Below are 111712 nucleotides of genomic sequence, written 5' to 3'. Positions count from 1 at the left end.
GGCGGGTCGACCCGGTTTTTTTTCTTTATTTTTTCAGTATCCGGGTCTGGCGGGTCGACCCGCCAGACCCGGTTTTTTTCTTTCTTTTTTTCTGCCTCGCTTTAGACGGCTCACCTCACTCATTTTTTTTTTGATTTTTTGTATTTCTTTTTAGTAGCACACTTTATTGACAATTTATACAATAATGGTAATTAAATCCATGTAGCAAGATTTACAAAACATGCCTACGGGCTATGGCTACATTATGGTACATGTATGTATGCAAGTTTTCTCTTTTCTCTTTTTTCAATCACACATGTGGAAGTAGAAGTTTCCGATTTAATTGGTAAAGCAGATTCTATTTGATTCAATTTCTCTTCTACCAAAATTATCACTCTTTTTTTCTTTTTCTTTAATTGTTTTCTCTACCTTTTGTCTGAAGAAATTTTTGGAAATATTATTATTGGCACTCAATCCACAAGCAGATCTAATAACCAGTTAAGTACTACTGTGAGAAGATTTTTCCGTACTCTTAAGGCCATTTGTGCCCAAACAGATGCATATATATCAAACTTAAAAGGAGTTAAGTACGTAATTACCAACAAAAGAGAAAGCCAACAAGAAAACTCCAAAGGAGTAATTCCATTCATCAAGCTGACAAGAAACTGCGATTTTTATTGTTTAAATTAATTTTTTAACACTTTTGTTACATGTGGGACTAAAGGGTGATGATTGAGAGCACACGGCGTGCATAGCACGCCTGTGCATTTTATTTTTTTTAATTAAAAGAAAAAATTTTACACGCCGCGTGTTGTCTTCATTTACCCGGGACTAAATTATAAGTGGACTATTTTAATAAATGAACTTACTTGTTTTAACTTTTAACTTTTAAGTTTATATGAAATTATGAGTTTAGTAATTTCTTTTGGAGTACAATTTGTCAATTACGATCACTTTCCAATTTTTTTTTTTTTTTCTTATCCTTTATTAAAGCCTTTAATCTCTTATAACTCAATTTTTTGCATTGATTATATTGATGTATCAGTATTATTATTACAATTTTGAATTTTATTTTATTTTTTTAAAAAAAATTTATAGTTTAGGGTAATCGGGTCGTGTCTACACAATTAGACCCGGTTATTTTAAACGGGTAAAACGGGTCGTGTCGGGTTACCCGGTTACTTTCGTGTCATAATCGTGTCAAACACGATTACCCGTTTAGCTAAACGGGTCGTATCTGGATATAGGCTAATCGTGTAACGGGTACCCGCGGGTCGTAATCGGGTCGTGTATGGGTACCCATTTTGCCACCCCTAACTGGTCCCTAATCAAATAGTAAGAAATTGGCCAAACAAATGACCTATTTTGCTTAAGTGAGCATTCACTTTTGGCTATTTCCTAAACCCTAAATCCTAGCACTATAGTTCAACAATGTATAATTTTACTAATCAAAAAATCATTTCATCATCTCTTCTCTAATTAAAAATCATTTAAACTTCTCTCTCATTTCTCGTAGAATTACATAAAGAATAAAAAATAAAATTTTTTAAATAAAATATTAAAAGTTGATAATTAAAATGTTGAGCCAAATGTAAGTACTTAAAAAAAATTGATAGTTAAAATAAAAATAAAAAAGTAATATTTTGGTTAAATTTAGCTAAAGTTTTGCTGAGCCGGGTGTGAATTCTCGTAGTGGGAGCTAAGCAACCTTGGAAGTCTAAAAGGTTTCCTAAATTTCAAGAAAACATTAAATTTACAACCTTGAAAGTTTAAAATATTTTTTATAAGGTCTTGTTAAATATCTTAAATTTTAGTTTAGTATTTACTATGAGTGCGTGGTTAAATATATTTGTTTTGTTAAATTAATGTATTTGACCGTTGATATTCCCAATTTTTGTAAAGTTGTTAAGTTGTAGAGATGAGATTCTAAATAAAATCATTTTATATTAATCATTAAATTGTTAACAGAGTGGTTGAGCTAGGTCCCCTTTACCTATCTCCTTGCCTTCTTGTTGTGCTTCAAAATTTTTTCATTCTCTCCCTTCCTCCGCCATCACAATTATTTAAAAGGTTATTTGTATAATAAGTTCCTGAGCGAATTCTCCAAAATTTTTAAATCTCTAAGTTTTTTTTTTTTTTTGGAAAATTTACTCCCTAGGTCAATTGGAATAACAATAAAATCCCTTCCATAAATTTTTTTTAACACCCATTAGTCATTCAAAATGCACCGTTTCAGCTCATTAAAATATTAATTTTTATTAATTTAATTTAAAAATAAATCTAAAAATTAAATTAAAAGAAAAAAGAAAAGGAAAGGACAGGGGGTGGCCGGCCACCCCATTTTGCCTAAGGTGGTTCGGCCCCCCAAACCGACTGTATGGGGGTAGCCGAACTACTCCCTTGGGCCCAAGGGGGTGGTTCGGCCCCCCTAGGGCAAACCCTCAAATTTGTTCTTTTGAGGGTTTGACCACTGCTGTCCTTTCTTCTTTTAAATTTTTTTTTTTAATTTGTTATATTTATTTTAAAATTAAATTAATATTTTAATTAGGTGAAACGGTACGTTTTAAATTTGACTAACGGTTGTTAAAAAAATTTTATGGCAAGGATTTTATTGTCATTTTCATTGACCCAGAGAGTAAATTTTCGAAAGAAAAAAAAAAACTTAGAGATTTAAAAATTTTGGAGGGTTGACTCATGGACTTATTATACAAATACCCTTATTTAAAAACTATTATACAACATGACAATGTGAGAATAAAAATTAAATCTTGGACCATCATTTTTTTTTTAAAAAAAAATTAAGGTTAATTTTCAATGTCAAGTCATCTCAATTATATAAAAATAATATGGCAGTATACTAAGAGTGTGTTTGGCATTGTCATTTCATAGACAAAAAAAAAAAATGCAATTTTAAATCAAATCGCAAAAAATAAATTATTTGAAATTGCGTTTGCGTTTTCAAATAGCAAGTAAGGAGGTATTTTTTTTTTTTAAACACACAATTTTAAAAGCTAAACTGTAATTTTAAATGTCAAACTGGGATTTTACAAAATACTTAATTGCGTTTTTAAAAGTTGTATTTTTAAATCACACTTTTTGAAATACCAAATCCAAAGGTCCAAAACCAACCTAAATATCATTACTCTTATAAAAAAATCTCCTCTTTTTTTTTTTTTTTTTTTTTTTTTGTGGCAAAAAAAAAATTGGAAACTCTTGCCTCCAAAAGCAAATGATTTTTTTTTCCTAAAACCCTGTTTGATTAGCATATGTCACAGAAGAACTTCACAATCAATCTTACCACACACTGAGCACTCCAAGCAATGGCTCTGCTCTTCACCACCACTTCACACTCTCACCTCTCTCTCTTCTCCAAAACCCCAAATCCCAGCAAACCATTTCCTCTCCTCTCTCCTTCTCTCTCTATCACAAACCCTAGAAATCGCTTTCTCAGATCCCCTCCCTCCCTGCTCCTCACCCGCTCCTCTCTCTCCGACCCCTCCCCCAATCCCCGGGTCTCTGACGAGTGGGGCGAGCCCTCCGAACCCGAACCCGAACTTGAATCGCCTCCGGACCCCCCCGAGAACGAGGACGAGTGGGGTGGAGACGACGCTGGTGTTGTTTCCGGTAGTACGGAGGAGGATGAGTTTGTTGCTGTCGGTAACGGTAGCCCCGCCGCCGCGGGGACTGCCACGGATAAGGCTGACGTGGCGGACGAGGGAGATGGGTTGGGGAATAAGCTTGCGGAGCTGAAGCGGTGCCTGGTGGACACGGTTTACGGGACGGAGTTGGGGTTCAGGGCTGGGCCTGAGGTGAGGGCGGAGGTGTCGGAGCTGGTGAGTCAGCTGGAGGCGGCGAATCCAACTCCGGCGCCGATCGAGGCCCCGGGGGCTCTCGATGGCAACTGGGTTTTGCTGTGAGTTCATTTTTGGCGTGGCATTTCTATGTTTGTTTTGAATTGAATTGGATAGTTTTGATTACGATATAATTCAGTTGCATTGTAACTGAATTAGGTGTTAGTGATTTCTCGAGAATCTTGATTTATGGCATTGAAATTGGCAAAAAAAGAAAAAGAAAAAGATCGTCTTTTTTAAGATCTGTGTGTATAAATGGGTTTTAAATTAATAGTAAATGCAATTATTCAGTTTTGTATGTCAACAGTGTCGATAATGTTGATCGCTTATTTTTAGTGTGTAGTGTTTTTTTTTCTTTTTTTTTTTTTCTTTGAAGTACTCGAATGAAGGGTGCAATCCAAGTACAGTAGTTTCTTCAGTATTTCAAAAAGGATTATGAAGAAAAACCTTTTCTATTTATTTCTTTTCACTGTTGGGTTGAATCCCTCAATAAGATTGTTTTTAAATTAACTACAGAGGTTCTTTTGTTGAAACTATGCATCACTTATCATTGACGATACTTGATAACTTGATAATTTTGGTTCTCACTGAAAAAAAAAAGTAATAAGATTTGAGGCAAAGGATACATTTGCCTGTTCTTGCACAAATTACTAATTTTAACTCTAAAATGTCAACCTTGTCAGTTTTAGCTTGAATAATCTTAATAATGTTGGATTCCAACACTTTGAAGATGCCACAGTAGAAAAGTAAGAACTTGCCACTGAAAACAGAAAATTTGAAGATGTTGGATATTTATCATATTTTGGCCCTCAGAACGGTATGTTCAATGGAAATGTATCACTTCCAAGAAAATAAGCGCTAAAACCTTGTCTTTCCAAATGGGAGTGCTTCAAGTTACCCTGCTTGCTTGTATTGTTTTGAATGAATCATCTGATTCTTATGAAAATTTGTGATTGCATTTTCTCTTGAGGTTTCCATGGTTACATATTTGTTTGAGAGCCTTTTAATTCATATCAACCATTCATTGTTTTGTTAAGTGAATAATATAGCATTACATGAGTATCATAGCATACTTTGTATTTCAGATTTGGTAAACCAAATCCTAGTCTAAACTCGTGTTTTGTATTGAGGGTCTTTTCTGTATGAGTATCTCAGCCAGCAAATGGACGGTTATTATATCGTTTTTTTACTAAATGTATGTGCGCTACACAAATTTGTGCACTCTCATCTTCTTCTGAAAAAAGTTACTAATTGTATTGCCGATAATGTGCATAACTGCCTTTGATATATGTCATTTCTGGACTAAGGACAGGGATGACACTATTGGGAAGCAGAATGTAGCCATTGATAGGATGAGCTGTGGAGACCTCATAGAAACTGGAAAGTTGATCACTTAGTAGAGTGGATCATATTCAGGCGTGTGTTTGTGTTCTCTTCTATTTTTGACTTGGACTATGTGGCAGGCATGTGTATAGGATAATGCATCAATAGAAGGATGATGTAAATGTTATAGACAATGCTGTATGTAAATAGTTGTTTTCAGTGTCCTCTGGGTAAATGAAACAGTGTGGAGAGCATCCTGATGAAAATGGATCAAAACTGACTAATATTGCTTTTTGTATCTAGTATTAGTTTTTACTCAGTACACTTGATCCTGATTTTCTCACACCATTTTGTTCCCGCGGCCACTAATCAGGTACACTGCATTTTCTGAGCTATTGCCCCTCCTCGCAGTAGGGACATCACCTTTCTTGAAAGTGAAAGAGATACGCCAAGCAATTGACACCAACGGTCTTACCATTGTGAACTCGGTCACGTTGTCTAGCCTTTTTGCTACTTTGTCTTTTAGTGCTTCTGCTACTTTTGAAGTTCGAAGTCCTACAAGAATACAGGTATTCATTCTTATGAGCAATAAGTATCTATTGATTGAACAAAATTTTCTATAACAAGATGGCATGTGTTTTGGATAATAGTTTGAATAATAGTATAAAACGTACCGTCTTTGTACAATTTACAAATGAAAATAACTAATTGTAAACATTAAAAATCATCATCATCAACACTTTTATGTCCAGGTTGCATTTAAGGAAGGCACCATTCCCCCTCCAGAGATAAAGTCAAGTATTGATTTCCCAGAAAATTTAGATATCTTTGGGCAGCAAATCAATCTGTCGCCTGTGCGGCAATCCCTCAGTCCACTGCAGGACATTGTGGGAAGTATTTCACGAGTCGTTTCTGGTCAGCCGCCTCTTAAGGTCCCCATTCCAGGTGACCGTAGTAGCTCCTGGCTTCTGATTACATACCTTGACGATGATATTAGAATCTCAAGGGGAGATGGTGGTCTTTTTGTGCTTGCCAGGGAAGGTAGTCCCCTTCTTAATCAGTACTAGCATGGTCCATGTTGCCATGAGTTATTTGCAAAGGCCTATATGTATACATACAGTCTCTATTACGATTTGACACTTATGCTTAAATGGGGAAAATAATCAAGGAGTGTATTGATGCCATTTTGTACTTGAAAAGTTAAATATTGAATATTGAACGCTTGTACATTGGTATATCCAGAGCTCCATCAGAAGATTGAAGTTGAAAAATTAGGAATTTCTATTGAATGAGCAGATAAGATTACAAGAAATTTTTCCTTTGCTGGGGCTCATCTAACCATGGATGTGTGGTGTAAGCCAACACATTAGAGACTGCGATGGATGAGTGCTAGGAAAAGACTGTACAATCCTCTGGTCATCGAGGTAGAAAACACCAGATTCACGATAAACCATTGGATCATGATCTACACAAGTATAATCAATGTCTTCTAAAAAGTAAATGAGATTCCCTCTAAACCCATTGAAATCTTTGGCTGAAAGAGATACTGATTCCCCCATTGACAGAAATAACATTTTATCACCTACACTTCTTAGCCTTGTGAACGACACTGTTATCACTAGAAAACTCAACCTTCAACACTACAAATCTTCTCTTTTTGAGGTAAATAAAATCAAACAAAACCTCTTCTTCATCCTCTTCCTCCTCCATCTCATCTTCCTCCTCTGTCTCATTGTCTTAGTCGTCTGTCTCTTCGTCCTCAAATCTAGTGAAGTGAACATTGGAAACCGTGACAACTACCAACAATTCACCATCAGATTCCACCAAGCTGAAAATATTTGCTCCATCCTCAACAATCCAAGTTTCCTGGCCAATTTCCAGATCAAAAAAATGTCGTTCAAGCTTACAACAAATGGAGTTACTTTCAACATCACTTCACGGTCCCCCGATTTCATGCAAGTCGTATAACTCCTTGCAGAGCCGCCCTCCATCTCCGTCTCCACGCCGACCCAAGCACACAGCGTGCCGCCATCTTCACAAAACATGATGTCGAAGTATTTAACACCTTCCTCATCATCACCATTCCCTCCTTCCTACACCCTCCATTCCTCATCCCCCGGCTTGCAAAACGCCAACACGTGATAATGAAAACACACCACCGCAACAACCAATTCTGCAGAATCTGTAGCCGACACGACAATCTTCCCGACAAAAGAAGCAAACCGGTCTGGATCCGGCGCAACATAATCTCGAAAACATGGGATTGTTGTCAATGATGGAAGGTTCGGTTTGAATCCTGAAAAGGGATTGAAGAGAAAAACCTCTGGCTCCCACTCTGTTCCTCTAGCCATCATTAACCAACTTCTGGAACACCCAAAACACCATCCTCCCTGTGCTTGCTTAGGTAGCTTTATATTATAAACTGTGGCTTCAGCCATGCTATAGAAGCTCAAGGAATTGCAGTTTTGGCTGAGGAGTAGCGCCGACTTGTAGCGACCTCCAAGACTTGCAGACGCCGCCGGAGCGAACCAGATCAATCAGATTCAGGCGACCGAAGATGTTCTCCGTTATCCCGTCTGGAAGTTCATCCCAGAAGCCAAAGTGGTGCTGTTTTTTGGTGGGGTTGGAGAAAATATTCTTGAGAAAAGATGTTGGACGGAAGGAAAGATATTCTCCAAGATTACTGTAAAGTTGGATTATCAAAGCCATGGTTAAGCTCGATACTGTTTGTTATTTCCATGAATAGTTAAGAAACGTACAATAATATTTCAGTATTTCCACGTGCTTCTCACTCTCCTCTCACCTGTGCTTCTCACTCTCTGTCTCTCAAGCAAGTTCAAATGCTTCTCTCGCTTTCTCTCTTCTCTTAGAAAATCCACGAAAATAAGGGAGGAGATAAGATTTCTGCCACTTCGTTCGCTAAAATGATGTGTGCGCATTTGAAGAAGGGCAAAAGAGTTAAAATAAGGGTATTACGGTAATTATGAGCGGGACAACAAAAGTTACTGTAGACTACATGAAGGAAAAGACAAAAACACCTTAAATCCTCTTCCACAATTGACAACCAAAAAGGCAAAACTGTAATTATAATAATCAAAAGACAAAAAATGTCCAAAAATACCTCCACATCCTTACCATTCAATAAGGTTAAAACCGTCTTTCAATATCAAACAAAAATTATTGTTTTTGGAGAAAGGCCAAAATAATAATTTCAGTATCAAGCAAAGTTTTTACTGTTCCTGTGGAATCAGTGCTTGTTTACGGCTTTAAAAGTTTAAGATTTTTCTGATAGCGTTGTTTGAATATTTCAGGTCTATATTTCCACATGTATTTTTGAAAGATAAATAGATTAATAATCCCATGTGAGATAAAAAGATTAATAATCTCATGTTTCATATAGTTCAGAATTGAATTGTAGCATAAAACCATGAGTAATATTAGAAGTCACTCTTATATCATTTGATCATTATTGAATTTTGATCAAATGGTAATTTTAAAATTCATCTCATTTTTGGAATGATACAAGAAGGACTTTTAGAATTAATGTAAAACTATATGAGATTATTATAAACAAAACAAAAAAGACTTTTAAAGAAACCAAGTATAATAATATCATATGGTTTCAAATTAATTCTAGAAGTTCTTCTTGTGTCAGTCTAAAATATGATATGTATATTGGACCTTTTGAGGCAATCCTTTACTCCGATAGCATCTAGGGTTCCTCGAACAATGTGATATTCCATACTGGGTAAATTCTTAACTCTATTGGGCACAGTATAAAAAATCTTTTAGAAGCACATATTCCTCCGCCAAACTCCCTACGACATAGTACACCCTGGAATTACCAAGATGTACGAAGATATAAAAAAGTTACACCGGTGAAATAATATATATGAAGAGAGATATTGCAAAGTATGTAGCGCAATGCTCCACTTGCTAGTAAGTTAAGGCTAAACATCGGTCGATAGAGCTTTTTCACATCCCATAAAGGAAATGAGAGGAAGCAACGATGGGATTTTGTGATAAGTCTATTGAAGGTGCCAACCAAAAAAGACATTATTTCGATGGTAAACGATATGATAACGAAGAATATCCACTTTATTACCATCAACGTCACAGATTCAATACAAAAGCTAGCAAATCTATACATTAGGAATTTAATTAGACTACATGGGATACTAGCTATCATAGTCTCGGATCGAGACCCTCGATTCACATCGAGGTTTTGGATGAACTTGCAAAAAGCAATGGAGACGAAGCTGAATTTTAGTACAACCTATTACCTGCAAGTAATAGTCAGAGAGAACCATCCAAATTTTAGATGACATGCCAAGGATGTATGTGCTTGATTTTTTAGGGTAGTTATATTCAATACCTACTCTTGATCGAGATTGCCTACAACAATAATTTTCAAGAATTGCTCTACCACGGGACTTGGCTGGAGTTAGTGATGTCTTACACGTGTCTACCTGAAGGAAGTACATGCACAATCCTATGCATGTGGACTCCAAATGCATAGATATTGATCTTCTAACTTCAAAGCGTTACTTTTTTTTTACCCCCTAAGCAATGGGGAGTTGCTGTGTGCCTAAATGGAGATTTAAATGGTCATATGCTTCTTTTCTTTTCAAATAAATTCTGTGTCATTGAGTAGCTGAGCAAATCCTGTCGATGTGTATCCAAATGCGTACACAAGATAATCACTGGGGATTGATCTATGGGAGGCATCAAAGTATCTAATTAAGAATAGGAATTGAACTGTGACTGATATTAATTTCTAAGAGACATCCATTCAACCTACATATTTGTTGTCCTATAAAAGCAAAAGAGTTGAAAAGAGAAGGAAAAAGAAACAATATAAGTTGATATATTATTTTTTTTAACAAAAAAAAAAAAAAAAAAAAACAAGTAAAGCATACTTGAGTTGAGTTAATCAATTGCATCCGAGTTACACTTTTGAGTGACCAATCTAATACAGATATAAGTGTGAATACTCCCATTTCAAAACAGTCAAGGGCAAGAGAACATGTTTGCACTTAACACACCATCCGGGTCTTAAAAATGTGAAAAGATAAGCCCAAATTAGAGAGATGAGGGATGACAGAAAATAAGCAGAGATCCTAAAACTAAAAAGGTCAGATTTGATCAAATTTAAACTACACGCTATGCAAAACAAGAACTTCCTGTTGCTAATTTGTTAGGTTATGCTCCTGAAAAGCATCATAATAAGAGGCAGCTACATCCTAGTGACCACCCTGCACAACCTCTGTTTGCCTAGTCTGTTGAGTTTCGCTACTCAATTGTTGGTCATTCCTCCCAGACCTTACATCTTCATCCCCAAGTCTCTCCTGCAAAAAAAATAAAAATTAAAAATTAAAAACTAAATGAGTGAACAATTCATAAGAGAAAAGCAGGGAGACAAGCATTTGATTTTTTGTTTTTTTATAAGTAATTGAAATATCATCAAAAGCAGCTGTCCAAAGAGACGAAAATTTGATTAGTTTAAGTCATTCATTTTGCTACTAATGTTCATTAAGGTGGATATATTGATCCATTTTGGTCAATTCAGTTCTAAGTAGTGTGTCGTCTATGTGAGATATGGAATTGCACCGTCTTAGTGGCTATAAAACCCTATAATATTCATGCTTATAAACCAAACAAAAACACCCTTCAAACCATACTAAGACTCAATTCTTTCTTTGTGGCATGGGCAGGGGTTACGTGGAGGTTGGTAAAGAGACCAAAGACATCCATCAATTCAGTTCTAAGTAGTGTGTCGTCTATGTGAGATATGGAATTGCACCTTCTTAGTGGCTATAAAACCCTATAATATTCATGCTTATAAACCAAACAAAAACACCCATCAAACCATACTAAGACTCAATTCTTTCTTTGTGGCATGGGCAGGGGTTACGTGGAGGTTGGTAAAGAGACCAAAGACATCCATCAAATCAAACCAAGATCCAACCATCACCTTGAGGGAGGCATTCTCCGCAAGAAGCTGCTCATACTCACTCCTGATCCGGCTCACCTCTGATCTAAGACTGGCATTTTCATCTTTCAAGGCTTCTGCACGTTGGGCCAGCTCATCGCATTCCGCCTGACTCGAAAGGATGCAATTTATACTCAATGAGTTCATATGCAAGGAAGAGATGCAAGGCAGCCAGATAGGATTAACAAAATATAGGGGACACTTTCTTACCTGCTTACGCAACCTGGATCGACGAGCGGATTCTCTATTCGACTGCTTCCTTCTTTGTCTCTTAAGTTCTCTTTCATCCTGAATCCACAAAAACAATATGTAAATATGCTAAATGATATACATATAACAGCAAGGCTCTAGAAAAGAAAATGCTAGGTTTGAACCAATATTACTCGCCGTTCCATTCAGGTCCAATTTTGTGACCAAGAACAAGGATTAAGCAATAACATGGGAAGAAATGATGAGGGGCCACTGAGCACAAGATAAAGAGACATTCAAGCCAAAATGTCCAACCCACTTTCTTTTATTAGCATAAAGAAGAAATCAGGAAAATTATCACAACAGTCAAACCAGAATTCCCAAGCAACTTACCATTATTTTGGTCATCAAAAGAAAAAGTATTACACGAGGCAATACCAACCGCTTAAAATATCAACTTTGCATTACATCTAATAAACTTCCTAAACAAACAAGTAACCCAATATTGGAACTTCATTTAGGAAGTTATCAACTTGTTACAAGATCAGGATAAATTCATTCAAATTTAATTTGCAAAGAGCCAAATGGAAAACAAGAACAAGTACCACAAGGGGAGAAAAGGGATAAAAATAATGGCCTGTCACCATAATAAAATTGGTCACCACTATCCTAACAGTTACAGAGTTTCACTAAGCTAAAACCTCAAAAGAGTTAAAAGTATTAATTAAATGATTAAATTTATCATTTCCTATCAGTTAAAACTTTTGAGGCAATTGGTGATTTAACATGGCATCAGAGTCTTGAGGTTCTGAATTCGAACTCTGACAATTCTGGCTTCAAAAGATACGCCTCTTCTGATGAATAAATTGAAATATTACCTCGTCAGTTTATGCTCCCATTTCAATTATATATTCCACACGTTGGCCCTTGACTTGTTGAGAGATAGTTTGAACCCACATGTAATGGTAAATATTAAAGTATTAATTAAATAATTAAATACCCTATTTCCTAACAGCTTAAACTATTGGGACAAATGGTGACTTAACAAAGAGCTTCCATGTTCACTTAACTATAACATATTCAACATGCAATAGTGCAATATTATTATTAAACAGGAACTAGATACACATTAACAAGCTACTTGGTGGAATATAGTGAAAATATTAAAAAAATAACTTATATATTACATGCTAATACTCATAACAACTATTTAGTAACAAATAAAAAAATCGTTCCACCACACTAACATTCTCCTCTCTAAAAGTCAACCATTTAAATGGTGTGTAATTGTTGTCTTAACACTTGTTTAACCCTATCAAAATTTTCCTCCCCTTGTTACCTCTAAAATATGAAAGGGGGGAAGGATAACTTGTTGATGGTTGGTTTAATTTAGGAAAGTACAAGAAAATATATCCTGATTTCAAAATGAAAAAGATTTAAGAGCAACCAAAATTGGAGATGGGCACAATCTTAGAGGAATAGGTGTACTAATACCAAGAGGCAATGAAAACAAAAAGGAAGAAGCTCTTTGGTAAAAAACCCTTCATGACACATCTCAGTTGAACACAATCAAAAGAAAAAAATTCCATGCTTTAATCCATAATAAAAAATAAAATAAAAATCCACAAACCTCATGAATATCAGTAAAACATCAAATCAAAATTAACAGACAGAATAAAACTATTACTCTCGACTTGCAGCTTAGTTGAAATGATCTATTATTTATTAATTCCTTCTTTTTTTCCTCTCATCCCTCTCTATTCCGACTTTCTCTAGCTCATTTTTGTATTAAATCCAACATAAATATTTTTTCAAACAATTGCAAAACAACATTGTTCCGCAGTTTAGACAGCAGGAGCTCAAACACACTCTTGAAAATTGAGAAAATAATCCTCTTGCTAAAGAATACATGTTCAACAGCCCTAAAACCCCTTGCACAGTGAAGCAAAGAAGCAGTTAAGTGAGTATAAAAGAAAACAGAAAGCAGTTTATCTTTGAATTAACCCATATTTTAAAATCCAATAGAAAGGAAGCTTATCATCCAGCTATGGCATCAACATTCCAAACCCTCAATTTAGTTGGGAAGGGAGGGAGGGGGGGAGAGAGAGAAACCAAATCTACGTATTTCAGTAGTCAACATAATTTCTTAAATCTAAAAAATGGTCTTAGACTTGCCACCATTAGAAATTGAAAATCAATACTCATACCCAATAAATATTTGCTTCTGCGAGAAAATATTGGCAATAAAGCAAAGTAATATGCCAGCAGTAATTTAATAGAACATATTACCCCCAATGAGAAAATTTACAAAAAAGGATTCTATGGATGACTAAAGTTAGCAATTGCTTCTTCAGATAAGTCAAATTTTTGCATTGTTTCTCTTTATAATATAAGATCTGTGCAAGTGACCCTAATTGGCCCCAAGGGAAGTGACAATCTTTATGGACTGTTAAGAAAATATATTCAGTTTTCATCAAGTTTCACAGCCAGTGATTACAACTTCACAATTGGAAAAATCATTTAATGCTATAACTTCATTCATAGAGAAGATTCATGGTTATTTTAACTAGAGAAGACTTGTGAAACTAAACTAATAAGGTCTTATTGGAGATGACAAGGACTTGAGCAATTGAACTGAAGTTGAAATTCAATAATTCGTGAACTCAGCCTAACCTGTAGCCAAGGCTGTGACTGAACACTGTCCCGTGATCCACTGGCAAATCCTCCAGCAACAGGAGCAGGTCCCTTCCCACGCATTGCAGGGATAGCTGATGAAGTAGGAGCAGCCCAATAATCCATTCCAATATTTAAATTTGTCGTAGGACCAGCAACAGCCAGGGGAGCAGCACCAGCACCTGAGATCGGCACCATGGCCATTGCTTGATTCACTATAGCTGGTCCTCCATTCTGAGGACCATGCACAGAATTGCCATTCTGTGATGCTTCGCCTGTAAAAAGACAGGGATTCTTCATTGATACAAATCATTGCAGGTGTAGGACAGCAGAAGAAAAGATCATTATCACGTCCGTTTTTTTCTTTGATAACCAGGAAAAAAATATATCATTATTGAACCTTCAAAAGAATCCTGCCCGCCGGACTTCAGTTGTGAGTCCTAAAAAGCAAAAGAAACTAAGATGTAAGACACTTTTTTAGTCTGGAACTGAAGAGAGGAGCAGAAACACAAATAATCACTGCTTAAGAGATTTTCCCCATGTGGTGATGGCAGACATAAATGTTAATCTGGATAAAGTAGCGCATCACCTCCACCTTAAGCATTCATAGAATGCATTTGTCGAAGCTCGCTCTAGGCTTACCTCAAGTCCAGGCAGTCAAAGGAGACTTGGATGATATTTTATCTAACATAGTACACAACCAGTATTTATACACACACATACACACATATATATGTATGAATGGAGCAAAAAGATCAAGATCGATATAAAACTTGATTCTAGTCATTATTGTTCTCATTTATGCTTTCAGATGTGAAAAGATTAATCAATTCGTGTTTAATTGTTTCAAAAAAAAAAGATTAATCAATTTTTTTTTACTTATCAAAAAAAAAATTGTTTCATTGAATGATAATAGTAGGCATGAGGTGCTTCTACATGGTGTCAGAAATATTCATATTTATACCTCTCCACAAAGACCTTCAATAAAATTATACCTCACTTTTTTTTTTCCAACTTTTTTTCACTATTCACAGATTATTTCAAAATGCCTACACCTCACATTTTAATACTTAACCTCAAGTCAAGTAGGGCTTAACACTTCGATCCTTGCATAAAGTAAGGTGTACCACCATAATTTATGCATTTCCCTCTTAAAACTACGGAGATAAGTTATAAGACACAAAAGTAGAATATAGGTAATCCAAAGGACTCACCAAAAATAAGTTCTAGAGCAAGCTGTTCTCAAATAATACGTGTTGCAACTACTAGTTCAGAAAATAAGCCATCAATTCTATCAAGACTTTGCAGTAGGGCTGACAATTTTGACACAACCCGACACAAAATTACCGGGTTTGGGTTATTTTGTGTCTGGCAGGTCGGGTCACGGGTCACCCGCGGGTGACCCGCCAGACACAATTATAATTTTTAAAAAATAATTAAAAATTTTTGAATTTTGATTTTAACTCATTCACTCATCCTCATCTCATTTCCCATTACTGCACCTAGAAAGTAAGTGGCTGTGATTCACGCAATTTCACTGTTTCCCACCACTTTCTCCTTTCTTTTTCTTATTTTTTTCTACTCTCTTTTCTTCCTCTATCGACAACTTCACCCACCCCATATCCTTCATTTCTTTTTCCTTTCTTTTTCTCCTTTTTCTTCTTGCTCCCAAGTCCCACCTTCTCTCTGTCTCCCTCTCACAAACTTACTCAGTCAAGAGGACGCATCCTTCTTCTTGCTCCCACCTTCTCTCTTTCTCCCTCTCACAGACTTACTCACTCTTGACCTATTACCCACACAGCTACACGAACGCATACTTCTTCTTGCTCCCAAAAATGGGTTTCTGCCATACCTTCGAGAGAGACGGACCAGACAGAGACGGAGACGAGAGAGAGAGCATAAGAGTTTCAAGAAATTTTTTTTAAAACGGGTTGTGTCAGGTAACTCGTGAAATAATCGTGTTGTGTCCGGGTTTAGTGGGGTCGACCCGTTAACTAAACGGGTCGTGTTTGGGTTTACCCTAAAAGGGTGGCGTGTCATAAACGGGTCGACCTGCCGACCCATTTTGCCAGCCCTACTTTGCAGCCCGGAGTGAAGGTGGCATCAATAACATAGGTGTCTGAACCCATGTGTATGTCTCAGCAATAAGCAAGCATCAACTAAAATAATTCAATAAATAAAATTAGAAACAATACCCAACAACTAGGACCTTGTAATGTTGTTGTCTACAATATATCTTTTCTTGGTTCAACCATTTAAAGAAATAGTCATCTCACGACAACTCAACTACATCCTAATTCCAACTCGCTGCATGGATCCTTTTACTCCATTTGGCCCCATCTAGAGCCATGTCTACCATTTAGAGAAATGCTTTGTCAAAATCCAGTAGTAATCATATAATTAGACCAAAGACACACCTTGTTGCTTTAATACTAGGAGTACTTGCATGTTTCAAAATGCAGAAGAATTGACTGCCACACACTCATGGCCAACAGTATATAGCAGATGGGACCAAGACGACTCAAATTCAAGCATTATCATCAGGAATCAGCAACACCTCCAAACTCAAATGATAAAAAAAAAAAAAAAATCAAAATCAAAACCAATGATGCCAGAGAATCAACAATATACCAACTCCTATCAATCTCTCATATAGAAAGCTGTTCATCAACGTATTAGCGGTAGAAATGCAACACCACAAATACACAGGGAACAAAGACCATGGCAAAGTATGCACATTGGGTCAGATGTTGCAAACCAAAACTTAACTAATGCAGTAAGAAAAGAGTCATATTTATGACAAGCAACTTCCACCTCAATAGGGCAAGATGTCATTAGCATTGGTTCCTAGCCCACCCACTTGCCATAAAAAGTGTAGCAACAAAGCAAAATAAATTAATGAGTAACGTGGCACTTACACTCTGAGAGTTCTCATCACTTCCTTCACTCGTACCATCACTTCCACTCTCAGCACTGCATGTTTTAAACTATTCCTCATCAGCTAAAGTGCTTGGAAACAACATGGAATAGTAGCAATGATACATCAATGTTGCAAATATTAATCACAACGACATGCACCATCAACCAGGAAAAAATTGGTAGTAATGACAGGTCAATATGGGCAATATAATTTAAAACAACACGAATAACCACAGCAACAGAAGTTTCACAAACCCCAAAACCATGAATACTATATGTAAATTACATATAAATTCTATGACAACATTCATGAATTTTCATGAACCATACTAGAAAAAAATATAAAAAGAAGCAATGAAGAGGTGAATTTAAAGAAGAGAATGAGTGCCCTTCACCACCTACCCCTCCTCTTCCTTGCTATAAAGCAATCAGTAAATGATAAGCTTGCACCCTAAAAGCAGTCAATAGTCGTAATCGTGTAAATAATGCCAGGCATAAACCAATCACCCAAAGATATCTTACAACCATCCAATCACTACACATGGCCACCATACCTTTTAGAATAAACTCCATTAGCAGATGCACCTGATGTTTTACCATGCTCATTATTCTTCCCTGTTATCATATTCAAACTCCCCAAACTTCCTTTTGATCTTTTGATGGGCAGTTTTTCCTTCACTTCGGATGGTTTACCATCTACTTCCACATTCCCAGGAGTATTTCCCTAAGAACAAACTCGAAAGTTACTCTTCATGTACTCAGGCAGACAAGGGCATGTCTTTTCAGTATTAAAACATAAGACAGCGTGGTATAGGAAACTCACAGAAGCCTCAGCCATGCCATTTGGAGAAGGGATAGCAAAAGGACTAAAAGGATAAGATCCCTGTTTGATATTAGTTCATAGCAAATAAGGTTATTTCACATGCAGAAAACAAGGATATAGTATTTCAGACTACAACTAAAGATGATATACAAAACCCCAAGGGGTAGCTCAATCGGTTGGGGACCACACCTCCTGAAGTGAATGTCACTAGTTCGAATCTCTCATTCACAGTCCCCTTGGAGCCAATCACTTATTTAAAACAAAACAAAAACAAAACAAAAAAGATGATGTACAAGAAAATACCGGAGGCATGGATGGATGAGCATATATCCCACCATGGGGATACATTGCAACATATGGATGAGGAGGGGTACCGTAGGGAGGCATAATATGCTGCAATCAAACATTATATTACACATTAGTTTCCAACTGGAAGGTGAACTTGAAGAAACTTTCAGCAATCTTGCCAAGATAGTGTTAGAGGCACACACATGCAAGTCATTAAAAGTAATAAGGACAATGAACAATGTATACTTTTGAAGCAAGTTATACTTGCAACATTAACTTGTTCTAACATCATAATGAACATTGAACTAAATGACATAAACTCAATAGGGCGAATAAACATGCTCAAGCTCACATACACGAACACACTAGTTTTCCTCGGCTAGAGCTAGAAGCCAAGAACTTCAAATGGCCTACTCAGCTCATTTGCACCTCTAGTTTAAAAGATTAACACAAATATAATTAATTTAGGTTGTTACTGTACTGTCACTGCTTTCCATTTTTTGAAATCTTTCAAACAGTTTCAAAGATCATGTTACCAGCCAAATTTTGTAATTTCTACAACATTACATGCACAAAAATTTTAATGATCATAATCAATGAAAAAACTCTATACCAATAGAGAAACAAAAATACCTGAACCCCCCACATATACGGAGGAGCTTGGGGACTAGAAGCCAAGAACCCAGGTGGTGGTATAGGAGAATATGCCTGTTAAGAAAATAAACACAACCAACCCATATGACAATCCAAACACGATATGAAACATAGTTATCCAAATAACAGCAATTCACTGTAGAACCTGAAAGCCCGACCAGTCAGGGTTAACTGCACCAGGGACAGTAGTCGAAGACTGCTCCTGAAAAAAATAACATAAGAACAATAAAAGAATAAAAAATTAACAATCATCCACATGCGAGTGAGACTACCCTCAAACTCATCAATGACAAGCTCGGAACTACTCAAGCAGACCTGCGTAGTAGTAGTAGTAGTAGCAGGAGGCGTCTTCGGCTCCTTCTCTTTTGCCTGTTTATCCATCTCGCTGCTGCCCATGTTTAAGTATCACCACTTCCCAAAAATTCCTCAAACCATCCTACAGCAGAAGCAGCAGCTGCATCATTAGGCACTTTCTTCCTCCAGAATTTTCCTAGGAAACAAACAAAACCACGCTAAATAAAATAATTCAAATCTTATGCTTCGACATCGAATTACTATCCGGGAAACAAGAAAGTTATTCGAGAAATAGGCCACATTATCGCATTGAAGACGATAGAAAATCAAAACAGAACGGCAAAAAAAAAAATTCGGTCCCAAATTTACACGAATTCTATCTTTTTTCTCGGGCAACCAAACAGATATTACAATACGGGTTTATCTACTTATGCAATAAAGTCCACTTTGTTAGAGAATCAAAACCCTAAAAAAACAAATTTTGCACGCAAATGATTGCTGTATAACTCAAATTTAACAACATATACCACATAGTAAAACATAAAAGTTCAATTACCGCTTCAAAACTCGGACTAGTGGAAACGAAATCAGAATCTGATCCACAGCGAGAAGTGCGAGACTTGGAGGCTAGAAATAGCAAAGAAACCCGAAGATGAAGAAGGAGGACACGAAGGTCAATCCAGGAAAAGGCTAGGACAAGAGAGGAAGAAGATGATTAGCCATTAATTTTGTTTTTAAATTTCTTTTATTTGTTCGCTGGGACGAGGAATTGGGGGAGAGATCACAAATTAGGGTTTTTTTTTGTGTTTGGGTTCGGGTTTGCGTTTTGGTGCGTGTATTTTTTCGTTGAGGGTTCACGGCGCAGACGCTGTGGGTGGCCGTACGGTGTCGCTGTCCCGTGTGATTTTTCATTTCTCTATTTCGCCCCTGGAAGTGGACCCCGCCTCTAATATTATTGACTATGATGATGATAGTAATTGACGGTGGATGATGGTTTGCTGCATTTATAGGACTGGATGTGAAGACGATTAATGTTATTTTTAGGCCGAAAATAATCTAATAGATTTGTATAGAATTACAACCAAATATGATAATGCTAAACTACTTGACATGTATCCTATCACAAACACCTAATAGTAATAGAGATGTATTCTATGACTATCCTATCACTAACACCTTAACGACTATTAATAAAGACAATAATAAAGATAATACACAATTACTTAGGAATAACAGCTATGTTTGGGAAGAGCCAGGCCCGGCACTGTAGCTGGAACGGCATTGTTCCAGCTACAGTGCCAACTGATACGTGGCATCAGAAATTGATTTTTTATCTTTTTTTTTTTTAAATCAAAATATTAAAAAAAAAAAAAAAAAAAAAGAGGGGAGCGGTGGTTCCGATACACCTTGGCCAAAATGGGGTGGTCGAAACCACCCGACCCCTTGGGGGTAATCGACCACCCAAATGCACTGATTCCCCTTTTTTTTTTTTTTTTGGCCAAAGGCGGACCACCTCCCATCCCGCGAGGTGGATTCGACCACCCCGGTCGACGGTGGGACCACCCATTTTAACCAAGGGTAAAATTTGGAACCTGTTATTGGCTCCTTTTTTTTTTTTTAATATTTTGATTTTTTTTAAAAAAAATTAAGATAAAAAATCAATTTCTAATGCCACGTGCCAGTTGGCACTGTAGCTGGAACAGTGCCGTTCCAGCTACAGTGCCGGACTTGACTCTTCCCAAACATAGCTAACATATTATCCATTTACTTTCTACTACTATCTACTACTACAGTCCTATAGTTAGCCACGTCTTTTTGATTGATATGAAGTCATCCTTTTATAGAACTATAGACCGTAGCAGTAGCAACAAGTAACATGGAATAAAGGGGCGGATCTTCCCTTAGACATGTAACTTTTATACAGAGTGATGACTTATGACTTAATATGAAATTAAAAGTTTAAGATTTGTCCTACACATATAAAAGAACTATATTTATGTATTTATTTATTTGCATAAGTTCAGAATCTTGCCCAAAAAATTTGGGTTCCCCTAAATTAAATGGATAATCTTGTCTTCTTTTGATAGAACAAATTTTGAATCCAAATATTATTTAAGGGTCCGTTTGGTTTGCGGAATAGACCTCTAGAATAGAATAGCTATTCTCATAGAATAGTCATTCCATTGTTTGGTAGGGGTCTATTCCTTGAATTAATTATTCCTATGGGAATGACTAATTACATCTATACAGGAATAGCTATTTATCTAAAAAACGAGAATAATAGTTATTCCTTAGGGAAAAGACAAGATTTTTCTCCAAAAAACTTTTTTTATTTTTTTAATCTCAAACTTAAAAAATATAAATTAATTAATGAAAAAAAAAATTATATGCGTGACCAACCACCCATAGAAGGCCTTGGGGTGGCGCTGCGACCCTCGAAGGGCCTCTCGATGGACCAACGAGACCCTTTGGAGGTGGCAACGGCCGTCGGGGTGGCCTTGGCCAACCCTGATCAGATTTCGGGGGGTGGCGCAAGGTCCTCTGGCGCCACCCCTGACGCGCCACCCCTGATGTGAACTGGGGTGGTAGAATCTCACAGGGGGTGGCCAGATCCACCGGGGGTGGTGCGACCACCCCCAGGTCATGCAGGGGGTGGCCAGCCACCCCTGTAATTCTAGGTTTTCAATTTTTTTTTTTCTTAATTTGAGTTTTTTTTTTAAAAATAAAATAAAAAATAAGGGTGGGGTTTTTTGTAATTTTGGTTTAGTTCCCATTAGAATACTGAATACATATGTCCTTACCAAACTAAGGAATATGGATAACTATTCCATTTCGCCCTCCTTTATGAATAGTAATAACTATGTTTTTTCCGAATACCCAATCCACAAACCAAACGAGCCCTTAGAGTTTAGAGATTATTAAGTTTAGATAGGGATTTTTACTATTACGATAAATATGAATACTTTAATTGGCCCAAACATTTATACATATTTGTTGGTTTCTCCTTTAAAAACATATATTTCTTTGCACTCAACATCCCCATTGATTCACGAGCTGAATTCCACCAATATAAAAGAGTACCCCAACCTCCAAAACTACTTTTTGCAACTTCACCGAACACAATCTTTACAGCTAAAATTCTTAACTACATAAGAGTCAAGTCAATATCAAAGTCGAGAATTAATAACCCACATTTAAATTGTTGGTGCATTTTAATAATAAAAGAATATATTTGATTAAATGGGTTACTAATAATAAAATAATTTGATTGATTAATAGAATGACAAATGGTGGGAGTTTCATGAGTTAATGAAGAATTGAAGAGTAAATATTTTGTAGTGGTTTGTTAATGAATGTCTTGTTACAAAAAAAGAAAAAAAAAAAGAGAGTAAATATTTTGACAAAAATCCAACTTTCGCATTGATAAGGAGATGGATTTTACTTTGATTTATAATTGATTGAATTATTTGGCTTAAGGGCCTGTTTGAGTATGTGTTTGAAGGGCCTCAAAGTGCGTTTAACACTTAAAAAGTCCGTTTGAAAAAAAAAATTATCTGTTCGGTACAAAAAAATAAACGCAATGTTAAGGGTCCAAAAAGTTCAAAATGGTAAAACGCACTTTTGGCAAAGATTAAAAAATAAAGATTTTGCATTAAAAAAAGAAGAAGTTATTTTTGTTACTTAAAAACTTTATTTCTTAAACACATTTTCAAACATACTCTAACTGTGCGTGAATAAGGTAAAAATATGAAAAGTTGATAGTCATTTGTGAGTGAATGATTTGAATTTATTTATCATTTTTTTAATTGAGATATTAATCAAACACTGACCCACTAAACGAACTAGCCTGTTTGAGCTTATTAAGGACATGTTTGGGGGTGCGTTTGAGAGGCCTAAACGTGCATTTAACACTCGAAAAGTCCGTTTGAAGAAATAAGTATATGTTTGGTAAAAAAAAAATTGAAAACGCTTTTAAGGGTCAAAAAAGTCTAAAAATAGCCAAAAAGTACTTTTGGCAAAAAGTTTAAAAATGAAGCTTTTGCCAAAAAGTATTTTTTGACTTAAGAGCTATATTTCTCAAACGTAATTCCAAACAAGTTCTAACTCTGTCAAAAATTGAAGATTTGGCCAAAAATTGATACTAGTATTCTTGCGGGCCTCAAGGACAAAAGTTGAGACACTCATATGGGTCATCATCGACGGCATCTTGAGCGACATCTGTAAAATTATCAAAATTTATATATATGGATGTGTGAATCTATGGCTAAGCAAGTACAAATATTATAACCTTTAAAGTGTGTGATGTGAGCTCCAGTTTCTTTCTAAAATTTCCAGATTAATTGGGTAATTAATTCCAGGATACCCAAAGAGCCTATAAAGAGAGCCATCTTCACCAACCTCCAAAACAACACAAGAACAATTAACAAACATTCAAACAATTGAGAAATTTCAGGCCAGAAAAAGGAGTTCTTCTAGTAAAGGTTTGGGCTCAACCACTGGTGCAGAGTTTGTCCAGTGGATAGTCGAGTCGTTGCATCATAATAGAGGAGACAAGACATAAGAAAAGGTCTGCTGTACCTGTTTTTTTGGCTTTGCCAACCGCAGAGGGCTTGAATTTCCTTGAAGAGAGCAAAACCTTTGTGCCTTATTCTGGTATGATTTCATTTTAATTTCACTATTTGTAATTTTTAGGAGGTTTTTTTATTTTGATTTTTTTTAAATGAAGCTTGTCCAATCAAAGGTTAGGTATGTTGGGAAGATTTTTGTCAAAATGGCAGACGGTATTTTGACGTATTTAAATGTCATAGTTTAAAGACATAAATTAAAAAAGAAAAAAGAAAAAAGGTGATAATTTGGTGGTAAAAGTATATTTTCTCCAAAATTTTAACAATCTTCAATTAGAAGCTACCACTCATCAACAAGTTGTAAAAGAATAACAGCTCTAATATTTTCGTATTTTAAACCTGATGTACCAACTTGGGACAACAAATTTACACAATTTGACAAGAAGAATTATCAAATTTACACAATTATGGGGATCTAAAATGGATTATATCATTTTTCTTTATTGTTTTTTCTCGACCCAACCAATTCCCACTTCAGAGTAATGCTATACATTAGTATTATTATTATTATTATTATTATTTTTTAATATATCTACACAAGGGAAGGGGAATGGAGGATTCGAACTAGTGACTTTCGCTTCATTAGACGTAGTCCATAGCCGATTGAGCTACTTCTTAAGGACTCTATACATTATTCTTTATCTCTCAAAACCTATATAGCGTAATCCCATTTAATATTTGATGTATATAGATTAGTTTTTTAGTTTGAAGATCACACCGAATAATTTTATTCATGGAGTTATCTCTTTCTCATATCCGAAGTTGATGATTTGATGTGCCTCGGTATCATAACTAAAAAATTAAGAGAAATAATTTATGTTAATAATTTTTTCGTATCATCTTATAAGTTTAATAGATCAAATATTAAATTTATAATATTAACCTCGGTTCATTTGTAAAATAAGATAAGAAAAATATGAAAAAAATATTTACTTAAAATCATTTTTCAAAAATCAATATAGAAGCTCAAAATGATACGAAGACTCAGGCGACGAATTGAATTACTCCTCCACACAAACAAAAACCTCCCAAAACCCCGTACCCTTCCCTTTTCTCCATTGACTGCTCTTTCTCTCTCTCTCTTGCAAAATGGCCTCCGAGCCGGAGCAAGACAAAGAAGAAGAAGCCCAGCGACTGAAAGCCATGGCGGAGACCAAATACAACAACTCGAGCCTCAAGTCGGCGCTCAAGTACGCCAAGCGAGCCCACCGCCTCGCCCCCAAACTTGACGGCATCTCCGAAATGGTCACCTCCTTCAAGATCCTCCGCGTCGCGGCCACCAAATCCCCCGGCACTGGCACGCCCGACTGGTACAAGATCCTCCAGGTAGAGCCCTTCGCTCACATCAATACCATTAAGAAACAGTACAAGAAACTCGCACTAGTCCTTCACCCCGACAAGAACCCTTACGCCGGCTCCGAAGAGGCCTTTAAGCTCGTCAGCCAGGCGTTTCGGTTCTTGTCGGATAGGATTCGTAGGAAGGAGTATGATATGAAGCTTAGGATTAGGATTCAGGAGGAGAATGTCGTGGGTCTGGGGGGCCTGGACACGTTCTGGACGGCGTGTTCCACGTGCCGGTTGTTGCACAAATTTGAGAGGAAGTATTTGGAGCATAATTTGGTGTGCCCCAGTTGTAAAAAAAGCTTTGAGGCTGTGGAGGTTGAGACCAATGAGGGTGATGAAGCTGGTGGGGGAGAGGCTGAAGTTAGGTTTTGGAGTGAGAGGTTGAGGAAGAGAAGGGTAGGTGTTTTTGAGAGATTCGGGGATTCAGGTTCGAAACAGAAATTGGGTAGTGGTGAGAGTTTGAGAACTGTGAGTGTGAAGGGGAAAATGACTAGTGGTGAGAAAGTGGGAACTGTCAATGAGAAGGGGAAAATGGGTCGTGGGGTGAGAAGTGGGGAATTGGAGAGGGAAGAGGATGGTGGTGGTGGTGATAGTGATGGTATATGGAGTGGTGGAAGGTTGAGGAGTTTGGGTTTGAAGAAGAGAACGAGGACGGTAGGGGAGGTGTTAGAGAGGTCGATGCCAAAGAGGGCGAAACCCGGGGAGGAAATGATGACATTGGCGGAAATGCAGTCAGAAGCAAAGCGAAAGGTCCAGCAAGAGAGGATGAAGGTGAAGTTGAAGGAAAAGGAGAAGGATGAAAGAGAGAGGAGGAAGAAGATGGAGAAGGAGAAGGAGAAGGAGGAGAGGGAGAGGCGCGGGGAATTGAAGAAGAGTAGGGAGGGTTTAGAGATTGAGAAACGGGGGACTTTGAAAAAGAGAGGGGATTTAGAAACTGAGAGGCGTAGGAGGAAGAGTGTGGGTTTGGAAATAGAGAGGCGCAGGGGATCTAGAAGTGGAGATTTGGAGATTATGCCAGTGGAGGATTCGGACTTTTATGATTTTGATAAGGATAGAGTTGAGAGGAGTTTTAAGAAAGGGCAAGTGTGGGCTGTCTATGATGATGATGATGGGATGCCGAGGCATTATGGTTTGATTGACGAAGTTGTCTCGGTGAATCCTTTTGAGGTGAAGATGAGTTGGTTGGATCTTCAAAGTAATGGAGATGAGAAGCTTATATGTTTAGAGAAAACAGGGTTTCATATTTCTTGTGGGAGATTTAAGGTTGCTTGGAAGACGTCCATTAACTCACTGAATGTCTTTTCTCATATTATGGATTGTGAACGGGCAGCGCGGGAGATTTATAGAATTTATCCAAAGAAGGGTTCGGTGTGGGCTCTTTATAATGATGCAGCTTTGGATGCTGAAGGAAGATATCTCTCTGTTAAAGATAAGAGGTGCTATGACATAGTTTTGTTTTTGACTAGTTACAGTGAGATGCATGGTTTAAGCATGGCGTATCTTGAGAAGGTTGATGGGTTCAAGACGATATTTAAGAGAAGGGAGATTGGGTGCCACGCTATTAGATGTCTTGGAAAAGATGATGTTGGGTTGTTTTCACATCAGATTCCTGCAAGGAAGCTTTCTGGGGATGAGGCTCCAGAACTTTTGAAAGACTGCTGGGAACTTGATCCTGCTTCACTTCCTCCAGATTTGCTTGGCATTGGTTGGCGGAGATAATTCCGGTTAGGAAACCTGATTGCTCCGTGTATAGATTTTCTTTAATTTAGGGGATTGTGCAGCATGTTAATGTACATCAAGCACCCTTGTGCGAGTCAATTATAATTCTTAGTCACTCTTTGTGATGTCTGTTGCAAATGACGGCACTTCTGGTTAATCCAATCTAATTCTAACTACATTATATTGTATTTGTTATCCTACTATACAAAATCATGACGTCAATGTGCTTCAGATAACTTTTTAATGTTTTCTATAAGTTGCTGTCTTTACTAGTTTTTAATGTTTTCAAATTACTATCATTGTCTATTGGTTTTGATGTGTGTGTGTGGGGATGGGTGGAGGGTGGTGTGGATTTGAGTGCATGTCAGGTGATGGGCACTTTGCACTTTCACTCTGCACTGCATTTGCTTACTGTTAATGCTATAAATTTTTCATATAATTCTTGACACTTCTAAACTTGTATAAGATTGTGAGAATTGGTATAAAGGCATCACTTCAAGCACTGGGTCTCTGATGGAGGAAAAAGGTCACTTACCAATTGCATTAACTGAGGAGGAAAACAAGCATAAGTGCGAAAAATTGTGTAGTATGTGTCTGATAGGCTTTTATGTGTGAAATGTCATGGTAATTTAGTCTCATGATCATTATAACAGTACGGGGCAAAAACTTTAATTTCTTGCGATTTCAAAAGTGGATATGATGCAGACAACAAAGACCTTAAGAAAAAACAAGATCAAATACCAAACAATTCTAGAATTGTGGTCTAGTTTCCATTTGGGTCCTAACCTATGAGTCTTCTTTTAAGTTTTGAAGTCTCTTTTCTATTCTGTTTTAGTACATTTCTTTTTGGTTTAGAAATTCTCTTAATTACTTTTTTCTTTTTGTTATTCTGGAGTCCTAGTCTTTGTAAGAAAGAATTGGCAATAGCCGATAAAGGCCTTTATATTATCTGTCAAAATTCAGAGAGATCAAGCTCGATAAAATGTCGGCAACTCTTCTCAAAGCTTCTAGGGTGTGATTACCTTATCCTTTCTCGGTGTGATTGCTTAGGAAACCTAGGTGTAGTTGCCTGTGCTTTAAATTTTCTTTTTATCCTTTCTTTCACTTCTTTAATATCAAACAACTGTCAAACTCCTTCAAGATTCAATTCTTTCATTCCCTAATCGTTCATAATTTCTGTAATCATCAAAACTCATCCAATAAACGATCAAGAAATCTAATCTAGTGTTGAAGTTTTTAAGATACATCATATTGGTATCAGAGTGCAACTGCCTCAGGGTGCTATTATTTACATAACGTGAGCTTGAATTTGCATTTGTCAAAATTACAACCATTCATGACTTTTTTCCTCCTTTTTTAAGCCTGTAACTAGATAATTAGACTCATAATAAATAGGTCATGAACTGGATAACAATGTCAGCCCATCCATGTCCTATTTATTATTGTGTCCAATTATCTAGGTACAAGCTTCAAAAAGGCAAAAAAAATTGATTGTGACCTTGTGAATTGATTTCAATGTATAATGTAAAATTAGGATGTCACATGATTTTTTTCCATATGGTTATGCAATTTTTTGAGAGGAGAAAGTTTAAATTGGTGTGTGAGCAAGTTTCCCAATTATATGCTTACGTCAATGGTCCTTCACAAAAGGTGGACCGCTACAATTATTTTTATTATCATTTATATTGCACGTATAATTTCCTAATTAAAATTCATCAAAAATAATTTCCTAATTAAGGTACACTCAGTGGTTGGTTTTGCATTATTTTATGTACAATATGTTTAGTTGCAATACTTGAAAAGCACTCGAGTGAATGTGAAATTTATATGCGACATGTACATGAATGCAAAAACTAGATGTACGACAGCGATTTTTTGTTTTGTGTTTCTCTTGGGGGTTGCATAGGCCTGCAGCCTGCTTATTTTTAACTTGTGTTTGCATAATGGACACTAATGACAAATTGACACTTGATCGTGTCAATTGCCTGCCATTTGTTCTTTTGCTCCATTTGAGAAAAATTTATTTTAAGTTTTTCATGAGATAAGCAGTTTCTTTATTTTTTAAATGAGTTTGCATAATATGGTAGATCGTTGCAGGTTTGTGCCTGTCGTTATTGCCTACTGCATATGACATTTGTTTTTAATCTCACTGCATGTTGACCATTATTCATTTCTGATGTTATTTATTTAAATTTATTTTATGTTTGTTTCTCTGTCTTTCCCAATTTTCTGGCTTTAGTTTGGTCTGTTCATGATGCTAATTATAAATACCTTAGGGAAGATGTTATAAATTAGAGAAATGCTACACTTTCCAAAAATTTTCCTAAATTTGCTCCCAAAATGATGTGTCACAATCTTATATAATATATTATTTTGGGAAATGTGTCAACATCTCATGGGATTGTGACACATAATTTGGGAGAAGTGTAGCATTCCTCTATAAATTATAAGAAATTATGAAATGGAATTTCAAGGAAATTCTTGAGGAACCTCAGGAACTTTTTTGAGAACCTCTGGCCTTGAAAGCTGATTTAAAAACCTGGAACGAACAGGTTTTGGCAACATGGTGTCCCATAAAAAAACTCTTATGGAGGAGTTGTGTGCTCTTGATGGGTTGGAGGAAGTGAGAGCTTTAGTTACTGAAGAGAAGTTGAGGATTGGAAAAGTCACCTAAATGGAGGAGTTGGAGGCAAAAGTCAAGGGTTCTTTGACTAATAGAAGGTGATAAATGCATGAAGTTTTTCCATTGGGTGACCAACTCAAATAGGAGAAACAAATCCATTGAAGCATTGCACAGAAATGGCTATGTCTCTTCTGATCAATTTGCTATTAGGGAACACATTGTCCAATATTATGACAGTTTGTTTTCAAAACAGTTCAGCAGACGGCCTATGCTGGATCGCACGAGAGTGAGGTTCTTGAAGTGGTGAAAGGTATGAACAGTGATAAGGTGCTTGAGCCTAATGGTTTTTCTATGGCTTTTTTCCAGCTTGCTGGGATGTGATCAAGGTAGACATTATGCGGGTGCTCCATGATTTTCATGCTAGTAGTAAGTTTGAAAAAAAGTCTCAATGCTACCTTCATTGCTTTCATCCCGAAGAAATTTTGAGCCTATGGATATTAAGGATTTTCAGCCTATTAGTTTAGTGAGTGGAGTTTATAAGATTATTGCCAAAGCCGTTGCCAAAAGATTGAGAAGGGTTGTGAAGAAGATTATTTCGAATCCCCAAAATGCATTTGTTCAAGGGAGGCAAATCCTTGATTTTGTTCCCATTGCAAACAAATGCTTGGATAGTAGAATAAGATCTAGTGAGTTGGGGGTGATTTGCAAATTGGATATTGAGAAGGCTTATGATCATGTCAATTGGAATTTCTTACTTTACATGTTGAGGAGGTGTGGTTCTGGGGAGAATTGTACTCTTGGATAGCACATTGTATTTCTTTGGTGCGCTTTTCTGTTTTGGTGAATGGTAATCCGTCTGCTTTCTTCAGCTCTTGTGGTTTGAGTTAGGGAGATCCTTTGTCGCCTTTTCTCTTTGTTATTGTTATGGAGATCTCAAGTAGAATGCTTTCTGCAACTGTTAATGGGGTTTTCTCTCATGCCTTTTTGTGGGGTCTAGGTATTCGATTGTGGTTAACATTTCACATCTGTTGCTTGCTGATGATACTTTGTTTTTTATTTATTTTTTTTATTTTGGTGGGCTAAGCTTGACCACCTTCGCTACCTGCGTGCTTTATTTTTAAGCTTTGAAGCTGTCTCCTACTTGAAGATTAACTTGGTCACGTCGGAAATGGTTTTTATGGGTAATGTTGGTACGTGGATGGGCTGGTTGGCATTCTAGGTTGGGGGATTTCTTCTTTGCCTTTGAAGTATTTTGGTCTTGTGTTGGGGGCTTCCAATAAGGCCAAGTCTATTTGGTACAGTGTTATTGAAAAGATAGAACGTCAATTGGCTAGTTGGAAAATAATGTACTTGTTTAAGGGTGGTAGGGTTACCCTTATAAATAGCATGCTATCCAACTTGCCTACGTATTTCATGTCGCTCTTCCCACTTCGTGTGAGTGTTGCAAACCTCGTAGAGAAGCTTCATCAAGATTTCTTATGGGGCGGTGGTTTAGGGAAAGAATTCAAATTTTACTTGGTAAGTTGGTTCAAGGGTTGTTCTCCAATCTTTAAGGGAGGGGCTAGGGGTTCAGAACTTGTAGTTCAATCATACTCTTTTGGGAAAATGGCTATGGCATTATGTGCATGAGAGAGTCTTGATGGAGAGTTGTGGTAGACTCTAAATTTGGTAATTCGTGGGGGTGGGGGTGGGGGTAGTGTTCTAATGAGCCTTTTGGGTCGTATGGGGTGGGGTTATGAAAGAATATTAGGAAAGGTTGGACAAAGTTTTCAAGCCATACTAGGTTCGAGGTGGGAAATGGTGGCATGGTTAGATTTTGACATGATCTGTGGTGTGAGGACAAGTTGAACGCTCAGTTTTCTTTGAAGAAGAAGAAAACAGGGAAGAGGTCTTCTTTATACTTTTGTTCCACAATACTTGCATTATATATTTGAATTGTATATTAATGGATCAGTCCTACACACTCTTTGATCCAGTCCCTAAATCAGGTGGATCTAGATTAATTTTTGAAAGGTTATAAATCTGACTGGAATGTGTTGTTTGATAATCCAAGATCTTAACTGTTAAAGTCTTGTCTGACACAATAAGTTTAAAGTGGTTTTATGATTTAGAGCTTCTTCTTGGCCATATTGATAAGATAACCAATGAGACAGCAATCTCCTTGGTGCAGTTGGTGGCAGAGCAGATAGAGGTTCAGTTCATTTATATCCTCTGTTTCTTAATGAAACTCGTTGTGTTTAAGGTGAGAATATGTTTGCAACATGTTTTGCTGAAGGGTGCAGAGTTTATGATAAACTATGAGATTGGAATTTCAATTGGTTTTTTTATGTCTAGGAAGTGATAAGAACAGTTATTTGTTTTTTGTGTTTTTTGGTTTTGTTTAACATAGTTAAATTTCTTGGAGGCTGAATACTTGAGATTGAGAGGAATTTTCATCAGTTCTCTTTTCACATAAAATGCTCTCCTCTTGTAAAGTTTGAGAGGAATTTTCATTTTAGGAGTTCCATTAAATATCTAAATTCTGCAAATAGAAGTTTGAATAAGAAATTTTTATACATTCTGTTTGAAAAACTTGGAAGCTTATATTAGATTTCTTGAATTTAAGTAATTATTGACTGAGAACTCATTATAAACCTCTGGATTGTGATATGTGATAGACATAGCCATAGGAAGCTGGTGGAGGATATATTTGGAAACCTGCCTAGAACTAATAAGCTTGAGGATTGAATACTCATGGTTGGGTTGGCAAAACAGATACCTGGCAAATAAACAGATATCTGTTTATTCTATGCATATAACTATTCTTTATGATGTTTAGATGAACCTTATTATAAAAAAACATGCAAATGATAAATGGGTCGTAAACAGGTCATAGCAGGTACCTGTTGCTAGCCCTAGTTTTAGGGCTTAGGGTTTTACCAGATGGGATTTTTATTTTATTTTATATATGAACCATGCCCTTCAATTTGTTTTATTTTATATATTAAAAAAATTACAAAGGACACATATTGCAATAAGTTTTTTTTCAATTTTATACGTTCATTGGATGAAACATGGTCCAAGACACGGAGGAAAAAAAGGAACAAAAAAAAAAAAAAAAAAGATGTCTGGTGATGATGATGTGGCATCTTTTGAGCCTTTAGATCTTTTTCTTGTACACATGGCTCTCACTAACAAATTCGATATATCTTTAGATGAGAGGGCTAAATAAGTAATTTTTTACTTTCTTTTTACCCTTCCGAACTCAAGACCAGCTACATATACACCGATATATCGATTGCAACTTGCAAGTCGAGCAAATCTCTCGATCTGTGTTTCATATTTTTTTTCTTCAACGTTCAAACAATCGCCGATGGGTTTCGAAAACGATCCGTACGTCTCCGGGTTTCGGAAAATTAGGGTTTGGTTACCTCCATGCATTTCTCTTTTCACGCTCTTGATTTGCAGGGTTTGATTTGTTTTTCAGGTTCCGCGACGAGGATGGGGAGCCGTTGATGGACTACGACGGCGTACAGTCCGATAGGGAGCAGTCGCCAGAGCCGCGGCAGGGATTTTTGGAGGACGACGAGGATGAGGGCGAGTGGCAGCGAGAGCGGTCGGAGACGCCTGTTTATGACGCGGAGGCATCGTCGATGAAAGCGAAGCCCAGGAAGCGGCTGATCAAGAAGGGCGATCCTGTCTCGGCGAAGGAGATTGTGACTCCGAGCCTGGTGGATGAGGACGAGGACGAGGACGAGGAGGATTTTGAGAGAAATTCGAAGAAGTGGAAGGAGGGTAAGAGCGGTGGGAAGAAGGAGAAGAGGCATAAGGGGGAGAAGAGAGGGTTTTCTTCTGTGGGGAAGAGCGATTATGGTAGGTCCTCCAAGAGAGGAGGGTTTTCTTCTGGGAAGGATCGAGATGGTGAGGTCAAGGAGATGTGGGACACCATTGCCGGTGGCGATTCTGAGGTATAATCAAAATTGTTGGGCTTTCCTTTTTGTTTTATTACTTTTTTTCAATTAAATTTGTTGTTCTTGAACAAAGAAGCTCCGATTTCTGATGAATTCAACGTGGGTATTGAGGTTGTGTTTACAAAAGAAAATGCTACGTTTAATTGCTTGCTGCTTATCCAAGAACAACTGGTTACGGAAGGAAAACATGATTATTTGATGCTTAGATAACTTTTTGATGAATTGTGAGGGTTTTATGTCATTCTCTGTTCCCTTTCAGTGATGCTAGTTTTTAGGTGAACACACCTGTTTAAAGTATCATATCTTATGTTCTCATTGTGTTTGAGCTATCACATATCTTATGTACTCATTTGATTTAGTGAACTTGTGAACTTGGGGGTTAAATCTGCTATATCTGATTAGTTGTGAAGGTGTTCCTCGCATTCAGATATATTTTGTGGTCTGTCTGAACATTTGAGCGTGGTTGTCCATAGAATAAATAGATTATAGAAAGCCAAACATTTTCTTATGTACTTTAGGAAATTTACTTTATGATAGATTATAGAAAGCCAAACCTTTTCTTATGTACTTTAGGAAATTTACTTTATGACTTCAGTAGTTTCATGAATCTTGGGGCCTTAAAACTTGGTTCATCATAGATAGCCATGAAACCATTGATTCTACATCACTTATTATCTATGTTTTTGGTTTTCTAGTTAAAATTTTCTAATTTGTTCCCTCTCTTGAATGAATTAGGATGATCATGAGGGTGTCAGGACTATGGACGATGATAACTTCATAGATGACACTGGTGTGGATCCTGCTGTTGGGTATGGAAATGCCGATGAGCCACATTCTCCTGGTGAAGCTCCTCAGGTTAATACTTTATCTTTTCTCTATAGTGCTGATAATGTAATGCTATTGTTTGCTATTGATTGCTTGATTTTGTGTATGGATGGTTCTTGATGCCATTTTTGGTTTATCATTTGGATGTTTCTAGGCTGAGGAGGGTGACGAAGATGATGAAATTGACCAGCTCTTCAAGTCGGGTAAGAAAAAAAAGAAGAATGAGAGAAACCCAGCAGAAATAGCATTGCTAGTTGAGAACGTCATGGCCGAGCTTGAGGTCACAGCAGAAGAGGATGCAGACCTTAATAGACAGGGGAAGCCTGCTGTTAATAAACTCAAAAAACTGCCTCTTCTGACAGAGGTCCTTTCAAAGTAAGTTGTCTGCCATCAGTTTTTATGGGCATTCTTGTCTTTGCATAGCATTCATAATTCTTATATTCTTTGGGTCAACTGCTCTTGGTGCAGGAAGCAGCTCCAGCAAGAATTTCTAGATCATGGAGTCTTAAATTTATTGAAGAATTGGCTGGAACCTCTTCCAGATGGAAGCTTACCAAACATCAATATCCGTGCGGCCATCTTGAAGATTTTGACTGATGTATAGTCAGAGTTCCCTGCATATGTTAATCTATGATATATAGTAGTAGTTTTTTATGGACTATATATGGCTCCTAAAATGCTCTGCTTCTATTGTGCAGTTTCCGATCGATCTAGAGATGTATGATAGAAAAGAACAACTGAAGAAGAGTGGTATTGGAAAGGTTAGTAATTGCGTTGTGAGAATCAATTCATAATTTTTGCAACTTCGATATAGAAGGAATAAATTTGACTGATTTGCTATTTTGTTGGGCAGGTCATTATGTTTTTATCCAAATCTGATGAGGAAACCACATCCAACAGAAAACTTGCAAAGGATTTGGTCGATAAATGGGTAATGTGACACATGCTTATAAGTCTTCATACGTATATAAGATTCTTGTACTGCCTGTACTTTTGTTATCTATGGGAAAGCGGTGGGCATTCATTTGGTTGAAAATGGTAGTATTAAAGGTGGAAATTGATGGTGGATATGCTTCTTCTCTGTTCAAGAATCATGCTGTGGTCATACATTTTCCTTTAATCATGATAACGTTCCACTTGAAACGATCAAACAGTTTTGTTTTTGCTGTGCTCTACTGGTATATGATCACACAATTGGTTGTTTGCAAGTTTTCCTGTTTCTATTGCAAAATACTGATTCTTAAGTCTTTGGTCAGTGGCCGCATTTTTGTTTGACTTGTACAGTATTTTTACTTGTAGCCATTTTCTTTTCTTTTTGGAATGATCCTCAAAGATCCGTACGTGGGTTTCCTATTAAATTCAGTGGTACTGAAATGTTTTTTGGTCATTGTGAACTTTTGATTGCAGAGTCGACCGATATTTAATAAAAGTACAAGGTTTGAGGAAATGAGAAATGCTGATGACGAGAGGGCTCCCTACCGAAGGCCATCTGTTAAAAAGTACTGCTTGTGATGTGTTATGCATATTTGTCCAAATCATTGCTGCCAAACTTTGTGTATTATTTGATCTATTTTTTTTTTTTTCAATTTTTTGTAGGCCAGCGAATAAAGCTGCTGGGATGGAATCCAGAGATGGTGATCTTGATTTAGATGAATTTTCACGGTAAGTTGTGATAACAGATATATGCTTGTTCCTGGGCTCATTTATTTTCAGTGAACCTTTTCCCAACACCATATCATATTAAACGTTAAGTTTTTACTATAATGCAGGGAACGCAAGTCTAGCCAATCATCATCCAGGCAGCATGCTACAAGGCCGGAAGCAACGCCATTAGATTTCTTGGTGCGCCCACAATCTAAGATTGATCCAGATGAAATAAGAGCCCGCGCGAAACAAGTTGTACAAGATCAGCGTCGTTTGAAGGTTTGTTTTCTTTTGGTGAAAAGTTAGATATTAAAAATAAGTGAAAATACACTAAGACAATAACTTTTAAGTCAGTTTGAGTATAGTGATACATATGATTCACTCCAATTTGGATGCATACTGAGTTACTTTTGTTCATTTATCCTATCTGGAAGAAACAATAGTGTTTCAAAGCTTTGGGGGAAATCACATTTATTTATTAATCTCAATGCTCAACCAATCAATGTTGTAACTTCTAAACCTAAATGTGACTTGTTTATGGCAGATGAATAAGAAGTTGCAGCAGTTGAAGGCCCCAAAAAAGAAGCAGCTTCAAGCCACAAAGCTTAGTGTGGAGGGTCGTGGCATGGTCAAATATTTGTAATGTCAGAATTCACTTTCATTTGCTAGTGAAGGTTGTCATGGGCGTAGGACAAGCCACAAAGAACCTTGGGAAGGAGGTTTAACTAGCAACAGCTTCTTCAAATGCCTGAGGTCTCTCTGTTTTCTTCTTGGATTCAAAGCCCAGCCCAATGGGAGGGATGGTCGGGCGGGAATAATTTAAAGTCCTATCCAGTTTATTGGTGTATATTTGATTGGCAAAGAGTGCAGCCTTACATGCTCGTGCTCAGTGTATTTTGTAAAATCGAGCAGTGAGACTTTTGTGTGCTAACTGCTAGACTGCAATGTTTACCTTAAACAATTTATATATAATATTTTTTTTTCCCATCAAGGAAAAAAACATGTTATCATTTGTGAACAAGATTTGTAACCGACGCACCATTGAAGTATTATTTTAGCTAACATCCTAAAATGTTATGAAAAATCTTAATTATTATTTTTGAAAGGGACATTCACGTACGATCCCTTTCCACTTCGAGTTGTCCATTTTTTGTGATTCTATGCACATTTACGTCTTATTGGGAAAAATTATTGTTAAGTCTTTCATTGTCATTCAATTCTAGGGTTTAATCGTTTAATTTGAGCTATTATCATCTGGTTTAGTTATGAAGCTCAGGGTTTTTTTTTTTGGTGGGGGGTTAAATTAGGTTAATTTAGTGCTCAGACTGAATCAAATGCCAGTATTTGAAACCATTGGTTTTTGTTTTGTATATTTTAGTTTGATTTTCAATTCTTACACCGCTGGATTAATCGTTGTGTATATATCTTCTTAAAAATCATTTTATATTGTATGCCAATAAGAAGAAATTGTTTCATTTATCAAAATTTCGCAAAATTTCGCAGCTTCCAGGACTTCCAAAGATCTTGGGATTATTCAATTCAGGGGTGTCGGATTTTTCCCAAACTGACATTGTACCTTTAAGATAGGGTTCCCAATTGGCAGAATTTACGATGCCACCGTTCATGTCAACCTCGAAGGCACTTGTGTCCTTCATGTTCCGGAAAAATGGTTTCAGACATTCTATTAGGTCCCTCAAGAACAGTTGGCGGTTGCAGAAATTTGATCAGACATTCTATTTTGTAAGAAGTTTTACTTCATCTATGTGATGTGTAAGTCCTTTTAGTTCACGAGTTTAATTAAAGTATTCAGATTACGATGAGGTAGCGGTTCTGTGTTTTTTGAATTTTCTTTTTGATGTACGTAACACATAAATATTTTGACACGGGGGCCTTAAAAGATATATTAATGGATGATCTTAGTGAGTAAAGTACGACTTTTAAAACCATAAGTTGAGATGTGGGTAAAATATGATTAAGCTTACTTATTTCTACTTCTAACCTGCTTACTACTTTATATTTTTAGTTGTTATAACCTGCTTACTACTTGAATGTCTGTGAGGCTTGAGGTGGTGTGTTGGAGTGTTAAATAGACGTAGGTTAGTTCTCTATATTTGCATTTGTTTAAGTGGGCGTTTACCATGATTTGGTTCTTTACATCCTTGGTCATGAAAACTGGTTTTGACTTTCATATGGTTCTTTTGTGGTTCCATTGATGAATTTATTATTTATTCTGTTTTGTATTCAGACAACTGCAAAGGATAGTGCCCTGTTTGACCACCTGATCAACATATGGGAGTTCAATCCGGGACCAGTTCTAGGGAGGTGTGAGCTTTATTTTTTTTTTGTGGATTTTTATCGACAGGTGAATCTTTCTCTAGTCCATTCTTTAATATTGCATCTGATGCGGTATTTTTAAAGCAAAAATATCAATTATAAAATTTATCACTTGCAATAGGACGAATTCTGTAGAATAGGACTATATTGAGAGTTTCGAACCTCAAGGACTACAGGAGTTTTGTTATCAAATTTATGAGAATTAAAATTAACTTAATGTAAAGGAGATTGATTTGATTTGTGTAAATTTAAGTGCATAAAAATAAATGCAGAAGAGAATGTGAACTATGAGAGAGATAGAGTAGGGTTGACTTCACCACTATCCGCACATCAATGGTTAACCATATTTAATCTAAGAAATTCATTATATACATGCTATAAACAAACAAGAAAATATCTTATTAAAGAATTAGGATAATCTATCTTCGATTGGTACGGACCGTTTAACTAACCACTAAGATGAAGTACGACTCGTCTTCCCTAATTATAAATTATCTAATTCTTAAATAAGTTTCATACAATTAATGGAATAGCATAACCCATCTTCGGTTGGCACGGACCGTCTACCTATTAGACTAAACTAGGGTGCAGTACGAACCGTCTTCCCTAAGTATGGCCTATCTAATCCTATTAATCATATGTCAATTAAAAACCGTTGCATAATCACAGAAAATAAGAATTATTTGAGTTCAGTAAAAGTAAAAATATTTTATAAAACAAGATAAGAGTTTCACTCATAATGATTTTGGAATTTAAGAATAATTGTATTAAACGTTAATAATAAAATCAAACTGTAGCAATTCTCATAGTTATACAATCAACATGCATAAACTAAAAATCTAGAAATTAAATACAATCAAACCATTGTTTTTGGATAGAATTACATCAACACCTCACAAAAGGGGTTTAGCCGCTCATGGTGGTCTCTTGCCATGATCTTCTGCTCTTCAACTTGTCAAGCTTCCAAGGAAATAATTTATGTCTAAAACTAAGCATACTTTCTCTTGAAGCTTCGAGGCCTATTTATAGGGAGCAAATAAGTCCTAAAAGCCCTAGGAAAACTATAAAATTTGTAGGCCAGTCTCCCAGTTGGAATACAAGACTAAAAGCCTTCTCCAGGGTGGATTTGGGCTATTTTTGAACTTTTCAGCATGAGTGCGTTCGGACCCATTTACGTGCTTGATTCCACTTGTGACATATTTGTGGTGTTAGGATTTCTTTAAAGAAATTTTAGCCATGAACTGAATACTCTCTAGTCCATAATGGACCAGAGAGGATCTAGATCCGTAGTTTGAGGGGTATGTAAACTTTTCTTTTATTTTTTGGTTATTTTATTTTAACATGATTAAATTTTCTTAAACCAAGGTCTTGTTAATGTCGTTGACCTTAACGCTAAAAAAAAAAAAAAAAAAAAAAAAAAAGACTGGTGTTGATGATGTGGTTCCTTTTGAGCCTTTGGATCTTTTCTTGTACACGTGGCTCTGGCTAACAAATTTCAAATTTGATACAAGTACATATCAGATGGCTAAAAAAGTAATTTTATTTATTTATTTTTATTTTTTGTTTTCCGAGCTCGATCAAGACCAGCTCTGAGTTTTCGTTGCGCTACTGGAAAGGATAATGATAATGATGATGATAATCCACTCAAATATTCAAAATTCAAACATATCTATTTATTATGGATAAGATCTCATTTTATCACGGTATATATATATAGTTTGACTTTGAATATTTTAGAATAATATATATAATTCTCAAATATTCAAATTCAAACATATTGTACGTATTTATTATAGATAAGTTATTTTATTTTATTTTATTTTTATCATTGTAGATAGATAGTGTTTGAATTGTAATTTAGATCATACAACAGAATTCAAATATATACATATAGCATACGACTCAATTGAAACCAACCTTTCACATTATTCACAGCTACATATACTGACTGATCGATTGCAAGTCGAGCAATCTTTCTGGTTTTTTTTTTTTATTGATAAGCATTTCAGACCCACATATTGGTTTTGAAATGTTCTTGAACGGAGACAGCAATCACTGCTTCTGCAGTTTTCTAAATTAATTTAAGGATTACTTGATGTCGTCTAACAGTTTTCTAAAGCTTCGCGTGGGTTTCGAGTTTGAGGGGCCTTTGGTTTGTGGGTTTCTTTTTGGGTTGTTGGGCTGCTTTGCGGGCTTTGGGTTTTCCTTTGTTTTCTTTTTCTTTTTCCTTTTGTTTTGTGCCATACTCTCAGTATACTTAGGAGTACCTTACAGCTTATTATATTATGCACTTAATTACCATTGTGGTGACTGGCCACCCATCTGTTTTTATTATTTTACTTTTTATTTATTTTTTAAGTATCAATTATTATTTTATTATGCTTTTATTGAGAGAACATGTGGCACTAGAATTTTTTTAAAAGAAATTATAGCAATTAACTGAATACCCTTCGGGGGAATGTAGACTTTCACTCTTTTTTTTTTTTTTTTTTTAACATAATTAAATTTTCTTGAACCTAGGTCCAAGACACAGACCGAGCGAGAAGAGAGTTTGTTAATTAACGTTGTTGACCTTAACGCTAAAAAAACCAAAAAATGTCTGGTGATGATGATGTGGCACCTTTTGAGCCTTTAGATCTTTTCTTGTACACATGGCTCTCGCTAACAAATTTGATACATATACACATCAGATGGCTAAATAAGTAATTTTATACTCTTTTTTATGTTTTCCGAGCTCAATCAAGAACAGCTGTGAGTTCAGCTGGAGGCTTTTCATAAAGCTGAACAGGGTAGAAGATTCAGTAATACTTGTGATACCATGCCCAGATGTGTGAGATGTCAGCAACTGAAGGAAGGTTTTATCAAGCTAAATTGGGATAGGGCCATTAATAAAGGGACACAACGAATGGGGGTGGGGATTATCGCAAGGGATCATGGTGGTGCGTAGGTTGCAGCAATGTGTACAAGTAGACCCCATATTTTTGATCCAGCAACTGCAGAGGCGTTGGCGGTATGGACATTGGCTGAATTCTGCTGCAAGTTTGGATTTACACAGATTGTTGTGGAAGGGGACGCAATGGAAGTTGTGTTAGCTCTTCAATGTGGAGACATCTGTAGGGGCAGATATGGTCTCATTTCGTGGAGGAAGCAAAGCATCTGTTCAATCAATCTGTGTCTTGGAGTGTTCAACATGTGAGGAGAGAGGCCAATACTGTTGCTCATCAAATTGCCCAAAAAGCAGCGTTGAGGGATGTGGAAAATATATGGTTTTCAAATTTTCCAGATTTCATTCGAAATCTTGTATTCTCTGACCAAGAGGTCTTCGTTTAATGAGATAATGGATATCTTTTCAAAAAAAAAAAAAAAAAAAGACCAGCTCTGAGTTTTCCTTTTGCTACCGGAAAGGATAATGATAATCCACCGCCGTAATAAAATTTTCAAATATTTAAATTCAAACATATTGTATTTATTATACGTAAACTCTCTTTTTATCATAGTAGATAGAAATAGTGTTTGAATTGTAATTTGTTAGGATTATGAAAGATAAGATCCCCACATCTGCCAGAAATGCAGCAACGGATTCTGTTGGAATTCAAAATATTGAAGATAAGAGAAGTTCAAGAATCAAGATAATCAAGCTACTGTCGTCATCTTATCAATACTTTAAATTATGTAACTAGTTTGAAACTGTAATCTAATCTCTTAGTTTTAAACTTCAATTGTACATCTATATTATAAATATACAACAGAATTCAAATATACACATACAGCGTACGAGTCAATTGAAATCAACCTTTCACATTATTCACAGCAATCTCTCTGTGTGTTTCTTGTTTTTTCTACGTACAAACAATGTGTTTCTCGCAAGGGTTCTCCAATTCACGATCATCATCGCCGATGGGTTACGAAAACGATTCGTACGTCTCCTTCTCTGTGAGAAACTTAGGGTTTGGTTACCTCCATGCCTTTCTCTTGATTTGTAGGGTTTGGTTCGTTTTTCAGGTTCCGCGACGAGGATGGGGAGCCGTTGATGGACTACGACGGCGTGCAGTCCGATAGGGAGCAGTCGCCGCAGCCGCGGCAGGGATTTTTAGAGGACGACGAGGATGAGGGCGAGTGGCAGCGAGAGCGGTCGGAGACGCCTGTTTATGACGCGGAGGCATCGTTGATGAAAGCGAAGCCCATGAAGCGGCTGATCAAGAAAGGCGATCCTGTCTCGGCGAAGGAGATTGTGACTCCGAGCCTGGTGGATGAGGACGAGTACGAGGAGGATTTTGAGAGAAATTCGAAAAAGTTGAAGGAGGGAAAGAGCGGTGGGAAGAAGGAGAAGAGGCATAAGGGGGAGAAGAGAGGGTTTTCTTCTGTGGGGAAGAGCGATGATGGTAGGTCCTCCAAGAGAGGAGGGTTTTCTTCGGGTAAGGATCGAGAGAGTGAGGTCAAGGAGATGTGGGGCACCATTGCCGGTGGCGATTCTGAGGTATAATCGAAATTGTTGGGCTTTCCCTTTTTGTTTTATTACTTTGGGGGAAAAAAAAAAAATGCAGTTTACGATTTTTCAATTTTAACCTTAAAAGTTTAAAAATTAGCAATTTACCTCGAAGTTTTAAAAATTAACAATTTAAACCTTCCGTTTAATTTTTCCGTCAAAATGAACAGAAATTTATAAAATTACAGGTTTTTTTTAAAAAAAAAATTCCGGAAAAATTAAACGAAAGCTTTAAATTGCCAATTTTTGAAACTTCAGGGAATAGATTGCTAATTTTTGAACTTTGAATTTAAAATTGAAAAATTTCGGGTAAACTGCATTTTTTCCTATTATTAGGAAAAATGCAGTTTAGATTTTTCAATTTTAACCCTAAAGTTCAAAAATTGGCAATCTACCACCTGAAATTTAAAAAATTGGCAATTTAAACCTACTTTAAAAGGGTAAACTGCATTTTTCCCATTTTTTTCAATTAAATTTGATCTTCCTGAAAGAAGAATTCAACGTGGGTATTGAGGTTGTGTTTAGAAAAGAAAATGCTACGTTTAATTGCTGGCTGCTGCTTATCCAAGAACAAATGGGTTATGGAAGGAAAACTTGATTATTTGATGCTTAGATAACTTTTTGATGAATTTTGAGGGTTTTATGTCATTCTCTGTTCCCTTTCAGTGATGCTAGTTTTTAGGTGAACACACCTGTTTAAAGTATCATATCTTATGTTCTCATTGTGTTTGAGCTATCACATATCTTATGTACTCATTTGATTTAGTGAACTTGTGAACTTAGGGTTAAATCTGCTATATCTGATTAATTAGTTGTGAAGCTGTTCCACGCATTCAGATATATTTTGTGGTCTGTCTGAACATTTGAACGTGGTTGTCTATAGAATAAATAGATTATAGAAAGCCAAACCTTTTCTTATGTACTTTAGGGAATTTACTTTATGACATTAGTAGTTTCATGAATCTTGGGGCCTTGAAACTTGGTTCATCATAGATAGCCATGAAACCATTGATTCTACCTGACTTATTATTTATGCTTTTGGTTTTCTAGTTAAAGTTTTCTAATTTGTTCCCTCTCTTGAATGGATTAGGATGATCATGAGGGTGTCAGGACTATGGACGATGATAACTTCATAGATGACAGTGGTGTGGATCCTACTGTTGGGAATGGAAATGGCGGTGAGCCACATTCTCCTGGTGAAGCTCCTCAGGTTAATATTTTTATCTTTTCACTATAGTGTTGATGATGTAATGCTATTGTCTTCTATTGATTGCTTGATTTTGTGTATGGATGGTTCTTGATGCCATTTTTGGTTTACCATTTGGATGTTTCTAGGCTGAGGAGCGTGGCGAAGATGAAGAAATTAACCAGCTCTTCAAGTCGGGTAAGAAAAAAAAGAAGAATGAGAGAAACCCGGCAGAAATAGCATTGCTAATTGAGAATGTCATGGCCGAGCTTGAGGTCACAGCAGAAGAGGATGCAGACCTTAATAGACAGGGGAAGCCTGCTGTTAATAAACTCAAAAAACTGCCTCTTCTGACAGAGGTCCTTTCAAAGTAAGTTGTCTGCCATAAGTTTTTATGGGCATTCTTGTCTTTGCATAGCATTCATAATTCTTATATTCTTTGGGTCAACTCCTCTTGGTGCAGGAAGCAGCTCCAACTAGAGTTTCTAGATCACGGAGTTCTAAATTTATTGAAGAATTGGTTGGAACCTCTTCCAGATGGAAGCTTACCAAACAAGAATATCCGTTCAGAAATATTGAAGATTTTGACTGATGTATAGTCAAAGTTCCCTGCATATGTTAATCTATGATATATAGTAGTAGGTTTTTATGGACTATAGTAGTAGTTTTTTATGGACTATATATGGCTCTTGAAATGCTCTGCTTCTATTGTGCAGTTGCCCATTGATCTAGAGATGTATGACAGAAAAGACCAACTCAAGAAGAGTGGTATTGGAAAGGTTAGTAATAGCCTTGTGAGAATCAATCCATAATTTTTGCAGCTTTGATATAGAAGGAATAAATTTGACAGATTTGCTATTTTGTTGGGCAGGTCATTATGTTTTTGTCAAAATCTGATGAGGAAACAACATCCAACAGAAAACTTGCAAAGGATTTGTTTGATAAATGGGTAATGACTCTTCATACGTATATAAGATTCTTGTACTGCCTGTACTTTTGTTATCTATGGGAAAGCGGTGGGAACTCATTTGGTTGAAAATGGTAGTATTAAAGGTGGAAATTGATGGTGGATATGCTTCTTCTTCTCTGTTCAAGAATCATGCCGTGGTCATACATTTCCCTTTCATCATGATAACGTTTCACTTGAAACGATCAAACAGTTTCATTTTTTCTGTGCTCTACTGGTATATATGATTACACAATTGGTTGTTTGCAAGTGTTCCTGTTTCTATTGCAAAATACTGATTCTTAAGTCTTTGGTCAGTGGCCGCATTTTTGTTTGACTTGCACAGTATTTTTACTTGTAGCCATTTTCTTTTCTTTCTGGAATGATCCTCAAAGATCTGTACGTGGGGTTTCCTATTAAATTTAGTGGTACTGAAATATTTTTTGGTCATTGTGAACTTTTGATTGCAGAGTCGACTGATATTTAACAAAAGTACAAGGTTTGAGGACATGAGAAACGCTGATGACGAGAGCCTTCCCTACCGAAGGCCATCTGTTAAAAAGTATTGCTTGTGACGTGTTGTGCATATTTGTCCAAATCATTGCTTCCAAACTGTGTATTATTTGATTTTTTTTTTTCAATTTTTGGTAGGCCAGCGAATAAAGCTGCTGGGATGGAATCCAAAGATGATGACCTTGATTTAGATGAATTTTCACGGTAAGTTGTGATAACAGATTCATGCTTACTCCTGGGCTCGTTTATTTTCGGTGAACCTTTTCCGTTAAAGTTTTTACTATAATGCAGGGATCGCAAGTCTAGCCAATTATCATCCAGGCAGCATGCTACAAGGCCGGACGCAACAGCATTAGATTTCTTGGTGCGCCCACAATCTAAGATTAATCCAGATGAAATAAGAGCCCGCGCAAAACAAGTTGTAAAAGATCAGCGTCGTTTGAAGGTTTGTTTTCTTTTGGTGAAAAGCTAGATATTAAAAATAAGTGAAAATACACTAAGACAATTACTTTTAAGTCAGTTTGAGTATAGTTATAAATATGATTCACTCCAATTTGGATGCATACTGAGTTGCTTTTGTTCATTTATCCTATCTGGAAGAAACAATAGTGTTTCAAAGCTTTAGGGGAAATCACATTTATTTATTAATCTCAATGCTCAACCAATCAATGTTGTACCAGATAAATAAGAAGTTGCGGCAGTTGAAGGCCTCAAAAAAGAAGCAGCTTCAAGCCACAAAGCTTAGTGCGCAGGGTCGTGGCATGGTCAAATATTTGTAATGTCAGGAGGTTTAACTAGCAACAGCTTGTTCAAATGCCTAATGTCTCTCTGTTTTCGTCTTGGATTCAAAGCCCAGCCCAATGGGAGGGATCCCATCCAGTTTATTGGTGTATATTTGATTGGCAAAGAGTGCAGCCTGACATGCTCGTGCTCATTGTATTTTGTAAAAACAAGCAGTGAGACTTTTGTGTGCTAACTGCTAGACTGCAATGTTTACCTTGAACAATTTATATATAATATATTTCTTTTCCATCCAAGGGAAAAAACATGTTATCATTTGTGAACAAGATTTGTAACCGATGCACCATTGATGTGGTTAATATAATAATGAATGGGACATGCTATCCTGTGAGTAGGGCACTTGTTCCTAAAAAAGACCAATTTGCACCTCAGGAAGGATTCCAGGCATGAATGTTACCGGTTAACATAATTTGTTTTCTTTATTATGATGATCATTTTGTCAGTAAATTAGTTCTTAGAAGTCTGAAAAATTAAAGCCAAAAAAAAAAAAAAAAAGAACTCACTTAGATATCAACTGATTCTCTATTTGTGACACATCATTAATCAGAAGAGTAATGTTATGTACTATCTTTTTATTTTTCTAAAATCCTCTTAAAATTGATGTGTCTTTTAAAATTACCATTAAATTTTAGATGAATCATATTTGAATTTTGATGCAATGGTGATTTTGAAAACCACATAAGCTTTAAGAGAATTTTATAAGGATAAAAAGATGGTACCTAACATTACTCGTTAACTATTGCATCAATAGATAACATAATGTGCTTTTAAAAAATAAATAAATAAATAAAAAATTACGAATCTAAAGTAGTTAACTCTATTTTTAATCCAATCTATTTAATTAAACCATTTAAATTTTTAATTTGAATTCAATAATTTTTTGTTGATTCATATTATTTGGAAAACTAGGCTCAAAGGATTTTGTAAATTAAGAAAAGTAAAGTTTTTAATATGTACAGAGTGCATGCAATGAAGCTAATATTTTATTTATTCCGAGTAATTTATTTATTTTGGAAGTACGAGGGAGTAGTGTTGGATGGTGAAAATTTTTGAGAAAAAATATAAAATTAATTAAAAAAAAAAGCTTGAAATTTTTTTACATAATTAATTATAAAAATTAAAAATTGAGGTAATATTTGAAATTAAATTAAAATAGGATAACCAATTTGAATTTTTATATGAGCTTTTTTTTCAACCCACTCCACCTCAACCCGCCCAGAATCACATCCCCTCTCTCTCTACAGTTCTCAGACATCCAGGTACGATCCCTTTCCACTTCGAATCGTTCATTTTTTGTGATTCTACGCACATTTACATCTTATTAGGAAAAATTATTGTTAAGTCTTTCATTTTCATTCAATTCTAGGGTTTAATCGTTTTATTTGAGCTATTATCATCTGGTTTAGTTATGAAGCTCAGGTTTTTTTTTTTTCTTTTTTGGGTTAAGTTAGGTTAATTTAGAGCTCAGACGGAATCAAATGCCAGCATTTGAAACCATTGGTTTTTGTTTTGTATATTTTAGTTTGATTTTCAATTATTACACCGCTGGATTAATCGTTGTGTATGTATCTTCTTAAACATCATTTTATATTGTATGCCAATAAGAAGAAATTGTTTCATTTATCAAAATTTCGCAGCTTCCTGGACTTCCAAAGATCTTGGGATTATTCAATTCAGGGGTGTCGGATTTCCCCCAAACTGACCTTGTACCTTTAAGATAGGGTTCCCAATTGGCAGAATTTACGATGCCACCGTTCATGTCAACCTCAAAAGCACTTGGGTCCTTTATGTTCCGGAAAAATGGTTCCAGACATTCTATTAGGTCCCTCAAGAACAGTTGGCGGTTGCAGAAATTTGATCAGATTCAATGCATTAGTAGCATCACGGGTATCGATACCCCGTCAGTCTGTAATTCGGCCAATGGCCTTAATGATCTTAAATTTTCGTGGCGGAGTTTGTCTAATGATAGTCACACTGTTCAAAAAAGGCGGTTTCTGGGTTGTGGAGATGGTGAAGAGGGCGGTGTTCTGTCGAAAGTTTACAAGGAGAGGCGCGTCTTGGGGTAATTTTTTAAAGCCTTGCTGTGGTAATCACATTTTAATGCATTAGCGTATATTTAGTTATTGCTTTCTCGTTTTCTTTGGGATGTGTAAAAAATGTAGTTTCTTGGTTAATCATGGTCTATCAAGTATTTTTTTTCCTATCAAGTAATTCTTTTGTTTGTTGGAATGCATAATCGCTGATATGATATCAACTCTTGATCTCAAGCCAAAGCTCACTATAGTTATTTCGTGGGGAAATTACACATTACTCACTTGTGTTTAGGTCTAGTTCGAGTTTCCAACTTGTGATTCAAAAAGTTTTACTTTAGCTATCTAAGGTGCAAGTGTATTTCCTATTAGTTCACGAGTTTAAAGTTTTCAGATTACAATGAGGTAGTGGTTCTTTTTTTTTTGGATTTTCTTTTTGAGGTACATGACACATAAATTTTGACACTGGGGGGCTTAAAAGATATATTAAAGGATGATCTTAGTGGGTAAAGTACGACTTTTAAAACCATAAGTTGAGATGTGGGTAAAATATGATTAACCATACTTATTTCTACTTCTAAAGCTTCCTTTATAAGTTACAGTTCCATGGGGTGAATATTAGAGATTGGCTGGCTCATGAGCTAATTTTTCTTCTAACAAACTTATTTATTTAATATGATGTATTGTGGTTGCATTATATCGTCATTTGGACCCTTTTGATTTCTAATTATAGCAACTTCGGCTGACAAATTTATTGTTTATTAGGTATTCTCCAGAGCAGTTGTTTAATGTTGTTGCTGCTGTTGACTTATATCACGGTTTTGTCCCCTGGTGTCAGCGGTCTGAGATACGTAAACATTATCCTGATGGATCTTTTGACGCTGAGCTGGAGATTGGTTTCAAATTTCTTGTTGAGAGTTACACTTCCCACGTAGAATTGAACAGGCCAAAGTCTGTAAAGGTAACCAACTCCCTTTCAGTTTTTAGATGGTGGTTTAATTTTAGTAGTCTTGGCCCTTCTCTTTTGATGGAAAATTGATTGCGGCATACTAATTATTATAGCTTTTGTATGATCTGAATGTTAGTAAAAGAGAATATAAGACCCGTAGAGTTTTCTATTGTATAATGTGCATGAGCATGAGTGGGGGAAACATATGGGGATATACAAAATGATTTTTAATGAGTGTGAGTATTAATCCTAGGTTGACTTGAGGGAGATTTGAATCAGATTTTGGTGTTGTGTTGAGCATTGAATCAATTACAAATTTGAATGAAATGCGAGGAGAACTACTTTATTAACTTATGGCTTGCTGGCTTTCGGAAACATATGATTTTTGTGGAGCTGAAAGAAAAAGCACAATATTCCAAGTCAACACAAATCGAGTTGAGCAGCAACTTGGCATGCGAATTTCATGTGCTTGATCATGAGCCTCTTGTGCATCCATTGCCTGTCTTTATATTTTTAGGTGTTATAACCTGCTTACTACTTGAACATCTGTGAGGCTTGAGGTGGTGTGTTGGAGTGTTTAATATACATAGGTTAGTTCTCTACATTTGCATTTGTTTAAGTGGGTGTTTACCATGATTTGGTTCTTTACATCCTTGGTCATGAAAATTGGTTTTGACTTTCATATGGCTCTTTTGTGATTCCATTGATGAATTTATTATTTATTCTGTTTTGTATTCAGACTACTGCAAAGGATAGTGCCCTGTTTGATCACTTGATAAACATATGGGAGTTCAATCCAGGACCAGTTCCAGGGAGTTGTGAGCTTTATTTTTTTGTGGATTTTAAGTTCCAGTCACCACTTTATCGACAGGTGAATCTTCCTTTAGTCCATTCTTTAATATTGCATCCTTTAACTTAGTAATATTATGCTTATTGAGGACTTTGGAAATTGGCTTCTTCGGGGAATATAATATCATCGAGGTGAAACCTGTAGCTATAACCACCTTCTTTTCTTTCTAGGTTTTTTTTTTTTGGGGTGGGGGTTTTGGGGCCTGAAATTGGCTTATGTGGTTTGCATGTTACTCGTAGCTAATGACATTGAGGCTTGTGATCACTCTGGGATGAATTCCATAATTGCTATTATCTTCTTGACTTGTCTGCCTTGTAGTCGCTGAAATGTTTTTCCTCTTTGCTATAATTCTAGTTTGATTGTATGATTCTATAGTTGCTATTATTTTCCCCATTTTCTTGGCCCTACCTGTCTGATTGGCTATCTAGAAGATTATGAAGAGAGGGAAGAAGCATTCTAACTGTGGCAATGACTTGGTGATTGTCAGGTTGCATCCATGTTCTTCAAGGAGGTTGTTTCTCGACTTGTAGGTTCGTTTAACGAGCGGTGCAGTTTGATATATGGACCGGGGGTCCCAACCCTTGAAAATTCTTATAGTCAAAGGGCATGAGACATGGTTTCGTATGTAACAGGGTGTTGTGGCAAATGAACTTGTGGTGGGATATATTCACTGTCACACCAGCCACTGGGTGGTTTTTGTTTTGTCTGCTGCCTGGTAGGCTAATTGATCTTTTTATGATTAATTCAAATTTCAATTAAAGCCTTAAAAATTAAAACCCCTCTAGGCCTCCTCCTCCTACTGAAAGTTTTGATAATGAAATTTCAGTGATGGTGTAAACTTTTATTTTGTTGTTGCCATTACTTGCCACTGCTGATTGATGGTGATTAGTAATTAAAAGAGCCTTGTGCACTTGTGAATAGGTATTAAAAGTCTGGCGCAGCTTAATTTGATTTTTTCTTTGGTGTTTGATTAGGTTGCATGTGTGCTTAGATCATGGGCCCAAAAGTGGTTTAAATGTGCTAGACTTCTTCACTGTGGTTGTAGGTTTGAATGGAAATGATGAAAGAAACATAAGCTTTTAATTTGTTTAGACTCAAAAGGTGTTTAGCAACCTCTCCAAAACAATAAAAAAAAAATAGCTTCGAAAGTCATGGTTTAGGAGACTTATATAGATGGGGAGAAAATTGGAGTTTTTAAACTAAGTTGACTGCTAAAAAATATTATCAGCCGCCACATTTAGGGTTCAATAAGGAACAACGGTCAAATAGGCTTCTATTGGACTTATTTGGGCTCTCTCATTCAAACTACTTTTGAACGGGGTTCTTTGGAAGTGCTTTTAGTCCTCCATTCGATTGGAAAGACGATCGAAACTACAAAGCATTATGAAACTTGGCACCCATTCTTATTCGAGCCAAATTGGTTTAATTTGAACCAATCACCAACTTTTTGATTTCATCTCCAAAATATGCCAACTCTACTCCGTTTAAATCCTACGTCAAATATATTTTGATACTAAATTTGTCAAACACAAAAAGCCAAACACTTTCTTCCTACTTCTCTCATATTAGCATATGTAAAGTGTTTAAAATTAATTAAAAACAAAAAAAATTGTTAGAATCCGATAGGCAACTCATCCACATCACATGTAGCGGCAACTTCTAGCTAAGCATTAATTAGAAATTTTTAAAAATAATCAACATAACTTAAAGAACAAATAGCAAATCGCTTACCTTATTGTTAATAAATTTAAAAACTGATTTCCATCTTCCTATCTCTTGTTTTTTTTTTTTTTTTTTTTTTTCTAATCAATGCGGGAGAAGGATAAAAAGGGAGTCTATTCAATGAATATCATTTGGCCAAGGGTGTGGACTTTCATTACACTAACCAGTAACCTCTATATAAATAGGAATGTTATGCTTAACCCTATAAATGTTAACCTAGAGAACAAGTCTTAGGGCCCATTTAGTTTGCGAAATAGACCCATGAAATAGAATGGCTATTCCTATAATATAATTATTCTCTTGTTTGGTATGAGTCTATTCCTAAGAATATTATTCCCATAGAAATGATTAATCTCATATACACAAGAATGAAATACATTTTCTAAAAACACCCATATTATTATTTTTTTTATTTTATTTTAAACTTAAAAAGAAAACTAAACCTAAAAAAAAAAACATTAAAACATAAAATAAAAAATAATAAAAAATAAAAAGAACAAAAAAAGAAACAAAATTAAGGAATATAAATAGTTATTCAATTTCATTCTCTTTTATTCTCAGTAATAATTATTCATTTTTTTTTTAATGGAAAATGCATTCTGCGTTCCAAACAAGAACTTAAAAAGTTTTTTTTTTTTTAATTTCTCTTTAAACTTATCAAGAAGGAAACCTCAAAAAGAGGGAGAGCGGCTCACCCCCATTTTTAAATCAGTGAAGGCCACGTGTTAAAATAAATAATACAAAGGCTCCCCCGACCGACAGGGACACAGAGAAACAGGGCACTCTCCCAGACGAGGAAGAACAATCAAAGCGGTTAGTTTTGTTCTCTTTCTATCTTCTTCTTTGTTTATTTTTGTTAGGGAAAGAAACCCTTTTCTTTTCCTCTGAAAGCCTTAATTGGGCTTACCTTAAAGTTAACAACTTTTGTCTCTGGAATTTCTGGGTACGTAATTTTAGTATCATATATTTAGAAATTGAATTCTATTTTTGGCAATTTAATTTGTTTCTTGTTAATATCCAATTTTCTCCCAATGAGAAGCAAGTTCACTGAATGAATCATTCATATATTTTATTTTATATTTTTGTAGGTAGACATGGTTTCTGAATTAATAAATGCGAACCCAACCGTGTACGAGAAGAAAGAGCGTCGAGCTCGAAGCGCGCCCAGTGATTATGCGGATGAGTACGCCGTGGAACCCATTGACCAACCAGAAGTTTTTGATATCCTTTCCCTTAAATTGTGTTTTTTTTTTTTGGTTTTCAATTAGGCATATTATGTGTTCACATCTTAAGGTTGCGTTTTTGCAGGATGGAACTGGGTTTTGGGAATTGGGATTGGATTGGAGACATTGTTTTTTATTGCTTTCAAGTTGTTTTGCGCTCATCATGTTTACTTTCTTTCTGGGGTTGCTTGTACCATATGGAATTTCTTTTCAGTCGCTTTGGGCTGTTTTGGGAGGGTTATGCCAAGCTGAGTAGTTGAGTTGCTGTTGGTGCTTCCTTGCCTCTTGTGGTGCCTTTGGAGGTTTCAGTACCGCGAGAGGATGGTAGAGGAGTTTGAGTTTTTTTTTCTTCTCTTATACTCTTTATCTTTGGCCTGCTACTTTTGTTTTTCCTTTAGAGCTTAGCTATCATGTTTTTCTTCTTTCTTTTTTTCCTCTTCTAGTTAGCTAGGTGTTTTCTATTGTATACTTTTTGTATACCTGAGGCGATTTACGCTTTTTCGATTACTTATAAAAAAAAAAGTTTGGTTTACTTCATCTACTTTTGACATAAAAATGCAATGAAATGGATATGGAATTCATTTGGTTCTGTATTAGCTTCAGGGTGCATTTACGGAACTTCAAAATTTCTGCGAATAAATGAAACAGTTTTTTTCTAGGCATATATGTGTTAAATCTGTGATTTGATTTTAGTTACATGTATCTTTTTTGTCTTAACGAATTAATGCAATATTGCTTCATCATCACCTAAATGTTGTAATATTGTATGCTTGATCTATTACGTATGAAGTGTAAGTCCTTTGGTTTATTGTTAAACTTATTAAATATTATGTTTATGTTCCTTTTTCTTTGCAACATCATACTTCTAAGATGTGTTTGAAGTTAATTATTCATTTCCCCTTTGTTATATGGAAAAGAACCTAAAAGTTCTGTTATGCACCTGCTTATGTAGGCAGTTACACTCTGAAGTTTTTATTTTTCTAGTTTTTTCTTAACATTCTTAAATCATATAAGAGATATAAAAGACCCGGAGCACCCATACTCTTTGGAGGAGCTCAAAGTTATAACAGAAGATGCAATCGAAGTAGATGACAAGCAAAGTTATGTTAGGTACACACAGCTCTTCTGTCTCATTCTTATTCATGTAATTGTGTTCTCTTATTCTAACATGAGTAAAATGAAACTTTTATTCACGATCGATAATGATGCTTCGCTTCAGGGTCACATTTACTCCCACAGTTGAACATTGTAGCATGGCAACAATTATTGGGCTTTGCTTGCGAGTGAAACTTTTGAGGAGCTTGCCCTCTCGTTACAAGGTATCAACTTTTATTTCCTTATTATCAGCTTTGTTGATGATGTTGTTCATTCATCATATAGGTGAAACATATTATCGAATATTCGGACTTTACAACTACTTTTTCATGTTAATTTTAGAATTCATTACGTTATTGTATGTTGACATGTAGGATTCAGAAAACAGGCTTTCAGCTCAATAAATGATACAGCATTAGCACATTAGAGATTATAGGAGGCTCACTGTAGAAATTTGGTGTGACTTGATAACAGAATCCTCTCACTTGTAGGGGACTCGTTCACTATTTTAGAGTTGTATGCTTCATGTAGGACCAAATAATTTATTTTGTTATTATTTTCTACACTGTTCTAAACAGGCTGATTAATGCATAAGATCGATGGAATGTGTCTATGGTTGTTGCCTTTTTTATTTTTTTATTTTTAATCTTTGCCTGAATGCATTAATGGCCTCCTAGGTAGAAAGAAGTTTATGGCCAAGGGGTGCATGCACCGAATGTCACAATCACCTCAAGAACCAATTTAGGACAAATCAGTGTTTCTGTTACTACTGATATTAATCTGACATGGATAGAAGGATGCAAATACAGTAACTCCTGATTCAAAACATTTTGGCATTTATCACTGTGTTCATGTATGTGCTTGGGAAATATATGTTATTGGGTAATATAATATCTCTTTGTTTGGCAGAGAAATAGGGTTATTTTTCAGTTGTCATGCAAAGAACAGAGCATAGAATCAACTATATAATGTTTTTCATATGTAGAGAGAAAAAGTACAAGCAAAGCTAGATAATGGACACCCTCATTCATTAATATTCCCTATATCTATCAGATGGACTGAGATCAATAGGCAGCTTTGTATTTTCCTGCCAACCCCACCTAGGAGGCATATGCTTACCACCATCACTAAGGTTGGTTAGATCCGAAGAATCATATGTGCTTGATGGATTCCTGTATAGAATTACAAACCACTCAGCTCCTGTGTAGTTAAAATGCAATGAATCGTGCATAAAAAAGTCCGTGATGGCGGGGGGGGTTCACTTTTTTAGGCTGTAAGATGCTTATTCTGTCCCGTTACTATCTGCTTATTTGTAATTGCCACTTTATGGTTTCAATTGGAACATGATTTTTGTAATCCATGCCTCTGTTACTTTTTTCGTTTATATGGAATTTGAGCTGGGCTTGGTAGCTCCTATGATGTGTACAAGTTGTACATCCTTTCTTACATCTCTTTCTTAATTTTGGTTAGATTGATATAAGGGTAGCCCCTGGATCTCATGCATCTGAAGCTGCAGGTACTCTCTCTCTCTCTCTCTCTCTCATTCATTTTTGTGATTAATGAATTTTGTTAGTGCTTGAAAGAAAAAAAAAAATGCAAGTCTTCTGGAAGCATCATTGAAATAAGCAACCTCAATGATGATGAGGAAATGACGTATTTTTCAAATGTCGCCAAAACCTTTTAACATTTTATCATATTCTCAATCAATGAACAATCTCATAAAAATTATGAAATGATTTTCATATTCCTTCATATTTCTGTTTTATGTTGCAGTTAACAAACAACTGAATGATAAAGAACGGGTGGCAGCAGCACTGGAGAACCCAAATCTCGTGGATATGGTTGATGAATGCCTGGCTCCGTCTTTTGGTTGAACCATGGCTAGCATATGATTTTCTTTCCCCATCTCATACTTGCATTTTTGGCCGTTTATGTTGTATAATCTGAGATAGATATAATTTGAATGTCGTGTGAATTTTTATCAAGTCTTGTAATGTAGCTGATTATATTGATTCATAGAGTTTTCTGGCAACTTAGAAATGTGACAACATTGTATATCAATAGTATCTTTTATTATTAATATTATTATAGAGGATATTAAAGGTGTGCAACATCATGAGTGAAATTGTATTAATTCAAACTGATACTTAGGTGGGAAATGTCGGTACACGATCTACAAACCCAATATGAAATTAGCGGATTAAGATTGAGGGATATGACACGTTTGATTAAATAAACAAAATTATAACTAACCTATATAATTTTATATTTATGTCTCAACACGATTCAAACTTAACACATGACATAAAAATTGACAATTTTTTACACAACTTGTGAAACTCGACACAAATCAAACACAACAAATTCAATTCAATCATATATTCTTTAACAAGATTCAACTCAAACACAACAAAATGTCACGAGCTAGTCCTCGCCACTTCACAAGAGCCCAAACTCTACCAGAGCAGCAGTAACAGGCAGCATTGCTTGATAACATATGAAAGGAACCAAGTGAATGGGTTACATGGAGAATTTGACGCCTTCATCATCAGCCGAAGTTCCCTTGAATATAGCAAGCTTCCCCTTTTGTTCTAGTAGTTTCAAAGCTCGCATTAATATTGTACGGTCAATCCCATGAAGCTCTGAATTAACAGATGTGGAGAGAGATTTTAGACATAAAGTGTAAGAACTCCAATGCAAAATTTATACACAACCATAAGCCCAATATGAAGGAAAACATCTTCCTTTCTCACTTTTTCATATTCTTCCACATGGAAAATCCCTTTTAGAAAAATAGAACAAGATTTTCTCCCTCACTTTCCCCAAAACATCCTCCCCCATTTTAAAATATAATCATGAAAGAGTTGAGTTTCTGGTATCATTTACAAAATTACTTCGTCTAGACACTATATTCGATCAAATTTTACCTGTTCCTCGACATTCAATCCCTGAACGCATTTCCTCAACTGTTATAACGCTGTCCTCTAACCCATTATCTTTAACCTAATCAAATATGCAAGAAGATTTCAATCAAACGAATTGATAAGTAATTACTAACTATAAATGTGAAATTTTATTCTCAAAATCACACTTCTAACTCACAAAATGTAAAATAATGTCAGCCCAATCCTGAATGCGGTGCCAGAGAATTAGACATTTCCTATGGCCTTTATCCAACCATTCTGCACGTCCTGCTACATCAGAATGGCAACTAATCAACAACCTATGCAATTATAAATGTTGTGGCACTGGCTTTTAGTAGGCACAAAAGAAAAGGAAAAGAAAAAACAAAAGAAGCGATTGAGACCATATCAAACCTTCAGAAACTAATGCTGAGAGGAATGCTTCCCTGGCTTCATGAGTAAGAGATCCTACAATATCACAGTAGAATACTAAAGATATATCCAACAAAAAAGGCATGTAAAACATACTGCAGAAAAATCTCAATACAGGTACTCATTTGAAGATTAGTCTGTTAAAAGCCAAAACTCAACAAGCGGATTGCTGCATCTGTTGATAGTAAGGTTAAATAATCAACTACAACTTTGCTGTCAACAACCATCAGTTTTTCTCCTCCATCTTATCTCCCCTGACAACCAATATAATGCCTAAAGCTAGCTTGAGCATCTTAATCCATCTGATAGGACAGAATCCCTTGGAGAATTGAAGGAAACAAAGTCCGTAAGGATCATGGTGGGCAAGAATGTCTCTTTTATGGCTGCTCATCATCCAATTTGATTTTATCTTCAATTTGGAATACCTTTCAATAACTTGTTAAAATTGCAAGGTGGGGAAAAAAGAGTAGAGAAGAAAGCTCCAAAATGGATAAGAACTATCTGCTCCAACCTTCCAATATACTAGACCACCAACGTTGGCGCTTTTATAGAGGCATTGCACTTCTTTGGTAATACTGATACAATAATATAATTGAACCAGATCCTCCTACTACTATTACTAACAAGTCCCCTAGAAGGAAGGGCATTCTTATGACATCCCAGGAAATAGAGTACTCCCAAGACACGAAAGACATGAATCATTACTTCATCAAGAAAGGACTCTTTTGAAAAACATTGAGTTTGGACTTGCATCGTTTCCATAGTGTATGGAGACAAGGACAAGTTTCTAAGGTGTTGCATGGCTGCTAAGTTCTATATTGGTTCTTTACTATGTGAGACTGGGTTTATACGTGATCTCAATAAGTTTCAATTGTAACTTTGACTAGTCATTTTGAGGTAATAATGTAGATGTGCTTAGTGTTTTTCTTTAATTGTGAGAAATGGTATCGGAATCAACCTAGCTAGTAACACCACGTGGCATTGGAGCACTACAACGTGATGTGAGCCTTGACAAAGATGTTAGGGATTTTAGTGGGGGATCGTGACACTTTGAAAAAGTTAAGTCTTATATTGGGTGGGTAGATTACAAAGGTATTACATGGGTGCTAAGTCCCACATTGATTCCTTACTAGGTGAAACTAAACTTTATAAGGGATTTCAAGGAGTTCTAATTAAAACTTTGACTAGTTATTGTGGGGCAATAGCACAGATGTAGCCAGCGTTTTCCCTAAGTTGTGATAATTCTTGCAATTACAATAGCAAAAAACATACCAACTCTTTCTTTTACACTGCTTACAGAGGTCATGCACAATAGCAAAGCTTAGTGGCACTGATACAAGAATGTCAAACAGTTTTAGGACTCAACCCCAAACTTCAATGACCAAATTAGAAAGTAACAAGAATGATGAACTTACTTTCAATCACAGCATTTGAAAATAGTGGAAAATCTTCTTCCAGTCCAATCACAAATATTTTTTGTGTTCTACAGTAATCAAGAATGAGTTCCTTCCAAAGTTGTACCTGCTTCTCACGGGTGTCCCTTACTGGCTGCAAACTGCAAAACATACACCAAAGTCATGTTCTAAATCACAATGCTCCAAATGAAAAATAAGAATAAGGCAAAGTTGAAAAGATATGTGTTAGAATCAAAAATGAAAATGGGAAAGACCACAAGAAAAAAAAAAAGAAAAAAAAGAAAAGAAAAGTATTTACAATGAAAGAGAATAAATATCCATAAACTATAATCTGCATACCTTTCAAAGAAACATTACATTTAAATAGAATATTTTTCCTTCCATTTTATTTTCATTACAATTTTATTTTCATTACAATTCAAACACAAAAACCTACCCTTACCCTACCACAACGCCTCTTTAACGCCTGAGCCAAAGGTCAAGGCGTTATATCGCTATAGTAAGTGGGCATGTTCTATGCCACATCAACTGTATGACCGTTTCCAACAATTGCGATGGCCCAGCAAATAGGTGCCAAGTTTTTATCGAGGCACATCCAATTTTTTGCCTTTTGGGATCTGAACTCTACAAGAGGACAAAAGAAAAGGCAAAAAAAGGAACTAATGAACATGAGAAGAGGGATGCAAACAACTAAGAGCTCAGCCAGCTCTATAGGAGTACAAGAAACCTCGTATTTAGGAAATAAATGCTTTGATGCCATGACAGCAACCCCCCAATGAGACAATTTGTCAGTGGAACAATTTGCTTTTGCAAATTTGGAAGGAATAAAAATGTTTAAGGCCCCCATAAGTTCGTCACTGTTTTAAAAATTACTCCTATGTTAGTCAAAGACTCAAGAAGATAAACTGCTTCGCACTGTCGCACATGGTCACATGTGTGGCCAAAACTTCAACCTTCAAAGCTGAACTAGAGTAGAATTTGTAAGCTGATCCTGCAACGAGTTTTCCCATAAGGTCTCAAACTATAATTCCAGTAGCTTCCACTCCAATATCAGCAAGAAAAGCACCATGCATAAACTTTTACCCTGTCCCTAGGAGCAAAGAAAACTAGCAGAGATATTCAGATTCAAGGGCATTAGCTTTAGCAGTAGCCCACCCTGGGTTTGTGCATCTTATCAAAAGCATTTCCATTTCTTGCTTACCAACTCCTTTTGCCAAGAAGGGTTTCTGAAGCAACCACTCTTTCAATTCAAGTTAGATGCTTCCTCTCTATCACAAATTGCAGAGAAGATCCACTCCAAACAATTCTTGTCCATGGACCGATAATAGTGGGAATTATATTGTCTGTGGCTCTTGCTTGCAAATTGGGCATAAAGAGTCTCTAATGGTTCTTGTTGAACAGATTGCTTTTCACTGAGCATTCCTACAAACTTTCCATAAAAATGATTTAACTGGATGCAGCATTAATGTTCCAAATCATCTTTCAAAGGTCTGATGAATAAGTGAAGATGAGGAGCTTTGACTTTCAACTTGCTTTGGGACTTTGGCTTTGGTATCCACCATTTACTGTACATTTAAGGCACATCAAGTGGCAAACTAAACTATTAACGAGCCTGGTGCAGTCCAGGACTCAAAAAAAAAAGGCAAGGAAATTTTCAAATACAAGAGTCCCCTTTTCCGTGCTGAATTGCAGCGAAGAAAAAGGTCAAACACTTCCGCATTACAATGGATTTTTTTTATTGTTAAAATAGTGTGCAAATCAATAAGAAAAGAAAAATAGGAGATTGAGATTCAATAAGGGCCAAACAACTTATATTGACATAATGATTAAAAAAAACAGCAATTTATATTAAATTGTCAAAATTTAATACGGAAAGTCAGAACAGAATAAAAACCAAAAAAGAAAATTGTAGAGAAATTGAAGATTACGTGAAGTATGGTGGGTAATTGAAGAAGTGAGGTAGCTTGAAATCACCCAATTTCTGCATCTCTATGGAGCTTCCTCTACAAGAAGAGACCTATAATAGCATCTCTGTAATTGAAGAAATTAAAAGAGGACCAAAGTTTTAGCATCAAGGAAAGATAGATAACCTATCTCAGAAAATAAGACCGGCAACCATTTTTAGTTTCTCAAACTCCCATTCCTTGTTTTAACCTTCAGATCCATTATTGCATTAATGGTGGGACAATCAAATTTTAAAAATACAAGCACGATGCTTCTTTTCCTAACTCAATTTTTCCTATGCTTTAGCAACAACTAAGATTGCCATTAACAGCTGCTTGGTAATCTTTTGAAATCATGGATTATCAATCTATGGAATCACTATTTAAAAAAAATAAATAAAACGTAGCTACATATGTTAACTGTAAAAAGTTGGTACATTAAAACCAATGAGCTCTAGTTCAAATTATGCATCCTAGGATGAAGTTTTAGCTTCAACACCACGGGGTGTGTGTGCAACTTACTATCCAAAGAAAATGGTACATTAACAGAGAAAATAGTAGGTGCATTATATTTGCTTTCTGTAGTGCCAATGCAGTGTGGATGTAGACCACCAAGTTCATATCTAGCACCTTTACCTACATTTTTGGATTATATTGGCGTTGACTTCAACAAAAATGCTAATCAAGTAACTCTTAAAACAAAGAAAAGTTTCCAATGCACATAGACCCAATAATATACTTATATACATAAACCAAAGCCTTCTTTTCTCCCATGGGATCTACCAAAAAGAAAATAACTTGTACCAGAAAATTATTTGAGCTGGAAAATGCAACAAATCATAATTTCAACATCAAAATCTTATATGGGAAAAAAAAAGGGGCAAATTGCAATTCACCCAAGCCTTATTATATCAATTCATTTAATTTTCCACTCTCTTTCGATTTCATTAGCTTTTATGTCACTTTTCTCTCCTCCTTATGGGGTTTTTTTGTTAGTTTTTTCTGGGTTTTCTTTTAAACCAATTATGTCACACAGAGAATGAAAAAAAATATATATATATATATATATTAGAATTTAAAATAAGGAGAAGAAGGATCAGTGAGCCTTGAAAGTGAATGATACCTGAGGATTCAAGGCGGAGAGGGAAAGAGCGCTTTCGATTGATCGAGTCTGAGCTTGGTTTTTTGGAACGTTCAGTTGATCAAGCTCGGAAGGATGTCCGTTTGGGTGACCCAAGGAAAATGTAGGAAAATTTTATGGTTTCGAACATTGGGCCCAATTGAAGCCCATGGAACCCATAAATTTGCAGCCCAGATAGGTCTCTTATCAAAAGCAAAAGAGCCTTTTACAAGGCCAGAACTGTTCCCTTAAGACTATCAATTTTACTATCGAGAAAAAGACTTTAATGACTTCGTACTTTTCTTCAAAAAAAAAAAAAAAAAATTCAACTTCTCAATATTTTTACCTTGTATATCACATTAATCACTTTTTACTATTATTCAAATAAATAAAAATTACTACAAAATATTTTTTTTTTAACTTTTCCATACTAAACATTTTTTTTTTTTTTTTTGGTATCACTAAATTTATGCTGCAATAAAAAGGTTCATGGCCTTTGCCAAACATGCCCATATAACATCTTACATCAGCCACTAAATTATTCACATCAATACCCACCCATCTCAAGTACGTCACCCCCAAAATGAATTGTTGGTGATGGTTGGCCGGCCGTGGGTCTTTGTGAAGGTGACCTGCAAGCCACCTATCTATAGGGGCCGCACAAGCCACCCATTTGATGGAGAAGGAGGAGAAAACGAGATAATTAGCATCGTCTAGCAACAATAAAGGAGGTGGGTTGAGGCAACAGGAACGGACATGAATGTTACCAACATTTAAATAAATAGTTAAAATTGTACAACTAACATGACAATACCAAACCCGCTTATATAATAACACCCTTAACAACCCTATATGAAAATTTTGCCATCCTAATTTGACAACAAAAACTTTGTTAGTATCACATAGGGATGAAAATGCAGTTTTTATTAATTGCCTTCTAGTCGATAATCACATTAACTGCTAGCCACTTTTGCTTACGGCCTTTTATATATATATAATATTACTTAAGGTAAAACGACGTAGTTTTACACTTCTATATATTCATCTCCTCTAACCTTAAACCTATCTTCTAAATCACTCGACACTCAGCTTCTGTCTCTTACGCTCAAGCTGTCACTCGTCGCTCTCTCGGTTTGGAACCGTCCTTGCCTCGTCGTCTCTGATCTCAACTATATTCTTTGGCCCTTATACCGGAATCGATCTTCTCTCCCCTTTCCCACCTTGTGCTCGTCGGTCTAAGAACGAAGACTAACATGGTGTGCACCGGTTTTTCCCTTGAACATTTTAGGTGCTCAACAGGGCAATCTGTAATTTTGTACATTTTGGTGAAAGAAAGGGGGGGCATTTGGTTGCATGCTCAATTTTGTGTATTTTGGTGAAAAAAAGCGGTTAGCGGTTTCTGGATGCGGTTAACCATCTAGGTGGTTGCGATTGGCAGTTTTAGCCGCTAACCTTTTCATCCCTAGACTATCACATACTTGTGAGAAAGGGAAATGGGTAGCTTTAGCTCCACCCTACCGTACCTACCATGAGTGAAAAGTTCAAAGTTGTTAATAAAGCACATAATTAGTGTTAATTAGTGGGCTTTGCTTGACTTTCCTGCGCATGAAACACAATCCATTGACTTTTTCACTTTTGACCATCACGCAATGAAGGGGAGGCATAGCTACATTTCTTATTTGTATTAGTTTTATTTTTAGTATTGATTATTGTTTATAGATAATATTGTAATTTAATGCCATTTTTCATCATTTTTCATAATTGTGATTACTCAGGCTATTAGATATCACTCTAAGAAAAATGAGGATTTGTATTATTAACCTACTAAATCATTGATTTTTTTTTTTTAATAAGAGAAATATTTTTTATTTGGGTCTAACCGTTTTAGATGCAAGATAAGGAATGGCAAGGGCTATATTTGTTAAAAAAAATTTCTCTTTGTTGTTTATTTTCTATTCTTAAAACAAAAAGAATAACAAACAACCTAAAACACAAAACACTCTTATATATATATATATATATATATATATATATATATATATTATGACACGTCAAAACACTATTTTTTAGAAAAACAAAAAACACCCAAAGAATCTCAATCTTACAATGACTAAAAGGCTATCATTACATGAAAATGAGGACTGACTTGTATTAATACCCTACAAAATCATTGATTTTTACATATAACAAAAATATTTTTATTTGGGTTCTAGCAGTTTTAGATGAAAGATTAGAAATGATAAGAAATCTCAATCCTACAAATCATTACATGAAAATGAGGATTAGTATTATTAATTTACAAAACCACTTTTTTTTTTTAACAAAATACTAGAAATATTTTTAGTTTTCTTATCCCAAAAACCCTTCATAAATCTCACAAATAAGACCTACTCCTATACTAGGAAGATATACATTCTTATGAAACAAACCCATTGCTAATTTTTTGTTTTATTTATTTATTTCATTTTCATGCTTTGCATTTCATTGAAAGGAAAATTGAAAAAAAGAAAAGAAAAGTGAAATAATTTAAACTTTTTTTTTTAGTAAAGTGTTTTTTTTTTTTTTGAAATCTTTTTTTTAGTCAAGTTAACCAATAAACAGGGTTGAAGACTTGTGATCACCAAAACCAGTGAGTTTGTGGGTGCTGTCGTCTTCGCTGGAAGTCGAGCTAGTGAATCTAAAAGAGGTGCATGCAACTGCCCGGCACTAACAATCTCCTCCTCCTTCTATAATATTTGTACTATTTTTTGTTTCTTTGAATGCAGCTAATCACAGTTGCATAACCTTCAAGAACAAATAGTGACAACAAATCTAGAGAGAGTGAGAGAGAGCAATGGCCGTGTAAGTTCCTCTCCATATGTTGGTTTTCCTTGAATTGGGTCTCAATTTTTTTTCTTGTTTCTGTGTTTGGTGCCTGAGAAAGAGTACGATTGAGAAAAAAAAAACGTTATGGGTTTTAGTTTTTTTTTAATGATCTTCTTTTGTTTTTGATTCTTAACTATTGGGGACCCAGTAGAACCAAAAAAATTCTGATTCAGAAAACGATTTGGGTTAGTTTCAGATTGCTTTTTCAGTATTTTCAGGAACCGATATAGCATACGAGATTTTTAGGATTTATTTTCTTTAGCTTTGCTTTTAGAGAAAACAAATGGAGGGATGGTGTGTGTTTGGTGATTCCCAATTGTAATGTTCATGAAAAGGAGATGTAGGAATTCTGATTTGGGAAAATTGTGATGTTCAAACAGTGTTGCTTCGGCTCCTGGGAAGGTCTTGATGACTGGGGGTTACCTTATTCTGGAGAGGCCGAATGCAGGGCTCGTACTCAGTACCAACGCTCGCTTTTTCGCAATTGTGAAACCACTTTACGAGGAGATCAAGCCGGACGGCTGGGCATGGGTGCGTAAATCTTCAACTTTGTCCTTTATAGACTGAGTTTGTTATCATTGGCTTCATTTTCTTGTTGATTCTTGTTTGTCAATTTTCTTCTCTGCAATTTTGGAGGTGGCATATCGTGTAATCCTTCAAAATGTTTGATATTTTTGTTAATGGGAAAATAGTCATCCTATGTGAAGAGAGTAGAGTGGAAAATGGTAGTAAGGTGTTTAGTATACAAACACCGGACCCAGCAGAAAAGGCAAAAGACTGACTTAAATAAAGTCTCTCCAAAAAAGAGACCTTGCAAGGTCTCTGCTTGTTTGCTGAGAAAATTGGGGGAGAGAAAAGGTATAGAATACAAATTTAATTAATTTTGAGGGTTACAACCAAATGCTACTTATAAAAATAAAAAATAAAAAAATGGTTTTATTAGATCTTATTGTCAGAGCCTACATCTTACCTACTTATTAAACCAGAGAAAAATGTCTATCTCCTTTATGATGTTAATCGAAGGTGGGAGGGGATCTGAGAAAGGACATAAATTTTAGTTGAGACATGGGCTGCGGAGCAGTTTTTTGGTGGCCTACTATGAAGCCAATTGTTTTGTGGCTATGAATGCCTTACGTAGTAGGGATGCAACTTGATAGGTGCAGGTTTACCTTAATATGTCCTCCCGCTTCCGTTAGAATCAGTTTGCCTCCTTGAATATGCCTCTGAGCAATAGTATTAGTTATTTTGTTCTTTTTTCAATAAATTATCACTGATCCCAAAAGAAAAGGTTTATCCCATACCAAATTGCAGTCTTAGTTAACATATGTTAATTTCCAGAGAGTTATTAGCATGACTGACCTTGGTTGATTTGCTTCTTTATTGCGATTAACTCAACCAATGCAGGATAAGTTGCATGTCTAGAAAATCAGGCCAAATGCAGCCTCTATGTGGTGTTTAGTGAAATGAGGCGATGCTCTGATTACTTCTATAAGAGTCATGTTTTTCACATGTGCCGCTTTCTGCATTTATTTCTCAATAGCTTTGTTTGGTGCTTTGTGTTGGCCAACAATATTGTTGTGTCGGTATCACAAGCCTTTTTTGGGAATGTTATTAGCATGGCGCTGAATTTCTTGTGACTTCCTGTACCACTTTTCAGGCATGGACAGATGTGAAATTAACATCTCCTCAGATGTCTAGAGAAAGCATGTATAAATTGGCACTGAAAAATGTGACCCTTCAGTGTGTCTCTTCAAGGCAAGTTTTTATTACTGTTGCTACTTGTGTATATTTTACAGTTGAAGATCTTCAAGATTCTCTTAATTGAGTTTAAGTTTTCTTGGATTTCATTGATGTCCTCAATTTTAGGACTTGAACCGTATATCTTTTTCTTGCCGTTCTCTTCTTTTGTGGGTATCCTTTTGTATACTTCACTTGTGCCCCCTATTGATGCTCATAGTAACATCGTTAATTATCTGAACAACAAATTGCTTTCATGTGACAAAAATGGTTATAGAGAATGCTGGGTCTGCTCCAAAGATGCTTAATTTAAAGGTTCATGTTATTCTTACTTTACAAATCATGTGCAAATGATAAGGAGGAGCACATGGTCAAATGAATATTTTAAGTGGTACTTACTTTATTGGCTTAAAATTTCAGTGACTCAAGGAACCCTTTTGTGGAACAAGCAGTGCAATACGCTGTGGCAGCTGCACATGCAGCATTTGATAAGAATAAGAAAGAGTTGTTACACAAACTTCTTTTACAAGGTAAAGTTTGATGCTCCCATGTTTCTCTATCACAGTGAAGATAAAGCACTTCTACAGCTTCATGCATCTAATGTTTAACTGGATTAGTCATGCAGGTCTTGATATCACAATTTTAGGTTCCAATGAGTTTTATTCATATCGGAATCAGGTATTTTTACCCTTTTTGATATATCAGTATCTTTCCGTTATGATGGTGGCAACTTTTATTTTTCTTAATTGTTTTAAATTTTCTTTTCTTTTTTTTGGGTAAAATTTCCCCTTAAGAGTTCATCTTCATTGTACATGCTTTTGTACACTGTATACCATAGTTGTTTTGGTTCTTGTGAGAAATATATCCAACAACTTACAATCATTAAGGAGAGCCAACTACCATAATTTCTTTTATCAAAGTACGAAAAATTGCTAATTAAGCTTGCCCTTCGAGTAGGAGTTGCTCCTTCAAATTTAAGTGCTTTAATTTACAAGGGAATTCCAAAGTTTTAGATCAAGATATATATCTCTTGTACCCTCTTGCATAGATTGAAGCACGTGGACTCCCCTTGACCCCAGAAGCATTAGCTGCCCTTCCACCTTTTACATCAATTACCTTCAACATTGAGGATTCAAAAGCAGAAAATTGCAAGCCTGAAGTCGCAAAAACTGGATTGGGTTCTTCAGCAGCGATGACAACTGCCGTGGTTGCTGCTTTGCTTCATTACCTTGGAGTTGTTAATCTTTCTTCCTTGACGAAAGATCAAGACCAAGAAAGGGACACTACAGATCTTGATATAGTACACATGATAGCTCAAACTGCTCACTGTATTGCGCAAGGGAAAGTTGGCAGTGGGTTTGATGTCAGTTCTGCCGTTTATGGCAGTCAACGTTATGTTCGGTTTTCACCAGAAGTGATTTCTTCTGCTCAGGTCTCTCTCTCTCTCTCTCTCTCTCTCTCTCTCTCTGTGTGTGTGCGCGCGTGCATGAGTACCCGTTGTTTGTTTGTGTGTCTCATGGCTGGTTGTGTATTATGTATGGAGAGACCACATCATAATCCTCATTCGTCCAAATTTCACTTGAACAAAATTGTCAAACCTATATCTAATTTAGTCTGACTTAACTAGTGTTACATGGACACTTGGTAGGTAAGCATTGGCTGCCCTATGGGGTTTGTCATGCCAAATTTGTTTACTGTAAATTTAGATTTCATATCGAGTCTAATATTTTCGAATTTCTTTGATCTCTTAAGCGTGTTAGAGTATTAGTTAAATGACTAAATTTACCATTTCCTATGAGCTGAAACTTTTGAAATAAGTGGTGATTTAATATGGTATTAGAGTAAAGGTTTTGAGTTTAAACCCTAATTCTAGGGTTTAGCTTATATTTCAATTAAATATTTCACTTGTTAAGTCTTACTTATTGAATGAGTGTTTAAGCCCATACTTGAGAGTGTTAGAATATTAGTTAAATAATTAAATTCATTATTTCTTATAAGATTAAGCTTTGATATAAATGGTGATTAAATGTAGTAATAACACAGAGATCCTGAGTTTGAATTCCAGCTCCATGGTTTACCATCCATTTTAATTAAATATTTCATATGTCGGGTTTCACTATCAATTTAAGCTTTTGGAATAATTGATGATTTAATAAAGGACATAAATTTTCTCCAAACCAGTATGGAGGAATTATCCTCCAACCCATTTAAAATAGTGCTAAGTGTCTATAAACATTTAAAATGTTAATTTAAGTTATTGGTAAACTGCTATTAATGACCTGAATAATTTAATGTGCATTTTAAATGTTTATAGACACTTAGCACTACTTTAAATGGGTTGGAGGATAATTCCTCCAGATTGGTTTGGAGGAAATTTATGTCCTTTAATAAAACAAACAACATGCTGTGTTTATATGTCAAAATGGCCATGGGCTACTCTTTTTTTTTTTTTTTTTTTTTTTTCACATTATTCTCCCAAGTAACATTTAAGTTTTCCCGTCATTTGTTATGTCTGCACATATACCATTAAGATTTCCTTGAGTTGTACAAATTTTGTATGAGATAATTTTGATAATATTCAGAGTGTCATGACGGTTTAGACTGGCTTATATTAGTCGTTTTATTTTGTTGATGCCTTAGTCTCTACCAATCTCCTTTGTTGTTTTATAGGGTACAATATCCAAACTCCTTTCACTTTACAACAGTGAATCTGGTAACAGAGTGATGAACATATAGCATCGTTCATCTTCTGAAAAACATAGTGCTGAGAATAACGTATGAATCCCTGAAGGCAAGGTTAAAGGAATGATGGATCTATGACATTACATTTGAGTTTCTCTTGTGGTTGTCAACTTCAAAAGATTTCTGGAAGACTTGTTTGTTTCCTAATTTCCATCTTGTTTGTTTTCAAGGCTTTGTGAGGAAATATGTTATCATCTTTTTTATTTCATACACCATACCTGACCTGATATTGATAGATTGAATATACAAACAAACCATCCTGAAAGTCACTTCATGTGAGCAAGTTTATAGTTAGGCAGCAGGGGGCTAAGTTTTCTATAGAATGGAGGTTATGAAGCTTATTAGAAAATTTTAGTTTTAGCAGCTGCTTTTTGAGGAGCCGCTTGTTATGAAGGATCAGGGTTTATTCATTTAGTGCTTTCCCTGTGCAGCTTGCTAGTCTCTAGCTCTTCTAGGCTCATTTTTCTTTACAAGTTGTCTCGCTCTTTCCCCCTTTTCAGCCCCCCCCCACACCTCCCAAAAAAAGAAGAAGAAGAAGAGGATGAAGCAATCTATATATAAAATAAACCATACGGACTTGCTTATGTTACCATACCTGTGTTTTGGATGAAACCCTCTCAGGATTAGGTTAATTTATGTCTAACTTTGATACAATGAAATGCATACAAGGCTCATATATGTTTTCTCTTTTCATGTACAAAATGTTACATGCAAATTTTAGTAAATGTCTTTTGAACACTTCCATAACATTTGTTTTGAGACATTGCAGGTTGCAGCAAAAGGATTGCCCTTAGAAGAAGTCATTGTAGATATCCTAAAAGGGAAATGGGACCATGAGAGAACTAAGTTTTCCTTGCCACCATTGATGACCCTTGTAAGAATTCTAAAATTTAGAATTTCTTGGAACTTGTATGTGTTTGCAAATGTCAATATGATTTTATGTTATGCTTATAGATATTATCTGGACAGAGAAATTAACTAATGAAATGCCACTTTCCCTCGTTAGTTTTAATACCCAACTCAACATGAATTGTGTTTGCCTCTTTCAATTTTCCCCTTTCATTCCTCCCAACTGAACTTTATGCTTGCATTTTGAACTTGCCATCTCTCCATGTTATCTTTTCTTGGGCTCTTTCTGTCTGTGTCTCAATGAAATCAAGTTCCCAGCTTTTATTAGACTCTTTCCACGTTAGGGATATTGACTTTTTGAGGTGACTGTTTTGTTTCTGTTAACTTTGTTTTATAAAGCACAGTACATTGAGAAGAATGATAATTCTGTTTTAATTATATGAAGCTTGGAGGAAACCTATGTAGCTAGTGTACAAGCTTTATGATTGGTAGGATGGAGCAATATCATCACTAATTTTGCTACGTTGTTACAACAAAATCTAGAAAGCTGTTTGGAGCAACTGGACATTTTTCATGTGCAATGGGTTTAATTTTGTAATGTGTAGCATGTGTACAGTGGAATGGTTCTTTAAAAGAAGCTTCTGCTTCCTTGTTAAGTATATTTGTGAATAATAACATCACGAGCATAGATTGGCAATTATATGTAAGCAAGAAAGAAAGTGACTGAAAACTAGTCTGCAAAACAGCACTATCTCCAACCATGTCTTTTTTCTCTCTTCTTCTTTCATTTTCCGTAAAAATGCTGTGCTCTCATCAAACTTATCTTTGTTTCTAAAAATTCATCGAAGTACCGTCTGCTCTTATTGATTAGTGTGCTTTCTGCAGCTACTAGGAGAACCAGGAACTGGAGGATCATCTACACCATCAATGGTAGGTGCTGTGAAAAAGTGGCAGAAGTCTGACCCTCATAAATCCCTAGACACATGGAGAAAGTTGTCAGAGGCAAATTCTTCACTTGAAGTACAATTCAATATGTTAAGCAAACTTGCAGAAGAACACTGGGATGCATATAAATGCATAATTGACATCTGCAGCAGGCTTAGGCCAGACAAGGTAATTCTTGAGCTCATTTTCTCACATCTGCAGTGGAAATATTACTAATAATCACATTTCTTGGGGTTCTCTGGCAATGAAAAAAAAGTGATGACAGTTTTTGGTTTTATTTGTTAATGCCTCTTGGGGGGTGTTTTTTGTGTTCGATTTGAAAAAGTGTCATGATGTGACATAAAGGTGAAAATGATTTTTGTGTTTTTAAGAGTGTTTTGTGTTTGGGTTGTTTGTTAATGTTTTTGTTTTGAGAAAAAAAAAACAAAAGGCAGAAAGCAAAATTTTTAACAAATGAAGCCAAGTTTCTTTGGGAGTTTGAGATACATGTCGACTGTCATTTTGTTCTCCACATCAAGTAAAATATCTTCAATTGTTTTTTGGTATCCACTATTTTATTCAAAGGTTCATTTCCCTTTGCATTACCTGATTTTCGTATGTTCATTGGCAAAGGAAAGACGAATACCTGAAGTCTGGAATTGTGTAGTTATCTTTTGTATCAGACTTGCTTCTATATTTTGTCCTTGTATGACTTAGAAAATATTCCTTGTTATGTGAAGCATCAAGTAGTGTCTTATTTATCGAGTTCAGAGATTTATTAAAAAGAAAATAATAGGTCATTTCCAAATATATGTCCTGCCAAACAGCAATATTCTGGGTCGGATCATAGGATCAGATCAGCAAGAAATAAGTCCTTAGCACCTGTATTGAATTTTTGAACTAGCTGCCATATTTTGTTTGTTGTTCATAAACATTAAAAAGTTGATATTTGCATATTGTTGGTAGAAACTGAAAAGTTAAGAGAAATAGAAAGAGGAAGTTCTTCATTTCATTAGAGACATTTCACAAATCGAGGATAATTTTAAACCTAAGAATTATGGGCTGCCAAATGCTTTGCGGGCTCAAGGTTCTACCCTTAAAGTCATCTAATGGGATGACTATAACTGTTAGAAATACTGCATTATCTCTGAATATCAAAGTTTTTTTTTTGATAAGTATCTCTGAATATCAAAGTTAATTTTCAAAAACGATTTGCACATAATCTTCCATTATTACAATTAACTGTCGCGATGAACTTGCTGGCTGTACTTGCTATTCAATTGGTAGATTTCTTGCCCGTAGAAATTTTGCCATGGTAATTTGTGTTCTTTTTTGGCCTTTCATTTCCCAGAGGACGGGAGGGTGGGAGAGCAAGTGACTCATCTGGAGCCTATTATCATGGGTTTTACATGTATCACTGTGGAAAAACAAACTTATGGTTTTTTAAATAGGATTCGTGCATATGACATAAAACCATGTTTTAGACCAGGTTTATGCTTGTTTCTGAGCTTCATTTTCAAATTGTGAACTTCAAAAAGTAGGTACAGTTTGGTGAGTCATGTGCAAGTTGTTGAGATTGCCTAGTCCATTGTAGTTGTAAATTTAATAGTTTGGTAAGTCGTGCAAGTTATTGAGATTTCCTAGTCTATTTAAGCTGTAAATTTAATAGTTTTACCTTTCTACTTTTTACTTTGTTTTTTTTTTATCTTTTCTAATTTTGATTTTCGCTTACTAATTTTCCTGAACAGTGGCTAGAGCAAGCTTCTGAACCGACACAAGAAGCAGTTGTTAAAGCATTGTTAGGAGCAAGAGATGCTATGCTTGGGATCAGATATCATATGCGCCAGATGGGTGATGCTGCAGATGTTCCGGTAGGTTCTTTCCTCTTCAGTTGAATGCTTGTTTCTCATTCTTCTTTTCATAAGTATTTTTATATTCCATATAAAATGTTAAGGTTGAGAATACAAATAACTAGAATGAAAACCAGTGATTTTCCCCCCCTTATATTAATGATGTGGACATGCAAGACTTTGCAATCAAAATGGCCAGAGTCACTTGTTCAATTCACTAATCTTCCTAGCAAAAAGATGGTAAAAGAATCCATCTTCTCTTGCGGACGTTCCAATTGATGCATGTACCCCTGTGTCTGTTTCATGTAATGGTTGAGAAGATGGTTTCTGCAATATACCACTTAAAACCTAAGTAACTTCCACAGTTTTTTTTTTTTTTTAATTTTTATATGTAAGTAATAAATCAATCTCAATAAAAGCGTAAGGCGCCTTTAAATACATTGGAAGTATACAAAAGGAACCACCTAACTAGCAGAGGCAAAACGAACAAGGAAATCATTAACACTAATCGACAAAGGAGACACATATGCCGCCATCCATAAATACAAAGTTTCATAGAAGAAAGGTAACTTTCACAGTTATCTTATTAATGTCACGTCTTGAGATATTCCATCTATGGCTTATTTATTTTGGAGAATTTTTTTTTAATATAAACTGACCAAACTACTATCTTGGTCCTCAAACTATAGGTCATAGTTCAATTTCATTCCTAAACTATCAATTGTGTCAATTTAGTCCTACAAATTTTAAAAATGTATTCTCTTACAGGGAATAAAAGAAGTATATAGTGAAAAAAAAAAAAAAAAAAAAAAAAAAAAGAAGAAGAAGAAGAAGAAGAAGAAAAAGAATAGGCATAAGCAAATCTGGCTTCTTCTTCCTCTTCATTTTTTAGCTCCTCCCATTGTCCTCATTTGTTTTTCTTTGATATTTTCATTTCTTGTCTTTGCTCTCTAGATCTTGTTATTTGTTGGATTGTTTTCCTTTGATTTGTGGGAAAAGTAGCTAAAATTTTGATATTGATTGGAATGGTGACTTGGAAAGTAGAGCTTGAAGGTTTCATAAAATGGTAGAGTCAACATTGCTGAGTTAGTAACTTGGCTGAGTTGAGTAGGTTTTTTTGAAGTTAACTTGGCTTAAATTTGGACTTTCTTCCAAAGCAACTCGTAATTGAAGTGTCACCATGACTGCGTTAACCTCAGTTGCATATTGATGACACAGAAATAATCATTTTTTGAGAAGTCTGAGAATAATGGTAGAAAATTAGTGATCAAATTAATGAGGAAGAGCAAAGTAATCTGAATGGTAGTTTGGGTAGGGAGAAAGGGCAACAAACGCACGTGGAGGTCTCCAGCAGCAACCACGTAATCTGGATCCTAGGTCAAGTTACTCTGGTGCTTCGTGGAGTGTACCTCCAGTATGATTTGAGGGTTTTTTTAAGAAAGAGGACTATATTTTCCGAAAAGATGGGAGTCACATGTGGCTCATCAACCCCAAGGGGTTGGCCCAAGTGGTGAAGGCCTTAGTCTTGAGGTTTGCTCCCGTCAAGGTCCATGGTTCAACACCTCATGAGTGCAAACAATCCCTTGGGGCCACACCCCCTGGTGAAAAGCCAGCAACTTGACCAATTTCGTGTAGGAAAACTTCCGAGGGTGCAATGCACGAGATCGGGGTTTACTCTGCAAGGGTGGGTCTAAAAGGCCCTGCCTTGGAGAAGTTCCCCAACATCAAAAGAAAAAACATGTGGCTCATCCTTAGGCTGGGTTGCTGACATCACCAAATTTTTTGGCTTGCTGATGTGACTCATTTTAGTCATGCCCACATTTACAAGGACAGATGTACAATGACATTAGCCACGTTAGCAAGTTTCAATTAGGCCATTGGTGATCAAGCAAGTCATAGTTAACGTTGAAATATATTACAACATAAGGGATTAAATTCTCACAATTGATAATTTGAGGACAAAATTGAGCTTTGACTCATAATTCAAGGACCAAAATAGTGGTTTGGCCTATAAAATTTGAACCCAAGATTGACACTTTGAAACTTCTCCTTGATTTTGATCTGCATTTTGTTTCTCCATCTCCCCTTCATTAGGAAGCATGAAGTTGGGGTCTTGTTTTTTCTTCTTTTTACCCTCTTTCATTGTTGTACTCTGACTAACTCAATTGCATATTTCCAAAGAAAAAAAAATTCAAAGAAAAATGAGAATCTAATTGTCTTATGCGGCTTGGTAAAATGAAGACACAATTCAAATGCCACAATACGTGGATACTCATTTAAGGGAAAATATCAGAAGCTACAAAGACCTGAATTAGAGCCCAGAAATATTGTGAAACGTCAGGCAGAGACTACAATCATGTAATCTGAATCTGTAAGGAACGGATACTGTGATCTTAATATGTATCTGTTTCAGGGTAAAGGACTGCTAAAATTCCATGTTAAGTACTGTACAACTGCAGATAAACTGAGTCGAGCCAAGTGCTAGGTTGTTCAAAGTTAGCTTGTTAATTTTAGGACAATGTTTTGAATGAACACTTTATAAAATTAATCTAGAGTCAAGCTTGAGTAGCATTGTTTTTTCAACAAAGAAGGCCAAGCCAAGTAATGGATTGCTCAACCCCTGGTTTGTTATTCTTTTGATCCGAGTTGTGGGCTGTTCTAATAACTTCTATCCAAAGCTCATGAAATTTGGTTCAATTTCAGAGCCCAAGGTAATTGTTCTGCTAACCTCTAAAAGTGCTGGTTGGGAAATTTTGTAAAGGATGTTTAATTTCCAACTTCCTGATGAGAAAAAAATTACAGAATACTAACACGGTCAATTTAGCGAAGTCATCTCTCAGTTTTTCAAAAGAAATAAATGTAATTTTTTAAAGATCATCTAAAGAAGTATGGGCATCTGACAGCCCTGTAATTAGTGGTCATTTTGTGCATACAGAGAACATAGGTTCCCCTATATTTACCCTTTGTAAATCTGTCATTAAGTGCAATTATAGAGTTTAGCATGGGATAATCAAACTTGTTATGCTAATGGATTCCAGTTCTAGTTTAGTCTTGTTCATTGGAATCTGGCTGCTTATACTCAACTATTAACTAGCTTTCTGAATTCGCAGATTGAACCTGAAACACAAACTCGGCTTTTGGACGCAACGATGAACATGGAAGGAATTTTGCTGGCTGGAGTTCCTGGGGCAGGTGGCTTTGATGCAATCTTTGCTGTGACCTTGGGGGATTCTGGGAGCAATGTCACCAAAGTGTGGAGTTCAGTTAATGTTTTGGCCTTGTTGGTTAGAGAAGATCCCTGTGGCGTTTCTTTGGAAAGTGGAGATCCACGGACCATTGGAATTACAGCAGCCGTTTCTTCAGTTCACATTTAACAAGACCACACTTGTAAACTAGAAGAACAAGTACCTTTATTGAACAATGAAAGTAGGTCAAGATTTGTTGTAATTTCTGTGAACATTGTACAATAAACGAAGTTACTCTTCCTGCATATTGTCCAGAGAGTTTTTATTTGCCATCACATTGTGGCAAATTTTCAGAGTTTCCCATCTTCTCATTTTCGTTTTTGCTTGAAGAAGGATGCAATAATAGAGAGTAATGCTTCTTAAAATCTTCTTCAAGAACAGTTTTCAACAATGTTGAAAGTCTTCATCTTCTCATTTTCATTCTTTGTTTTAGATTGAATGATAATAACCGTGGAAGCCATTTTCTAGCATGAAATGAAAACCATTTTCAAAATTTTGCTTCAATGCCCCCCATCCAGACAGGCAGTACCGGATACCAGGGACCCTGGCCAGAACCACACTTTCAAGTTTCCCTGCATGTGGCTCGGCCGTGCTTTCTGAGGTGCTGCCTGTGACTCATTATGGAAGAAGGGGGCAGAACTGCACGCTTTCGCATCTTCTTGAACTTGGTATGCCTCCCCTTGATCTAGTAAAAAGAGTTCCTCTCTCTATCTACAGGTATGAATCTTCCTTGCATCATGGAAATGCCACTATCATTAGCAAGAGAAAAATGCTCAAAGAATTCCCAAGATATGTTTATTCAATCTCCTCCTCTCCTATAAATGTTTTCTTTTCTTATCATGGAATTTATATCTTGGGGAAATATCATTCAAGATGGTGAGTAAAAAGAAGTTTCCCCATGAATCATTAGGCTGGGGCAGAAAAATGAATCAATTTCACCAGTAATCACCACAAGTGCAAGTTCCATTTTTGAAATGGTGAAACCGAGAACGATCTCTTACAGTAATCTCTCGTTCATAAATCACTGAAATATATTTAGTGTATGTGTGACAGTCATTACACATCCTTACATTTCTAGCTATCCTTATGGGAGACCCCTGAGATGTATGTATGAGTGCAAAAGCAATTGCTAATTTTTGGCTATGAGCTTTCAATCTCTGCCTCTTCTCTTCTTCATCTACATCCAGCAATACCTGTGATATGTCTGGGGAATAGCCTTCAAACTTCAACTGCCATTCCATCTGGTGGATCATCTCCTGAACACCATCACATTGAGGGTGAGACATGTCTTGTGAAACAAACTTATACACTTTCCTCTTCACCTCGACTAGGCTACATCCCGGCGTTTGCTTGAGGCCCTTTTTAACCATTTCTGTCCTAATCCTAGCCACATCCTCCCACCTTTGAGCTCTTGCATACATATTAGATAGAATCACATAATCACTAGGATTAAGTGAATCTAATTGGAAAAGCTTCTTTGCTGCAATCTCCCCTGTTTCCAAGTTATGATGAGCTTTACAGGCGCTAAGAAGGCTCCGCCACACGACATCATTCGGCGCAAAGGGCATGCTATTGACAAGCTCAAAGGCTTCATCGAGCATCCCGGCTTGCCCCATGACGTCCACCAGACAACCATAGTGATGAACTGCTGGTACAATCCCATGTTCAAATTTCATCCTACTGAAACATTGGAGTGCCTCCTTGACAAGACCAGCATGGCTGCAAGCGCTCAACACACCCACATAGACAACATCATCTGGTGCAATACCTTCTTCAAGCATTTCTGAGAAAACTCTCAAAGCTTCCCTACCATGTCCATGCATGGCGAGCCCCGATATCATTACAGTGTAAGAGAATTGGTTCTTCTGGCCCATGTTTTGAAAGAGACGCAGCCCTTTCTCTAGGCACCCACATTTCACATACATGTCTATCAAAGAAGTTTGTACTATAACATTGAGTCCACTAATGTTCCTCAACAAGGATCCATGTGCGCACCTTCCCAAATCAAGAGCACCCAGATGAGTGCAAGCAGAAAGCATACTAACTAATGTGCTTTCTTCAGCTCTCCAACGTCCCTCACTACTCATATCACCAAAAAGCATCAAGCACTCAGACCACAACCCCTTACTAGCATGAGCTCCAATGATGGCACTCCAAGAGGCAACACTCCTTTGATCCATTTGCTTGAAAACAGTACAAGCAAGTTCTATCTTTCCACACTTTCCATACATGCTGATCAAGCTGTTCTGCACAAACACATCAACTTCAAGTCCAAGCTTGAAGACATGTCCATGAGTTTGCATTCCTTCCTTGAGTGCCGGTAACCGGGCACACGCCTTGAGAAGAGGAGGGTAAGTGAAATTGTCAGGTTCGATTCCCCTCTCAATCATCTCATCATACAGAAGGAAAGCTTCCTCAAAGCTTGCATCCTTGACGTACCCTCTGAGCATGGTGTTGAACACAAAAGAACCCGGTTCCTCGATTTGCCGGAAAATCGAGCAGGCATAGTCCATGCTGCCCCAATCTGAGAGAGCACAAGATGCCACAAGATTGCTTGCACAGAAGGACTCCCAAAAGAGTCCCAACTTCAGCATTTGGACATGGACTTGGTTGAACTCTTTCAGGCTCCTGCATCTCTTCAGAAGGGACAAGCATTCTTGCTCCTTCAACCTCAAATTAGATTCTGTGCTTTTTGATGAATCTTTTGCTGGTAACAACAAATGGGTCTGGTTAAGGACCGATGTCCTAATCATCCTGTCATACACACCATGATATACCAATCTGCCAAAGCACAGCTACACACAGAATGACATGAAAAATCGCCATTTCATTTAAAATGACCATAAACTAGTACTCGAAAATATAGACAAAAAATGAAAGAAAATTGCCATATGAACGGAAGTTTTCTGATCTATGATGGATAAAAGGAGATGGGTATCAATCAAATTTGCTACAAAGTAACAATAAGTGTGAACGTTGGCATGTTCTAAGCTTAGTATGGAAAAGTCAACAAGGATTTTGAGTGAAATAGTAGAAAAGTAAGAAACTTCTGAACATTGGCAGTAGTTCTGTTTGTTGGGGAAGGAAGTAGTGTGGGGGGATTTGAATGTCATCCATGGGATTTGGGAAAAGAATTCCAGCCAGAAAAATTGTGTCAGATTATGGGACAAGTAGATTCTGGATAGGATAATGTTCGGGCCTTTGGGAAAGGAGGTTGGCTTCGTAAGATTGCCCTTTTGCTTTGATATACCGCGTCACCATTTAGATCCCCCCACATGGTTTAAATACCGAGAATTCTTCAACTCTCTTGGAATAGTACAAAGTTTTACGTTTTTTTTTTTTCTTTTTTTTTTTTAAAAAAAAATTAGGAAAATATGCACAAACAAACAAACCAGAAAAGAAAAAATAACTATGAAAAAAAAAAAAAAAACAATTCTAGGGACATTTAAGATTTAGATCTCATGTAACGAAGTTGTCTTATTGCATTGTAAATGGGTAGTTTCATGTGATAGTACTTGAACGGCTTGAGTACCTATCCAAATAAGTGAGACTCGAGTAACATCTTATATAAGAATTATCTTATTGCAATATGATATGACAATTTTTCGCACGGAATTCTAAAAGATTCAAACTATTAAATTGGACAACTATAAGCCTGTAAGGGGGAAACAAAATGAGAATGTTTCCATAATTTCATTGCAACTAATAGATAGCAAAATGATGCACAAATTAGCTGGCACTGCCATGAATTTTTTAAAAGACTAACGAAGTATAACATTTGCCACCAAGATGTGACGTTCTCTCTGAAATACAATTTTTTTGCGTTTTCAAATCGTAATTTTTTAAAAACGCAATCTCAAACAATATATTTTTTACAATTTGGTTTGAAATTGTACTTTTTGTTTATAAAATCATAATACCAAACGCATCCGAAGATCTACTTGAAAAAGATATTTTGTCATAAATTATCCTACATCCTTGTGAGCAAATATTGTTCTCATAATTATCTTATAGACAAAATCTCTATTAATAAGCCATTCAAGTATCATCTTGAATGATGACTCACTATTGTTGTAAGTCCAAGTCATTCAAAGTTAAAAGCTTACTATAAAATAGGAAATCAAACTCATCATTACCAACATATTTTACTCTTTCTTCTTACTTCAAATTATAATAATAATATATTCAACTCGGACTATCCACTTTGAAAAGTTTAATAATTACTTACGGGCTTACAAGTAAAATTTCTACGAACGATCATTAGCCTGATCGTTCAAAAAAATTGAAGGACTACTGAAGAGCGTGGTTACAGACAGACTTTCGATAATCACCCACCGAAAGGCCTAGAAAGCCTAATAACTAGATTGACAATTAGAATAATTTATCTCTAAAGTTCATTAGCTCTTATTCTAGTATAATCCTTTCGTAAAGTTTATCGCAGTATTAATGATTTGCACGTAATCTAACTAGATGAGCCGCCTTTATTGATCAAAGTGTGTATATTATCATTTCATCCCTTCCTTTGTGTATTACATCATGTTCCCACTAGTGACAACAAACCCTAACATGTTTCCCTTTTCCTTTCTTGTTTGTTTTGTTGTTTTATTGTATATATATATATAAAACTGAGTGACAGCAACTCCATTCGATATAGTATTTTAGCTATCTAAACCCAACTTCCCACCAAAATATTCCACTTGTTAAAAAGACAAGTTTTAAGAAAATAGTAATAATGCTTTTCACCTATGTTTTCCAATTTCGTCCTTAATTTTTTTATTTAAAAGCAGGAAAATGTGTTACATAACTTGTTATTAGTGCAAAAATAAACTATTATTTTGGGAAAATAAACAAAAACATCTTTGAATTTTGAGAAGAGTAATTATTTAGGAAATTAAAACGAAAATGAGATATTGCAAATATAGTGGTATTTAGAGGGAGGTAAATATAGTTTTCTCATTTTTATTTTTTTATTTTTAAATATAACAGTACTTGAACAATGTTTGAATGGTTAACATTGTCAGAACGGTATTGACCATTGTTCGAAAACTCGAATAGCGTTAGAACGATACATTGTTCATCATTTCCTACTTCCGAAAAATCACATGAACAATGTTCAAATGGTTAACATTGTCTAATCTAGTATGGGGGTACATGGTTGTGTGGTTGACCAATTACCCACTATAATATTATTTGGGGTATATAATCATATACTAATCAATTGCCCGATTATCATGTGTTTCCCAACTCTACTCCTCCACTTGTATTTATTAGAATTAAAAGTGGCAACGATCCTCCCTCTTAACCCTTAATTAGCCAAATTAAAAATTAAGGTCAACAACAATTGCCCATTTACTAACCCAATTCAAGAAAGAGGAGGGAGTTGGTGATTAACCACTCGAAAATTGGTAGATGGATTCTGGTAGATACCGTCCGGGAACATAGATCAATCCAAGAATGTGCAAACAAAAATTGTTGTCCCACACCAATAATACAACTCCAACACCTACATGTTTTAGATGCCGGCCAAATTTTGTATCAATTATATTTTGTCTCATATTTGATAAAGAAATTCCTAGATCCCCTCATAACTTTAAGAATTATACAATGTTATATATATATATATATATATATATATATATGGTTTAACATGAAGCAAAGTCTATTTTCAGAAAATGCAACAAATATAAAAAGTTTTATTTTATTGACAAATGTTAATTTTTTTTATTAGAATAAAGTCTACTTAACTCTCTCAAACTATCACCATAATGACAATCTACCCTCCAAACTATCAATTGCGATAATTTACCTCACAAACTACTAAAACAATGACAATGTACCCCCCAATGCTATCAAAATGACGAAATTACCTTTATAGAAATTTCGATAAGACAAAAATACCATTAAAATTTTGAAAACAAAATTAAATTTTAGTATTTTTGTTTTTATTTTGGTTAGGATAATTTCATTATTTTGTTAAAATTTGAGGTACATTGTCATTATTTTGATAATTTGGAGAGTAAATTGTCGCAATTAATAATTTATAAGATAAATTATTATTAGAGTGGTAGTTTATGAGGATTAAGTGAACTTTGCCATATTTTTTATATCTTCTTTGTATTTTTACTTGATAACTTTATTTGGTCAACCACCAAAGTTAGAAGGTCTTATCTGATGATTACGCATGATCATGAGGATATCTGTTTAATCACGAGGATATCTGTTTATCTACTCCCACTGTCTTGTTGAGAGCGTGTGGCCAACTTCCAAACCCAAGACCAGGACCAACTTCCAAAACCCAAGACCAGGACCTTTTTCTTTTTTCTTTTCTTTATTTTTTCCCACTAATCTCATTAATTAGAAGCCAACAGGACATCGTGACTCTATTAATTCATATTATTAACAACAGACAGTTGAACGTGGCTCCTGTACAAAATAATAGTATTTTAAATTAGATGCTGGAAACAAAAAAAAAAAAAATTAATGGTATAAAATTAATTTCAAAATTTTTATAAAAAATAGATAAGTAAATCCTATACTTTTTTTACAATGCTGAAGCCAAATCCATTGATGGTTTTAAATTAAAGTTTCTCATTTTGCTCTCAAACCAGGCTCTATTTGTTAAGGTATTTTGGACAGTATTTTTTTTTTTAATTTAAAAAACTGTTTTGATGTGATATAAAGATAAAAATTGTTTTTTGCATTTTTTTTAAGGGTGTTTTGTATTTAAGGTGGTTTTTAATGTTTTATTTTGAGTTGAGAAAACAAAAGATATAAAACAAAATGTTTAACAAACTAATAATTCATCCTTCTTCCCCTTTATATCAATCAATTTAATTCTTGATTGTCCCTTCTCCTTAATACTCTAACAAGAATTATTCAAAATTCTTTTCACATTTATATCACTTTTTTTTTTTTTTTTTTTGAAATATAAAACTTCTATTGATGAAATTTTACGAGCATAAAGCGCTCTGAAAAATCATAGTCAAAAGTTATGAAGGTTACAAAGTCATAAAAAATGACTTCAAGCTTCCGCTAACACATTTACAATAACATTTAAGAAACAGATCAACTTCGTGCATACTAGATTTAGGACATGAGTAGTCAAAATACAAAAACAAAAATAAAAAATAACCAGAAACTAAAAATTCGGCTGTGAGAATTAAGCCCCCATACCGATTTACTTCATCCTCAACTCGAAGGCCAGGACAACAAATCCATACTCAACCCGAAGGCCAGGACAAGCAAAAAAAATAAAAAACAAAAACCCCACAAACAACAGCGGAGGAGCACGACATCATAGACATCCTTTTAAAAGACACGTTTTGACCGAAGAAGACGATTAGATCTAAGGTTGAAGAGATTAGATTTAGATCTACAAACTAGATCTAAAGCAATTCGCCATAAACAGAGATCGGAGAAGCCTACAGAGAAGACACCAAGCACTGCTATTGTGAAAGGAGAGGATCTAGATCTTCCCTCATTTTGAAATTCTTCTTGGTATTATCTAAAAGAGAAGAAGAGAAAGAGAGAGATAAATTCTAGAGAGAAGACAGATACATTTATATCACTTTATAACACTTTTTAGACAAAAACAAAAAATAACCTTAAAAAGTAAATAATGATTCTCTCAATTTTAAATGAAATTAATAGTTATAATCAGCATTTAAAGTTAGTGCATATATGAATGTATTGAACATTATTTAAAATTTTTAAAAGACATACCGATATATACACAGTAAAATACACTAACTTTAAATTCTTACCATAAAATAAATATATTTATTTCTCAAAAATCCTCAACTATTATCACTTCACTCGAAGGCATTAATTAATAACATCCCAAGAATATGGCACCATCATGGTATACTCCTCATGAGTTGTCAAAGCTTGGTCGCTTATTTTGACTTAATATTGATTGGCTAATGTGCAACTTAATTCCGCCAACCCAAAATTCTACCATATAACCTTATCCTAAAATAATAATAATAATAATAATAATAATAATAATAAAAATAAAAAAATAAAAAAACCCTTATCCTACCTCGTACACATCATCACTAGAAATTCAATTCCAACACGTGGAGCCACGTCAGAATCTAATAGTTTTAGTCAACCCCTCCAATGATAGGTTGGATGAATTTGGATATATCACCACTACACTTTGGAAATGACAAGGACTAGTTTGATAGAAAGCCAAAACCAAGAGGACAAAAATAATTATTTCCCTTACAATTATTTAATTCACAACGTTACGTAAATTGACCAACATAAGCCCACAAACCATCATTTTATTGGCCAGCCAAAAAAAATACTATTGTCAAGGATGAAAATGTTAAGAGACTAAGAGGTTTAACGCCGAGAAAAACTCGAATGACCTTCAACAAAAGGGTACATACACCCTTGTGAACTACTATCGAAGATTTATCAACGGATATATATTTATTTTAAAAATTAAATTGTTTCTTGGCTTTGATTTGATATGCGAATCTTACTATGAAAACGACATAAATAGCAAGTCTAATTCTAGCATTGAATAGAACGGCATATAATTTTTTTTTTTGACTCCTCACATCATCTTAAATCCTAGTTCCACTAGCTCACTACTAGTAACAATAATCTTAAGCAAAAGAACACATACTCAATTTTAACTAATATTCAATTTGCAACGTATCTAAACTAAAGATTGTATCAACGTCCCGAAACAATCAAAAATTAAGAATATTATCATTCAGCTCTTTATTTTGGAGAGATCCCTAGTTTGGAGAACCAAAATGTTAGAATGCATATTTTTTACTCTTCAACTGGCTCATTACCTTGTTAAAAAAATTTGGGGAGCATGAACTGTACTCCCACTAGTAATGAGTACTATTCACTCCATACGTCTTAAAAAAAAAAAATAATAATAATAATAAAATAAAATAAAAAGACTCTTAAATGAAAGAGTGAAAATGGATCTCTAGTTTAAGGGTAAAATTTGTGTTCACGTGTTAAGTTTGAGTAATATCAATGAATGAGTATAAAATTATATAGGTCAACTTTAACTTAACTCATTTAATTAAATGGGTTAAATCCCTAAACCATAACCCTATAATTTTGTATTAAGATCGTGTCGGGTTCGTGGATCATGTTAAAAATTGCAAACCATTATATCACGTGTTGCGTTTGGGTTGTTTCGAAGCATTAATATAAGACTATATAAGTCAAACTTAACCCGACCCATTTAATTAAACGAGTCATACTCCTGAATCTCAATCCTTTAATTTCATATTGGGTTCATGTCGTGTCAACTGTCAAGGCATGGGTATAAGCCTATACATGTCAATCATAACCCGACCTAGTTAATTAAACAGGTCCAACTCCTTTACCATGAGTTTCTAATTTTGTATTGGGTTCGAGGGTCATATAAAAAATTGTCAGCCATTATATTATGTGCCGAAGTCAGGTCGTATCAATGTATGAGTACAAAACAATATATGTCAACCCTAACCCGGCCCAATTAATTAAACGAGTCAGATTCCTTAACCCTAACCATTTAATATTGTGTTGAGTTTGCAAATCGTGTAAAAAATTATCTAGTTTGGAGAGCTAGATGTAGGTGCATTGAAAAAATTAGTAATTAAAATAGAAAATAAAAATGAGTTAAAATAGAAAATAAATAAATAGCCGAACGAAAATGCTATAATGCAATTTATAGATACGGAGTACAACTCAAATGAGTGTTTAGTTTTTTTTTTTTTTTTTTTTTTTTTTTTTAAATGTTAGGTGTTCACAATGGTGTTCTTCTGTCTTAAATATTATTATTTTTTAAAAAAAGCTAAAAAGAAAGTGGCCTGAGAACACCTGGCATATATATATTTGCTTAACCCCCGCTCTCTAAAGGCGCGTCATAGGCACAGTATCACAAACAAGTATCTTGGTCGTGCGCGTGATTCAAGAGGGTGCTGGGCACGTGGAGTGTGGGTCGCCTGTCTTCGACGCTATACGACTCGGGGGAAATGTGGGACGCACTTGTGTGTGTCTGACCCAGTAAGACTGTAGAACACTTGGGGGGTTAATCTCAATGGTGGATTGGGTAAACGTGGCCATCTCGCCTTTTGCTCCTTCAAAGTTCGAAGCCACCGAAGCTGAAAAAGCTTTGATTTTAACCTCAGATTCGCTTTCGTTTTGTCCCTTTCCCCCCAGGTACGTACTTACTTTGCTCTCCCCTCTCTCTCTCTCTCTGAAAGTTGAATAATATATTTTTTACACCCTGAAAAGTATATTTTATCATTTTGCAGTTTTTGATCTTTCTTTTCGGGTGAGCCAATCTTGCTTTGAATTTAGAATCTTTCTATGTTCTACATTTCTGGGTCATTGCTATTTTTTTATGTTTTTATTTTTTTAGAATATGTTTGACTATGATTTTTTCAACACTTGCGGTTATGCCTACGGGTTGAAGCTTTCATAAATTGTGGGATATCAAGTTGGGTGCCTGTTGTTGACTGCAAATAGATTGAAATTATAGATGGGTTGTGCTTATTTTTGTTTGAAAGTCGCGCTTGGGCTCCAAATAGTTGAATTTCGTTTTCGTTTCTTGTGAATTTGGCTGAAATTTCTGTTCATTTTGTGATTTCTCCTATCTAGTTTGGAGGTTTTCAAACGGAGACCGGGTGACTGTGGCGGTTCGATGACTATTTCCCGTTCTAAGTCGTAATTCAACTTCGTTTAGCTGGTTATTCTCTGTGCATCTTCGGGCGGTTGAAACATTACTGCTTGTATTTGGTGCCAATTGTGCTGTTAAGTTAGAAGGATTTTGATTATATAGGACATAGTTGTTTGCTTAAAGATATTGAATTGAGATATAGTTTAGGGCTCTAGTTGAAGAGTTGGCGATTTGGTGGTGCTGCTAAAGAATGGAGGGGAAGGGGGGAGAGAACTGGAGAGAATTGGTGAAAAAGATGCTCCCACCGGGAGCTTCTCTCCCTGAAGATGATGGAGATCTTGATTACTCTATTGCTTTGGAGTATGAGGGCCCGCCGGTTTCTTATGAAGTCCCTAGAGTGGAACCCCTTGATGTAAATTCTCGTGCAATCCCAACTGCAGAACCCCTGTCTGAATCACAAAGATCTGCTGTTGTTGCCTGTCCTCCTGTAGTTGAACCTATACCTTTGCCGGTGTCCTATATTGCTGGTGTCACGAGTTCACCTACGCAAAGTCCTAGGGTGTCGGGCAGTTCAGAGTCTGTTGTGTCTGTCTTGCAACACCGTGATTCTTCTTCTGCTTCTCCCTCTGCTTCACCAGGTTCAGTTCAGAATCCTCTTGAAAAGGTTGTTAATGAAGTAAGGAGAGCACCTGTTGTCACTTTTAATACAGTTGATAGATCTGAGAGGAAAGAGGTTGATGTGGAGAAGCCAGATTTTATGTATGTTGGGGTTTCAAAAGAGAAGAAGAAAAAGAAAAGTAGAGTTTGTTATCGTTGTCAAAAAGGGAAGTGGGAAACAAAGGAGTCGTGCCTAGTATGTGATGCTAAGTATTGCAGCAATTGTGTGCTTAGGGCAATGGGATCAATGCCTGAAGGGCGCAAGTGTGTAACCTGCATTGGTCAGCCGATTGATGAATCAAAGCGGTTAAAATTGGGCAAACATTCAAGAGTATTAACACGATTACTCAGTCCTTTGGAAGTCAAGCAGATTATGAGAGCAGAGAAAGAGTGTTCCGCTAATCAGCTTCGGCCAGAACAGCTAATTGTCAATGGATTTGCTCTGAAGCCGGAAGAGATGGCAGAATTACTTGGGTGTCCTTTACCCCCACGAAAGTTGAAGCCCGGTAGATATTGGTATGACAAGGAATCCGGTCAATGGGGAAAGGTGAGGCATGTTCAACATGACATTTTCAATGAGTTTCTTTCAGTTCGAAGTTCTGTTATTGCACGTTTTAGAGTTATTTTTTTCCCTAATGGATTTAAATTGCTTTAAATATCTCTATTTTTTGATTTGACAGGAGGGAGAAAAACCAGATAGAATCATAAGTTCAAACTTAAATTTCACTGGGAAACTAAGCCCCGATGCAAGCAATGGGAATACTGAAGTTTACATTAATGGCCGAGAAATTACAAAGCTTGAATTGAGGGTGCTACGGGTGAGCTCTCTGGCTTTTCAACTTGACATTTATCTTATTTCTTTTGTCATAAGCTGTCACTCATAGCGTGATGTTATGGTACATATATTAGATGACAGCCAATGAATTCCAATATTGGATATATGATGTTTGTGCATGTACTTGTGATGCTCTTTGTAGGTTCTCTGAATTATAATTGCTTTGATGAATATCCATTTTTGTGACGTCACTCATTAACTTTCTTGGATTTGTTGAATGTTTATTCATGCATCTTCTTGAGTTAGTACAATTATCAAATAGACCCTTTAATTGATTTAATGTTGTTGAGCCGTTCTAGTTTGATGCGGGACCATTAATAATCTAAAAAATACACGGTGAAATAAGGGCAAAGGGAAAAGAAAGAAGAAGAGAGAAGGAGAATCAACTCAACATATTATTTATTCCACCTAGTCTCTCTCTATTGGAGTACAAAACATACTTAAATACTCGCTAATTGAACCCTAACCCTAATCTGGGGCGAAGCCCATTTATTGAAGTACCAAAAACAATCGAGGGCAACGCCCGTTTATTGACCTACCCTAAATAATCTAGGGCAACACTCATTTATTGAATTATCAAAAATTCCCTTGACTCTTGAAAATTAAATAAAAACATAAATTAATTACTAATAACTCAATTAACTAGTAAGACGTAAATAAAACTATATGACTCAATTAACTCTTTTCTCGTCCTGCATCATAGTTTCTTAGTTAACTTCAAAGAGTTGGGATAAGACTTTCCATTTCTAAGTCTAGTATTTAATTTTAGTTTGATTGTTGATTCAATTGGGTTATGTCCTTGTGTGTATATTACTATTGTAGTGGGCTGTAATGTTTGTTACTGGGGAATATACCTTTCCTTGTGGATATGCTTATGATTGTTTTCATATTTCTAGTTTTAATTATGAGGTTGCTTGTGCCATTTGGAATGTTTTCCTCAGTTGATTTGGGTTGTTTTGGGTTATGCCTAGATAAGTAATGGATTTGTATGCTTGTTAGTGGACTATCAGCAGTACTCGGAATGCCGTTGTGGCGGTGCCTTTGTGCCTTTTGTGCTGTCTTTGAAGGGAAATGAATGACAAAAGTTTTGAGAATTGTGAAAGGACTTTGGAGGAAATTAAGAGCCCATTTGGTTTGCGGAATAAACCCCTGGAATAGTCATTCTTTTGTTTGGTAAGTGTCTATTCCTAGAAATCATATGGGCTTTTTAGTAAGTTTTGGTAAGTGAACTTCGCTTCAGTGATGGGGTTGTCCGGGGGAGGTGACGAGAAAGATCTTTTGGATCTTTTTTTTGTCATTAAAAAGGAGAGGGAGTCTATAATTGACATTTCTGCCCCAAAGGTTAAGGGGAAGAGGGAGCTCAAAAATTTGGAATGCTCCATAAATTTTGAGGCTAGAAGCCGGAGGTCTTCTCCGGCTAAGTGCCAGAGCCGGCGGGGGTTTTTTGGGTCTAAAAATGCATTTTCCTTCCCCCCTGAGGTGCAGTAGGGGCTTTGGGTTTTTAGGGCTGTTATTGGGCTTTTGCGGGTTTTAGATTTGGATTTTTTCAGGTTTTTAGGGTGTTTTGAGTGTGGGTTTTGGTTGGGTTACCTATGTATACTTCCTTGTGTATTTTGTGGCGCTTTGCGCTTTTTTTGATATATACAACATTACTTATCAAAAAAACAAAAAAAAAGTTTGGGTAAGTTTTGAAAAAAATTAGAAATCATATGGGCTTTTTACTAATTTTGGTTCAATTCCAATTATGAAATATGTGTTGCTACCAAACTAAAGAATTGGAATAATTATTCCATTCCAACCTCGTCTATTCCCAGTAATACCTATTCATTTTTCTACTGGAATACCTATTCCACAAACCAAACGGGGCCCAAGTCTTTATTTTTCAACACTTTATATCTTTTGACAATTGCTTATGTTTCTTCTTTGGTGATTTGTTATCTTGATTTTTTAGTTCTCTTTTCTCCTACTAGTTAGGTGGCTTTTCTTGTATATTTCTTTTGTACTTGGGGGCACCTTATGCTTTTAATGATATCTTGATTACTTATCAAAAAAAAATAAAAAAAATTATAGTTTTCGTGACTTTTTTTTATTATCTCTTTTCTTTTTCTAGATAAGTGTTTCTCTTATATACTTTATGTGTACTTGGATGTGCCCTTTGGTTTTTAATGAACATCATTTACTTCTCAACAAAAGAAAATGTTTGTTACCATTTACATGTTGCAATTACAGTTTTTTTTTTACTTTTGAGAAACCTTTTTTTAGTAGAGAACAATTATCAAGTAATATACTGTCTCTGGTTTTGACAGATTTTCTGCCAATAACTTACCTCATGTTGTCCCATAATTGCATCAATTTGTTTTTTTGGTCCAATGAACCTGTGTTGCATGACAGTGAATTGGTACTGTTATCTGAGCTAGATTTCATGGTTTAGTTACCCCACTTGTTAGCATAAGGAAAGGTGATAATTTATTAGGTTGGTAAACTATGGGGCGATGACTTGGAGCTTGTGTGGTCTTAGGCATATGCAAGTGTAACACATACAATACCATATGAAAAGTTATCATCCCATTATTGTGTATGATCAGAAGTCTCTATTTCTCCTTAGTAATCGATTTACTTTAAGAATACTTCTCCAAAAGCTTCCACTGAGAACTTGATCGTAGGGCAAAGGAAATACCTATATTAATAGTAATTGTGTGTTATCTAATGTAATTAAATTAAACTTATAGTCTATATAGCTGCAATTTATCACACATACCTAATGTATTGACAGCTACATGATGAGGCTACCATTTCCACCTACATTGGCATGTTGGCATAGATTTGTATTGGACTGTGGCTATAAATTGGTTCTTAAAGAATGAAAATTTCTCTGTTTTACATGAAAATTGACAAGTCCTATTGAGATGGTACCATGCTATACTTAGCAATAGGTTTCTCAATTTGTTTTTCCATTGGGCGGGTGTTTTGAACATTCCTCAAGTTTCTTCGTTGCATCAATTTGTAGATTTATGTTCTTCTTTTTATCTTTAAAGGTGTCTCTTTGTATACTTCCTGTGTATTTGGGTTACGCCCCTCTACGCTTTTCAATGATATTCTTGATTATTTATCAAAAAAAAAATATATATATATATATATATAGGTACCCCCTACCACCAAAAAGAAAAGGGTATGTTTACTAACCTAATTTTTAATACTTTCAGCTGGCAAAGGTGCAGTGTCCACGGGACACTCATTTTTGGGTGTATGATGATGGTCGTTATGAAGAGGAAGGTCAGAACAATATTAGGGGTAACATTTGGGAGAAGGTATGTACTGAAAAACTTTTGATTTGAACCCTCTTTGTGTTGGATCCTGGGAACCTTTATGAAACAGCTCATATTTGCTTTTTGCTAGTCAGGCATCAACACGGTTTGTTTGTACCCTGTTCTCTTTGCCTGTGCCCCTTAGTCAACCTCTTGGAGCAAGAGATGAGCCTAGCAATTATACAACGGTTCCAAATTATCTGGAGCAGAAAAAAATTCAGAAACTTCTTCTTCTTGGACTTCAAGGCTCTGGAACAAGTACTATCTTTAAGCAGGTACAGCACTCCAGCTCCATTGCAAACTGATTATGCATTTCTGCATCTGCAAATGCAGTTTCCATGTTGTAGGACATGTCATAATATTGGGTAATATCATAACACAACCAAATTGAGTTGAAATGCTGACTCCCGTGAATTGCACAGGGAGTGGTTTGTTTCATTATACTTCACATTCTTATCAGCATATAATCTACAACTAAAATGCTAACTATACATCAAGTGTTTGTCATTCATCAGGTCTTGTGTTTCTCAGAGTGCTGAATCTTCTATCTTGATTGTCTTGATAATTGCTTGACTGTTGAGAAGTTTCCTTATCTTGTGAGATTCCTGTTCCAATTGGCAATCTGTGTCTTACTGGTTGCAATTTCTGTAGATGTTGTTAGACTTGGCGATGATTTTGTATAAGAATTATTGTAGATAAAAAAGTGTAATTGCAGAGAAGTTTAAAAGATGTGCTTGTGATACAAAGGATGCTCTAAAGAACAAATCTTTATTCAACTTTTCAACTGTTGGAGTAAAAGGGATGGCATCCATGTTTTGAGAAAGTGAAATTTTCTCTACTTGAAAGGGTGCTAGTAAAAACTTGTATACTGGGTAAGCATTCATTACTACTTCTGAAACTCTCCTTTAGGGGTGTGAATGAGCTGAACCAAGTTTATGGATTCTTTGTCTCGGCTTGGATGACCCCATGTGGTGCTCAAGCTATACTGGGGCTTGCCGAAATATCTCATGTTACACTGGATCTTTACTCAACAAGCTGAATGAGCTTCAAGTGCATGGTTGGCTTTCAAAAGTAACATGATTTGGATGGTTAAAACTGGTTTTAAGAAACGAGTTTTTTTATACCCAGTACAAGAAAAAGATGCATACGAATCACATATGAAGTCAAACCGACATTGTGTAGTCAGAATCAATCACCTTTTGAGCTTCAATGTGGATTGGAAAAACTCATAACCTATATGAGCTGCCCGTAAGACTATCACTGATTATTGATGTATCTAATTCATAAGCATAATCAAGTTGAGCGGGGAGATAATCATGCTCATTTTGATTAATTAAATGAGCTTTAACTTTGGACTTAATCTCAACTCATTTAACTCACAAACAAGCTTGAATGCACTCTAACCAAGTCTACCTTTCTGGGCTTTAGTTTTTTGACTCAATTTACAGTCTGATTCTCCTTGCAAATGCAATGGAGTTCTTTACTGATTTTATTGCTGTGTGATGACACTTAGAATGGCTATCATTGATTCAAATACTAAGATAAAAGTGTGTGGAGCCATACAATCAAATTTTAGGCGGCTTAGCAATGTTCTGTATAAATTTGAAAAAATTGAATGAGAGAAAGTTTGTGCTTAGTAAAGTGTTCTGTGAACTTTCAGAGGGAGGAAACTTTTTATGAGCTGGGAGAATAATTTTCTCTATACAATTAATGACAGACACGAGACAAAATTTCCTCTAATTTAAACTATGTAGGTTAAAAATCTGTAAGAGATCCAATCCATATTCAGGTTGCTTTTGCATTCTTATGAACAGATGTAATCCTTGCCCTCTCCAATTAATGAAAATGAGGAATATCTTAAACTAGTGTATGGAGACTTTGAGAGAATGAAGTTTTTGTGGGTTAGGAAATTATGAGGGAAAAAAAAAAAAAGTGCACATCAAAGTTTTTAAGTTAGCTAGTTAGTCTCTTTGTCTGTCTCATTCTATTCATGCAGTCCATTGCATATCTCATGCTCATTTTTTTAAGCATATGTCAAAACTTCCATCTTGTTTCTATTTTTTTAGGTTTTTTCGTCATATTGTATGTTAGGAAAAATCCCCCGTGGTTAGGTAAAGATTTTGTTATGGACTTATGTAGTAGTTAGGGCTCTCCATCTAATGGCTTTAGGTTTTGGTTTGTTTAAGAGTTGGATCCACTTGTCAGGATTTGTGTTTCAGGGACATGAGCATGGGAAGAGGCAAATTTTGTTGTAATATCTTGGAGTAGTACGTTGATTACAGCAGATGCCTGTTTTTGTTGATATAGGTCAATTATGCAATTGAGTACATTTAATTTATCGTGTCGAGCCTAGGATGCAAATCCAGAGGTTGACCTGGATTTGGATGGAATCCTTAAATTCATGGACTGAAGGACAGAACACCCCTCAAATCAAGTGATTCCAACAAAGTCATACCCCAACTATATTGACCAGCCACAAGAATGTCAATTTCCCCAAAATGTGATTTAAGGCATTGTTTGCGAGAGTTTCACTAAGGTTTTCATGCTTGTGTTGACCATATATATTTCCCTTTCCTGTAAAGAGATTGTCTAAGACGGGGGCACCCTCATCTCTCTGATGATGAGCTGTACTCATTTTTTTTTTCGATGAATAAGAATCATTTTACTAAAACCAACCAAAACAGTACAAACACACCAGAACAGAGCTGGTACTCAGAAACTTCTTAGCAAGCCGAAACACCTATCTCCTACTTACACTTTCCTCAAAAAAAAAAAAAACCAACTATGACTATACAATCAACTGTAAAAACCAAATTTACAACCAAACAACTACATCTATAAAGCTGCAAACCCAAAGCTTTCCTCATTTTTGCCATGTATCAGTCATATTATGTCACAATCGCAACATCAGCCAGAAGAATCTAAATTTTCCCTGCATGTGAAGACCAAAGTATGCTTTTGGTCAGATCTGCCGAAGCTTCGTTGAGCAAAATAATTTTTTTTTTTAAGTTTGACCTACGTACGTGTTACCACAAATTTTGAAACTCTTTTCCTAAAATTTTATCAAAAAAAAAAAAAAAAGAATTAAGAACTATAAATTAATGGATATTGTATTGCATGTAGAAATCAATGACAAGTTTCCTAGAATTAGGGAAGCTTGTGAATTCTCTGCGAGGGTGCCCTCATTTTAACAAATCTTTTCAATAAATAGGCCCTAAACAATATATGAGCCTAATATTATCTCTTTTTTTTTTTTTTTTTTTTTTTTTTGTAAGTATGCGGTTAGGGATGTTCGCTTTCAATGTAAACTTTTAAGATATGACGAATCTTAATCTTTGGGCTGACATGCACACGCCCACACATTCATCATATTAGACTCCTAAGCTGCATTTTGTGGTTCCAACTCATTTCCATTGATGTGCATCTTTTTACCTTGCATAATTCGTTGCTATCAATGCTCACTCTCACCTTGTACTTTAATGCCTGAGCAGGCCAAATTTTTGTACGGGAACAGGTTTTCCACAGAAGAAATGCAGGATATTAAGCTGATGATCCAGAGTAACATGTACAGATATCTCAGCATTTTGCTTGATGGACGGGAGCGCTTTGAGGAGGAGGCCATGTCTAGAATGAGAGCACTAACCCCCAATGATCAAAACACTGAAGCAGGTAATATCCCTTTGTTTTTCAAAGTAGTTGTTCTTGCATAGTGGTTTTGGTCTCCACTGCTCACTACCATTCTTCATGAAAGTATTCAGTTGAAGTCCAGAAACTTCAAATCTTTAATGTAAGTGGTGGGGGACTGGACTATGTATATGTTTTTTTCTTTAGTTCTGAGAAATTATATTGCCAACTAGTATCTTTTATGCATACTGCTCTACGAGCTTATATTATTCCCTTTGGCTGCGTATGCATCATGCTGATTGGAAATGATTGCATGTCTATAAGTTTAAAATTCATTGCCATAGTAAGTTGCTCTGGTACTTGTGTATTGAGCCTTGTAGCTCTAAGAAATTCCCATCTCTTTTCTTTTCAAGAGAACTCGAGTGTCTTATATTATTTCAAATGTAGGGTTGGAGTTTCTGAGATGGGGAATCACATTGGCCACATTCTTTTTGCTTAAGTTTCAGCCTTAAAGTAGAGTTACTAGAAATAGTTTTTCCTGGGATAAATTTAATTGAAGGTAAACGTTCAATGAGAAGCCAGTGTTGTGATGCACGGCAGTCAAGGCATTAAAGGGGTGGTGAGAATTCTTCATTTTAACTCTTATGATTTAGTTTTTAACTCTAAAAGTAGTAAAGGAAGTATTCTATGAGAGGTTCCTCTTATATATTATCTTCAACAATTCATCTCAACGAGAATAGATGTGTTAATATGCCATGGAGTGTAAGGCTTGTGTAATAAGCCCCTTTAACTTCTGTCAAGGGCAACTAAATTCTTTCTGCATGTCGATATGGTAATGTTGTTGACCAGACTGCTTGCAAAGTTAAGGTATTATTTAATTGAGTTACAGTGCTTCAAATTTGTAACATCTGATTTCAATCTTGCTTTAGATGGAGAGGTTGATCCTAATGAAACAAATCAATCTGTCTATTCCATCAACCCCAAGTTGAAGCATTTCTCTGACTGGCTCCTGGATATTATAGCAACTGGAGATTTGGATGCGTTCTTTCCTGCAGCAACTCGGGAGTATGCTCCATTAGTTGACGAGGTGTGGAAGGATCCTGCTGTACAGGAAACATATAAAAGAAAAGATGAGCTTCACTTCCTTCCAGATGTTGCAGAGTACTTCCTGAGCAGGGTATTTCATTAACACCCTCGTTGATGTCTCATCTTAATTTGTTTTTTATAATACAGCATTTTATTGTTGCTAATCCTCCTGTGCCAGTGCTTGCATGGTTACAACATGTTTTAACTGTTTATTTATTTTTGGCAAAACTGAGTTCTCTGAAAATGGAAGGTGCCCCTTCTTCCCATCCTAATCTTTCCATTGGTAATCTAGTGTTGTATTTGTTTGTTTCATTGACTATGGATTAGTGGACGTTTATCTCAGTTTCACAATTTTATTTTTCTGCGCCATATCCAATATGAATTATTTTCTACTCTCAAGTGTTTAGCTACATATCAGGAAACTAAGCAGCTTCTTCTACTTGAATGATTATGAACATTGACCCAGTCTTTTTAGGTCCAAGTGGCTGGTTTTAGAACCCATGTCCATGCAATCATTGTTAGAATGGCTACCAAGGTTTTGAACAAAATATATGACCCTAATGTTGTTCTGTATATATGTGAATATATATTTGTATGCACTCAAATTCCTTTTTTCCCATCAAATTAGCATTGTGGTTGTCGTGATGGATGCTACTAGAAACAAATGGCATCACTTGCTGTGGGGATTAATCTACTCGACACAGGAGATGAACATTTTGTTTTAGGTTAATGGGCAATATGATACCATATTCTCGTCTAAATTCTAAAGTTATGTTATTTTATTGCTATTATTGATCTAATTTTTGTTATTCAACTACTTTTGTTCATTAATGTCAACATAATATGATATGCCTGTGTAGAATAAACTATATGATACAAATGACATCTACACATGCATGGTATCTTCTATCAATGTCATGACTGGGCCTTTTGCAGTGGCTGCTGAAGTGACTTGAAACAAATTGATATTTCAATCAGTAATTTTCATGATTAAGAACAAGTGAATAAGCATTATTACTCATCTTGAATGCTAAAGAAGTTAATGTTGTTTCTTTCAGGCTGTTGAGGTATCTAGCAATGAATATGAACCTTCAGAGAGAGACATACTATATGCAGAAGGAGTCACTCAAGGAAATGGTTTGGCTTTCATAGAATTCTCCCTTGATGATCGAAGCCCAATGTCTGAAACCTACACAGACAATGTAGAGGCTCCACCCCCGCCTCTGACCAAGTAATTATATTTCACAGCTCTCTATTCTATGTATAGTCGTAGACAATCCCCGCCTAATCCTTATATTTAGTCAGAAAATCTCCGCTGTAGTATCTGTGATTCTGTGTTATAGCAATTTAGTGCTTTCCATGCATATTGTTGAATTCTACCTCGTGCATGTGATGTTTGACCCCATGTGGCCTGGTTGCACCTACCAAGAACCCTTCAATTTGTTATTACTAAAATTAGGACTCTTATTGTAATTAGTATTATGTTGGAAAGCTAGAATTTTTTAACTTGAGACCTAGTTGAGCTCATCCCACTTGGCCACCTTTTACAGCGTAGCCTATGGTCCCCAATGAAAAATATCAAAAAGATGATTTTAAGGAATATACATGATATTTTCTGGAGCGTATGAATTTGAACTACTGCTTTTTCTCCCTTTGGCGTCTTTTATGCAATCATAGAATTCTGAACCTCTTTCTGGTGTTTTTACAGATATCAACTTATAAGGGTAAATGCGAAGGGGATGAACGAGGGATGTAAGTGGGTGGAAATGTTTGAAGATGTTCGTGTGGTTGTGTTCTGTGTTTCCCTTAGTGATTATGATCAGATGGGGCTTGCCTCAGAAAGTAATGGCAGTGGAGTCCTACTTCAAAACAAAATGATGCAAAGCAAGGAGCTGTTTGAGAGTATGGTCAGACACCCTTGCTTTAAGGATACACCATTTGTGTTAGTATTAAACAAGTATGATCTCTTTGAGGAGAAGGTGACTCGGGTGCATTTAAGTGCTTGCGAGTGGTTCAACGATTTTAGTCCGGTGCGGACGCACCACAACAACCAGTCATTGGCCCATCAGGCATACTTCTATGTTGCAATGAAGTTCAAAGACCTTTATGCTTCCATCACAAGTCAAAAGCTTTTTGTGTCGCAAGTTAGGGCTAGGGACCGAGTGACCATCGATGAGGCATTCAAGTATATAAGAGAGGTTCTCAAATGGGAGGAAGATAAGGATGAGAACTACTACGGCGGAGTAGAAGATTCATTTTATAGTACAGACGTGAGCTCCTCACCGTTTGTCAGACAAGAGTGATGTGCTTGAGAGATCTTCTGTGTATTTGCTTTACGGATAAAGTTCAAAAGGGAAACATTTAATATGCTCTGCTTCATTTCCTCATCCATATAAAGTTGATCTCTTTTTTCCCCCGTTTATAATCATCAAAATTTTGATGATATTGGCAAATTGTGCTGGGTGGGTTTTTCCCATTGTCTTGTAGGTGTTGATTGACGTTATCCATGTATGTGTTCATTTGTGGTTGGGAAGAGATGTGGTAGACTAGAACAATGGAGATATGCCTTGGGATAGAGGCAGTTAACGAATTAAGCTATACAAGTAGGTGATAATATCACTGCTTTAGACTTTCAAGTTTCAGAGATTTAGGTTAACAACTTGAAGAAGAAGAAGAAGAAGAAGACGATACAAAATGTTGTGTTAAAACTTTAGTATGTTGACAAAACACTCCATTTTAATAACAAAAGCTTGAGTTGACCATGAGCAAAATGCTCATTTTAAACTTTATTTCCTATTGTGTGCTAAGTGCTCCAAGTTGATGCTAAAACGTGAGCCGACAAAAACGAGCTTTAAACATTATGTTTTAACATCGAGACATAAAAAACCTATGTTGCGAATCCTGCAAGGTGCGGCAGCACCGTTGAAAGAGTGTTTTTCATCAATGATTATTGTTAAAAATTGTTTACATAACTAATTAAGAGATCAGTTGATAAATGATTATTTGCATGCGTACATTAAAAATGATATATTTAAGAGTATAAGCTATGAAGGAATCATGCAACAATTTTAAAATATGAAAACTCATCAAGGACAACTTAATAAATAATGGTAGGCGTGACAAAATAAATCGTAAATTATATTTATATGTTTTAAACCATAATTAAATTTTGTTGAATGGTTTATTTATTTCGATATTTATATTATTTAATATTTTTAATCAATTTTTGTTCAATATTATATTCAAACGCTAGAGAAAGGGAAAATGATCATTTCCAGTTAAGGGCTTGAGAAGACCTGTGAAAACAAAGAAAATAAAGCACAATCATCATTCATAAAAGTTACAGAGGATTTTGGAAATGCTTGTTCCAAAATATGCATATGTACATACACTTCTCATACAGAAAAAAGCAACGAGAAAATATTTTATCTAATAAAAAAAAAATATCTACGCATAACGTATTTATCTCCGTATAAAGAAGCACGTTACACATCCATTTTTTAACTATATTTTTTTACAAATTTAATAGTAGATTTGCCAAAAAGAGATACAATATGTACAAGAGATAATTTTGTTCAAATATTGAAAATACTTGTTAGACGATAATTACCAAATAATTTTAAAATATGGTCCCTAGTCCCTACTACTAAAACACTTTCCAAAACAAATCACAAAATACTTCAAAAAATATATATAATGCCTAATCTGTCGTGCACCTGGTGGTTACAAAACAAGATATAAAAACCACCATCTGTGTAGTGACACCTACAATAAACTCAATTTTTTTCAACCTTCTTTGTTTTGTTTCTTTTTATCTTCTTTAAATACTTCTCAATTTTTTACTTACTCAACTTTCAAATGTAAACCCACCAGATACACCTCTTAATTTCACCTTTACAAAAAATCCTTTCAAAACACAACCGAAAACACTATTCAAACAATTTATTAAGCACATCCACTACTTTCTTTCTTTCTTTTTTTTTTTAAAAAAAAATGAATAAAAGGGAAGCTGAACAAGAAGACCTTAACCTGGTTCAAACATAGCAATATATAAAAGAAGAATAAAATGATAATCACGAAAGGAAATGCACTCTAACAACATAAAGAGAATCACATCTGATTGTGTCTAAGAAAAATTTCAAATACATAGTCTAATAAACCACTCTAAAGCGTAAAACAGCCGTTTTTCATTTGTCTCTTGGGATGGCACTATGGAACCGATGACTTCATGAAGCACAAGAGGCTGCTCCTTTCAGGAAGAGGATTCAACAAAAATAGGCAATAAGAAAGGAAGCATACAGCTGGCCATACTGCCCATGTGACTTAAAAGACGAGTCTCTTTTAAATTTTTTTTTTTTTTTTTTTGTCGCCTTTCCAATTTTTTTCCCTTTTCTGTTAATGAATTGTTACAATGGGCAGAAGCAAATCAAAGGGGGGGAAAAAATCAGGATGCAACAAGATCAGGTGTTTCTGCCTCGATGGATTTCAAGGCAGTGTTCACTTTTTTCAACCAATTGTCCAGACGATCGCGCAAAGATGTGATTTGTGGAATCCCCAATACTCTTGGCTGCACCCAGGATACATGCACTGTTCCCTCAACTTGATCAATTATGCCCTCAATCAGATGAACCTGCAATAAAATTCTCCCAGTGGTTTGTATTCAATCAAAAGTTGTTACACAAAAATTATGTAGTTGGCAAGGGAACGAAGTTTCCTTCTTTGATGCAAATTGACCAACCAGAATGGTGTGCATAAGTTTTTTGCAATCCCCAGATAATTTAATGAGAAACATATAATGTTAAAAGTGATTAAACAAAAGAACTGATGTTGCAAGAAACATGCCAAGTAGGAAAGTCGCAAAGGTAGTAAAGATTCACAAAGCATTTAAAGATCAATTACTCTTCATTAATATTTCAAGGACATGGGGACTTACAGAAAGGCTCTTCATAAGAAGATGCTCCACCTCCTCGATAGAAAGTTTTGTGCGCTCTGCAATGATACTCAAAGGTATAGTTCGATCATCAGATGACCGGCTGCAAGGAAACATGTAGCAGTTAATCAATTATGCCAATTGTATCCGGAAAGACTTGTTCCTCTGGCACAAATCAAAGGTCGAACAAAAAAAAAAAAAAGACAAATGCTAAACCTGAAAATAATTTCCATCAAGCAGAGAATATTTATCTTTTCCACCAGCTTTTTCTCATTCTCAACTAATGCTGGTTGAGCCCTCAGAGCAGCATTGTGCACCTGACATAGTTCCTGATAACGAACTAAATCACCAGAGTTGAATGCCTGAAGAATATAGTAGAGCCACTCAACCTTTGTCCCTAAAAGACTCTTAATCTGCAGAAAGTAAAAGATGTCACCACCCATCATAGCAGGCTGCTAAAAAGAAGCATCTAAAAATTTAGTAAGAGAAAAGACTCGGCATCGAAAATCGTTCGAAAATCGAATTCATGTCACTTCTAACATTATTTCCAGCTTCCCATGCCATAAATATTGTTAGAATGTACTTAAATATTTTGTCAGAATGTACTCTTATTTCCAAGAGAATTGTATAAAATTCATAAAACATGTGTGTTCGTGGACGGGTAGTCGACTTATATGCGTGTTGGTAAACTGCTGAGAGCACTTGGAGCACTCGGAGCGCTACTATGTAGAAGATGGTGCCTTCATGCCTCTTGCGGTGTCTATAGAGGGAAAAGAATTATAGAAATTTTGAGGACCGTAAAAGAACTTTGGAGAAGCTTAAGTCATTATTTTTCTATACTTTGTATCTTTGGACAACAACTTTTATTTCTCTTAGTGATTAGTTACCATGATTTCTTTACTCTTTTCTCCTTCTAATTAGGTATTTTCTCATGTATACTTCATGTGCACTAGGGGCGCCTTGCGCTTTTAATGATATCTTGATCACTTATTAAAAAATGAAATTCATAAAACATGTTCAGCAATATCATTTAAAATATTTGTACTCAAGTAATATCATTGACTAATACGGTTTTGATGTGCCCGTAAACGAAGGAGCCTATGATCAAGTTTGCTGAAGCATTTCCAGCAGTCACAATTAATGAAGGAAAACTTTACGCAATGGATGGTGAGCAGCATGACAATCTTAACTAATTCAACAGGACATAGAAAAAGACCAACATCAAAGTAAGAACCTCAGTCACGATACACTTACAATAGGATGGGCAAGCAATTCTCCAAAGTTGTAAATGTTATCTCCCAGTAGTGCAGAAAGGGACAAATCAAACGCCAGATCCTGATCAATTATCTAAAGGTTAGAACACATGATAGACTAGCAGAAAAAATGTGCATATGGAGGACAATCAGATGTCAGAATTAGTGAACCGTACTATCAAATTAATTTTATAATGATGCTTGATTAAAGTGCATAGATGATAGATGCTATTTTTTGTTCACTAATTGCAACTATTGCAGCAAATTTGAATAAATGGATTTCTCCATACTGGAGCTACAAAAAAACAATGCCAGAGTTTATTTTAAGCTGATCCCAGCTAATTAAAAACTTAACAGGTTTGTGAAGAGTTATTTATTCCATATATGACTCAATACTGTCCCCACATTTGGACGCATTGGTTGAGCTTGAAACCGGACTGCAGTACAATCCCTATCAAACTATACAACTTGTACCTGGGTAAAATCTTCATTTGCCATCCATGGAGAATGATTTGGTCAAGAACATGACACATTTTAGTTTCGTACTGGTACTATAGCTTACAATTTAGAGATTTTGTAGATATCAGAAGTTCAGAGACAAAAACAAATCCTAAGAATGAAACACTGAAATCACAACAAACTAGATAATATAGAAACCCAAAAAACTATCAAATTCCATGCTATTCAAGCATTCGAGTAAGAATGTAAGATGACACCTCAAAATAACCTTAGTGAGAGAAAGCAAACCAGGACTTGTCACAGACGACTACATGTAAGCCACATAAAGAAGCGCACAAAGATAATCACATACCAGCTTAAATGATTCTGAGAGAGACTCCACGGACGTATACGCCAGATAAAGAAGAGCACTTTTATAGAACTCAGCAAATTCTTGACGAAATTTATGGAACTGAGATGAGACCCAGTAATAGTTAGCATACACTGATGGATCAATGTCGGTCATGCTGTCAAGGGTACTCTTTCCATCTTCTAGAAGCTTCTTGCACTCTTTTTGGTCCCCTTGCTCAAGTTTAAATATGGCTATTTGCATCTTGATGTAGAGGACTGGCTCTTCAATACGCTGCTCTCTAGTAGCTCGAAGCTTCTCAATCACCCCTTCAAGATAACTAATGGCAGCTTCTTTCTCTGAATACTGCCTAGAAACGATGACAGCAAAATGTGCAAGCTTGAGAAGATTGATTTTAGTCTCAAAGTCGGTGATGAAATTGTGATATAACTGTATGAGAGCATCACCAGCCTGAAATACAATTTAACCAAGAAAAAGGTGTTAGATGCAGATCAGAAGGAAACATACACAGAAAAATCCCATTTAACTTTTTAAGTCAAGAACATGTTGTGTAAAACATGTGACTGGGGCAAAAAAAAATCACAACAATATACAGAGATTGTTAAAATCTATGTCCAATTCATAGCACCCTGGCCAAATAAAGAAAACAGAATTTAGTAGCAATTAATCATGGTTAAACAAAACACTGGGTTGATGCGTTGAACTTAACAAGTTAAAGAGATTCTGCATATGAATGGATTTGAATAGAAAATACTGTACTGTGTCCACATTAATAAGGTCTATTGTTATTCATCAACAAAAAAAATAGCATGCAAACTAACCTTATGAGAGCATACGCATGTTAATAACATAAAATTCTCATAATTAACCGACTTTAGCAACTTGAACTCCAAACCATATATCCCTTCCCCAGAGGAATTTTTTTAACACCATTTGTATAGGGTACAGATGAAGCATGCACGGTAACCACAAATTCCTTTTCTTTTTTTTTTTTTGGTAATGAAGATGAATGGCAACCAAAATTTACAAATCAATTGTGGTAACTGAAGGTTTGGATCCTCAGTTCTACACAGGAACTACCTAAATGCCCAACTATGCCTGTGCATGTCCTTAATTCCCAATAACTCATCACATCTCACGCTTAGGGGACAGCTTAGAAGATCCATTCATAGCAAATATATAGACAGACTCATAAAAAAATCTAGACAGACTCATTTTGATTTTATCATTTCAATCATAACTTGATATAAGCCTTTTGAACAATGCAGTCACACTTCTTTGAGATGCTAAAGAGGCAATGCACTATGAACTAGTTACCATAATTTTCTTACTCTCTTTTCTCCTTCTAGTTAGGTATTTTCTCATGTATACTTCCTGTGTACCTAGGGGGACCTTACACACTTTTAATAACATCTTGATTACTTATCAGAAAATTAAATCATAAAAAATGTCCAGCAATATTGTTTAAAACATTAGTACTCGAGCAATATCGTTGACTGATACGGTTTTGAATGCCCGTAAACGAAAGAGCCTATGAACAAGTTTGCTGAAGCATTTCCAGCAATAACAATCAATGAAGGAAAACTTTACACAATGGATGGTGAGCAGTATGACAATCTTAACTAATTCAACAGGACTTAGAAAAAGACCAACATCAAATCAAAGTAAATGCTAAATGCCCAACTATGCCTGGGCTGCATGTCCTTAATTCCCAATAACTCATCACATCCCACACTTAGGACACAGCTTAGAAGATCCATTCATGGCAAATATATAGACAGACTCATAAAAAATATATAGACATGCTCATTTTGATTTTTTCACTTCAATCAATACACCTTGATATAAGCCTTTTTGAACAATAGAGTTACACTCCTTCGAGATGCTAAAGAGGCAAGGCACTATGAACTATAGAGTAATGCTAGGAGTAGGACTTTTGTTTCCCCATAAGTGATATATCTTTTAAAATCACCATTAAATTTGGGATGATCACTATTGAAGTTTGATCTAATTGTGATTTTAAAAGGCACATCACCTTTGAGGGAACAAAAGGGGGACATACATTCTATTTCTAGCATTACTCATGAACTATATATTAGTTACTCTCTTCTTTTTCTTTTTTTTTTGATGAACTTCAAATATTAGCTAATCCCATTTAGTGGGAGTCCCCAGTCTTTGTGATATCAAGACAGCATAACGTGTTGGAGTTTATCATGTTTAGACAACTCTCATGACAGAGAATCCATATATAGGTCAAAAGGGTACTCCAACGGGCAAAGTTTTCCTCCAAACTAAGTTGGAGGAGTTTCCTTCAACCTAATCTATAAAAGTGACATGTGTCCCATGAACACGTGAGATGCACATGTTTTTTTAATAGCAGGGGCAACGTTGGAATAAATTTTATTAAAACTTCATGTGCATCTCACATGTTATCAAAAAAAAAGACACGACACTTTTATAGACTATGTTGAAGAAAACTCCTCCGACCCAGTTTAGAGGAAAACTTTGTCCGTACTCCAACCATTACTCTAATTCAAGAATAATTAACAAAAAATAAAGTAAATGAGCAATGTTGCAATATACACGTATGTCCCACAAAAGTGGGACAATCCTAATAACCTTCATTTCATTGTCCACCTGCATTGATCACTTCACCTAAGATCACCAATTTTATGTGGAAAGTACAGGTGCTTATAAGAGTTCAATTAGCTCCCTGAATGTTTTTTTCCATCTTTTTTCCCTTTTAAAGATAGAAGGAAAACCAATAATCCTTTTAACAGATGTGTAGAATTCTTATCAAACAAACATATAACCACACATATGTTTTGCAAACACTATACTTCATGAACCTCGGTCAATTGAGGAGCCAAATTGAATATCAAGAACCCAGGGTAGGTCAGGTTGGCTAAGGGCAACTTGTTAATTTCTTAATCTTTATTCTGATGTAAAACAGCTAAATATTCACGTAAAACTTGATAAGAATTTTACAATTCAATGCAAAGTTCACACTACCCAATGGATTACTTCCAAAATACCCCAGATCCATAATCTCTAAATCCAATGGCACATAAGATTATAAGCATAACAATTCTACAGAACAGACCTATAATCCTCACAACTTCCTCCAATTTATCAGCAACCAATCAAAAACTAAAACAACATGAAAGGAAGTTTATTTAATGCAATACTCATGCACACTTTAAAACCCCTTAATTCCACCGCAAAACCCCATTTTACCACCCAAAACATGGCTCTAATTCCCCAATCTTCTTCTTCTTCCCAAAAACCCTAATTATAACAACAACAAAAAAAATTCTGGCGCAAAAATCAAAACGCAGCCGTTTGACGAATCCACAAACCCTAGTCCACAAACCCACGCACAAACGGAAAGTACTCAGAAGAGGAAGAAAGTGGGAAAAGCGAAGGAATCGCGGACCTGAAAGACGGTGAGGGCGACGAACTGCTCGAGCTTGGCGGTGAGCTGGTGCCAGAGCTTCCGCTGGTACAGATCTGCCAGCGAGGCGTACCACTCGCCGAGCTCCGGGTGCGCGGTGCGCAGCGTCTCCAGGTACTGCAGCGGCGCAGCCATGTCTGTGAGTCTGAGAGAGAGGAGAGAGAGAGGTCTGTGAGAGCTGAACAGTTTATATATTAGATTTGGCCTAAAATAGAGCTTTCGCTTTGTTTTTGGCTCTTTTTATTTTTTTATTTTTATTTTTCTTGATCGGAAAGAAAAGAATATGAGAAAGTGGTGGAAAACCCGAGTCCGGCCTTCCGGGTTTCATTCGGTAATTAAAAGAACCCGGCAATTTTTTATTTTTAGCACTCATAAACTCCTCAACAAATTTCATCTTTCATCTTAAGTTTAATACATACTCTCTTGGAACTATTATCCGTATGTCAATGTCTCCTCAACTTACCAAAAATTATTAACGTCCTTCCAAAGCTAATAAAAAGGCGAAAATAATCCTAATTTTATTTTAGTAATATAAAAATACTCCTATAAATTTGAAGAAAAAAAATTTACAAAATGGGAGTTCAAACAAGGGTGATTTAGGGGTGGCAAACTACGAGTAATGATATAAAGAGAACTAGAATTCTCTTAAAGGCATCATAAATGTGACGTGACTTTTAAAATTACTATTGAATTTGAAATGATCATTATTTAATTTTGATCTATTGGTGATTTTAAATGTCACGTCACATTTGAGAGGACTCTAGTCCCCCTTATATCACTACTCGGCAAACCACACCATGCCTATTGAGATAGTTCGGCCACCCCCTCAATTCTTTATTTTTTTTCCTTTTGTGGATAGTTCGACCACCTCAAAATAGCCAAATAATAAAATTTGAGGGGACGCTCGGTGGTTTGACCAATAGAGTGGCTTGACCATTTGAAAAAAAAAATTCTAAACACTATGAGACATGGTCCCAGGTGGTAGCTCAATCAACTGGGGACCACACCTAATAAAGTGGATGTCACTAGTTCGAATCCATTTTCTCTATTTTCACTCCACTTGTGCGGACATATAAAAAAGATATTAAATAAATTAAAATTTTAAATGTATTTTAAGTTGAATAGGATCCTCTCGAATTTAAGTGGCAGTAACGGTCCAAGAATGGAAATCACTCATTCTTAAACTAATAGGGTTGTGTATTAGTTAAATCAATGATAGTATAGGTATTTTCGCCCACCCAACCAAAAAAGCTTACATAAATAAATGTTGGCTATTTCGATTAGTCGGTTAACTCAATGAAATCGGTTAAATAAGTTGATTAAGTCGGTTAATCATGGGCTTTTTATATTAGGCCAAGCCTATTTTTTATGGGCCAAAATGGATTGTCAACCATTTGGGCCCAAATGGTGTTCCATTCAATCTTAAGCACTATTTCAAAATTCAAATATATTAATATATAATTAATCTCTACTTTTGGATGTTAAATGATTAATTTTCGATTCACTCTTATAATAAGTGCAATTTTAATATGAAATCAAAACAAAAATCTTAAGTTTGAACCTCATCTCTGTCGATATAAGCGGTGATTTAACGCTTTCGGCCACCAATTAAATTTACAAAATGTGTAAAGAGATAGAAAAAAAAATTAAAAATTGATTAGTCATAATTTACCACACTTCGCCCATTGGCTGTACACTCACCGACTTTCCAAGATGAACCAAATCCACCAACAGCAACTACATTTTCGTTGAATTCATTTTTGGCCGAACCTGCAAAAATAAAAAGGTAATTTCAATGATCATTTCACTCTCATTTTCTTCAATTGGCAAATTCCACGTCATTAAGACTTTTTTATTAACTTCCACATAATTACTTTGGGGTAAAGATATTCACCACGCCTGGCGTGCATCAACAGTGATGCACGCACAAAATTTTTTTTATTATTTTATTATTATTTATTATTTTATTTTTTTGAAAAAAAAAAAAAAATTTTTGAAGTTCGGCTGTTTCATCAAGAAGACGCCAGCGACCTTTAATCACGACTTATAGAAAGAGCCAAAGCTTCTACTTTTTCTTGTCTTTTCTTTTTTCTTTTTCTTTTTTTTTTTTAATTTTTTCCCAAAACTTCTACTTTAGTTGATGGAATACCAACAAAAATAAGACTCAAGATAACTTCCCAAATGCAATGTCTTATATGGTTCGAGTAAATGGTTGTTACTTGCTAGTGCATTTAAAAATGTAGAAAAATTCACGTTTTAAAATTATATGTAAAAGAGTGTCTCTAAAGATAGCTTAATCGACTGGAGACTACGCCTAATGAAGCAAATGTTACTAGTTTGAATTCCTTCTCCACCCTCTTATGTGGACATATCAACAAATTTTTTTTTTTAAAAAAAAAAAATGTCTTTTAAAACTATATTTAAGAAGTCTTCGGTACCACAAGGGTGGTAGTTGAGTTGGTAGAAGAATTACTTTCATCCTAGTGGTCGCATGTTCGAATCCGCTTGCGGTAGTAGATGCGTGAACCAGATGCTACTTTGAAGGGGTTCTACTAGCTCACACCTTTATGGGGTTGTGGTGACAGGCTCGCCTTCCCAGGCAGTAGCTATGGCTCAAACCGGACATTCCACAGCGGGTGGGAATCCCGATGGTAACGCCCACGGGGGAAAACTACACTGGTCGCCCCTTCCCACCTTTTTAATTAGAAAAAAAAAAAAGGAAAAAAAAAAAAGAAGTCTTCAGTAACAATTTAGTCTCTGCAATCAAATTTTGTCAAACACTTGACATATTCCTTTAATGTGTCATGTTAGCAACAATAAAATAATGACATGTTAGTAAACAAATATTAAATATGCAAATATGAGAAATGCTTGGTGTCAATAATTTGCGAATATTTATTCTATATTCTCTTACAAATTCAATAGATCAACCATTAGATTTGTAGGGTCTACCATTGACTTATGTGGGTCCACATAAGATCACAAATATAATTTGTAATAAGAGATGGAAAAAATATGAAAAAAAATATTGACACTAATCATCTCTCTATAAATATATGAAACTAAAAAACTATGTCATCTATTTTGGCATACCCAAGTGACACGTGTCATAATCATATCTATTTTGGTTCTCATTGATGCTCTGGTGGGGCTGGGTCAGGCTATGGCTCAGTCGAACTTGAAGGAGCACCTGCGGTTCCCACCATCTAGGCCCCTTCTATGCGACTCCCAGAGGGTAGGTGCTACTATAGTCATGCCTATATATGATAGCCACAATTGGTCTCTCAAACAACCATGAGAGGATGAAGTTTCGACTTCCTCCTCCCTCCTTCTCTCTACTGATCCTCTTTCCCTTTCCCTTTCATGCCTCATATGAGGCCCCAAATACCTCCTCAAAGGTCTGTCTTGCCTCTTTGGAGGCCCTATCCATCGCCTATGGCGATTTATCCTGCATCAAACGCTCCGTCGTCTCGTTCTCCTTCGTAGTTGGTCTAGTCACTGCCATTTCCATCCGCTTCATGTCTCAATTTCGGCATCTCTTTGAAATCTTTTTATTTGGTTTTTTCAAAATCAGATCTGTCCATTTCATGAAGATGCAAGCCCACATGCGCCACCTCATCAAACTCTTGGACCTTTTTGCTACGGATCACCGCCAGCTCCATCTCCATACGACCACCACGCGGTGGCGCGTGTTCAACAGGCACTGTCGTGTAAGGGCCGACCGCCCTTATTGTGGCTTCCCTCCACCCCTTCCAAAAAAGACCTTGTTGTTGTGTAATATTTATTTACTTTTTATGTTATTTGCTTGTTGTTTGTTATGGGCTTTTACTCTTGTTTTTGTTTTTATGTTGTTAATTACTTTGTTTGTAAGAATCCCTACCACCGTCATTGATGTTCCTGTCCGTCCTTCGGGGTTTGGAGAGGAGTGTAGAACTTTTATAGTTTTGTGCTATTTTCTAGACTTTTTGGTTGTGTCATCTTTGACAAACCATATATTACAGCCTTAATTGGTGGTTAGTTTTCTTGGTTGTTGTACCAAGAAATCATAGGCCCGCGTCATTCATTTTATGTATTGTCTCTTCTTTTTCTTTTTTTTTTCTTTTTTTTTTTTTTTTGTTTACCAATTTTGATACTGGTTTAGACTTTGTTCATATTATTGTTCATTTTCATCGAATTTGTTGTTTCTTTGTTATGTACTCACAAAAAAAAAAAAAATTAAAAAAAAAACTACATATAAGCGAGTTTTGCATATATCAATAAATTTTCTCTCTCAACTTTCTCACAAGACGGACGTTTGGCTGCTTTCTCCTCTTATTCTGGTTAGGTGCTTATTGTGAGAAGAGGGATATCCTCATTCCGGTTTAGGAATAGCATAATTTTTTGGAAGGCTTAACGGTAGGCCTAGCCAAACAATAAATTGAATTGCAGTAAGATAGCTCCTCATTCACGGGGGAAGATGAGTAATGGTGGTAGAGTTGTGCTTGGGCTGTCTTTGCCATGCACCGTAAAAGTAGAGGCTTCATAATTATGTTCTTGAAGAACCTCATTATTATTGCTGGATTTTGTTTAAGTGTCGTAAAAGAATTACATATATGATAGTTTTTTTAAAGGTTCAGATTTAATTTAAAGGCCTTTTTTTTTTTTGAAAAAAAAAAAAAATTAAAGGAGAAAGTGTGAAATTAAAACGGTTGAAAAAATACAACACATATGATATAGTTTTTTTTTTTAATAGCATTTAAGTCGAATTCATTATTACTTTTTGGGAAAAGTACACATACCTCATTCAAACTACTATCTCATTGTCAATGCTCCTCCAAACTACCAATTGTGTCAATGTCTTCCTTAAACTATTAAAAAATATCAATGTCCTGCAAGACAAGACAAAAAAAAAAGACGACAAAAACAATTCTAAAAAATTACACTAAGACAAAAATATTCTTATAAATTAGAAAAAACAAAAACAGAAAAAAGGAGGTGATGCCCTTGGGTTTTCATTTTGTTCGTTTAAAAAAAATGTTTTTTTTTTAAAAAAAAAAAAAAAAATTTTAAGATTTTTATTTTTTATTTTTATGAAATGTATTTTTGTCATTAGAGGGACATTGACATTTTTTTATAGTTTAGAAGGCCATTAAAGGTGACATTAATGAGATAATAGTTTGAAGAGAGTGCATCCACTTTTTCCTTACATTTTAGTTTAGCCTTGTTCTATCTTAGTGCCTTAAGACTTTGTTCGATAACACTTT

At 35.7% G+C, this 111712-nt stretch overlaps 12 protein-coding genes across 14 annotated transcripts; 8 read left to right on the top strand and 4 right to left on the bottom strand.

Moving 5' to 3' along the window:
* The first annotated feature begins 3250 nt into the window (after positions 1–3250).
* On the top strand, positions 3251–6390 carry LOC132175605 (plastoglobulin-1, chloroplastic). The gene is made up of 3 exons (XM_059587599.1): positions 3251–3892; positions 5527–5722; positions 5906–6390. The coding sequence occupies exons 1-3, from the start codon at positions 3300–3302 to the stop codon at positions 6218–6220; spliced, it is 1104 nt and encodes a 367-aa protein (XP_059443582.1). The 5' UTR covers positions 3251–3299; the 3' UTR covers positions 6221–6390.
* A 3658-nt stretch (positions 6391–10048) lies between these two features.
* LOC132173657 (bZIP transcription factor 16) lies at positions 10049–19815 on the bottom strand. 2 transcript variants are annotated; one of them, XM_059585216.1, is made up of 13 exons: positions 19542–19815; positions 19007–19181; positions 18837–18893; positions 18671–18745; positions 18053–18142; positions 17750–17809; positions 17481–17650; positions 16926–16980; positions 14408–14447; positions 14008–14282; positions 11356–11433; positions 11128–11253; positions 10049–10501 (listed from the first exon to the last, which is right to left on the bottom strand). In XM_059585216.1, the coding sequence occupies exons 2-13, from the start codon at positions 19085–19087 to the stop codon at positions 10397–10399; spliced, it is 1212 nt and encodes a 403-aa protein (XP_059441199.1). In that variant the 5' UTR covers positions 19088–19181; positions 19542–19815; the 3' UTR covers positions 10049–10396. The 2 variants fall into 2 exon arrangements, with proteins under 2 accessions (XP_059441199.1, XP_059441200.1); XM_059585217.1 differs by having other exon boundaries at positions 19007–19127.
* A 4791-nt stretch (positions 19816–24606) lies between these two features.
* Positions 24607–26903, top strand: LOC132175116 (uncharacterized). The gene has a single exon (XM_059586948.1). The coding sequence runs from the start codon at positions 24700–24702 to the stop codon at positions 26671–26673; it is 1974 nt and encodes a 657-aa protein (XP_059442931.1). The 5' UTR covers positions 24607–24699; the 3' UTR covers positions 26674–26903.
* A 5662-nt stretch (positions 26904–32565) lies between these two features.
* LOC132174751 (protein IWS1 homolog 1-like) lies at positions 32566–36727 on the top strand. The gene is made up of 11 exons (XM_059586412.1): positions 32566–32668; positions 32763–33243; positions 33982–34101; positions 34226–34446; positions 34540–34669; positions 34770–34832; positions 34925–35002; positions 35479–35570; positions 35668–35733; positions 35841–35994; positions 36260–36727. Exons 1-11 carry the CDS (start codon positions 32649–32651, stop codon positions 36356–36358), a joined length of 1524 nt encoding a protein of 507 aa, XP_059442395.1. The 5' UTR covers positions 32566–32648; the 3' UTR covers positions 36359–36727.
* A 4973-nt stretch (positions 36728–41700) lies between these two features.
* Positions 41701–45959, top strand: LOC132175838 (protein IWS1 homolog 1-like). The gene is made up of 11 exons (XM_059587904.1): positions 41701–41966; positions 42052–42526; positions 43626–43745; positions 43871–44091; positions 44185–44314; positions 44438–44500; positions 44593–44670; positions 45138–45229; positions 45319–45384; positions 45472–45625; positions 45861–45959. Exons 1-11 carry the CDS (start codon positions 41902–41904, stop codon positions 45957–45959), a joined length of 1563 nt encoding a protein of 520 aa, XP_059443887.1. The 5' UTR covers positions 41701–41901.
* Positions 45960–47149: 1190 nt separating this feature from the next.
* LOC132175594 (uncharacterized) lies at positions 47150–50654 on the top strand. The gene is made up of 5 exons (XM_059587575.1): positions 47150–47240; positions 47619–48043; positions 48777–48972; positions 49700–49831; positions 50298–50654. The coding sequence occupies exons 2-5, from the start codon at positions 47727–47729 to the stop codon at positions 50418–50420; spliced, it is 768 nt and encodes a 255-aa protein (XP_059443558.1). The 5' UTR covers positions 47150–47240; positions 47619–47726; the 3' UTR covers positions 50421–50654.
* A 1714-nt stretch (positions 50655–52368) lies between these two features.
* LOC132174637 (protein AE7-like) lies at positions 52369–55911 on the top strand. The gene is made up of 6 exons (XM_059586268.1): positions 52369–52475; positions 52621–52755; positions 53762–53865; positions 53975–54074; positions 55321–55366; positions 55624–55911. Exons 2-6 carry the CDS (start codon positions 52627–52629, stop codon positions 55722–55724), a joined length of 480 nt encoding a protein of 159 aa, XP_059442251.1. The 5' UTR covers positions 52369–52475; positions 52621–52626; the 3' UTR covers positions 55725–55911.
* A 172-nt stretch (positions 55912–56083) lies between these two features.
* On the bottom strand, positions 56084–61760 carry LOC132174636 (vacuolar protein sorting-associated protein 25). 2 transcript variants are annotated; one of them, XM_059586266.1, is made up of 7 exons: positions 61667–61760; positions 60529–60631; positions 58601–58740; positions 57168–57221; positions 56953–57044; positions 56778–56853; positions 56084–56492 (listed from the first exon to the last, which is right to left on the bottom strand). In XM_059586266.1, the coding sequence occupies exons 2-7, from the start codon at positions 60585–60587 to the stop codon at positions 56371–56373; spliced, it is 543 nt and encodes a 180-aa protein (XP_059442249.1). In that variant the 5' UTR covers positions 60588–60631; positions 61667–61760; the 3' UTR covers positions 56084–56370. The 2 variants fall into 2 exon arrangements, with proteins under 2 accessions (XP_059442249.1, XP_059442250.1); XM_059586267.1 differs by having other exon boundaries at positions 56953–57041.
* Positions 61761–64273: 2513 nt separating this feature from the next.
* Positions 64274–76120, top strand: LOC132173567 (phosphomevalonate kinase, peroxisomal). Its single transcript, XM_059585084.1, has 11 exons — positions 64274–64349; positions 64429–64504; positions 64909–65059; positions 66186–66283; positions 66686–66795; positions 66891–66943; positions 67314–67697; positions 69777–69881; positions 70742–70969; positions 72529–72651; positions 75741–76120. The coding sequence occupies exons 2-11, from the start codon at positions 64497–64499 to the stop codon at positions 76002–76004; spliced, it is 1524 nt and encodes a 507-aa protein (XP_059441067.1). The 5' UTR covers positions 64274–64349; positions 64429–64496; the 3' UTR covers positions 76005–76120.
* A 103-nt stretch (positions 76121–76223) lies between these two features.
* LOC132173566 (pentatricopeptide repeat-containing protein At1g31920) lies at positions 76224–79080 on the bottom strand. The gene has a single exon (XM_059585083.1). The coding sequence runs from the start codon at positions 78626–78628 to the stop codon at positions 76811–76813; it is 1818 nt and encodes a 605-aa protein (XP_059441066.1). The 5' UTR covers positions 78629–79080; the 3' UTR covers positions 76224–76810.
* Positions 79081–85875: 6795 nt separating this feature from the next.
* On the top strand, positions 85876–98437 carry LOC132173855 (extra-large guanine nucleotide-binding protein 3). Its single transcript, XM_059585502.1, has 9 exons — positions 85876–86057; positions 86499–87721; positions 87855–87992; positions 91213–91317; positions 91410–91589; positions 94806–94983; positions 95868–96115; positions 97083–97255; positions 97733–98437. The coding sequence occupies exons 2-9, from the start codon at positions 86768–86770 to the stop codon at positions 98325–98327; spliced, it is 2571 nt and encodes an 856-aa protein (XP_059441485.1). The 5' UTR covers positions 85876–86057; positions 86499–86767; the 3' UTR covers positions 98328–98437.
* Positions 98438–100091: 1654 nt separating this feature from the next.
* Positions 100092–106655, bottom strand: LOC132176042 (26S proteasome non-ATPase regulatory subunit 13 homolog A). Its single transcript, XM_059588155.1, has 6 exons — positions 106452–106655; positions 103019–103465; positions 102209–102289; positions 101171–101367; positions 100958–101057; positions 100092–100654 (listed from the first exon to the last, which is right to left on the bottom strand). Exons 1-6 carry the CDS (start codon positions 106602–106604, stop codon positions 100469–100471), a joined length of 1164 nt encoding a protein of 387 aa, XP_059444138.1. The 5' UTR covers positions 106605–106655; the 3' UTR covers positions 100092–100468.
* Positions 106656–111712: the final 5057 nt, after the last annotated feature.

Source organism: Corylus avellana, chromosome ca3 (genome assembly GCF_901000735.1).
Source record: "Corylus avellana chromosome ca3, CavTom2PMs-1.0".
NCBI classification, from domain to species: Eukaryota; Viridiplantae; Streptophyta; class Magnoliopsida; order Fagales; family Betulaceae; genus Corylus; species Corylus avellana.
Note: the sequence above shows the minus strand (reverse complement) of the source record. Positions and strands in the feature narration are given on the sequence as shown.

Bases quoted from the DNA above. Each gene is read 5' to 3' on its own strand.
- LOC132175605 (XM_059587599.1), top strand. From the start codon at position 3,300: ATGGCTCTGCTCTTCACCACCACTTCACACTCTCACCTCTCTCTCTTC. The intron at 3,893-5,526 runs GTGAGTTCATTT...GCCACTAATCAG, and splicing joins GATGGCAACTGGGTTTTGCT to GTACACTGCATTTTCTGAGC. The intron at 5,723-5,905 runs GTATTCATTCTT...TTTTATGTCCAG, and splicing joins GAAGTCCTACAAGAATACAG to GTTGCATTTAAGGAAGGCAC.
- LOC132173657 (XM_059585216.1), bottom strand. From the start codon at position 19,087: ATGGGCAGCAGCGAGATGGATAAACAGGCAAAAGAGAAGGAGCCGAAG. The intron at 18,894-19,006 runs GTCTGCTTGAGT...TATTTTTTTCAG, and splicing joins CTACTACTACTACTACGCAG to GAGCAGTCTTCGACTACTGT. The intron at 18,746-18,836 runs GTTCTACAGTGA...TTTTCTTAACAG, and splicing joins CTGACTGGTCGGGCTTTCAG to GCATATTCTCCTATACCACC.
- LOC132175116 (XM_059586948.1), top strand. From the start codon at position 24,700: ATGGCCTCCGAGCCGGAGCAAGACAAAGAAGAAGAAGCCCAGCGACTG.
- LOC132174751 (XM_059586412.1), top strand. From the start codon at position 32,649: ATGGGTTTCGAAAACGATCC. The intron at 33,244-33,981 runs GTATAATCAAAA...TGAATGAATTAG, and splicing joins TTGCCGGTGGCGATTCTGAG to GATGATCATGAGGGTGTCAG. The intron at 34,833-34,924 runs GTTAGTAATTGC...TTTGTTGGGCAG, and splicing joins AGAAGAGTGGTATTGGAAAG to GTCATTATGTTTTTATCCAA.
- LOC132175838 (XM_059587904.1), top strand. From the start codon at position 41,902: ATGTGTTTCTCGCAAGGGTTCTCCAATTCACGATCATCATCGCCGATG. The intron at 44,315-44,437 runs GTATAGTCAAAG...TCTATTGTGCAG, and splicing joins TATTGAAGATTTTGACTGAT to TTGCCCATTGATCTAGAGAT. The intron at 44,671-45,137 runs GTAATGACTCTT...TTTTGATTGCAG, and splicing joins AGGATTTGTTTGATAAATGG to AGTCGACTGATATTTAACAA.
- LOC132175594 (XM_059587575.1), top strand. From the start codon at position 47,727: ATGCCACCGTTCATGTCAACCTCAAAAGCACTTGGGTCCTTTATGTTC. The intron at 48,044-48,776 runs GTAATTTTTTAA...ATTGTTTATTAG, and splicing joins AAGGAGAGGCGCGTCTTGGG to GTATTCTCCAGAGCAGTTGT. The intron at 48,973-49,699 runs GTAACCAACTCC...TTTTGTATTCAG, and splicing joins ACAGGCCAAAGTCTGTAAAG to ACTACTGCAAAGGATAGTGC.
- LOC132174637 (XM_059586268.1), top strand. From the start codon at position 52,627: ATGGTTTCTGAATTAATAAATGCGAACCCAACCGTGTACGAGAAGAAA. The intron at 52,756-53,761 runs ATCCTTTCCCTT...ACATTCTTAAAT, and splicing joins ACCAACCAGAAGTTTTTGAT to CATATAAGAGATATAAAAGA. The intron at 53,866-53,974 runs GTACACACAGCT...GCTTCGCTTCAG, and splicing joins GACAAGCAAAGTTATGTTAG to GGTCACATTTACTCCCACAG.
- LOC132174636 (XM_059586266.1), bottom strand. From the start codon at position 60,587: ATGCAGAAATTGGGTGATTTCAAGCTACCTCACTTCTTCAATTACCCA. The intron at 57,222-58,600 runs GTAAGTTCATCA...GTGATATTGTAG, and splicing joins TTCAAATGCTGTGATTGAAA to GATCTCTTACTCATGAAGCC. The intron at 56,854-56,952 runs GTGAGTTAGAAG...ATATTTGATTAG, and splicing joins CTGACATTATTTTACATTTT to GTTAAAGATAATGGGTTAGA.
- LOC132173567 (XM_059585084.1), top strand. The intron at 66,944-67,313 runs GTATTTTTACCC...CCTCTTGCATAG, and splicing joins TTTATTCATATCGGAATCAG to ATTGAAGCACGTGGACTCCC. The intron at 70,970-72,528 runs GTAATTCTTGAG...TTTCCTGAACAG, and splicing joins GCAGGCTTAGGCCAGACAAG to TGGCTAGAGCAAGCTTCTGA.
- LOC132173566 (XM_059585083.1), bottom strand. From the start codon at position 78,628: ATGATTAGGACATCGGTCCTTAACCAGACCCATTTGTTGTTACCAGCA.
- LOC132173855 (XM_059585502.1), top strand. From the start codon at position 86,768: ATGGAGGGGAAGGGGGGAGAGAACTGGAGAGAATTGGTGAAAAAGATG. The intron at 91,590-94,805 runs GTACAGCACTCC...ATGCCTGAGCAG, and splicing joins CAAGTACTATCTTTAAGCAG to GCCAAATTTTTGTACGGGAA. The intron at 94,984-95,867 runs GTAATATCCCTT...ATCTTGCTTTAG, and splicing joins TGATCAAAACACTGAAGCAG to ATGGAGAGGTTGATCCTAAT.
- LOC132176042 (XM_059588155.1), bottom strand. From the start codon at position 106,604: ATGGCTGCGCCGCTGCAGTACCTGGAGACGCTGCGCACCGCGCACCCG. The intron at 103,466-106,451 runs GTCCGCGATTCC...ATTGTATTTCAG, and splicing joins TCGCCCTCACCGTCTTTCAG to GCTGGTGATGCTCTCATACA. The intron at 102,290-103,018 runs GTATGTGATTAT...ATAATTGATCAG, and splicing joins TCTCAGAATCATTTAAGCTG to GATCTGGCGTTTGATTTGTC.